This window comes from Engystomops pustulosus, chromosome 4 (genome assembly GCF_040894005.1).
Source record: "Engystomops pustulosus chromosome 4, aEngPut4.maternal, whole genome shotgun sequence".
NCBI classification, from domain to species: Eukaryota; Metazoa; Chordata; class Amphibia; order Anura; family Leptodactylidae; genus Engystomops; species Engystomops pustulosus.
The window spans coordinates 134,635,852-134,780,030 of NC_092414.1; the positions used below are offsets into that span (position 1 = coordinate 134,635,852).

Genomic DNA, 144,179 nt, shown 5'->3' on the forward strand with positions numbered 1-144,179 from the left:
CAGACTTCTAAGAGCACATGCACTAAAAAACCTAAAAATTGATCTGTGGGGCTGCAAATAAGATTCTTTGGATGAAAATATGTTCTGTGAAATAAAGTAACTCTTGTATACATTGAGGCTGGAAGTGTAGCAGGCGCACGGCAGTGGTTGTGACAGAAGTGATGGGTCGTGCTGTGGGTCAACGTGAGTGCCTGTGGAGGTGAGTACATTTCTTTTGGTTTATATAACACCCCCAAACCTTATATACATTTTTTAAAAAGTTTTAACCAATAATCAATAGCTACAAAATTGAGGAGATAATCATGGCTCCACCTTGTGCTTTGCTTCAGTTTGCAAGGCTGTATAGATTTTGCTTTGTCAACCGATCAGTTTCCCCAGTTGATGCTTTGGATGGGTGGGGCATTGGGGGTTGTGTGGGTTCATTAGAATACACTTATTAGAGAGTATGGGTTCATTAGAATACACTTATAGAGAGTATGGGTTCATTAGAATACACTTATAGAGAGTATGGGTTCATTAGAATACACTTATAGAGAGTATGGTTTCATTAGAGTACAGTTAGTGTACTCATATACTCCTATATCATTATAAACAGTGTTTATAAAACAGTATTTTATCCAGTAGGAGTAAATGCTATGTAAACAGCAGGTTCTAGACTGACTTGTGTAATGCACTAGTTTACTGGTAGTCACCGGGTTACGTACAAAAAAGGGTACATAGGTTTGTTCTTTAATTGAATTTGTATGCAAGTCGAAACTGTATATTTTATAATTATAGTTCCAGACAATTTTTTTTTTGCCCCAGTGACAATTGTAGTTTGAAAATTTTTAGCTGGAATGGGACTAAGGGTTATCGATAAAGCTTCATTACAGACACTTTACAGCTGATTATTCCAGTCTGGGACTTAGGTACAGCATTCTGAGAGCTTCTCCAAAGGCCACAGTGGGCAGAGGGGTCCACTGTTCACAGATAAAACTGTTCACAGATGAAACTCTGCATGCTGCACAATCCACAAAACAGACCTGATGAAGCACTTTGTATAGTGAGAAACGCGTTCTCAGCTGAATAAAGAAACCCCTTTTTGTTGAGTACCTGAGCCCCATGAACGCTCTGCAACCTACCCTTCCTATTCATTGCTACACTCCCTTGATACCCAACCCTTGGGTGAGGGTGAAGACGAGGCAGCGGCCACTCACCACAACACCAGTGTTGTGCATGTAAACAGCACAACCAAAAAAGGTGAGTACAAAACCTCACCTATTTACATACCACCAACCTTCCAAGGATAATCTTGTGCTTGGTAGCGCTATTTCTCTCTGTATTCCCGCCGCCCTTTTAACTCCCCAATACCTTAAGTGAGTAATGTACTTGAACAGCTCTTTGATTTATGTTATTTTTACACCTATTTAAAGTAAATTTGCTTTCCAACAGGGTTTTACAGTGTCAATTTGTTGTATGTATAGGACTTCCTTCATCATCCATATCAAGTCAAAAGAAGGTCCTTTAGTCTACACCAGGATTTCTTTTTTATCTATAGTGCAACACTGTAAAGTGCAACAGAGGTAAAGAGTGAGTCTCTGCTGATACTCTAATGACCAAGAAACAGAGCAATGCAAGTACTAATAATATTGACAACAGTATATATACAGTAAGGAGAAAGAGGGGGCTATTTTTAGGTTGCCTATTATTTAATGTTTTAACAATAATAATGGCTTGGTATACTGAGCATATCAGTGCATAATAAATGATATGAGAAAGTCAAAACATTTTTCACAAAAACAGCTAGTGGCAGGTTCATATAGAGCTCTAGTAACTAACACTCTGACACCTTTCTCTTAGGTTTCCCTCACATTCCCATAAAATCTGAGTTTTAAACTTGCCTGATATCTAGAGATCTATAGAGCAAATTGGGGCATGGCTTAATGTCATGTGACCAGGGTGACATCATCACAGGTCCTTTAGCCTCTGAACATTAGCAAACTGTATCCCATGCCTATATCTGACCACATAAAAAAATCACAGCATGCCTGCATAGACTTCTACTCCTCTCTTTTTTATGTGATATGATATGCTGTAATTTTCTGAGATATATGCTTGTTGTACAGTTTGCTAATGTCAGGAGGCTTAAGCACCTACAATGATGTCACCCTGGGCACATGACATTACTGCTGCATGCAGAGAAAGCATGTGGCGGAGCTGTTGGATTCAGCCCGAGGAGACCACACCCACCTCGACTCTCTATAGAGATCCTTGGATACCAGATACACGATCCGCAATATGGATCGCGGGGGCACCCGTGCCATAGTTCCGGACCAGGACCGAGCAGCGCACGGGTGCACCCGCGATCCGAGACATGGATCGCGGAGTCACCCGTGACATGGGGGCTTTGAGTAATATAAGGTCCCTCTCCCCCCCGGTCATATTTATCACATCCCCCTAATTGTTCCATGGGAAAATATTATTTTGTCTTGAATAAAAACAACCCTTCAACTAGTTTTATTGATGAAACAATAAAACGATATAGATTTTTCAATTAAACACTAAAATTCTGAAAAGAAAAGCATATCTTGAAAGTCAAACTGTCTGTGTCCTAAAAAGGTTACGCTGCCAACTATATAACGCAGGCAGAGAATCTTCCTCCATATCACAAAGGGATCAATTCGGGTAACAGCTATGCTATGTTGATGCAATTTCCTATTATATATCTTCAAACACTCTTAAACTTTAATTTACCATTTACATCTGTACATGTAGAAATCCTGCAAGCCAGATGTCGAGAGTTGGTTATATTTTAGTATCTACTGCCCCCTTGTGTTAAACTATGCTAAACACAGGGACAGGGCTCTAGCAAGTAGAATTTGCTTCACTGCAGTGGTACTTCTGTAATGTAAAATGTGCTTGCACGTGCTACAATTTTTTCTTATGATTGGACTATGTGTGCCTTTCAATAGAGACAAAAGCCCTAAGTGGCCTATATGTGCCTCTATATACATGCCAGATCATAATTAAAGGGCACCTACCACCACAAATCTACCTATAAAGGTAGATTGGGTGGTAGGTGCATCAATGGGACGTGAGGATAGCCCTTTTAAGGGCTAATCCTCACGTCCCCTCACTTTTTTGGTAACTTTTATTCCACATATATTTAGAATTACTTATGCGGCTACCGGGGCGTGGAGTAGCCGCATATGAGATTACATGAGGCGGCTACTCCACGCCCCGGTACCCACTTTACCCCTCCTACTCACCCATCTTCGGCGCGCAGCTCCGCATAGCTGCGCGCCCTCGTCCGGCGACCCTGCTGTCTGCGCATGCGCAGAAGAGCAGGCCCGCGCCTGCGCGGTCACTGCTCCGAAACAGGCGCGGGCCTGCTCTTCTGCGCATGCGCAGACGGCAGGGTCGCCGGACGAGGGCGCGCAGCTACGCGGAGCTGCGCGCCGAAGATGGGTGAGTAGGAGGGGTAAAGTGGGTACCGGGGCGTGGAGTAGCCGCCTCATGTAATCTCATATGCGGCTACTCCACGCCCCGGTAGCCGCATAAGTAAATTTAAATATATGTGGAATAAAAGTTACCAAAAAAGTGAGGGGACGTGAGGATTAGCCCTTAAAAGGGCTATCCTCACGTCCCATTGATGCACCTACCACCCAATCTACCTTTATAGGTAGATTTGTGGTGGTAGGTTTCCTTTAAGGCAAGCATCCTTGCCTCCTAGGGCGCGCACGCCCTCTTCTGGAGATTTAAAGGGCCAGCACACCGATAATTGTCGCTGGCCAGCTGCCAATTCCGTTCAATTCCCAGCCCCTTCCTGTGTTCCTTGCCGTACCTTTGTGCTTTGCGATTATTCTGATTTCCAGTTGTGACCTCGATTCTGTCCCTGACTCCGATCCCGTGCTGCCTGTACTGACCTACCGCTACGTCCCCGACTCTGATCCTGTGCTGTCTCCACCTCCTGCCTGTCCCCAACGACAAGTTTGCCTTACAATTTTGTACTCTGCCTTGGCCACCACTGCAGACAAAGTCGTGCCTGTGGAATGACCTGGTGGTACTATGCCACAACAAATCCAACCTGCTTTGCGGCAGGCTCTGGTGAAAACCGGGTACCACTTAGACTCCGGTCCCAGGTGTTGGCTTACGTCATCGTCTGCGGTGGTCCAGTGGGTCAACTATCCTTGGTGCCTGACACTCATCCAAAAAGCTCTGCATAATGCTGCACCTCCCGACCTCTCTTCTCTCATCTAAGTCCATCGCCTAACCCTTGCTCTTCGATCTGCCAGTGATATTAGATTAATCTCTCATAAGTCCCAGTCCTGAGGTCCACTGCTCCACTGCTCTGAGGAGAGCCCTCATGTGGTCAGTCCTGCTGTCAGCAGACCCCCGCTGCAAACTCTGGAGCTTTTTTTGGTAGGACACAGGGGTCAGGTTGTACTGACAGACCAGAACCTGCTTGATATCCTCATAAATAAGGGTGCTCTCGCTAGACAAATAGCCAAATATTAATCCACATGCACATGGTTCTGTTGACAAGTTTTTTTAAAAGCCAGCAAAAAAGTGTCCAAGTCAATACCTTTATCCAGCAAGGGAAAACTCGTAAACTAGTCAAGGCAGCTTGCAAGATGGCCACCAAGCCCATCAGACCATGTGGGTGGGCGGGCAGTGGGCGGTCCAATGTGGGACTGACCACTGGCGACTGGCTCCTTGGGGAGACTGGGCAGAGCCCCCCCCTCCTTTCCCATTTCCTCCTTGTCTAGCTGCAGTATTGCATCATCCGCAGTAATGTCCAAAGCTTGGGCAACATTCTTAATGCCTTTGTTTCTAACGGCCATTCTTACTGCTGTTGGTAACTAACAAAGAACTTGACGTACCTCACACCTTACTGTAATTGCACTCTGCCTGTGTCTAGTGCTGAATTGGTCTTAAGATCACAACACAAATGCTGGTGTTGGTAATCTTTAGTGTCTGGGAGTATGGATCCCACACTCGCACACACTTTTATCTCGATCCCACACTGCTTGTGAAGGAAACCGTGATGTGAAGGATGCACGGGTTCTGAGAGGTGGGGGAAGTGATTTAAAATTGATCACATAAGACCCCTTTTACTAGCCTCAGTGAAACAGAACCTTATCAACCCAATTAAGCTGCCACCAGTTCTCCTTTAATATAAGCATGGTCACTAACAGGATTATATAGGGTGAGGAACCAACCCAGTAGCATGTATATAACCCGAGACATTGGACATTGGGGTTTGTGGATCGAGATAAAAGAGCAACACAAGTTAAATTTTATATCTAATTGCCTTAAGGGCACACTAGACAAACAGTATATACAGTTATATACAGTTAAGCAGAGTAGAAATAACACAGATAGAACTACAAGTATCAGCAATCTGTAAGTTGGGCCTTGCGGTGTTAAAGTACCCTAGAGCAGTGATGGCGAACCTTTTAGAGACCGAGTGCCCAAACTACAACCAAGTCCGACTTATTTATCACAATATGCCAACGCAGAAATTTAATTTGTGATTTATACTTCCTTCTCTCCCACAGCTTACATTGATACCAGCACCCTGAGGACACCGGTAAAGCAGAAAATAGAAGAAATTTGGATGATCACTGTAGCTTCCCTCCAGGGTCCCATAAACAGGAAGAATTGTCAGGGCCGGAGCAGGAGCTACAATGATAATCCAGATCTGTCCACACCTTCCCACTCCTCCAGTATCATAGTATCATAGTATATAAGGCTGGAAAAAGACGCAAGTCCATCAAGTCCAACCTTTAAGAATTAAATAAATGTTTTATCCCCATAACCCGTGATATTTTTGCTCTCCAGAAAGGCATCCAGACCTCTCTTGAACATGTACATAGAGTCCGCCATAACAACCTCCTGCGGCAGAGAGTTCCATAGTCTCACTGCTCTTACAGTAAAGAACCTTTGTCTATGTTGATGGTAGAATCGCCTCTCCTCTAGGCGTAGAGGATGCCCCCTTGTCCTGGTCACAGGCCTAGGTATAAAAAGATCTTTGGAGAGATCCTTGTACTGTCCGTTCAGGTATTTGTACATTGTAATGAGGTCTCCCCTCAGTCGTCTTTTTTCTAAACTGAATAATCCCAAATTTTGTAATCTGTCATTGTATTCTAATCCCCCCATTCCCCTAATAATCCTGGTTGCTCTCCTCTGCACCCGTTCCAGCTCTACTATATCCTTTTTATCAGGGCCGGCTCCAGGTTTCACTGGGCCCCTGGGCGAGAGTGCCTCACTGGGCCCCGTAGCTCATGTGGTGGCATTAAAAATGCAGACCTTAAGAAACCAATATTAATATACAGCCCCCCAGGCTCCATCAATTAATATACACCCCCCCCCAGCAAGGCTCTATTAATTAATATACCCCCCAGGCTCTATTAATTAATATACACCCCCCCAGCCAGGCTCCATTAATTAATTCCCCCCGCCCCCCCCCAGGCTCTATTAATTAATATACTTCCCCCCCCCCCAGCTCTATTAATTAATATACCCCCCCCCCCAGGCTCCATTAATTAATATAACCCCCAGGCTCTATTAATTAATACACCCAACTCCCCCCCCCCCAGACTCCATTAATTAATTAAATACACATTAAAAAAAAATAATAAACGCTAACTTACCTCAAGGGCTGCTCGCATCTTCTTCATCTGCTACATCTTCCTGTGTGAGAGAAGTGTCTATCGTGCAGCAGCAGGGACGCTGGCGGCATGAAGTCATCACGTCGGCCAGCGTCCTGCACACTATTAGACGCAGCAGAAATACATCTGCCGCGCCGATGCAATTATGGTCTGTGAGTGCCCGCTTGCGGTGCCGCCCCCCTGTCAGCCGCGCCGGCACTGTGAGTGCGGCGCTTCCCTCAATTACATCGGCAAAGTATGCCGATGTAATTGAGTTTTCTTATGTTGTCAGTGTGTGCCGTGGGCCCCTCTGGGACCTCTGGGGCCCCGGCACTTGCCCGGGTAAGCCGGGTGCTGGCGCCGGCCATGCTTTTTATACACTGGTGCCCAAAACTGTCCCTAGTCCCTGGTAGCACTGTCACTTTAAAATAGCACTGTGCACAGCAAGTACTGGGCTGTCTGGGACTGCAGGAAGATGCCTGGAGTCCTCTCTGGTGATGGCCTGGGTGCCCACAGAAAGGGCTCCGAGTGCCACCTCTGGCACCCGTGCCATAGGTTCGCCACCACTGCCCTAGAGGGTCTGATAGAATGGTAAAAACATTTAAAAAAAAATGTTTTTAAAAAGTAAAAGTTTAAATCAACCCCCTTTACTTAGAACAGATGTAAAATAAATAAACAGTAAAAATCATAAACATGATAGGTATCGCCAAACTATATAAAATATTATTTCCAGTTGTGAACACCGTAACGGAAAATAGAGCCCAAATGTCTAAATTGCCACTTTTTCCTAAGTTTTCCATCATGAATATTTGAACAAAAAATTATCCATCAGTCATATAGGTCCCAAATTTATATAAATTAATATGCCAGCACATATCGCAAACAATTACACCTTACATAGGTGTGAAGTGTGAAAAAGTTATTAGCCTCTGAATTTGGCAAAATTGCAAATATTTTTTGTGTACAAAAGATTTGAATTTTTTAAAATCTTTTAAAACCTATAGAAACTTGGTATCCCTGTGACCGTAACAACCCAAAGATTAACATTTTTATTTGGAATAAAACCTGTAAAAACAGAGCCCACAAAAATACTCTGCAAGTGTGTTTTTGTCAATTTCACTGCACTTGGCATTTTTTTGCTTCTTTCCAGTACCTTGCATGGAATATTAAATGGCACAAACTAAAGAGTACAATTTGTCCCACAGATAACAATCCCTTACACATCTCTGTAAACATAAAATGAAGGGTTAACATAGGGTGTGCGACACAATCCTCTTGGACTTTGTCAGGACTGGGAGTCCCGGGTTGACGGCAGGAGAATAGCACAGAAAGGCACACTAGGACTCACGTCAGGAATCGCAGGAGCTGGCACACGGATCAGGAACACAGGAACGGACTGGCACACAGGAACGCAGGACAGGAACGGACTGGCACACAGGAACGCAGGAACACAGGAACGGACTGGCACACGGGAACACAGGACTCACAGGAACACAGGAATAACAGGAGAGCTTTCTCTTCAGGGAAGTTTGAAGATCCGGCAAGGGTCAAAGGAAGAGGCAGGAACTTATATCAAGTCAGCGCCAATTATCGGCGCACTGGGCTTTTAAATATTAGGGAGCTGGCGCGCACGCGCACTAAGAGACGGGGACGCGTGCACTGAGCTGTGGGAACAGCGGAGATCGCCGCTGGAGCCAGGCGAGGTAAGCGAGACAGGGATCGCGGGAGCACCGTGACAGTACCCCCCCCCCTTCGGCCTCCCCTCTTCTTCTTGGTCCCAAGAAAGCTCTGGAGGAGAGTCCGATCCAAAATCTTCTCATTTGGCTCCCAGGATCTCTACTCAGGCCCGAACCCCTTCCAGTCTACCATACCTCATGTCACCAGGAGAGAAGACAGGAGGAGCTCGACTTTTCTTATCAGCCTGGATCTTGGTACGGTCTATAGCTTGAAGAAGAGACTGGCGGGTCTGGTCCCAAATAGACTTGAGGTCCTGCACCAAATCCTCTACCGCAGAGACATCAGAGGGAGTAGACAACGGAAGAGGCAGGCGGGGAATACGTCCATAGACCACAAAGAACGGAGCCAATTCCCGAGTCCAGGGAATTGTAGGAAAACTCAGCCAAAGGTAGTAGGTCAGCCCATTTGTCCTGATGGGCTGAGATGAAGTGACGGAGGTAGCAGCCCAAAGTCTGGTTCACCCTCTCCTCTTGACCATTAGATTGCGGGTGGTAGGCAGAAGAAAAGTCAAGGTTGACCTGCTGTTAGTTACAAGGAACGCCAGAATTTTGATACAAACTGGACTCCTCGGACACGATGTGAATCAAAAGACCATGCAGCCGGAAGATGTGTCTGAAGAATAGACTGGCAAGCTGTGGGGAAGACGGAAGACCTGGAAGGGGAACAAAATTGGACATCTTTGAAAACCGGTCCGTCACCATCCGGATGACAGTACTGCCCGAGGAGACAGGCAGGTCGGTGACAAAGTTCATTGCCCCGTAAGACCATGGGCGACTGGGTATCGGCAGCAGCAGTAACAGTTCAGCCGGTTTGAGAAGGGAGGCTTTGTTGCGGGCACAAGAGGAGCCTGATCCCACAAACTCCGGAACATCTTTCACCAGGTCTGGCCACCAGTAGTAGCGGGAGATCAGGGCCACGGTGCATTGCACCCCAGGGTGCCCAGCTACACAAGAAGAATGTCCCCAAGATAAAATCCTGCTCCGGAAAGCAGGTCTAACATGTGTCTTGCCGGGAGGTAGCTGCCAAAGATCCACAGGAGCTGCAACAACAAGCTGGCCCAGAGAAATTATGTGCCGAGGAGACGGTTCTTCTCCAACAACATCCAAAGCTTGGGACAGGGCATCAGCCTTGATATTCTTGTCAGCTGGACGAAAATGGATTAGCAGGTCGAAACGGGAAAAGAACAATGACCACTGGGCTTGCCTGGGATTCAAGCGCTGGGCTGTCTGGAGGTATAACAAGTTTTTGTGGTCAGTGTACACACTCATGGGATGGAGAGCACCTTCCAGAAGATACCGCCATTCTTCTAGCGCAAGCTTGATGGCCAACAGCTCTCTGTCTCCAATCGAATAATTTCTTTCAGATGGAGAAAAGGTCTTGGAAAAGAAGCCACATGTGGAAGTTCGGCCCTTGGGACCTTTCCGGGAGAGCACCGCTCCAGCTCATAGGGAGGATGCATCCACCTCAAGATGAAAGGGTTTGTTCGTATCAGGCCTAGAGAAGACTGGAGCTGAGGCAAAAGCGGACTTCAACTTGGAGAAGGCCTCTTCAGCTGTAGGAGACCAGGCATGTGGATTGGCACCCTTCTTAGTAAGTGCCACAATGGGCATTCGCATTTTCGCGGGATCCATCCGAAGGCCTCGGTCAGAAATTATGTAACCGAGGAATGGAAGGCTGTGCTGGTGAAACAGGCATTTCTCCAGTTTGGCATAGAGATGATTGGCATGAAGTCGACCAAGTACTTGATGTACGTGTGTCTGGTGGAACTCAAGGTCTGGAGAATACACCAAGATGTCATCTAGGTAGACCACAACACACGTATAGAGAAGGTCCCGAAAAATGTTGTTCACACACTCTTGAAAGACAGCAGGAGCGTTACACCGTCTAAAGGGCATTACTAAATATTCAAAGTGCCCGTCTCGGGTATTAAACGCAGTCTTCCACTCGTCACCTTTGCGGATCCGGATGAGATTGTAAGTACCACGGAGATCCAACTTGGAGAACACCCTGGAACCGCGCAGGCGATCAAAGAGTTCTGTAATCAATGGCAGGGGGTATCAGTTTTTAACCGTGATCTTGTTCAGCTACTGATAGTCTATCCAGGGACGCAAGGAGCCGTCTTCTTGGTGACAAAGAAGAAACCTGCGCCAGCTGGAGAGGAGGACTTGCATATGAAACCCCTCTGCAGATTCTCCTTGATGTAGTCGGACATGGCAGCCATCTCGGGTACAGAGAGAGGATAGACACGACCTCTGGGAAGAGTGGCGCCCGGAATGAGATCCACAGGGCAATCATGGGGACGATGTGGTGGAAATGTTTTTAGATAAGACATCTTTAAAGTCCCGATAACAAGATGGCAGACCTTCTTAATACTGAGAAGACACAGAGGAGGTCAGGACCGGAAGTGGTGCCACCATGCATCAAGATTGGCCTTCAGGGCCCCAACGCAGGATCTCACCAGTCTTCCAATTGAGGACCGGGGCATGGAGTTGAAGACCCAGAAGAAGAGCTGATGTGGAGCGAGGCAAGACATAGAAGACCAGTCTTTCTTGGTGTAGGACTCCAACTCTAAGATGGATAGGTTCTGTGCGGTACTGGACTGGGTCGGAGAGAAGCTGTCCGCTAACAGAGGAGATGACAAGGGGTTGCTTGAGGGGAACCACTGGAATGCGATGCCGGGAGACCAGAGCGGCATCCACAAAGTTCCCTGCGGAACCAGAGTCAAGGAATGCTGAGAGTGGCACAGGAGCGTTGGCACCGACACTGTGGAACACTGGAATAGTCAGGCATGGAGAAGCTGAATTCACACCTGAGGACGCATCTCCCAGACGTTGGCGTTTCCCGGACGTTGGGGACAGACTGGACAAGACCCGATAAAATGCTTGGGACTGGCACAGTACAGACAGAGGTTCTCTTCAAAACGTCTGGAACGTTCCCCAAGCGTGAGTCGGGCTCTGTCAACCTGCATAGGTTCAGGTGCAGACTGTGCGACCGGGAACTGAAGCGGCTTTTGGAAGACCGGAGCCAGCCAAGACAGACGTGGAGGCCGGACTAGAAGTTGCTCCTGCCGCAACTCTTGAGCTTGTTCCGAGAACCGCACATCTAACCGAGTAGCCAGGGTGATAAGACCACTCAAAGTAGCCGGCAGATCACGGGCAGCCAAAGCATCTTTTACCCGTGAGGACAGTCCTTTCTTAAAAGGCCGCCTTGTACCAACAGAGTTCAGACGCCAAGGTGCGGAACTGGATAGCATATTCACCCATAGATGAGTCTCCTTGGCGTAGGTTCAGTAGTGCTGAGGAGGCACATGCTGGTTCCTCAAACACGAACCGGAACTCTGCCAGGAAGTTGTTAAGGGTGGCAGTGACTGGATCAATCCTGTCCCACAGAGGAGTAACCCAGTCCAGGGCCTTCCCAGTGAGAAGGCTGATGATGAACGCCAACTTGGAGCGCTCGCTGACCAACTGAGATAACATTGACTCTATGTGCAGTGAGCACAGGGTGATGAATCCTCTGCACTGTTTGGGATTGCCATCGTATTTATTAGGCATAGACAGACTCAGCCTAGGCCCTGGTGCCGGTGAACTGTGTCGGTGAACGGTGTCGGGATGACAGGAGAAATCGCAGAGGTAGTCGCTGGAACTGCCGCAGGAGTAGTCTCCAGGGTCTGATGTTGAGGCCGAGAGTCAAGCAGCTGTTGGAGAGTAGAAGCGACTTGGCCTAAAAGTTCTCCCTGGGCAGCAATCTGCTGCGACTGCCGGGCGACAAAACTGTAAAGTTCAGCCAGTATCTGTCGTGGCTCCTTGGCGGGATCTTACTGTCAGGGCTGGGAGTCTGTGGACCCTCTGGACCTCCGTGGGAGATGGTACTAGCCGACCTGGGACCGAAGTCTAAGTGGCACCCGGTCTTCACCAGAGCCTGACGCAAAGCGGGATGGGCTTGCTGCGGCGGGATACCACCAGGTCGTTCCACAGGTGCGACTAGCCCCTGGTGGCTGCCAAGGTAGTAATACAGGAGACAGTCTGTACCCGGGGTGACGGCAGGAGAATAGCACAGGAAGGCACACGGATCAGGAACACCGGAACGGACTGGCACACAGGAACGCAGGACAGGAAAGGACTGGCACAGGAACGCAGGAACACAGGAACGGACTGGCAAACAGGAACGCAGGACTCACAGGAACGCAGGACTCACAGGAACACAGGAATAGCAGGAGAGCTTTCTCTTCAGGGAAGTTTGAAGATTCAGCAAGGGTCACAGGAAGAGGCAGGAATTTATATCAGGCCAGCGGCAATTATCGGCAGCAGCAGCAGCGGAGATGGCTTCTGGAGCCAGGGGAGGTAAGCGGTGCCAGGCTCCGGGGGCACACAGAGAGATACATGATAAATGTGTTGCACGGTATGCACCGGAACGCCCCTTTTATTGCATAAATTTATGTTGCAATGGGAATCCTGCAGCCACGACAAAAATGAGTCGCATGCGGCACATATGGGGCGCGGGCACTTCTTAAATACATGTGCAATTAGTTTTATTAATTAAGTAATTTATTTGTATGTATATATTTTTAAATTTTTTACATTTTTATTAGTTCCACCATGGAATACAAACAAGCAATCATATGATTGCTTGTTCATGATAATACCCTGCAATACTGATGTATTGTACTGAGATACAGGCTGATACTGTTACTGTAAGATCTCATCACTGACAGGGTCTTACAGGAACTGCCTGTGGACAGCACTGGGGTCCTGATCAGATCTCAAGGCTGCCATTGAAACGATTGGTGACCCCAAAGACGGAGTTGGGGTGGGCGATCGTGGAGGAGAGACCCCCAGAAGGAAATTTAAATGCCGTGATCACGTGGGTGTTACACTAACAGCTGACACCCTGTGTATATTGACATACCATACTAATAATCATCTTCATTATAATAATAATAATCGCCATAATAATAAGAATAATAATCACCTCCATAATAATAATTTTTTTTTTTTTTTGCCCAGCTTGGAATTTGAACACACAAATGATGGAGCCTCTATCCACTAGGCTATTGGCCCTGTGGTTACCAATTGGAGGATTTTATGCAACTAAGTCTTTTACTGGTACACAGTGACACAGGCTCTATGCACTGCTATATGGAGATACATTTTCTCAAAAATTACTATTGTAATTATTGAGACTACTATTATTATTATTATTATTATCATGAAGACTATAATTATTATTATAATTTTAATAATAATAATTATCTCAATAACAATTTCAATAATAATCTCAATAATCTCAATACTAATAATCTCAATAATAATAATCTCAATAATAATAATCTCAATAATCTCAATACTAATAATCTCAATAATCTAAATAATAATAATCTCAATAATAATAATCCCAATCTCAATAATTTCAATAATATCAATAATCTCAATCTCAATAATCTCAATAATAATAATCTCAATGATCTCAATAGCAATAATCTCAATAATAATAATCTCAATAATCATCTCAATAATAATAATAATAATCTCAATAATATTCTCAATAATAATAATCTCAATCTCAATAATTTCAATAATATCAATAATCTCAATCTCAATAATAATAATAATCTCAATAATCTCAATAGTAATAATCTCAATTATAATAATCTCCATAATAATAATAATCTCAATAATAATAATAATAATAATAATCTCAATAGTAATCTCTGAGATGATCCCTCTCTATGTACCAGTGTGTCACAATGTAACAGTGAAACTCTTAGTTACATAAAGAGTTTCATCCCCTGAGCTTATAGCCTAGTGGAAAGAGGCTCCTATCTCTATTGCAGAGGGTCTGGGTTTGAATCCTGGGCTGGGAATAAATTTATTTAATTGAATTAAATAAAGAGCTTGTGTCTGGGGAAGCCCTAGGAGACCAGATATGGACAGATGGTGATCTGTACCTGATGACGTGGAACCTGCTCTCCGCTAACCCGACACATTTCTCAAAAGGATTCCCTGCCCGATATCTGCTCTGGGGAACCCTAGGAGATGTGGAGACCCATATATGGACAGATGGTGATGTCTCCATGATGACGCGATCCCTGCTCTGCTCTAACTCTACACATCTCTCAAAAGGATTCCCTGCCCAATGTCTGTAGAAGCCATTCAGTATTGCAGGTTCTGACTTTGAAAGTGTTTACTAGGCGGGACCTGGAGGGAATATCTTGGACAATCTCACAGCTACCCGTGACGGGAGGCAGAGGTAAAAAAATCGGGAATGTCCCGGCCAAAACAAGACGGTATTGATGCTGGTCGAGCTCAGATTACGAGCTGAACCGGCATCAGCTCAGTGACCAATATATCCACCACTGAGCACAAGGGAGTTAACATCCAAATTGTAGTTATGTCAGGCATAGAACTAGAGATACAGGCAATTAAAGACATCGCTGGAAATTTGTGCTTCAGATAAATTTCCAGTTCCTTCCTATTACTCTAAATGCTCATGATGCACATCACCGTTGACGCCTGTACACTTATGTGCATACCAGGGTTAAATTCCACATACCTGTAAGAGAAGGGAGACTTGCTAAGCAGGTTTTTTGTAAATGAATATGTTGTTTCGCTAGGATTTCTCAAGCATAAAAATTGTATTTAAATGCAAATGAGCATGTATTTCTGTCATACAATGATGGTAACATAAAGATCCATTTTTGTTATCATTTATTATGTAACACTTTGGAATACTAATAATATTCGAAAGAATTATTGCCTGTTAATGTTACATTGAGAATTATGGCTTAGTACAGTGGTGGCGAACCTATGGCAAGGGTGCCAGAGGTGGCACTCAGAGCCCTCTTTTTGGCCACTCAAGCCATCAATATAGCACTCGACATAAAACTCAAAGAATCATCCTGCAGTCCCAGGAGACTCGTGAAATGATGCTCTCAGTGCTATTTTAAAGCAACACATTCTTGATTGCTTGGGACTGCAGGGTAGAACAGTTTTACCTTTAGAGCTCCTCTAGGCTACTTCCTGTACAGGGGGACCATAGCGAGATGCTACAACATTAGTCCAAATTTGCCTTTCTTCTTTAAGCTGTTTTGTTGTCCTCTAGAGGCCGATATGATTAAAAGTTGTGGTGGAACAAATAACTACTTAAATTGCCGTGCAGGCACTTTGCAATAAATAAGTGTATTTTGGTTGTAGCTTGGGCACCCGGTCTCTAAACGGTTCGCCATCACTGGCCTAGTAGATATGTTTCATAAGCAGGCTTTCAGAATAGCCCTAAGAAGCACCAGTGATCATGTTTCAGAAAACTTTAAATAGCATTTCAGGGGATAGCTCAGTGTGTTATAGTATATGTCTCACATGCCCACATGCAGTGTTTAGAATAGCATAACCCTTATTGATCCCAAAGGGACACTAAATAGTGACAACAACTCCAAAATACTCATAACAGACAATAGATAGATATCACAACAAATATAAAAAGTAAAAACCAATGAATATCCAAAATGAAAGGAAAGGTGTCAGCAGAAAATAAAGTATGACCTATTAAATATGGATCAAAAACAGGCTGCCGCAATAGCCCAAAATAGGGCCTCATTCACATGGCCATGGGCTCGCCTGGACGGGACCCCAGGCTTAGCACATGCCCAGGTAGAGAAGGGGGGTTGTGAGTGCTCCTCACCCCTCTCCTCTCTGTTTAACCTCTTGACGCTCAGCTATTGGACGCTGAGTGCGGTGACTTATTGCTTAACCCGTTAAATGCCGTGGTTAGGGCGCCATCTAACATGCTTCTGGGGGGTCTTTCCTCCCTGATCTCCCCCCCCCCAAACCGTTTTCGGGGGGCGCCGATCGTTGCTGTGGCATCACTGGGGTCTGATCTGGACCCCAGTGTTGCCTGCAAGTACTGCCAGTAAGATGGTGTCTATGACGTCATCTTACAGGCAGAGTGTCAGACTATGCATGTGCATAAGCTGACACTGCTAATATCCTGCAATACATCAGATGATTGCTTGTTCATGTCCCATGGTGGAAGAAGTGAAAAAGTAAAAAAAAAAAAAAAAAAGTTATTCAATAAAAAATAATGAAAGAAATCAATAAAATGCCCAAAAGCCCCAAAACATATAAAGAGACATATAACTAAAAAAAAAAATCTAAATCATAACACAAACCCCACATATATAGTATCACCGTGTCCATAACAACCCATAAAATAACACTAAATAATTATTGAACCTTCACGATAAACAACGTAAAAAAAACTGTTATAAACCCTCCAAAAATTATGATTTTTACCACAAAAAAATGCTATAAAAAGTGATCAAAAAAACATATGTACTCCAGAATGATACTGGTGCAAAGTACAACATGTCCCACAAAAAACAAGCCATCAACCAGCTCCATAGCCAAAAAAGTAACAATGTTTTAGATTTTTTCCCACATTAGGGTTTTATTTGACAAATTTAGTAAAATGTCAGAAAAAATATTCATGTCTGGTATCCCCGTAATTGTATCGACCCATAAAATAAAAATAACATGATTATTAGGCTAAACGGTGAACACCAATGAAAAAAAAGTAAAAAATCCAGTACAGAATTGATGCTTTTCTACTCCTGCCCTCAAAAAAAAATTCCTAAATTTTCAACAATAGGGGATACAAACCCCAAAATGGTAACACTGGAAAAAGCATCTCATCCCACAAAAAAATGCCATCACATGGCCCCAATAACGAAAAAGCTAAAATTTTTATAGCCTGCAAAAGGAGCCAATGAGGAAACCAAAATCCTGGCAGCTGCCGGGTGCTCTTTCCCTTCTGCGCCTCGCTGTGCACCCATAAAACAAGTCACGGCCACATGTGGGGGATCTCTGTACTCAGGAGAAATTATAGAACAAATTGTATGGTGGGTTTTCTCTTTTTATCTTTTGGAAATGTGTAAATTTTAGGGCTAAATGAACTTATAACCGGCACTATTTGACCATTCTAAATTTCACCTCCATTTTGATTCAATTACTATGAAGATCTCAAGGGGTTAAAAATCTTCGAAAAAGCTGTTTCTGATAGCTTGAGGGGTGCAGATTTGAAAATGGGTTGGTTATATAGGGGGTTTTGATGCTAAATATGTAAAATTTCATTCAAAACAGTATTTATCCCCAAAATAGTCAATTCTGAAAATCCGGAAAAGCGATATTCAATTTGTAAGCCGTGTGACGTCAAAATAAATTATCCAAACATTTCAAAAATTATGAAAATGTAAAGTAGACATATGGGAAATGATATTCAGCCATTTATTTAGGTGGTAAATCTATCTGCCTGTAAACGCAATGATTTTGCGTTTTTTTCACAAAATTCTTCATTTTTTCTTTTTTTTTGTAAATAAACGCAAAACTTATCAGCCAAAATTTACCACCTAAAATGAAGTACAACATGTGGGGAAAAAACAATCTCATAATCGCTTTGATAAGTAACAGTATTCAAAAGTTATAACCATATAAAGCGGCGCAAGTCAGAATCCCAAAAAAACGGGCTGAGCGTTCAGCTACAAAATGGCTGCGTCCTTAAGGGGTTAAAGCAGAGTCACTGTTTGCTCACTGCACCATGACTGGGTCCCATTGACCTCTACGGGGGACTCCATACAGACGTGTGAATGGCGCCTAACCCAGTGATCATGTTTCAGGAAACTTGTGGTATCTCAGGGGATAGCTTTGTGTGGTATATCATGGGCCACATTTATCACTTTTGTGCACCTAAGTGTAGTAGTTGCGCCTAAATTCGGGCGCACTGTTTTGCCAGAAATATCACAAGCTACAACCATCTGTGATAAGTATATTTTCTGCCTCTTATTAATCACTTTACTTTAACACAGTTTAGGCGCAGTTTAGGCGCAATGTTAGATTCGGGCACTTACATGTGATCCTGCTACAAGCTCCTCTCTGCTTCTCCCACAGCCCAGAATGAAGATAACACTCACAGCAGCACCCAGGTGTGTGACACCCTGCACCCAGTGACCTCCTCAGCAGGGGCTTCTCCTGGAGGGGATCCCCCAGTGCTGGTCTCCTGCTGCACCCCTGTAATTCTGCACAGTATCCCCCTCAGACACTGTGCAGAATTACATGGGGGACACTTGTATGTAGTATCTGCAAACTTGTGCAAAGTTCTCTTGCTCTTGCTGTGAGCTCAGCGTTTTGCAGATTGTTTTGTAAATAGAAGGTGATGAACTGTAAATAGAGTCTGCAGCTCCTGTCTGCAGTGTATCTAATGTATCTATTATATGTTCCAGTGTCTGGCTGAGCTCTGCTGCTAGAAATGAGCTCTTCTGCAAAGGGGCTCAGTGCTTTCTTCTCAGATAATGCCACCTTCGGGCTGGAGTGTTTTTGCGCCCGTTTTTGCGCCTAAATGCAAAAGTCGCACGTGATGAATATCATTAGGCGCAGCAAAACATCTGGAAATGAACGATAGATGAGGGAAAGCTGGTTATTTTAGCTGCGCGGCTAATTTGACGTTTAATCGCAAAAATGGCGCAAAAACAACAGAAAAAACAAGTGATAAATGTGGCCCCATATGTCTCTCATGACTACATGCAGTATATAGCACAAATAACCCTTCTTATCTTCTTGACACCAATCACACATGCACTCCATGGATGAAAGGAGTCACAGCCTAAGCCCTAACCATACTGTGGTGGGGGTGACTTCTGTATTATACAATAACTGTCTGTTGGAGGCAGGATTTTATAGTAAAAAAAAAATAGTTTAGAAAAATATTCCAAAAAATTACATAAAAATCGAACAATATGACAAATGTCACAGTCTATGGGAATAGTCAGTGGACTCCCTGGACCTCGGAAGGCTACTGGATTACCGGACCGCCACAGGATACCAGGATCGCCACAGGATACCAGGACCGCCACAGGGTACCAGGACCGCCACAGGACACCAGGACCGCCACAGGACACAGGAACACGGGAACACCACGGAACACGGGAATCACAGAATACACGCGTCTGGAAACGCTCTGGAACACGGAGGGCTTTCTCTTCAGTAACAGGACATGAAGATCCGGCAGGGGATGCTGGGAGTCGCCAGGCTATATAGCAGAGCCTTGATGCCAGCACCAATAAGGAGGACGCTGGCCCTTTAAATTCCTAAAGAGCCGGTAGGAATCAGGAACGCGGCCTCGGAGGAAGCCGGCGTGGGACCCGGACGGGATCGAAGTGGAGCCCGGAGCCAGGTGAGGTGAGTATGGACCTGGGGGAGTGGGGACCATCCGAGACATGGATCGCGGGGTCACCCGTGACAATTAATAAGTATCCCAATGTGCATGGTAGGTTATTGTATTCTGATTTATATATAATATTGATTAAATCAGACACTGAACTCCATTATTATTTAGTAAGTATTTGTAACGGTTGACATTTATCAGAAATAGTGCAAACTGCAAATTGTGAAATTGATGAAAAACAATTTGTGACTTTTTCCTACTTCTGTGTACTGACCTAGGTCAGGTGTCATTTTTTGTGGGATGAGCTGACTTTTTCATTTGGATACTCTACCACCTTTTTACTGAAATGTTTTGAAATGGAGATGTTGGAGCTCATTTACTTACATTCCCGTGGAGTTCACCGAAAGTGCATTGTCCGACGATAATGGGGCTTATTTACAAAGGGTCTGTGGAGCGCACTTTTGTCGGATTTTGTGACAGGTATTTACAAGGGGATTGAGTCGCACGGGATCGGATTTTGGCGCAATCTGTGACAGAAATCGGGGGCCGAACAATCAGACGATCCAACTGATTCAGACTGAGCGCGGGATTTAACTTTAAAATTGTGTGACATGCACTTACATACACCAGGAAGAAGAGGGTGAACTCCGGGGGACGTGAGAGGGTGAAGCGACACATGCAGGAAATCGGGTGCATGATCTAAATGAATGGCAGCACAATGCATTCCAGTCCGACATTCCGGATCGGGGAACGCAACAGGGACTGGTAAGTAAATGTGCCCCAATGTGTCACTTCCCCGCTCATGTCCGACAGAGTTCACCATCTTTTTCGTGGTGTATGTAAGTGCTTGGTCTTGCGACACAATTTGAATGTTAAATCCCGCGCTCAGTCTGAATCAGTCGGATTGTCCGACGGCACACCCCCTAAACTGCTTTGCCAGTGCAGCTGCGCCAAAAAATCGATTGTGTGTGCCAAAATTCCGGCACAGGCGCTTGCTAAATGCCTGTCCAAGCCGTGCAATCCCCGAAAGCGGCACACAGTCCGACGAAAGTGACATCCTTGACCATTAGTAAATGAGTCCACTTGTGTTTCCCATTATGGGGTTGACCAGCAAGAATTTATATTTTAATGGACCAGGTATTCTGGGATGCAGGGGATGCCTATTATATGTATGTTTGTTTATTTATTTATTTATTTATTTATAGATCAGTTGTAGGGAAAGAAAAGTGATTTTTACTTTTAGTTTTTTATAAATTTTTAAAATCTTTTTAGGCCCGTTTGGATACTTGAATCCTAGGGGGTCTGACCTCTTATGACATTTACTGCAATACTACTATATATGATGTACATGGCAGCCAGGAGCACCCAGCTTTCCCAAGGTCCTGAATTTTATAATAGTTTTTTGAGCAGAACCAGTTCAGGGATTAAACGAGATATGTTTCTGCATCAGTGACGCTACAGTGTTCTCAAGGTATGTTTGGTTCACAATGCATAAAAACAAATGGCATATTGCAGCAAAGGCTTACCGGTAACACCCGCGATCAGTGCTAGCACCGATCGCGGGTGTTTGCACAGCGATAGCTGCATGGGCGCCGCCATCTTACCTGGGATCGCCGCTCCCCGTGACGTCATCGGGGGGCGGCGATCCGTCTCCATGGTAGCCTCGGGTCTTCCGAAGACCCGAGGCTATTTCGTTTTAACCCCTTCATTACAATGTGCTGATAGCACATTGTAATGAATGAGGAGGAAAATCCCCATATATTGCCATACTGTAGTATGGCAGTATATGATAGGATCGATCAGACAACCTAGGGTTAAAGTACCCTAGGGAGTCTGAAAAATAGTATAAATAAAAATACAAAAAAGTTTAAAAAAAAAAATTATAATAAAAAAACCTAAAATTTCAAATCACCCCCCTTTCCCTAGAACTGACATAAATATAAATAAACAGTAAAAATCATAAACACATCAGGTATCGACGTGTCCGAAAATGCCCGATCTATCAAAATATGATAATGGTTTTTCAATGCTTTTAACCCCGTAACAGAAAATAGCGCCCAAAGTCGAAAATGCCACTTTTTTGCCATTTTGAAAAATATAAAAAATCTATAAAAAGTGATCAAAAGGTCGTACAGTCCTAAAAATGATATCATTGAAAATATTATCAAATTTCGCAAAAAATGACACCACCCACAGCTCCGTACACTAAAGTATGAAAAAGTTATTAGCGCCAGAAGTTGGCAAAATCAAAAAAATAATTTTAGTACAGGAGGTTTTAATTTTTGTAAAAAACATTATAAACCTATACAAATTTGGTATCCCCTTAATCGTACCGACCCAAAGAATAAAGTAGACAAGTCATTTGGAGCGCTCAGTGAAAGATGCAATATCCAAGCCCACAAGAAAATGGCGCAAATGCGTTTTTTCACCATTTTCATTGCATTTGGAATTTTTTTCCCGCTTCCAAGTACATGGCATGGAATATTAAATACCATCACTATGAAGTGCAATTTGTTACGCAGAAAACAAGCCGTCACACAGCTCTTTACGTGTAAAAATAAAAAAGTTATAGATTTTTGAAGGTGGGGAGTGAAAAATGGACATGAAAAAACAGGAAAGGGCCCGTAACCGGTTAATCCCCTTCCCTCCGGTACTTGAAGAAGATGAAGTCGCCGCTCTGAACGCACTTGGTGCAGGTCAGAGCGGCGACTTCATCTTCTTTGATGGGAGGGACACGGGGAGACAAGTACCGGGGGGGAGGGGGGGGGGTGGAGTGTCCCTGACTGGGCTCAGTGCGGTAGGAGCTTGGGACCCCTCGGTGCACAGGACCGTTCATAGAGAAAACACGTCTCCCAGCTTGGGGCTTTCCTTGCGCTGGGAGACGCCATGACATTTGAATCTGAATAATGATATTTTGTAAGTGCATTTTGTGTGGAAAACTTGATGCGGCCCAGCCTTACCCAGAATCTACCTCCAGCGGCCCCCAGGTAAATTGAGTTTGAGACCCCTGCTGTAGATGGTAGATTTCCTTCAAGACAAACTTGTTACCCCTAAGTTATTTCTGCAACTTCTTGCTGCTCCACAAACTCCCTGTAGAGGAGTAATGTTTTACTTACAGTAATGTAGTTCAAATGTTACTGTTCTAACAATACAATTTAATAGAGAAAGTCACATCTCTATTTTAATGGCCTTCTTTGGGGCCCATTGCCAGTCAACCACTGACAACATTTTATACTGAGAAGGACCTTACCAATGAAATCCTTGTATATCTGTTCCTGCTCACGATACACATGTACACAAGAGCCATTTCAGGACCTTTGAAGGTTCTCTAAAGGTCCTCAAACCGAAGACAGAAAGGAAGCAGGAGGGAAGGGAAGGGATATCCTCTAAAACAGTGATGGCAAACCTTTTAGAGACCGAGTGCCCAAACTAAGACCAAACCCACTTATTTAAATGCAAATTGCCAAGATGGCAATTTAAGCAGTAACATTTTGCTACCTGTTTTGTCTTGGCTTTTAATTGCATTGGTGTCCTGAGGACACCAATATAGTTGAAAGAGGAGAAATTCAGATTAACATTGTAGCTTTTTTCCAGGGTCCCCTGAACAGTTAGAACTGTGGGGCCCAGAGCAAGAGCTCCAATAATAGTGCAGCCTGGTCTGGACCTCCTATCTCCTCCTGTAGTCCCAGGCAGCTACAAGATGTCCCAGAAAGCTAAAGATGTGTAGCTTTAAAATAGCACTGATCACATTACATCCTGGGTGGCCAGGGACAGCAGGCGGAGGTTTTGAGTCCTGTCTGGAAACTCTGTGCTGGGGTAATGGCCTGGGTGCCCACAGAGAGTGCTCCGAGTGCCACCTCTGGCACCCGTGCCATAGGTTCGCCAACACTGCTCTAGAACATGGCATTGTTTGGTCTGTTTTCCACAGAACACTTACAGACGCCGCACGGAAGTAACTGTGTTGTGACATTTATCTGCTTCCCATGATTTAGGCCTTATGCACATTCACTGTATGTAGTTGTGGACATGCACTAGCTTTGTATTGTATTTTCGGGTTCCTATATAGTCCATGGGGGAAAATATTTGAAGAATTCTACTTAGGTCCAATTCTGGTATTAGTCACTTCCATGCAGCTAGCATATGGAACTACACACCATTAAGATGCAATTTTTAATGCCAGAATAAATTCCTAGATTCATATTTTGTGCAAAAAAATTGTCCTAAATTTCCAGTACAGTCATATATTAATGTAGGGGCACGGCACAGCAAGGGTGGAAGGCCTCACACTGTATTTCCTATCCACCCCCAGCCTCAATAGGGAACCTTAGGGAGCGTGTAGCAATGATACTGCCCGTCCGGGGGCATGGGCTCAGCAATTAGTTCCCACAGTAGCCCCAGCTAGAAGTAGATTCTCTATAGGGATAATGTTACTGTAAGCAGTGACAAGCCGCAGCTCCACGAGCCAGCCCTGCTTCTCCTCAATGCCCCTGAGAGTATAATGTCTGCAGTTTTGTTCCTCCTTTTAGAGCAGCTGCTGTGGGAGGAATGTGACTTGCAGACGCTCCCTTACTCAAGGACTACTTGTCTCCAGTGACCCGGGCGAGGGCTGTATGGTGATGGTACTGGAAAGCGTCATGTGTGCACTGCGATACGCTGTCTGCAGCGCTGCATTCTACCTCAGGAAGGTAAGGACAGGCTAAACTAGTGTCTGGGGTCAGAGGGTAAGGGTTGCAGATGCTTTCCTGTTATGAGAGAGCTGCCAAAGAGCAAACAGGAAGTTACACCCAGGCCGGTAAGTGCCTTCACACTGCGGCAGCCTGCCAACTATGAAGTAAGATACATAGGTTATATTGTGTTTCTGTCTGGTTATTAGATACATAGTAGTGTACCTCCATTCATAGGCTTTATCTGTGCTTTCCAGGGATGGGGTCTCCCATGTAATTGTAAGACTGCATTCACACAGCAGTATGGGGGACTTATATACGTTCCCTATAGATGGCATTGGGCGCACGGCGTAGTACGGTACAGTGGCACTGTACCATTCCGTAGCCAGGAGAAAGATAGGGAATATTGTATCTTTACCCGGAATACAGCGCAGTGCCCCATGTATCTCTATGGAGAGCAGCGCTCACCCCCCTCTTCCTCTCCCCGGTGCCGACACGTGCCTGGCGTGCTAAGGTACGGCGGGCACATGTGTGTGTGAATATAGCTTAAGGCTAAAGGGACCGCAACCGTCCTGGGAAGGGGGGGCGTATATGCGGACGCAAATATATAAGTCCCCATAGACGGCAATGGCGGCCCGGCGGTGGTACGCTGCCACAGGTGTGATGGTTATATATGCGTTAACATAGGGTTTTGTAAATGGAAATGTGAATAGCAATTTAATCGGGCAAATCTCCTCTTCTCGGCTGTTGTATTGTTTCAAAACATATTGCATATCGCTTTCATTCTGTTTAGAAACAGAATCAAAACGCACAGGCGCGTATCATGGCCCGATCACATATGGATTTCTATGGAAACACATGCGATTGGTAAGCAGCATTTAAGCATTACAAGACACTGGTTCATGGTTACCAATCACATGCATTTCCATGTGATCGGGCCATGGTACGCCCCCGTGCGCTATGATTATGTGACTGCCCGCTTAGGGCCATACTACAACATGGGTTACAAGCCCATCAAGATTGCAGCAATCTTTAAAATTAATTAACGTGTCACATTTGCATTCAGAGATGCCCTGTGGTGCCCAAAGTTGACAAGTTTTAGATGCACAGGTATAGTCTATGTTCCTTAAAGTAATCAATATTCAGCGCATCTTATACCATAGTTTATACTATGTGAGAACTGCGACTGGTGTGTATTATTTGTCTGTTTGGCTGTAAACTCTGTCATGTGCCCTTTGATTTCTGTACACAGGATCTAGTGCTATGATTAAACATCTCACCTGGGAACATGCCAAAGGCTGCCCTTTCAGACTGTAAAGGAGAATCAACTATATAAATATTTGTCCCCATAGAAACACACAATCCATATATATATATATATATATATATATATGTATGTAGACTGCAACATTTGATTTTAAAAAATAAAAATTGGAGATCATTCTATTTTTTTTTGTTTGTATCTAAATTAGGAGGGATTTACACATAAATTTATCAAATTAATTGATTGTTATTTTTTGCAACTTTTTAGCGTTTTTGAGCCTTTTTTCCGACACTTGTTGCAGTTTCACAAAGTTGGACATGTTGTTGTCCACCCCTGAGGAAGTCTCCACTTGGGAGACGGAACGCGTGGGGAGTCCTCCACGTCCTCCACTACTGCTGAGCCGCCCTGTTGACTTATTGTACTGATGCCTGCCTGCTGACCACTGACTCGTAATGTATACTTACCCATTTATCCTATAGCCGCACTATGATTGTTATGGCAGATTTATCTTCATCTGTTCAGGGTCATTAGACAGCTTGGGCCTTATTCATCCTTCTATTGTAATAGTATCATACTAGGGGCCAGGTTCCACTGTATGGAGGAGGTGTTTGTTTGGTGAACCTTACCTGGTTGTGCCAAACATTTTGACTCATGTATGTTTTTTAATTGTTTTTAACTTGTCCTTCATTCCTTGATGGAGTTTTTCTATTGTTGAAATAAAGATTTATCACTTTTTTACATAATTTTGTTTATTGGCACACCTCTTTTTCTCTTTGAATATTTTATAGCTTGCTTTGTGTGCTGACATTTACTTTGTTTTGGTGGTTGTGCATGGTCCACTCTGTGTTTAGTATTACATGTTGTTGTCAGCGCCTTATTTGTCATGAGTTTTTAAAGTAACACATTTTTGTGCAGTTGCTGTGAAAAGTCAATTTTTTGTGAAAATAACCTCCAATCCAGAGCAGGCGTATACTAGGGGTTTTCTAAACATTTTAGACTTTTGTGAGAGCTTTGTAACAAAGTCTCTAAGGCAAACCTTAGAAACAAAATCTCAAAAACTAAACACGCATTACCAGAATGTTATCCCTCACACCAGTAATATCACCTAAAATTAGCTGCCAGTGAGACACTGTACCTAAATTACAGCCATTTTTATGATATGCAAATTAGCCTTCTTGACTCTTATCTCCTGGATTTGACTCTTCCCTCTCCCCTTATTTTGACTGACCACTCCACATCTCTTCAAATCACTGCCCTACGTCCTTGTACATGGGGACCATCTGCCAGTATCCAACTACAAACATATAAAGCTTTATTTACTTATAAGAAATATTGTCAATTTTTTTGACATGGTGCCTTGTGTTACATTCATGTCATGTAACCATGGCAATGTCATCTAAGGTCCTATATCCTTTACATTTACAAAATCAACCCCATGTATCTGAACACATGAAATCACAGCAGCCTCCATGGAGAGGAGTCCATGTCCTTGAAGGCTGCTGTGATTTCATGTGATCAGATACATACATAGGATACAATTTGCAAATGAAAAGGGTATAGGACTTTAGATAATCCTGGTCACATGAACTGCTGAAAGGTAAGTAGGGATAAGGCATTAGAGGGCCAGCCAAGCTGACACACCCCCTCTAATGCCAGGTAATATAAGATAAAGTTGATTTATGGGGATGTAAGGAAAACTGTTTTTATCTAAAATAAGGGTGTCAGTTAGTTAATAGGGCTCTAAGGGAACCTGTCACTAGCTGTATTTGTGAAAATGTGTTGAGAGGTTCCCTTTAATATAAATGTCCCCCAAAGTTCTCTTTGTATCTGTCAGTAAGGAAAACTCTAGCATAAAACCCAAGAATTGATCCCCCTCTGTTCAACTCCCTGTGATAACCTCGCAATCATGTCTCATGTGATGTTTGGACCAATCCTTGAAGTAACACTCAGGTTTGAGATAAGGGATCTACCCAGACATTATGTTTAACGAACGTGACATCACCACCAGGGATGCCCTCTGGTTGGGTAAGTACAGAAAATTATTAAATTTCCCCTCAAATGCTGGCCCTTAGTGGAAAATCCCTTCATGCCCGTTGTTCAGATACTGTAAGCTGTGTGAGCTTTACAAGGAAAAGTTCTAGAACTTATATAGGCAAAAAGGGTGCAAGTTCTCTCTAAATACATGACTTGATCAAGGGTTAATTGCGGTTAATTGTGTTACATCATCATGACATTTCGATCCGCTGGTCAAAAAGTAGTGCAACTGGAAATGGGATGCTGCAAAGGATATGACCAGTTATCTGTGGGTGTGAGAATTTAGCCGGATCCTCGGCGGCAGCTCCCGATTCTCGGCAGCGGCTCCGCTCCTCTCTTCTTTCTTCATTGGCGGCTCCCGGGCTCTTTGCTTACTTCGCTAGCCGGCAGTCGCGTCCATCCAATCTGCCGACGGGCGCACACTATGATGCGGCGCTGTCGCCGCTAATGACGTCATCGGCGGCGACACTGCCGCATCATAGTGTGCGCCCGCCCGCAGATCGCATGGACGCGACTGCCGGCTAGCGAAGTAAGCAAAGAGCCCGGGAGCCGCCAGTGAAGAAAGAAGAGAGAAGCTGCCACCGAGGTTCGGAAGCCGCCGCCAGGACCGGGAGCCACCGCCGAGGACAGGGAGCCGTGCCGAGCCGAGCATCAAAGGTGAGTATCGTCGGAGGGTGAGTATTAAGTTTGGTTTTTTTATTCACTTGGCATACTGGGGGCAGGCTGTATACTACTATTGGGGCAGGCTGTATACTACTATTGGGGAAGGCTGTATACTACTATTGGGGCAGGCTGTATACTACTATTGGGGCAGGCTGTATACTACTATTGGGGCAGGCTGGCTGTCTACTACACCCTCGGCTTATACTCGAGTCAATAGGTTTTTCCAGTTTTTGGAGGTAAAATTAGGGGTCTCGGCTTATACTCGGGTCGGCTTATACTCGAGAATATACGGTACATGTGTTTCCTTTATGCTCCATCTCATCCCTTTTAAGGAGCATTCAAATTACTTTATTTATAGTGAAAAACTGGGACTGCCTCTACCATTCCTCTTAAAACATGACAGGTGACATATCACTACACAGAGTTGTACACTGTCTGTTCTTAGGGAAAGTTGATTGAACAAGCAGAGACACATGGCAATAACTGTATTAAAATACACTTGTTACAATTATAAATTAATCTGCATTCACAACCGTGTCCCAAAAAGGTCCCCCACAGTTCTTTAATTCTGGGTTTATGTGTCTTAGTTGGAACTGTGGACGACATTGTGTGATATCTACATCTACCGTTTCTGAAAATCTTAAATCTCTTTGTTGTATAGTGAGGGCGACATCAGTATGAGGTAATAAATGTGGTAAAATATTTCTAAACTACCCAGATAAGAGCAGGTTGGGAACATGCAGAGTAAGCAAGTTCTCCCATTGTTATCTGCTATTGTGTGTGGATATGAAGCTTTCTAGGAATTCTTCTAGCTTCAGTACATGCAGCAGGTAGGATGGGTTTATAATGTTTACCTAAGCCATGGGAGGGGGAGGCGAGAACACAGACACATTAGATTAGGAAAGCAGAGGAGTGAGGAAGCTGGCAGTTCTGCCTGATAGTCCTGAAATTGTGCCAGGCAGGTAAGGCAAGCTGGGACAAGATGGGACAGCATTCATCTGATAAGGACAGCTTTGGACACGCTGGGAGAAAAACAGAAGTAGCAAATTGTGAAATGTCTTTTGTAATTGGCTGTGGCTCATCTTTAGGTTTTGCTTCACAAAATTTCTTCCTACGTGTCGTCTCCCTAACAGAAGGGCTCCTGATGACAGGTTAGTATGCTACAGAGAGTAATGTTATCGGGAACTAAAAGCAGTAACACTAGTACCTATAGAGATCAACCTATAGAAAACATGACTGTGTTCAAAAGCCTGTGACCTTGCTTCACAAACTGCAGCTAGCTAGATTTCTATTAGGCACATTCATGGTGTGGTGCATGCACGGTGCTCGCTGTACCCTAAATGTGTGGGCCAATCTCTTTTTCAATTCATATGATTGGGGTGAATGTCACCCGGTGGCACACAACAGTGGCACACTGCCTGTTGTTTGTGGTCTGCATACACACCTGGAGGTGTGCGGCAGGCCTATTTGGGTAAAAATTGGGTGAACTGGTACTTACAATGCAGTCTATAAGTTAGAAGATATATGTACCATGCTAGAGAAACCTCAATAAATAAAATGTTGTGGACAATTATAAACTGGGTGAATAGTTTGTGGTGTACCTGGCTGTTTACCCCTATCATGTTTCTCAAGTATAGGTCATAGGTCATTTATTAGTTTTGGGAATTAATGTCAAAAGATGGGTATCACTCATTAATACATAGTAAAGAGGCTGTGGGTAATACCGTATATACAAAAAATATGCAGAAAAAACTCATTTTGGCTTATACACGAGTCAATAAAAAAAATAAACTTACATACTCACCCTTCGGCGTTCCCGATGCTCGTTGCAGCTCCGGATCCTCGTTGCGGCTACTGGCAGCTCCTCTTCTTTCTTCTCTGTGCTGTAATTATCCAGCAGAGTCACGTCCATGTGATCTGCCGGCCGCTGATGATGTCATAGTGTGTGCCGGCCACCTGATCACGTGGACGCGTCTCTGCTGGCTGTTACAAAGAGCAGAAAGAAGAGTAGCCGTGGGGACTGGAACATCGGGGAGCTGCGCCGGGCATCAGGACCGGTGAGTATGTAAATTTTTTTTTTAATTTTTTTTTATGTGCTTGTCTGGCTGGCTGCATACTCCATGGGGCTGGCTGTATACGACCGGGGGCTGGCTGGCTGTATACGACTGGTTGACTGGCTGTATACTGGGGGATGGGGGCTGTGACCAATGCATTTCCCACCCTAGGCTTATACTAGAGTGAATAGGTTTTCCCAGTTTTTGGTGGTAAAATTAGGGGCCTCGGCTTATACTCAAGTAAATACAATAGTCCTGTGTGGAATTTGATGGCGCTATATAAATAAAGATTATTATTATTATTACACATGGGGGGGCCAGCATATGCCATGGCTCCATATAAACTAGTGACCCTTGAATATATGATCCATGCAAACAGTTTAACTTTTGTTATTCAGAAAAAAGTTTAATGTTGGTGGTTGTTTTTTCTGTTACAGGGTCGTTTTTTACAATATCAAGCAAGGACATTACCTATTGACCTAACTATGAAAGCTGCTTCCGGATCTGTCCCTCAGGAAAAAGCTTTGACCAACTCATTGTCTCCTTGTGTGAAAAAATACTCAGAATCGCTCACCCTGTACACCAACCCAGAAGCATCTGAAAATGACCCATCTGCTCGTCCATTGTTACTGTTTCTTCCTTGGCTGGGCTCAAATGCTCGATCTCATGAGAAGTATATCCAGATTTACTTTAAACTGGGCTTTGATGTTTTAGTGGCAGAGAGCTCTTTGTCACATTTTTTATGGCCCAAGACAGGGCTAACTTATGCAGGATGTTTACTAGACAAACTGATGAGAGAAAAGGATCTTTGTTCACGTAAACTTTATCTCCATGCAATGTCCATTGGAGGTTACACATTTGCACAGATGTTGGTGGCGTCTTCCAAGGAGCAGCAGGAAGTGCTAAAAAGGATCCACGGCCAAGTGTTTGACAGCCTGGTAGTTGGCAGTATGGAAAAAATGGCAACAGGTGAATAAGTTTTCAGTGACTTTATGTAAGAGAATGTTATTTATGTCTTTATCTGTCAGAGCCAGTTTACATCTGTTATGTCTTTAGTCATTTTCTTCAGTTACTTGGAGGCAGAACAGGTGCAACTCCTTAGAGAGGTGAGATATAATGCAAAGACCTGTTCTGTGTGCAACCACACCTAGTTTTGGCTGAAAATATCTGGAGACCTGCAGGTGCGTTCATACATGGCGTTAAAGGAAATCCACCACTATACTAAAGTAAAAAACACCTACACACGCTCACCTACTCTCCTCTTCATTTTGATCCCGCTCTTTAATATTAACATTCCGGGCTTACCTCGGAAAATGAGTTATAAAGAGCATCCCGGAGCACAAAAATGCGTTGTCTAGTGCTCCGGGGTGCTAATTATGCACACACCCTGTGTGATGTCACACTCCCTCTCTAACACGGGAGAGGGAGGCATTTAGCAGGCAGAAGGCGTGAATTCATGCCTCTCATGTAATGTAATCTCCTCTCCTAGCATGGTAGTGGAGGTGCGGGGGCGTGCATGATTAGCAGACCGGAGCGCCGCCCTCAAGCTCCGTGCTGCTTTTTATAATTATTGTTTTCCTTTAACGCATGCATTTTAAAACCCATCACAATAGCTGAGAAGTGGGGATTTGCCTAATTACATTGCTGTCAACATTGCGTTTACAAAACACATGCGTTAATGCACTGTTAAAAAATGTGTTAACATAGTGTGACACAGTTATCGCAGTAAGATTTACCATGTTACAACCCACCTACCATCAGATCTACCTTTATATCTTTAAATGTAGAATCATGGCTAGTGTAACACCGTGTAAAGGCAGATTTATGAGAAAAAAAATAATCATCTTTTCACGCATGTATGGCGCAGAGGTGCTGATACTGTATGAAGAGGGCTGACCGGGTATTGCAGCAAACTACCACTACTAATACCCGTGATCGGTGCTAGCACTAATCAAGGGTATTAACCCTTCCGGTGAACGGTTGCCATGACAGCCTCGGGTCTTCGTTTGCTCTGAGGGTGCGTGTCATCTGCAGTTTTGTTCTGCAGTGGCAGAATTGCAGCATCTGCAGTGGCTCATTGTAATGAATACGGTGTAAAAATGTTGTATACTGCTATAGAGTAGTATTGCAGTATATGGTAGGAACGATCAGACCATCTAGGGTTTAAGTACCCTAGAGGTTCTAAAGAAAGAGTAAAAAAATAAAAATTATAATCTTTCCTTAGAACTGATACAAAACATAATAAACAGTAAAAATAACAAGTATATTAGGTATTGTCACGTCTCAAAATGCCTGATTTACCAAAATATAAAAACAGTTATTACTGGTGGGGAACCCCTTAATGGAAAAATAGCACCCAAATGTCTGAAACGCTCCTTTTACACCATTTTACATCACATAAAAATATGATAAAAAGTGATCAAAATGTTGCACAGTCCTCAAAATGGTATCAATGAAAACAACTGCTCATTTTGCTATGTGTACCGAAGTATGAAAAAGTTAGGCTCAGAAGATTGCAAAACAATTTTTAAGTAATTTGTTTAATTTTTGAAAATGTATTAATACAAAATAAAACCTATATAAATCTTGGTATCCCCATGATCGTTCCAAAATAAAGTAGAAGTATCATTTGGAGCGCACAGTGAAAGTTGTAAAAACTGAGCACACAAGAAAGTGACGCAAATGCAAAGGCTATTAGAGATCATCAGTAAATTTGCTATATACTACAATACAGCAGTATTCCAGTATTTGAGCAATCAGACCCTGCAGGGTTAAGGTACCCTAGAGGGTCTTAAATATAATAGTAATAATAAAAAAAGGAAAAGTTTAAATCGCCCCCCTTTCCCTAGAACACATATAAAAATACATGTTTATAATTTTTACAGTTTAAGTAGCGCGTGTCCCAGAACGCCTGTTCTATAAAAATATTTTTAAAAATATAGAAAATAGCACCCAGATGTCCAAATCAACACTTTTTCCATCATTTTGCTGTTTGTTAATACTTGAAACGGTCCCAGTACGTACTGCAACAAACATAGGACCTTACATAGGTCCGCACAGCAAAGTGTGAAAAAGTTACTGGCCTCAGAATTTGGCAAAAAAAAAAAATTTATACAAAAATTTACATTTTTATTTTAAATTGAACAAAACCTATATAAATTTTGTATCCCAGTGGTTGTATAGACCCAAAGAATAAAGAGAGAATGCATTTTGGAGCACAGAACGAAAGCCGTAAAAACAGAGTTCACGAGACAGCGTCACAATTGTGTTTTTTGTCAGTTTTACTGTGCTTGGAGTTTTTCCCAGCTTTCCAGTACATTACATGGAATATTGAATGACTCCACTAAAAAGTACAATTTGTCTCGCTGATAACAAGTCCTTGCACATCTCTCTAAATGTAAAAATAAAAAAGTAATCGCTTTTGGAATGAGGGGAGTAGAAAACAGAAACGTAAAAACAAGGCTGCAAGGGTTAATGAGCGCAATACTCGACAATCTGCAAACACTTCCATAGACAATGAATGGACAAGCCCACTGTGTGGATAACTTTATACTTTAATATACTCAGGACAACCACTTTAACCATATTTTTACAGTTTTGTATGTTATCCCTTCCATGTAAACTTACCCTTAACTTTGTGTTTTTGCAGGTGTGGCACGCATGGTTTCTAAGCCTCTTTTTGAGCCATTACTTGTACGTGTAACACTACTTTACTTCTCACTACTCAAAGCCCATACTGCAGATTACTATGATAAAGGAATTCAAGCCTTTTGGGAAAATCCTGTTAACTGTCCTGCTCTGTTTTTCTACTGCATGAATGACCCGATGAGTGACCATACTACTGTGGATAAGCTCCTACAGGCATGGGAGAAGAAAGGAATCAAAGTACAGGGCAAGAATTGGGAGACCTCAGTACATGCAGGACATCTCCGAAGGCATACACAGGAGTACACAGATATCCTGAATAATTTCATCAATGATCTACAGGCTATAGTGCCAAAAAGCAAACTCTAGCTGGATTTCTGCACAGTTCTTTCACTCCCTAAAGTGTACACTGTTTGAAAGAGGCCAAATTTCTCAGGGCGCTGCTTCTGCATTTTCTACTTCAAATTTCTCCAGTGTCCAAAGACTGCAAACCTAGAATTACTAGTTGTATTGAAAAGTGTTCTCAGAATTGAGATTTACATTTTATAATGATAGTATTGAAATATTACCAATTTTATAGCTAGTTACCACTTAAAATACACTGTAAACTTTGATAGTATTCAGACTTTGCTGAAACCCATTTAAAGTGTCGCCAGGTTGCCAAGAGCGGGGCTAAACTCTTTGAAAGGGAGTCTGCCACCTTTAACAAGTGTTATAATCTGTTGGTACCATGGTGCAGAGAAATTGTGATTTACTCTTATTTTGCCCTATTATGCCAATTCCAAGCTATAAACTGTATATTACTGGTACAGTTGGTACAACCGAGGTGTGCACCTGGAGCACTGAGATTCCAAGCATGTAGGAGTGTTTCAATGTGGACTAGAGTCCCCTGCACCGCCTACCAGGGGTCCAAAGTGTGCCCCGGTTATAATCTACTGAGCATGTTCAATGTGTTACATCACACAGTGCAATATATCCGTATTGCACTGTGTTATATCAATTTGAGCTTTATCAAGCGATCAGAGGACCACTTGTTTAAGCCAACCTGTTAAAGTAAGAAAAAGTTTTTAAACAATTTAAGTTTTTTTAATAAAACAAAATAATTAACACACATCTATTAAAGTACAAAAAACAGATGATAAGATCGCATCAGATGATATCAGAACATATGGCTGCCATATAAGTGCATTGTGCACATGGTGTCGCTGGAAAAAAGATAGAGCATGTGCTATATTTCACTGGAAATATGGTGCAGCTGCACATCTCCCTACGGAGGGGAGAGGAGTAAGGAGCCCCCCTTCTCCAGCTGGCCATAGCTTACGTTCATGTGCACAAGGGCTTAATCTGATATAAAGCTTTAAATGGTTAATTATTCATAATCAATGTACTAGAATAAAAAAACTACATATAATTCCAAGTGTATTGCTTAAAATTTGTATAAAAGGCACACTAGTTGAAATGCAAACCTGTGTTCTAGAACAATTCTGGGTGTCTGAAAATTACTCATTTTCATTGTATTCCTAGAACCTTGCTGGAACCTCCCTTCAGGACAAGGTATAACTCAATGGGGCTGAGTTATCAAGTGTCTGAAAGTCAGAATATTTCCAGTTGCCCATGGCAACCAATCACAGCTCAGCTTTCATTTTACCAGTGCTCATGAATATTTTAAAGGGGAGCTGTGATTGGTTGCCATGGGGAACTGGAAATATTCTGACTTTCAGACACTTAATAAATCTGCCCCAATTAATCAGATTTGACTTGAGTGTTCCTTTAATATCATATAAGGAACGTATTTTATATTAAAGCGAACCTGTCAACAGGTATGTGGCTTTTAGTTGGCAACATGTTGCAATACAGTGCATTACCCATGGATAGAAAGCAGACATGTTTTCAACCTCTTGGTCATGCCTAGGATCCAGCGACGGGTCACTATTTGTTTCCTGGGTGTCTGTGACTTTTGGCTGGCGTTCCGTTGCTACAGTGATGACAATCTGTTCGAAGGGAGTGCTACTGGATCCTGGACTGAATGGAGAGAAAACTTTGTTAGACAAACCCTTTTATTGATATATTGATACGTACACACATTTGTACAGTGTGGGAAAGCACCTGGTATACATTTGTAAATCTATATTTGTATCTGATGGACAGAGTGGAAATTTGGTGACATTTTTCAATTTCTTATCACTACGAGTTTGTATGTTCTCTCCGTGTTTGCGTGGATTTCCTCCTGGTCCTCTGGTTTCTTCCCATACTCCAAAAACATACTGGTTGGTTGATTAGATTGTAAGCCCCATTGGGGACAGTGACCGATTTGGCAACCTCTGTGTAGCGCTGCGTAATCTGTGTGTGCTATATAAATAAAGGAATTATTATTATGATGATTATCACTGCAGCACTAGAAAGTTTTTGTATACAGTAGCTGTAAGCTCTTCCAAATTAAATTGGGAGTAAATAGGGCTTTGTGGAGATTATTAGGGCATGAAAATGGAATTAAGCTTTTTTTTAATGGTGCCATTCATAAGAGTGTGATTTAAAGTATTAGCCTTCAGCTTAATATACTTTAAAATACTTCCAGATCTATTTAATGGGTGTATTTGCTTGTTATGGCTAAACCTTGGCATTCCTTCAAGTTCACTCTGGTGTGACAATAATTACAATTTGACTACAATGACAATGTCACCATATACTAGAATGTAGAATAATGTAAAGATGATATATTTCTTTCCACTAGAGATGGGATGTGTCCGATATAGTTAATGGCTTATGTCATCTGTTTATAACAAAATTAATACCCCTACTGTAATCCTTCTGTAATAGGTTTTCGTTCTGCTGAACTGTAGTTGTCAAGTGCAAAGTACAGTAAGTTCTATTATCTTACCAGGTTATTTTACATTTATCTCAGAAATTTAGTCTATTCAGGTCACTGTGACACTAAGTAAACATGAATGAGAACATTCTGTACAGTTATTGCTTACTAGCTTATGTAATAGCAGTAACAGGTCACTTGTTCAGTACACTTATGTGGCATGTCCTAATGTATTCAACATTCTTTATTCAATACAACAGGATAATAAAAAGTTCAGTGCACCTATACTCGATTAAATCCATTGTTAAACACAAGAGTAACCAGGGAAACTCTAGTTGGTGGCCAGGAATCGGCAGAGCACAAGAAAGATTACAGAGTAATACCATAAAGTACAACCAATACAAGTCAAAGTGATTACAATTGTATCAGGTGATGTACCTTATACACAAAGGTATAGGCACATATTGTACAAAAAGTGGGAAGGATGGCTTGACCCTAAGGGATAGGGTCAGACACAAGAGAAGAGCCAGACACAAAGAAGGGAGGATGGCAGTTCAATTGAATGTAATGAAGGATGGGGACTGTTGAAGTCGGACCATTGGCAGTCGATGTTTCTCACTTGTACAATGAGCATCAGTAGAGTTCGTCCATTTTGGGGAGGATAAGAAGCTCCCTAACAAGGTTGGTAATGGAGGGCATACGCATGGTATTCCACAAGTGAGAAACTAACGAGCGAGCAGCAATGAGGACAAAGCCTATCAAGGAGCATTTCAGGGTGTTTACTGAGAGATGGAATAGAAAGAGCAAGAGAGCAGCAGCATCATAGTTACCTTTTAACCTTTTCCCAAAATGGTTGAAGCAAGGGATAACCCCACCAAATGTGAAGTTTAGTCCCTGTCTTTATCTCCAACATTCCTCGGGACGGGATGGATAAATTGAGTTCAATCTTGCTGGTACCCCGTACCACATGGACAACATTTTAAAATTATTTTCTTGTGCTTTGCATGAAATTGAGAGCTTAAAAATGCTTTGTCCCATTGCTCTTCATCATATATTTTGCCCCACTCCTGCTCTTACATAAGTGGACCCTTATAGTCAAACATGCAGAGGGTTCTGGGCATCCAATTTAATGTCTAAGGCACCTGTTCAGCTACAAATGGCAGTTAAGCAAGGTGATGGCCATGAGAGAGCTAAGGAGCAGTGCAAGGGAAAGATGGTAAAGGGCAAGGAGAGAGTTCATATTCTATTTAAATACAGAGTTTATAATGTCTCTGGTGGAGCCAGTCTAAGACCTGACCTTGCGTAGCTGCAAGTTAGTAACCTTTACAACCCAGTAACCCAGGCCACCTTGTTTATTTCTGCGGATAAGTGTGGATTTTGCTATTCTTGGGTGGGGGAGACCAAAAGAACCGATTCAAAATCCCTGACAATACTGAAAAAAAAATTGGAAAGAGCAAGGGGAATAGTATGGAACAGACAAAGGAGTCTAGGGATGACAGTCATCTTCACACAATTTAACTTCACATGATTGGGCCCAGATTTAGGTGCAAAAAGGTCGCCTCCAGGAACCCCTACCACCCAGTCAAGGTAGAGGATTAATACAGGGAGAGAGGAGTGATTGGGAAGCCATATAAGCAAAAAGGTTTTGAGAGTGTTCTCTCTAGCCTCTATAGTAGGAACAAAACCTACTTTGTCCAGGTGAACCAGGGGCCCAGGAGGCAAGCCAGTTGATTTGCGATCAGTTTGTCATATATGTAGCATCAGAATGGATAAGGAAATGGGCCTCTAGGAATAACAGCAATGTGCAATAGACTATCATTCACGGATTTATAAAAAACCTGTTGTGAAACCAACTGGCCTCCTACTAGATGAGAGGGATTTAACAACATGAGCCAGTTCCTCAGGCGTGAAGGGAACTTCAAGTGCTAAGGAATCATCTGGATAGAGGGTAGGTAAAGCCATGTCTTGGATATATTGGGGGAGATTTTTTACGTCTTCAGACAATGTAAATCTCCCTCTCCGGTCTGGGGTTTGTCCAACCGCATGCCACAATGGGTGTGTTGAGACTGGGCAGGGAGCAGAACAAGCAGAGGGCACATTTACTAGTGTTCTAGTGACAATCTGGTCTAAAGCCTCTGGAAGGAACCTCTTAGTGTATATGGACGGCAGACTGTTGCCGAAAGGAGTCTTAAGACTAGCATTATAATTGCCAGTCTTAATGAATCTGCCCCCATTTTGTGAGAGATTGGAGGGGGAGGGAGCAAGGAAGAAGAGGGTGTCGGAGTTTATACAGTGATCTATAGTATGTGTATAAGGCTTCCGCTATTTATTAGTCCAATGCACCTGAGCCCCCTCTGCATTTTTAATCGTCAGGGTGTAGGTTGAAGCTTTTTATTTTTATCTCTAAGATCTCTTGCAAAGAGTCTGCCAGGCTTATAACTCCAATCATAAGAAGAATGGAAGCATAACTGTCGAAGCTGCTGCTGATTGGCATGCAAAATGGAGCTGATTTTCTACCAAGCCGCTGTAAGTTCTCAGAGGGTGCTCAGCTGCAGAGTGAGTTTGTTTTGGGCTTCTAATATTTGGAGATAAGAGAAGAGCGACTAAAGGGGTTATGGACCACATAATAAAAATAACAGTCATTTCAAGAATGGCAACACTATTTAAAAGGGGCAGCACAGCAAATTATGGTTCTTATTTAGAGTTCATCGGATCTGACAGATGTTTGTCTCCCTGCCAGGCTCAGTGGAGTTTGTTCCTTAACCAATTCAATTTTGTGATCTTTTACAGGCCTGGGTCCAGAAATGCAAAGGCCGATACCTTGTTGAGATTTTATTCCTGAGAGTCTTCTTCAATTGCACCTACAAACATTTTACCAGGTTCTAAGTCCTTGGGGGTAATTCACAACAAGTACTTACTTAAAGAGATAAGGGAGGCCTTTGAGACTGGCGCTGTTCTTTTAGATCCACCAGCTGATCTGTCCCTTAGATTCCAAAATAAAGTAAGCATTTATGTACCTGAAAATAGGAGATTAAAAGTATTAAGATTGACTCATGATTCCAAAATAGCAAATAACAAGGGGATACAGAAGACAAGTGAACTTTTCTTTTGGTGGCCTAATTATCAAAAAGATGTGAAACAATACATTTCTTTGTCATACCTGTGCTATGAATAAAACTCCTCTTCATCTGTGGGACTTTTGCAGCCTTTACCAATTCCATCACATCCATGGGAGTCCATCTATATGTTGATTTGCCAACATCTCATGGGAAAAATGGACTCCCAGCCTTAAAGGGCCAGCGTCCTCCTTATTGGCTCTGGCATTCCTGGCTCGGCTATATAACCTGGCGACTCCCAGCATCCCCTGCCGGATCTTCAGGTCATTCTACTGGAGTGAAAGCCTTCCTGAGCGGTTCCATACGCCTCCGTGTTCCTGTGGCGGTCCTCGTGTTCCTGTGGCGGTCCTGCGTTCCTGTGCTGCTCCTGCGTTCCTGTGGCGGTCCTGCTTTCCTGTGGCGGTCCTGCATTCCTGAGCCGGTCCTGCAATCCTGTGGTGGTCCATTATCTTAGTGCCCTTCAGAGGTCCTGCCGGCCGTCCTTCAGAGGTCCTGCCGGCCGTCCTTCAGAGGTCCTGCTGGCCGTCCTTTAGAGGTCCTGCAGGCCGTTCTGCAGAGGTCCTGCCTGCCTTCCCGTGGTCCCCGTGTCCCTACCTTGGCTGCCGCCGCGGGCCTAGTCGCACCCGCGGAGTGACCTGGTGACTCCCGCCGCAGCAAGAGCATCCTGCTTTGCGGCGGGCTCTGGCGAAGACCAGGAGTTCACTTAGACTCTGCTCCCGGGTGCGGCTAAGGTTGTTATCTCCCGCGGTGGTCCAGGGAGTCCACTTACTTAGTCCTAAGGGACTAATCCCCATAGACTGTGACAATATATATATAAAAAGGACTTGAAAAAACGATTGTGTGTGACACAATTCCAGCGCCAACCCTTAGTAAATAAGCCCCATTGTATCCCGTTACTTAGTGGTATCTGATTCAAGACTGTCTTGACATAAAATTGGTAGATATTTATTCACTATACATATTACTACCTTAAAGTTAGTACTGTATTGAGTGACAAATACCAGTTTACTCTTCAATGGCTGGCCTGGGTTTTTGGTTTAATCTGTCAAATTATGAGAATGATCCTTAGTGTTTGTTTTTTTTCAGTGCTCTGCTACATAACTTCTGGCCATAACCTCTTTTACGTAAACGATTGGTAATGACATACAGTGTCATAAATGTCAACAGTAGATGAGGTTCTTTTGGCTCTAAAGTACTCACCAAGAGGTTAATTTTTTTTTTTTAATCACAATTTTTTTATTAAGTTTTAAAAAACAGGTAAAGTACACATGCGTGGGATCAGCAAGCCCAAGCATGGGATGCTGTCCCTGCGATACAATGATACAAATGTAAAATTGTGCAAACAGTGCAGGGAAATAAACCTGGAGATAACAAAAGGTTGACAAAGTAGGTCAACTTCAACATTGATCAGACAGTCCTTTACTCAATCTTCTGACATATTCATACAACAAGGCTTGGACTTTAGAATTGTTCAAAATACCCATATTATAAATACTAGGTTCCTACACCCTTAAATCTGTTATGATTATTATTTAATTCTCCAGTTCAAGCCATTTGGCCCAGATTCTGGTGTGGTGAGAAGAAGTACCATGCCTGGCGCTAACCAAACCTTCTAGTTCCTTGCACATATTGATTTCTTGGATAATAACATTTATGTTTGGTATCTCAACCGATTTCCACTTTCTAGCCATGTTAAGTCTAGTTGCTGTGAGTATGTGAAAGACCATGAACCTATCTTCTTTCTTGAGAGTTTCTAATTCAAGGTTAAGTAAGGCTACATGAGGCCCCCACGGAGGAGGGAATCTCATTGCTTTTTTGATCAAGGAGAACACCGATACCCATAGAGGTGCTAGTGCCTTACAAGACCACCAAACGTGAAGAAGCGATCCGATTTCTGAGCTACACCTCCAGCACCTCGGAGAGGAGTTGGGGTACATTTTAGATAGCCTGTATGGGGTTAGGTACCACCTGTATAGTAATTTTCGGGAGGATTCCAAGGGATTTGTGCATCTAGATGCTTTAGAGCATAATTCAAGGGCCTCATGCCACTGATCATCTGTGAAGTGTTGGTGCAGTTCCTTTTCCCATTTTTCTCTGGGTAGAAAGGAGCTACTTGAAGGTGGTTTTATGGTGGCAGAATAAGCCAGTGATATCCCCCGCTTTCTTTTATCTTTGGATAAGAAGAATAGTGCATATTTAGAGGAGGTTTGGTTACTAACCGGCCTGGCGCTATTAATGAAATGGCAGAGTTGCAAATATTTAAAGAAGTCTGAATTGGGCAGTGAGTACTTACGTGTTATCTTGTCAAAAGGGAGAAGGATAGAATCTTTAAATAGGTCTTTCACCCATACTATTCCCTTGCGTTCCCATTGCTCGTAATGAATGTCAGGGATCACAGCCTGTAAGTGGGCGATAGGTAAGTTTTTTACATTGAGGGGCAGTATGTCAGGGCGGTTAAGTGTTGTTTTAAAGGTTTTAAATGCTGCCTTCATTGTCGGGGATAGCTCCGTGGGAGTGAATGCCTAGAAGCGAGAAGCCCATAAGGATGCTTGAAGTGAAGAGGTTTTCGCGATATACCTTTCAATATCTACCCATAATTTATCCCGGTCATCTAACCACCAATCTTTCAATTGATCCGTTATGGCAGCTTGATAGTATGCTTCCACTGATGGGCAGCCCAGCCCCCCTTCGTTAACTGGCAGAATTAAGGTAGTTAATGGGGTTCTTGCCTTCTGACCCTTCCATACAAATGAAGTTAAAGCTTTCTGTAGGAGTATTAGATACGACTTTGGCCATATTATCGGGAGGTTACGGAAGAAATAAAGGATTTTAGGCATTACCATCATTTTAAGGGTTGATATTCTTCCTACCCACGGTTGAGGTTATTAAAATTTGTGTTGGCGAGCTTACTAATGGGTGATGTAAGAGTGATACCTAGATATGAAATTGCTTCTTTGACCCATTTGAATGGGTATGACTCCATTAGCCTCTCCTTTGTGTTCCTTGGAATGTGAATCCCTAAAATTGAAGATTTGGAAGCATTAAGTTTATAATAGCTTAGGGTGCCAAATTTCTGTAGTAATGAATATACCTTTGCTAAGGATGACTCTGGTTCTCTAAGGCATAAGACAACATCGTCGGCAAATAGGCCAATGTGGTGTTCCTTATTGCCAATAGGCACTCCTTTTATCACTGGGTCCTTACAAACCGCCTGAGCTAGGGGTTCCATAACTAAGGCAAATATCACCGGAGAAAGAGGACACCCCTGCCTGGTGCCATTTGTAATGTTGAAAGAGCGAGAAATAACCCCTGAATTATAAACTTGGGCTGAGGGGAGAGTATATAGAGACAGAATCGCCTCCAATATTGGGCCTACAATACCAAATACCCCCAATGAACCCGGTCGAACGCCTTCTCCGCATCCAAAGTTAGGAGCAGAGAAGGCGTTCGGCGCGACTCCAAGACTGAGATAATATTTATGAATATTTATGAAGTGTCATCCACTGTCTGGCGACCTTTGATGAATCCTACCTGGTCCGGAGCAATTATTTTGGGTAAGACCTCAGCTAGTCGAGCAGCTAAAATTTTTGCATACAATTTCAAATCGGCATTCAAAAGAGAAATGGGTCAGAAGTTGGCAGGGGAATCACTTGACTTTCCCAGTTTGGGTAAGGTAATAACTAAGGGCTGAAGCATTTCTGCTGGGATAAAGCCTGTGGACATGAAGTCATTGAACAATCTAGTCAGGTATGGGACCAGAATATTTTTGTGTAATTTAAGGTAGTCGTTAGAATAACCATCTGGCCTGGGGCTTTATTCCTCTTAAGAGATGCGATAGCCTTCTCCACTTCTTCCAAAGTGGTTGAATCGATTTTTGGTAAATGAATAGTGTCTAAAAATGCTTGAATATTCACCATCTCGGGTTGAGCAGTAGTTTCATCCTTATGAAGATTATAAAGGGAGCTATAGTAATCTGCGAATATATCTGCAATACCTTGTGGGTCCATAACTTTCACATTATTCTGGTTGATTATATAAGGAATGCGGGATTTAGATTCTCTATTTTTAAGGCACCTGGCTAATACAGCTCCTGGTTTATTCCCTAACCAATAATGAGACCGTTTCAGTTTTTGGAGAGCGAAATCATGCTTGTGTGCGTTCAGTAAATGAAGCTGGGATGTGATAGTTGCAATTTCTTTTGCCCTGTCTGAGGAAAAGTTCTGTTTATTTAGCCTATGCAGGGTAGCCAGGGACACTAACAGAGAGTTTTCTTTAGCTGTGTGCACCTTTTTGGCATGTGACGCTTGTTTAATAAAATGACCTCGAAGTGTAGCTTTGTGTGCACACCACAAAATTGGCTCTGAGACTTTATTGTTATCATTAATGCGAAAGTACTCTTCTAATGCTTGAGAGGTATCAGGATGGTACTCAGCGTGGTGTAATACATAATTGTTAATCCGCCAGACCGACTTAGGAACATAATTGTACTCTTCTCTAAGAACCAGGGTGATGGGAGCGTGGTCTGACCACGAGATTGTCCCTATGGAAACTTCCTCTACTAAGTCTAATAATTGTTTACTTTCTAATCAATAATCTATTCTAGTATAGATCTTATGAGAGTTAGAGAAGAAAGTGAAATCCCTTTCTGTTCGATGGCGTATACACCAAATATCAAATAGGCCATACTTGAATAGGGTACTAGCATATGGGGTGGGCTCGTGGTGGATGGTCCCTGAAGTTGAGTCCATAGACGGCCACAACACCTGGTTGAAGTCCCCTGTTAAAATTAAAGGACCATTGGTGAATTTTTGCTAGCGCTTTTTTCAGAAAGCTATGTTGTTTAGAGTTAGGTCCATATACTGAGACAATTGTATAAGGAGCATTGTTAATGGAACATGAAACAATAAGGTAACGACCCTTTGCGTCTGCTATTATGTCAAGTTGAACAAAGGATAAAGTATCCTTGAAGGCAATGGTGACTCCACACCTCTTGTCTGTCGCATGCGCATGGAAGATAAAAGGGAATTTTTTATTCTTTAGTCTATGGCTATCAACTTGGTTTAGCCTAGTTTCTTGTAGGCAAACAATATCAGCCTGGGCCTTACGGGCTTCTCTCCAAACAGATGTTATTTTGCAGGGTGAATTAAGCCCCTTAACATTAATAGATAAGATTTAAATACCATTTAGAAGGTTTAGATAAGAGGCATACTCACGCTATGACTGATAAGAGGTGGAGTGCCCCCCCGGACTAGAGCACCACACCATATGAAATACAACGGTCTCAAGCCACCAATGAAATGTACATTATAGGATTTGTCTAATCGGTAACGGGGGTAAACATTGAATAACATCAAAGCCTGTGATAAGGCAACTATAACATAAAAACAGAAATAACACAAGAAGTGACTTGCCATACTGGGGACTGGCCTGTGAACGACCATGTAGGAGTCCTCCCGGTGGTAGTGGCAGGACGAGCACAGCCCAAACAAAATGAACGGGCACAAAATAGGAAAGGTGCTTAAGTAGTGCGCTTCTTGTTGTTGTGCACTGTGGACATTCTTCCGTAATTGTGGCAGGTGGATGACGCTTCCTAGCTGATATGGCGTTCTCTGCAACAGTCACGTTCCACTGCTTGCAAAGGTGAATCCCTTCTTCTGGGGTACTCGCTATGGATTTGGAGCCATTCCTGGATATAATCAGCTTCACTGGGAATCCCCTCCGGTACGGGATGTTGTGCGCACGCAGGGTATTCGTGCAGCTTGAGAAAGCTGTCCTCCTCGCCAGTGTTGCCGCCGATAGGTCTGTGTATACGGATATGTCCGCAAAGCGAGACGGAAGACTCGGAGGGGATCTTGCTGCTAATGCAATCTTTTCTTTGATGTGGAAGAATTGGATCCGAGCTATTACATCTCTTGGAGTTGTAGATGTAAGCTGTTTTGGCTTCGGGAGCCTATGTGCTCTGTCTATAGTGAGGTCCAATTTGTTGGCATTGGGAATTAACCAGGTAAAGTAGTCAATGAGATATTCTGTAAGCTCCTCCGGCTTAACACTCTCAGGAATACCCCTAAACCGCAGGTTATTCCTGTGTGAGCGATCTTCAATATCAGCAACTCCTCCTCCATTGAAGTAATCACATCCACAACTTCATTGTGGGCTGATGTCAATTCCGCCATTTTCGTTTCTATAATATAGATGTGCGGTCTCCCAGTGAATTAACTTCTGACCTGAGAGTCTGTATAGAAAGATGGAGCTCCTTGGTGATGTTGGCTTGCAGATCTGCTAATAAAAGTTTCATAGATTGCATAGTTAAAGCTGCTTGATCTGAGACCCCTTCTAGGACAGGCTGGTTAGCAGGGCTGTGTGTAGCTGGGGTTTCCCACATACCTGCCTGGTGATGAGGCTTTTCTGCTAAGTCCAGCTGTGGGGTGGCACATAGCGGCTGAATCGGGGTTACCGGTATCTCTGCATCCAACACCGAATCTTGGCCCACAGGTGAAGCTGGGCTGCTGGCTGAGGAGTCCATCGTTAGCAGCGGCTCCGATAGTAGAAGATCCACTTCAAGTTCCGGAGGAGGTGAAGGAGGCGGCTCACTGTCTAGCTCTGATGCACCTGCCGAGAGCACGCTGCCATCTTGGAACGACTCGGCCGCTGAGAAAAACTTGGTGAGCTTCAGTGGACTTTTCTTTTTCCGCCCTTTAGCCATAACCTCTGCTGTCCCCAAGGTATAGGGAGTGTTCGGGTGAGAAATCTGCCCACGGGCTGAATGCTGAGTGCCGCTGTTAACCACCGTGCAACGGAGCCAGAGTCTCACACATCTGTCTCCATGCACAGCAGGACACGCCCCCCCCCCCAAGAGGTTAATTTTTAACTGTACATGATGGGCGGCAGCTGTGGGGTGTCCTACCAAATGTATATCTAAAATAGAAATGGCAGAGAGTTGATGTTCAAATGTGAACCTGAGGTTAAAATCAAGATATAAAATTGACGACTGCCTCCAAGCAACCTTGCCATATCGGGAGCCAGCCGTTGATGAACCTACCGCATTGTATATGCTACACAAAAGGGTTGTTTTCAGTGAAAAGATATTTTACCTCCTAGGTGGCAATGTAAATGTTAGCTAATGTTGGTGAAAAGCTGGTTCCCATTGAGTAACCCAATTTTTGCAACAAAAAAACTGGAGCCAAACATAAAAGAATTATTACATAAAAGGAAATTTAGCACGTTCACCACAAAATCCAGTAATATGTGAGACAAACTGCTGCATCTCTGAAGATGGAATGCCACAGCTCTGCATGCCCCCCTATGTGCAATGCAGTTGTACAGTGCTGTGACATCACATGTTAGCCCGCGATCACCATCAGTCCAAGACCTATTGTTCACTGCATATAGAACTGATTTAATGTCATGAACGTTCCAGGGAGTCTAAAAACAAAAGGTTCAAGGAGAGTGTGAAGCCATGTGCCAAATCTTTCGAACAAAGAACCCACTCCTGAAACGACGGGTCGAAACCTAGGGTGGAAATGTCCTGTGTTTTAGGTAGTAAATAAAAGTCGAAGATGCCGATGCACACATCCTCTTCAATAAGTTGGATTATCTTTCATTTCACGGTATATTTCTTCATCATGTAATATTTTCATTGCTTCCAAGAAGCACAATTCCTTGTCCAGTTATACAACTGACACCCTCCCCCTTTGTCGGAGGGGGAAAGACAATATTGTTGTGTTGGAGCACTGTGAAGGCTCTATTTATTGTAAGATTTGAATACTAGCTACTAATTTTGTTCTCTTCATGTAGTATTTTTTAATCCCTTTCAACTACCTGTTGATATAAATCCATCTCTGGGGTCCTAGAATTAATAGGATAAAAGGTAGATTTATTTTTTTGAGACAATGGGGCCGCATTTCTGTAAGGTTTTCCGATGTTTTCGGGGATCGTGCCAGGAATTACGCCACACGTGATCGGATTCTGGCGCATTGGTGCAGGCTTTACACGGGACACAAACGGGGGGGCGGGCACTCACATACACCGGGAAGAAGAAGGTGAACTCCGGTGGACCTCAGCGGGGAAGCGACAGATGCAGGATCTCGGGCGCACGATCTTGGTCTCTGGATTCACTCCTGATGATTCTGCATTAGTGTCTGATTCATATTCAGAGGAAGAGAAAGTGACATGGATAACTGAATTCAAGCTATGCTTTCATGTGCGTAATGCTGGTCGAGATCTTCTTCTTTCCCCCTTAATTAGCCGTGGCTCTGTGTGTTTTTCCCTCTGCTTGGCTGTATACCTCCTTTTTGTACTTCAATAAAGAAAATACTACGTTTTTATCTACAACCGGAGTGTCCATGGAGCTGGATTATTTGCATTTTATATAAAAAATTCCTATGTCACATGTGAAAGGTAAAAGAGGTGAATACGCAAAAATTAGTAGTATTATTAGTAGTATTAATGTAAACTCATAATACACATATGAGGAGCAACGCCCAAAAGCCAGAGCAAAAAGCATAGGTTGCTTGCTAGGTGTCCTTGCTGTCTGCAGAGGCCCTTGTGTGGGAACGTGGAGGTCCAGAGATCTCAAATCTACAGACTTTCCTGACTACCTTCCAGATGGTCTTTAAAGAACCTGGTTGCACAGCTTCAGCATCCACCTCTCTGTTACACTTACGTCAAGGTCCCATGACAGTGGATCAGTACGCTATTCAGTTTTGTACTTTTGCTGCAGAGCTTCTTTGAAATGCAATTGACTGTGTTTTGGGAGGGACTCTCCAACAGAATCAAAGATGAACTGGTGGTGATCATCTTTGCACACTGAATGACCTTGAATGACTTTGAAGTCAAGAATATTAATTTTTGTTGCCAGACTGTGTGGCAGGTTCAACTGAGGAGGCATGAGCAGGTTCTTCAAAGACAGATCGAAATTCAGCCAGAACGGTGGTATGGGAAGCCATCACTGGATCGTTTTTGTCCCACATAGGAGTAGCCCAGGCCAGGGAAAGGAGGGCGAGGATGAATGCCACCTTTGAGCATTCAGTGACAGACTAAGTTGGCATAAGTTCAAAGTGCAATGAGCACTGGGTGATGAAATCTCTGCAGAGTTTGGGGTCACCATCAAATTTATCGGGCATAGAAAGTTTGAGTTTTGGCTCTGCTGTTGGAGGAAATGCCGGGGTGGGCGAAGGAGAATCTGGAGTAGATGCAGAAGCCTGTTGCTGGGAATCAAGCTAGAAGTTCTTCTTGAGAAGCAATCTGAGACTGCCGGGCGTCAACACCGAAAAGTTCAGCCAGTATCTGACGTGGCTCCTTGGCGGGGTACATGGCCGGATCTTACTGTCACAACTCTGGAGTAGGAGACTGTAACGGGCAGATGGGTTCTGTAGTCTGTGGACCGGAGTCTAAGTGGCACCTGGTTTTCACCAGAGCCTGCTGCAAAGCGGGATGGTCTTGCTTCGACGGGGTGTAGCTATGGTAGTATGGAGGTGCAGGACACAGTCCGAACCTGGAGTGACAGCAGGAGAGCAGCTTGGAAGGAACCGCTGGAACTCACCGCAGGAACACAGGAGTTGGCACACGGAACAGGCAGGCAGGGACGGACTGGCACACAATGCAGGCAGACAGGGACTAGTAATCAGAACAGGCAGCCAGGAACAGATGACAGGAACATGGAGGAACACTGGAAACGCAGCAACACTGGAGGGCTTTCACTTAGCAGGAAATGATGCTGAAGATTCGGTGAGGCAGGAAGGGAGGTGCTGGATAATAAAGCAGAGCCAGATTAACCAGCGCCAATCAGGAGGATGCTGGCCCTTTAAGTCTTGAAGAGTGCCCTAGTTGGATCCGTAGCAGGAGCGTGGAGTCGTGAGTATAGCCCTGGGAGCACACCCCTGATATTTTCGGGAACTTTTTATTATTGTCTACCTGGTAACATTCTAATTTATTCTCCAGACTTGGTTACGTATATTTGATCCGACAATGCTTGAAAGAAAACCGTCTGTTTGCCAAACTCGAAAAATAAGTATTCAAAAAATCCTCCATGCCATTTCTTGGATACATTATATCTGATACGGGATAACGAATGGATCTGGAGTAACTGAATGCGGTACTGAACTGGCCCCATCAGAAAAGGGGCGACTGCTAAGAATTAGACTCCTAAAGCCGAAACTGCCTTTATTCAGTTAAAAAAAAAGCTTTGCTTCCACCCCTGTCCAGCGTCACCCAGACGTCTCCAATCAATTTTTTTGATGCCTCCTTCATAGTTGCTGGTGCTGTTCTATTACAGAAAATTCCAAGGGTAGAAGGTTGACCTGTGGCTTCTTTTTTGAGTGCTTCTCCCCAACTGAAAAAAACTGTTGTATAGGAGATAGGGAGCTATTGGCCATCAAGCTAGCCTTGGAGGATTGGCGTTATCTTCTGGAGGGCACATGGTGGTAATCCACACGGACCACAAAAATCTTACTTATTTTGCATAAATGTTTATGCAGGCAAGAGAAGAAAGCCTCCCCAGCTCTCTCCTGGAAATAGGGTTTGGCTTTCCTCAAAATACATTTGCTTGAAAATCCCTAGTTTCACATTTGCTCCTAGATTCCTTGGACCATTGTAATGGTAAAAATGAGGTTACTTATAAACTACGTTTACATTCTTCTATGTGGATTCCCAACTTATTCCATGTATCCTTGTTGAAACCTGTTGTTTGTAACGCTTCTCCTCTGTTCCTTATACTTCCGCCCCGATGACTGGAGATTCTGACAATGTCTTCGAGGTCAAAGACATCCTGAACATCAAGAAACGTGACAAGATGACTTATTATCTGGTGGATTGGAAGGGGGACATTCATATTCCTAAGTGAAAAGGAAGGGGGGGGGGGGACTGTAATGGTGGTTGCAGAGCCCCGGTGTTCCCCTACTCACTACTCCAGATCTCGTGTTTGAACGGGCCCTGCCTTGGTCTGCCTTGGCCACCGGACAGTAGCTTTGCAGCACAGGAAGCAGCGCTGACCGGACGACCAGGTGCTTCCCAAGCCTTGCTCCAGTCCGGGATTTCTTTCCTGTTTTATTGGTGTTTCCTGGAGTACATTCCAGAGTTTCCGTTGAGCATGCTCTACACTGGTTTTTGCAGGACCTGCGGTGTGCATCATTTCCTGATGTAACAAGATTGTGGATGCGATCTGTGCAACCAATCCTGGTCCTCTAGCAGGTATTTATAGGATCCTGCCCTCTTCCTTAGTGCCTGAGGGTCCAAGTACCTTGTGTCTGCCTGAAGTGGTGCTGCTGCCTCCCTTCCTGTCCTGCACTGCTGTTCCTCAGTGCTCACATGACATCAGTTTTGGTGTCCACTAGTCCTCCTGGACCAGTTGTCTCAAGGATTCTATCTCCTTGGAGGTGCACCTGCTGTTCCCCTTGGCTTAGTAATCTCCACCATCAGGAGCTCTGTGAAGAACAAAGGGTTAACTTAGATATTGCCCTTTGAGAAGATGGATCTTGGGGCACAGTGGGTTCACACCTCTCACACCGTGACATAGGTTCCTTATTTTAGAGTCAAGGGGGATGTATTTTTGCAGCTATGTCAGTTGTCTTTTTTCACAATATGTAAAAATTGTCTCATCTGCCGATTTCCACTAAATTTGGCTTTTTTTGCCAATCCACTCCACAACTTACTCAAGACATATCGGGGCAGATTTATCAAGTGTCTGAAAGTCAGAATATTTCCAATTGCCCATGGCAACCAATCACAGCTCCCCTTTAAAATATTCATGAGCACTGGTGAAATGAAAGCTGAGCTGTGATTGGTTGCCATGGGCAATTGGAAATATTCTGACTTTCAGACTGCTTGATAAATCTGCCCCATCATGTGAACCTAGATGTGGTAGACAGTTTTATACCGTGTGACTTTTCAAAAATTGCACATTTAAGCCCTTAATGCCGAAGCCACTTTTCACCTTCCTGACACGGCCCATTTTTTTCAAACCTGCCCTGTGTCACTATAAGTGCTTATAACTTTGGAACGCTTTAACATATCCAAGTGATTTTGAAATAGTTTTTTTCGTGTCACTTTGTACTTCATGTTAGTTGAAAAATTTTAGTGGCATGTGTTGCGTTTATTTGTGAACAAAAACAGATATTTGGTAAAAATTTGGAAAAAGTCTCGATTTTTGAAATTGTAAATGTTCTACTTTTTCCATACGTAGTCATAACATATAAAAAAAACTTGATAACTAACATTAACCAAATGTCTGATTTATGGATCCATGGTTTTTTATCCATACTCTCATTTTAGTAAGATGTTATGGGGTTTTGAACTTTAGGTACGATTTCTCACATTTTCATAAAAAACACAAAATCATGCTTTTGCAGGACCTGCTTAGATTTCAAATCACTTTAAGAGGCCTAAATAAAAGTAAAACCCCATAAATTACCCCATTATAAAAACTACACCCCTTAATGTATGTAAAACAACTTTAATGAAGTTTTTTAACCCTTTAATTATTTTACAGGGGATATAACAAAATCGGATGCAATTTTGAAGTTTACATTTTTTTTTACTAAATAAATGTGTTTTTCAAATAATGTACAAATTCTCAGTAGATAAAATACCAAAACGGTCCAGAAAGCCTGATACCCAATTTCTCCTGAGTGTAACAATACGCCATATACGCTGGTAAAGTGCTGTATGGGCACACGCCAGGGCATTGAAACTGCACCATTTAGAGCAGATTATGCACTGTCCCTTTTTATTGCCTATATATTGGCTTTCCTGTATTCAGGAAAAAAAATGAAAATTTTTTGTTTCATTTCTTCTTGTATCTTTTTGGGGCCATTCACCGTACCATAAAAATAACATATTATCTTTATTCTATGGATCACTACGGTTATGGTGATACCTCATTTATATAGTTTTTTATATATTTTTACAATTTTACTGAAGAAAAACTAATACAGAGAAAATCTCATTTATTTTCGTATCGCCATCTTTACTTGAATATAACTCTAATATTTTTTAGTTGACAGAGCTGGTTTAGGGCTTATTTTTTTTTTACGTATTGAGTTGTCCCTTTCAGTGATACCATTTTGGCTTACATAACTTTTTTTTATCACTTTTTAGAACATTTTTGTGAAGGGATTTAATGAAAAATGTAAATTTTTGGCGAGTTTTTCGTGTTTTGTTTTTACGGCGCTCACCAATAAGGATACTGCGTTATTGTACAGATTGTTACGGTCACGCCGATACCAAATGTGTAGGTTTTTTTCTGGTGATTTTGTGTTTTTTTTTAACTTTATTAAATATGTATAATAAATGTTTATGTTAAGAGTTTTTAACTTTTTTTTTTTACTTTTACAGGTTGGCTTGACACCGGCAGACCCCGGGGAATGACAACAGAGGATTGGAACCTCCTGGTAAGCTCCGTTCAGGAGCCGGTGCCAGAAGCATGAAGTAGTAATACTTCAAAATATGGGAACGCACCTCCAGCCATGCAGTATTATCACGTCAAATGTCAGGAAGGGGTTAAGAACAAATCCATGTGCCTCCCAGTGTTGCAAAAAAAACCCCATACAAAATACAATTCAGAAATTGAGACAGTGGGGCAAGGTGTCTGAAAGTCAGAATATTTCTAGCTGCCAATGGCAACCAATCACAGCTTCCCTTTAAAATATTCATGAGCACTGGTAAAATTAAGCTGAGCTGTGATTGGTTGCCATTCTAACTTTCAGACAGCTTGATAAATCTGCCCCAGTATGTGCACCATCCCCCACTGAGGTCTGATCTTTTTGGGCTTGGGGGCAGCTGGATTCCCTGTTACCCGAGAGGCTAGCTTGAGCGCTGCCTAGTGCTAGACTGCGTCCTCCGTCACTTGGTACAGGTGGAAGAGCCTTCGTCCATTTGGGGCAGGTGTCCAACAGGTGGTTTGCAAGAAAAGAAGTGGGAGATACCGCTGATGGTATGGAAACAGTTCTCCCTGGGGCATTTCCTATGTACAGTCATGGCCAAAAGTTTTGAGAATGATAAAAATGTTAATTTTTACAAAGTCTACTGCATCAGGTTTTATAATGGCAATTTGCATATACTCCAGAATGTTATAAAGAGTGATCAGCTTAACAGCAATTAATTGCAAAATATTTGCCTAGAAAATGAACTTTTTCCCCCAAAACACATTTCAACGTCATTGCAGGCCTGCCTTAAAAGGAGCAGCTAACATCGTTTCAGTGATTAACTAATTAACACAGGCGTGGGTGTTGATGAGGACAGGGCTGGAGATCAATCTGTCATGATTAAGTAAGAATCGCACCAATGGACACTTTAACCCCTTTACGCTCTGCGCCGTAGCTCTACGGCGCAGAGGTATAAGGGATGTATGAAGAGGGCTCACGGGCTGAGTCCTCTTCATACAGAGGTGGGGGTTTTTGCATTTTGCACAAAACCCCCACCGCTAATAACCGCGGTCGGTGCTTGCACCGATCGCGGCTATTAACCCTCTAAACGCCGCCCGCAAAGTCGCGGGCGGCGTTTAAAAGACGGCGGCGCGCGGGCGCCGCCATCTTTTTTTCGATCGCCATGCCCCCGAACGTCATCGGGGGGCAGCGATCGGTTACCATGGTAGCCTCGGGTCTTCTCTTGACACGAGGCTACATGGTTTATGCAGGTTCGTTACAATGAGCCAGTGGCTCATTGTAATGTAAGACCTGCAAAAACGCCATATATTGCAATACTGTAGTATTGCAGTATATGGTAGGAGCGATCAGACCATCTAGGGTTAATGTACCCTAGATGGTCTAAAAAATAGTGAAAAAAAAAAGAAAAAAAAAAGTTTAAAAAATAAAAAAAATTAATAAAATATTAAAAGTTCAAATCACCCCCCTTTCCCTAGAACGGATATAAAACATAACAAACAGTAAAAATCACAGACATATTAGGTATTGCCGCGTCCCAAAATGCCCGATCTATCAAAATATAAAAACGGTTACGGCCGGCGGTGACCTCCGAGGCGGGAAATGGCGCCCAAATGTCCGAAATGCGACTTTTACACCTTTTTACATAACATAAAAAATGGAGTAAAAAATGATCAAAATGTCGCACAGACCTCAAAATGGTAGCAATGAAAACGTCGCCTCATTTCGCAAAAAATGACCCCTCACACATTTCCGTGCGCCAAAGTATGAAAAAGTTATTAGCGTCAGAAGATGGCAAAATTTTTTTTTTCTTTTTTGTACACATTCGTTTAATTTTTGAAAATGTATTAAAACACAATAAAACCTATATAAATTTGGTATCACCGCGATCGCACCGAACCAAAGAATAAAGTAGGCGTGTTATTTGGAGCGAAGAGTGAAAGTCGTAAAAACTGAGCCCACAAGAACGTGACACGTGCGGGTTTTTTTCAATTTTTCCACATTTGGAATTTTTTTTCAGCTTCGCAGTACATGGCATGTTAAAATAAATAACATTACGGGAAAGTAAAATTTGTTACGCACAAAATAAGCCCTCACACAGGTCTGTACACGTAAAAATGAAAAAGTTATGGATTTTTGAAGTTGGAGAGCGAGAAATTAGCCGAAAAACCCTCTGTCCTTAAGGGGTTAAAAGGAGGCTGGTGCTTGGCATCATTGTTTCTCTTCTGTTTATCTCTATAGAAACACGTGCAGTCATCATTTCCCTGCACAAAACTGGCCTAACAGGGAAGAGTATCGCAGCTAGAAAGATAACACCTCAGTCAACAATCTATCGCTTCATCAAGGAATTCAAGGAGAGAGGTTCCATTGTTGCCAAAAAGGCTCCAGGCTGCCCAAAAAGGACCAGCAAGTGTCAGGACCATTTCTTAAAAATGTTTCAGCATTGGGATCAGGCTACCAGCAGTGCAGAGCTTGCTCAGGAATGGCAGCAGGCAGGTGTGAGTGAAACTTCCCGCCCTGTGAGGCAAAGAATCTTGGTGCAAGGCCAGGTGTCAAGGAGAGCAGCAAAGAAGCCACTTCTCTCATCAGGGACAGACTGATATTCTGCAAAAGGTACAGAGAGTGGACTGCTGAGGACTAGGGTAAAGTCATTTTCTCTGATGAATCCCCTTTCCGATTGTTTGGAACATCTGGAAAACAGCTTGTTTGGAAAAGACAAGGTGAGCGATGCCAACTGTAAAGCATCCTGCAACCATTCATGTGTGGGGTTGCTTCTCAGCCAAGGGAATCGGCTCTCTCACAGTCTTGCCTAAAAACACATCCATGAAAAAAGAATGGTACCAGAATGTCCTCCAATAGCAACTTCTCCCAACCGTCCAAGAGCAGTTTGGTGATCAACAATGCCTTTTCCAGCATGATGGAGCACCTTGCCATAAAGCAAAGGTGATAACTAAATGGCTCAGGGAACAAAACATAGAGATTTTGGGACCATGGCCTGGAAACTCCCCAGATCTTAAACCCATTGAGAACTTGTGGTCAATCATCAAGAGACGGGTGGACAAAGAAAAACCAACAAATTGCAAGCATTGATTGATTGTGCTATCAGTCAGAATTTGGTCCAGAAGTTGATTGAGAGCTGCCAGGGAGAATTGCAGAGGTTCTGAAGAAGAAGTGTCAACACTGCAAATATTGACTTGCTGCAGTAACTCATTCTAACTATCAATAAAAGCTTGTGTTACTCATAATATGATTGTACTTGTATTTCTGTATGTGATAAAAACATCTGACAAACAGACATAAAAACCAGAGGGCAACAGATCATGTGAAAATATAATATTTGTGTCATTCTCAAAACTTTTGGCCATGACTGTATAGATCTATAGAGGATCTCCTGGTAAATGGTAGAGGGGAGGCCCATGATATTATGCAGCTGCCAGACTAGGACAATGGCACACATTTACTTACACGTCCGGAGTTGTTCACCAAGAGTGCATTATCTGACGATTCACGAAGATTGTGCGCCCGATATCCTGCATGTGTCGCTTCCCTGCTCAGGTCTGTCGGAGTTCACCTTCTTCTTCCTGGTGTATGTAAGTGCATTGGATTAAGACACAATTTGAATGTTAAATCCTGCGCTCAGTCCGAATCAGTCGGACCATCCGACGGCCCGTCCCCCGATTTTTGCCGCATGAAAGCCGACGTAGCTGCGCCAAAGTCTGATCGTGTGCGACACAATCCCTTGCTAAATACCTTTCACGGCTGTGCAATTCCCGAAAATGTCGGAAAATCCGACTAAATTGCAGCCGCGGACCCTTAGTAAACAAGCCCCAATGGATGTGAACATTAACTCACGGTTCCCTGATTCCACAACACTGCAAAGGCAACAGGACAGAATAACAGTTCATCTGGTACAAAGTCGCTGGTGGGATGTATCTGCAAAGGATACTCACAGCCAGGTATTTAGGCAGCTTCAGGCTAGAGAGATTGTAGACTGCTTGTAGCAACTATGATAAACCTTATGTGCAAAAGACATCTAATAAATCTGATCGAACTGCCCCAATATTTCATCTGTGTTACTATAATGAATTTTACATGTTTCAGCAACATTGTAAATGCCCATTCCCCCCATACTGTACTGTTTTCATATGGTTTAATCATATGATATGGTCATATGTAAATCTTATATAATATGACCCCATAGGAAACAAACTGAAGTGACAATAGCCTATAGGTATAAATGCGGATCTCCTCTGAATTCGTAAGAATCCTGTACACTGTTCATGGTATACCCTAGCACTATCTTTAATAGCCACCTTTCACAGATACAGCTTGTACACCTGACAGAAAGTTCATAACATGATGTAATGGGTAAATAAACGCGGCTACGGAACCCGAGTTACAGTGACAGCATGTAGCCGGGGAATGATTACAGGGACGGACTTCCGGTAATATGGCGGCGCCCAGAAGAAGCGTGGTATAGGCTGTACACGGTTTACTCTGTGATGGCAGGGCTTACGTTATTTATCCGGGGGCTCCCGGAAGATGCTACCAATGAGCGGCTGGAGGAGATCTTCAGTAATAGTGGACCTCTCCGGCGGTGCTTCGTGGTCCGGGAGAAGGGTAATGAGCTGCGCCTAACGTTAGATGTATATAACCTGGTGGAGCAATGGCGGTGCCTGAGAATTTTACCTTGGTGTAAATATATTCTATACCGGCGATACCAGTATTGCTAGGCACGTTTGCTGTAGGCTTATACATGTGTGTGCAGAAATAGTGCATCAGAAGTGCAAATGGTTTTTACAGTAGTTCACGTCCCTTTTGCGGAATAAACTTACAGCTAATGGTGAAATTAACCCATGTTGTAGCCCGGTATAAAAAGGTTCCCATTTTTTAACAGTAGCCCCCATTTCACAGAAATACTGTGACTGTTCCTGTATGTATTGGTTAGTCACAGGGACCCATAGCAGACTTTCCTGCTTAAAAATATACATATTACACTTATTTACGTACCTATATACATAAACATGCATTTCTTCTTTCATGCACACACATTTGTACGCTCTCACACACATACGCACACATTTTATACTCAGGGCCATATAGATGTAAAGCATATATACATTAGATATGTTGTATACATATTATGCTGTACAATATGCATATCCTCCATTATTTAGTGTCAGTTTGGATGACAAGGCCGCTCTGACACTGCGGGCCCAATAGCGGCTGCTATTGCTGCTACCCCTGTGGTTATGCCCTTGGTTAGGTAGTTTTCACAACTCTGATCCGGACTTTAGAGAGGGAAAACGGCAATGGAGCCCAGAGAGAACCCCACTATTAGGTTGTATCTTTCAATGGAGCTGGTTTGGTACCATGAACATAACAGTGAATTAAACGTAATGTCAGTTCCACATTGCATTCTTGTATCTTTTTGCAACATAACTAGATGAGTGGACTCAAACTTTAGGTTGGGGCGTCTTACATTCTGCAGCACCGCCTTACCCGGACATGTTGCTTGACGGTCCACTGCAATTTCTGGACCACCTACTGGTCTGATCTCCAACACTAACGGTACTATGAGTCCGATATCACATGTGAAATGGTCCTTAGGTTGCAGTCACATGTACCACTAACGCTCTGTTACTTTTCTACAGAAACGCATGCAATTGGTAACCAGAACAGTGGGCTCTGGTTACTGATCGCTTGGGTTTCCAGAGAAATGCATACGTGTTTGGACCGAGGCCCATCCCTCGTACCCTAGCTGAGGTGCTATTTATCCTGCTATTAATGACAGTATGTGTAAAGGTTCACTGAATAAAGGAAATACTGAAATATAACCTTTATTTGTTGTCTTCATAAAATACACAAAAAATGGGTAATAATAGATGTGTTTCCACTGTGAGAATTAATTCATAGGTCCCACAAGAACCTTGATATAATCAATCTAACATACCGTAACTGTTTATGCACTCTCATTTCTTTCCATAGGGTTTATAGGTTCCCCACTTAAACACACAGATGACTGGTATTTTCTTGGTTTAAATTACACCCAGCGCCTTTCCTCACATCTGTATGTCTTAGTTGATGCACCACCTACAGACTTGTTTGACAGAAACACATACATTTACTCAAAAGTTGGAAAACACAGAATGTTTAAAGGTGTCTGTCAAATGCATGTATGAACTTGGCCATACTAGATAACACATCGGCTAAATAGTTGGGTCTGCGAGAGAGATCACACTTCTTTTTCTTTAAAGGGAATTTGTCAAGGCCTCCAGTCTTCCAAACTGAGATACTTCTTGTAACTCTTTCAATACAAAGTCCAGGCATACTTTTTCATGCTCAGAGTTCTGTATCCCCTCCCTGAAATTGTTTTAATAAATATGATAAGGCAAAACTGCTTTGGTAGGCGTTATTAGAGCCCGTCCGGCACTTTTTATTATGCCCATGCCACACTTAAGGTACGATCTCTGCTTTCTCTAATTCTTTCCTCATTGATTTACATGACTGTCTTCTCTTGCAAGATCGCACGTGTGCAGTAGATCTTGCAGTCTGTAGGCCCAAAGGACCCTAGGAGCCATCTCTCAACAAAGGATATGTTTAATTTTGATGCAAAAAGTTTATTTGGCATCTTAGTTTTAATGTGAAGTTCCTTGCTTTATTTTCCATGTTTCCTTCTCTTAGGCACAGAAAAATGTTGTGGTATTGGCTATGCCTCCTTTTCCATGTTGGAGGATGCACAGAGAGCTATGAAGGAAATCAAAGAGTACGATGGAAAAGAAATCAAGGTGGTGGTGGCCAAGAAAAAGTTGACGGACAAAGATAAAAAGGCAAAAATTAAAGGTACAAGAAGTGTTGGAGAACATGGCATATAAAAACGATTTTGGACATTTCAAATTAGTTTTACCATCAACTGAAAAAAATTCTTTTAGCAGAGGTAAAATAAGCAGTGAGCAGATTTTTAGAAGTACAATTGGAACAAATTTTCTATGACTCTTTTCAGATACTAAACAAAGCAAACCAAAAGGTGTCCAACCTAACAAAGCCAGACTGATCATCCGCAACCTGAGCTTTAAGGTATGGTATAATGTGGAGAGTTTTACTGTTATTTTTTTAGTTAGTTGTTGCTGTGACGACTACCGTTATGTGAGATCCAGGAGGTCTGGTTTTCTTGAGGCTCTACTGTTGCAGTCACAACATAACTTTCATTATGCTGCAGTATAGCTTAATAGTTAAGATATAATCTTAGAATTGGTGTTAAATAGATTGGAAAATAGATGATATAAATAGAAAAAGCGAAACAAAATGTCAGGCTATTTTAATATTGTCTGTTTATTAAAAACCTGTATGTCCCAAAATGCATAAATACATCATACATAAAGCTCTTTAACACAGAATATACATGTACTGTTTGTTGTAACTACTTTGATAAAAAACAAAACAATAAAAAAATAGATACAACATTCAGTGTAGGCCAGCTGCACATGAACTCAGTCTTGGTCTTTAGAAACTGACTCATGTGCTGGTCAGATCCTAAAGATTAGGCACAGTTCAGTGTACAGAAATAGATGTGAGGTGTAACATCTGCACTTCGAGTTGTCAGAAGTTCATGGGGGTCACAGAACCTGCTACTACAAGTGGCCTTCGTTGGTTAAGGGAGTTAATGTACCTTGGTCGAAGGAGGCCGTTTGTTGGCCAACGTGGCTCTTGTGACCTTCTCTGAACTTATGTCCAGGAGCAGTGCCAAAAACCAGAAGGTTTAGTGACACAGGGACCAGAACAGGGTAAGGGGCCTCTCATCTCTAATCATAAATACTAATACATTTATAAATTTAGAAACAAATTATTGTGCTGATTATATGTTATTTTCCATAACAGTGCTCTGATGAAGATCTCAAGACACATTTTTCCACATTTGGATCAGTGTTGGATGTCAATATCCCAAAATATCCAGGTCTGATTCACCTTTTATAAATTAAAAATAAATGTAATTATATATTCTAACTTTGCTAATCTCTCACTGCTGGGAAACCTCTCTGAACTCGTAGGGGACATTATAACTGTTCTGTGTTTATCTGAACCAGACCCTTATGGCCTGGGGTGGTATTTTCTGTATACAGGCAGTCCCCGGGTTACATACAAGATAGGGTCTGGAGGTTTGTTCTTAAGTTGAATTTGTATGTAAGTCGAAACTGTATATTTTATAATGGAAGTTCTAGACAATTTTTTTTCTTTTGCCCCAGTGACAATTGGAGTTTCAAAATTTTTGGTGTAATTGGACCAAGATTTATCAATAAAGCTTCATTACAGACATCTTACAGCTGATCATTGCAGTCTGGGACTATAGTAAAGAATCCAGAGAGCTTCACCAGAGGTCACAGTGGGCAGAGGGGTCCGTCTGTAACTATGGGTTGTCTGTAAGTCGGGTGTCCTTAAGTAGGGGACCGCCTGTAACAGGCAAATGTTATAACAGTGCAGCTGCTGCACTGACTGGACCGGTGCAAAAAAAAAAAAAAACCCAAATCACTAGAGAGACCTTAGCAACACGGCACTCATCACTCACTGATAAAGGTAGAGTTCTGAGAGCTTTACAGGAAACCTGTCACCTGCTTTGAACATTTTCACCTAATGACAGGTTTCCATAGCCTTTTCAATACCTTTACCAATCCGCCCTTACAATCAACATTACTGGTTCCACTACCTTTGAAAAGTTAATAAAAGTTTACCTGGCTGCCGGTTGGCTTATACTCGAGTATATTCGGTATGTTGTCTTTGTACGTTCACAACTCCGTTTTGTCTGACCAATGTGTTATCACTATCACTAGTAAGAGATGTGCTTTGTTTAACAGATGGGAAGATGAAAGGATTTGCTTTTGTGCAGTTTAAGAACATGCTAGAAGCCAGCAAGGCTTTGAAAGGAATGAATATGAAGAATATTAAAGGTGAGCAGACTTCTAGGTTTACTATACTTTGTCAGTATATGATTTATGAAAAGTCTCATTTCACGAATGTTGGGCTACAGGCCAAGGGATAGTATAGGGGTAGGTAGTATTTCTTTAGAGGAGCAACAAATGGATATGTCAAAAAGTTTTTTTGAAAACTTTTTTTTTTATATAGGCCGAACTGTAGCTGTAGACTGGGCTGTTGCAAGAGATAAATATAGAGCTATTCATGAAAATTCTACCGATGGTAAGTAAACTATTTTTGTGGGGTTTCTAGTAGAGGTTTCATACATTATAAATTAAATCGCATATGCAAAAACATTCTTGTGTTTCAGAAACCAAGAAGAGTAACAAGCAGATGGAAAAGAATAAAGACTCATCAGACTCTGAGGATTCATCAGATGACAATGATAAAGTTGGAAGTGACTCTGAGGAAGAAGATTCAAGTAAGCAAGATGACACAGAAAATGAGGAATTGGATACTAAAATGGAAGCTTCACAACAAAAAACTAAAGCCAGTAAAAAGTAAGGAATGAAATAGTGCCATGAAAAAAGGGGTTAATTTTTTATTTAAATTTTGGGATCTTTTTTTCCCTTCAAGACTGTTTGTATTTAGTTTCCGGAGCACTCGCACTGTAATATTACCCACAAATACAGTGGCTATTTTGTTTTTGAATTTTTTTTTATAGGGACAAGATTAGTTTCTTGGGTTTTCATTTTCTTAAAAAAAAAGTTTATTTTAATGATTCCTTTTTTTTTTTTCTTCCCTTAAAAAAATCCATGGCTTCCATGGGACTGCAATGGCAATCCAATCATCCCATGTTGTTGGCAGAATGTTCGTTGGGGTGTCATTTCACCTCCCTCTAGTGATTGCCCTGGCTAAAGGGTTAAACAACTAATCCGTGATAACTGACTTACTAGCAGTGGCGTAAGTTAGACTTCAGTAGACCTTGTTATGAACTTGGGATCGAGGCCCCATATACCTAAACTCCCACCGCCGCCCCTATTTCTTTAGCATCTACTTCAGAATAAACATACCATATATACACTCCACCAACAGGTAAAAATATGCACTGAAGCAGCACTCCAAAAAGTAAGGATTTATTCACCCATGGTGTACAATGCATTGTTCACCACGGGGAGAATAAATCCTAACTTTTTGGAGTGCTACTTCAGTGGATCTTTTTACCAAGTGGATTTCTCATAACCATAGGGTCTGGTTTAGAACCTTGTACCCAGCTTTGAACACTGTCCGCATTTTCATTGTGCTGCTTTATATACTGCTTTGTTTACACTCCATAACCATACTGTATGCACATATATAAATACAGCACCATATATATGCTTTACACACAAACACCAAATATACAAAACACATACACCAAAGAAGCACATATATATATGCCAACACACTATATACAATACTGATAGTATCACAGCAATGAATACACCCCACACATAAATATACTGTACATCAACTGGGAGTATAATGCACATTACTGTATAGCGTCAAAAAATGTATTGCACTCCATGCCTTCCATAAGGCACATATAGACTTTGTTTACTGTACAAATCAGTTGTAGTTCTGAACTTCTACCTCTCTACTGGCCTGGGTTATCCTAGTCTTTGTTTTGGTGGACCCCTCACAGATGATGATAATAATTGGCGCCATCAAATTCCGAAGCGCTTTACAGATTAATTCTTCTATGTCTTGACAGAATACACTACCAATTACCTTCAGCTCCATATATCACATGTCAACACTAAGCCCTTAAATTACCACAGTCAGTCACAGTAATGTCGCCTGGATAAACTTTTTTTTCCTAATTTATATATGGCATTATTTTTTGTAAACATTCCTCAAATAATTTATGTACTACACCACCACCCTTCACTGATATATATGCAGCACCCATTCATTAATATTAAGCGAAACAGTAATAGTAATAGTACGTCACATGCCGGGTCCCGGTGCATGGAGAGGGCTCGCGGGCCGAGCCCTCTCCATAGCCGGTAAGTCTTTGCTGCATATTGCAGCAAAGGCTTACCGGTAACACCCGCAATCGGTGCCGCCATCTTTCCGAGGAATCGGTGCCGCCATCTTCCGTTGGGTCTCACGAAGACCCGAAGCTACTTCAGGTTAACCCATTCATTACAATGTGCTATCAGCACATTGTAATGTATGAGGAGTAAAATCCCCATATACTCCCAAATTAAAAAAAAAAAGTAAAGAAAAAAATTATAATAAAAAAACCATCAAATTCAAATCACCCCCCTTTCCCTAGAACTGATATAAATATAAACAGTAAAAATCATAAACACATTAGGTATCGCCGTTTTTTTTACCATTTTAAAAAATATAAAAAATTCTATAAAAAGTGATCAAAAGGTCGTACAGGCTTAAAAATGATAACATTGTAAACGTCATCAAAACTGCAAAAAAACGGCACCACCCTCAGCTCCATATACCAAAGTATAAAAAAAAGTTATTAGCGCCAGAAGATAAAATCCCCCCAAAATTTTTTGTACAGGAGGTTTTAATTTTTTTAAATGTATGAAAACATTATAAAACCTATATAAATTTGTTATCCCCGTAATCGTACCGACCCAAAGAATGAAGTAGACATGTCATTTGGGGCGTACAGTGAAATCCGTAAAATCCAAGCCCACAAGAATACGCCACAAATGTGTTTTTTTTTTTTTACCAATTTCACTGCATTTGGAATTTTTTTTCCCGCTTCCCAGTACACGGCATGGAATATTAAATACCACCATTTTGAAGTGTAATTTGTTACGCAGAAAGTAAGCTGTCACACAGCTCTGTACATGGAAAAATAAAAAAGTTACAGATTTTTGAATGTGGGGAGTGAAAAATGAAAACGCAAAAACGAAAAAGGGCTGCGGCGGGAAGGGGTTAAAAATCATTTGTAACATTGCAACCCTATTTATTAGTTAATACAGTGTTCAGTAACCCCTCCTCTTTTAATATAATGTCCAAGAAACCGCTGCCCCCCACCTTAGCCATGCCTCCGTATATACTGTCCAGCAGCCTGCTTACAAATATCCAGCAGCAGCCAGGTCTATATATACACAGACACTGTCCAACAGCATATATTGCGTCCAGTACACATTACTTGCCTTCCTCACTCCAGTGATCCCGCAGCTCCCACTTCTCCCCGGGCCTGAACAGCAGTGTAGGTAGAGACATGTCCGCTTGCTCTGCCTACGCAAACACCCAGCGGTGGCGTGATGTCGTCATGCTACTGACAAAGCTTGGAGTGTGTGCAGACAGAGGGTGGGGATGTGTCTCTGCCAGAGCGCTCTGGTGATCAATTATATGTGTGTCTAAAAGACACACATATAATTGATTATCTATATCCCTTCTCTCGGGCCCGGAGCTGCCAGCCCCTCCAGCACGAAGCCCAGTCGCACCCCCTGGGATCTCGCTACTGTTTTCAAATGAGTAGAGTGATATTGCACATGCTTGACCTTCTCTCCACTAAGACTTCTCCTCAGTGTGGTATCATGAGGCGTATCTGGGGATGTGAAATGTATAATGGGGTCACAGTGGTCTCCCAGCGATCAGAGATTTATCATGTATCATGTGGATATTTGATGAATGTCAATTGTCAATTGTGGGACAACCCCTTCAAATAAATCTCTGTGCTTTTTTTCAGAACCAAAATGGAGGAGGATAGTGATGAGGAAGATGAGGACGACGATGATGAGGAAGATGATGACGATGATGAGGATGTTTCTGACGACTCTGGTCAGAGTGATGTGGAAGATGAATCGGGAGACTCTGACTTTGAGAGTAAAAAGAAAGGTATAAAATAATGTATCAATACAAGTTGGAACTTCCACACCTCTTCTTTGTTATCTGTGAGTTTGTGCTCAAAAGTTTACATCCCCTTGCATTTTGACTTTAACTTTTTTTCAGAGAATATGAACAACACAAACTTTTTTTTTTTCCCCACTCATGGTTAGGGCTCATGCACACTAACGCTATGTGGCTGCATATCTGTACCTATTGACTTCTATGGCATCTGGTCACAGTGCGGTGAGCACACGGCGTCTGAACGCACCATTATCGTCCACAGCCAAACATATCCCCCATTTAAAAAAATAAAAAAAAAACTATTTATTTTATTATATCTGATGGAGGCAGACCATGAAGCCTATCCTGTAATAACACTTACACCCCGCAATGTGCCACTATTTTAGGCCTCTTTCACACGAACATACAGCCCGGATGAGCATACAACCGCAGGCTGGAGCACTGCTCATCCCTCCCCTCTCAATATGGAGGAGTGTGGCATCCACAGAGCTCATTCTCTTCATAATCTCTTAAATACTGTGGTCATCCCCAGTCTGTGTAAATCTGTGTAACAAAGTTAATGTGGGTTTAGGAGGGTCGTATCCGGCACATGAAGGAACTCATTGACTTGGACATCAACTTGTTGGAAACCTACCTACTCTATTATGTTTAGGGACTCCCCTGCTTTTTCCAACTGGCTCCAGATGGCTCCTTAGGGCTTGTTCTATCATTTGAGCTACACCCATTCACTCTATTATTCACTGAGGAACATCTCCCCCCCCCCCCCCCCCTCCCCCTTTTCTGTCCCTTTATAACCTATAAACCTATTGTACCATAAATTCCATGGTCACTATGGATCACATGATCTAAAACATCGTTGCAGTACCATCTATTGGTCATACAAGTCCGGGTGGTCCAACTATGTACTTATAGGTACAGTTGTACAGACTCCATCTTCTAACTGTTCTCTCTGTTTCAACCACCCTGGTTTCTGATGTGCCCATCAACAAACTTGCCTAAATAAAATCTTTACTGTAAGCAAGGAATACAGTTCCCAGAGTTGTACTAATCCTAAAACCACTGTAATAAGACATTGTGGCTGTGCTTGTGTAGCTGACTATTGTGAACTGACAAAATGTCATTTTTATATTTTAGTTAAAAATAAAGTAAAGAAGAAACAATTACCATCGGATGTAAAAGAAGGAAAAACATTATTTATAAGGTGATTTAACAAAGTGCATGAACAAGAGAAAACTAAATTGTACTAATATTTGCTTTCAAAACACTCTTCTGAGTATAGATCCTAAAGGTACACGGCTAGGGGATAGTTCTCAAATTATTTCTGGAATAAACGGGCTTGCTCAAATCCCTCACTTCCTGTAATCCCGGATAGCTTGGTTATATTGAGGTCAAAGCTCTTTGAGGGCAATATCATCGCTTACAGGATAACTACTTCTTCTCTGCACTAAAGATGGTTTTTAACCCCTTCCTGCTGTAGCAGTACGCTTTGGTTAATGAATTCCTGCAAACTACCACTCTATTATGGAATGCTTCTGGCATCTCCTCATAAGAGGAGCCGGAGAAGCAACAAGTGTCAGCGGTTTATTGCAGCTGACACCGTGCCCTAACACCCACGATCGGAGATGCCTCCAATTGCGGCTATTAACCTTTTACACGTGCACAGTCACGCTTGACTGAGTGTCTAAGTGTATTAGCCCCTTAATGCATTTAGACATTCATGTACGTCAGGAACTGTGGTCTGTTGTCCCATCCTGACTTGTTTGTACTTACAGATCGTACAGGCTCAGAAGCAGAGCCTGTGCTATCACTGCAGGAGCCTGGCTGTGTGTAACAGCTGGGTTCCCCCACTAACAGCTAAGGATACTCAACATCCTGGCTGTTTTAACCCTAAAGACTCTGCATTCTTGGTGACTTTGGCGTTTATAGTGCACCTTCCATGCCAGGCACCGGCGGTGGGGGGGGGGGGGGGTGTACCAATCGCTCTCATGGCATCCCTTGGCATTCCTTCAGCAGATGCCTGTTAGATTGTGCTGAACGTTGCATGGAGTGAATAAACGTGTATAGATTTTTTTTACATTTATTTTTTTAGCCCTCCCCAGCCCACATGTTAAATATTTCTAATAGTCGGATAACATATATGTATTTTTGGGCCATTGTCCCAAAATACAACTCTACACTTGTTATTTAAGTTTCTACTTTGCATCATTTTTTGCACGCCTGCCTAATATGTTCACATGTTTCCTTGTTTGTCTTAGAAATCTGTCTTTCAACTCTGAAGAAGAAGATTTAGAAGAGTTGTTACTGCGGTTTGGAGAAATTAAATATGTCAAAATAGTGTTACACCCTGATACAGAGCATTCTAAAGGTAAGGCCAAATGTCAATGCGTGTATATATTTAGGAGATTTACCCAGGGTAAAACCATATGTTGAAGTTGGTCTTGAGGCAAGTGCCAAAAATGCTCGCTTCTGGTAAATACACTGATTTTAAATTTTTTTTTAGAGTAATAAGTAGGCCCTACTTTAAAGAAAAATGTAAAATAATATTTTAGTAAAAGGGATCCTCTCACCATATTTTCCCAAATACAGCTAGTGACAGGTTCCCATGGAGCCCTATTGACTGACTTGAACTTACTGACACCCTTCTTTTACCTAAAAACTGTTTCCTTCATATCCCCATAAATCAACTCTATAATACTGGTTGTAAATCCTGGCATTGCCGGATATAGTACATACCTGCTCTTAGCTTTAACGAAATTCTATCTAATTCTAGATAACTAATAACTAATTCTATCTACGCATCAATGCCTGCCTGCCTGTCTGTCATTCTCCCTGTCTGCCTTCATCAATCCTACCTCATACGTAAGCATCTTATGCTCACGGCCTATAGTACCCAATCAGAGCTCAGAGTGGAAAAACAGCTACCAATCACGGCTCAGCTTCTAACTGCCGCAGTAGACAATGGCTCCTGTATTTGGTTGTTAATAAGTGGATTTAGGAAAGATTTTGTAAAAAATTTTGGCTCAAAACTTAGTCTATGAAGTTCCTGGAGTCAGAGAGCGGCTGTGCAGAATTTGGTGGTTGTAAACGTGACGGTGCAGACAAGCATAAAAAAATGAAGAAAAAAAAGCTGTGTTTTTAGGCACAAAAATACATTCAGCAATAAAATTCCAAGTGATATTTTCAAGGTCCACAACAGATGGTCATTTGAAAATGTATTTCTTTCGTTAAAAAAATCCATCTATAGCGCATATAATATACAATGAATATATGACCTGTTTCGGGCCCACAGAATTACCCTTTCCCAGATACAAATACAATGACCAGTAAATAGCAATAATTCATAGATATATACAAATCAATGTCCAGGAAATGGATCAAGTCGGCACACCCACTAACAACATGAACCAATGAACAGGGTACAGTGAGTAAAAAAAAAAGAACCGGAAATTACGTGAGGCTGACTTTATGGGGTGACATGTCACACCTCTCTGTGACGCTCAGGGGCATGTGTTTAGCTATAGCCCTCTGACATGATGTTCACGGGTTACCTAGCAACATAAGAGCTGCCAGAAAGGTAAGTATATGTCAGTGAGTCAGTCTCATCACTTCTGGTTATGGTCTCCTGCTGCACCAGAAACCATTGCACAGCAAAGAAATTATATTCCCAACATGTAAGAAATTAAATATATGTTTTATATGGATATGGTCTATCTGATCACGTTGCAGTATAATGGAATTATCACAGCATGCCTCCATGGACTTCTACTACTCCCCATGGAGGCTGCTTGGATTTCCTGTGATCAGATACATACATTGGGTAAACTGGGCACTTAATGTCATGTGAACAGGGTGATGTCAAAGAAGGTCCTGTTACATTTGCACAATGATTTAGCAGCATGTTCTGAAGCAGTTACATTTGCACAATGATTTTTTTTTTTAACCTTGCAGCCATGGAAGTGAACCATTTCCCCCATCGGTGGCAGTGCTGAGGGACAGAGATTAGACAGTGTAACAACCTATGAAGCCAGAGCATGGAGGAGCTCTGGTGAAGACCCCCCAGAGCCCTTCAGGCTCTTTAGCATATTTATTTTTTTAATATTGGTTTTAAACATGAAGTTAAGAGAGACGTCAACATACTCAAGTACATAGTAATATTACAGTAATATACCCGGACATATCACATTGGCCAAGAACTAGGTTACATTTTTCGTAACAGGGTTAAAAAGGGGGTATTAAGGTGGGAGCTGGATTGGTGATAGTCCAAATGGTCTTCTTAAGCGAGGTGTATATAGTCCGCCAGCTATGAGTGAGGGGAATGTGGGTGGGGAGGGGGGAAGGATCGACTGGGAGGTGTGATATGTTAAGTAGGCGAATTGTTAAGTATATGTTGAAGTCACATTACAGCAATAGGTTATCAAAGAACAAATAACGGTGAACTGTTAACAGGGTGGTCCGTGTGCCGTACAGAGCGATGTAGGTGTTGTACATGTGATGTTGTCTTGGTTTTGATATTCATCAGGTTCCAGTATTTTAAGGTGTCTCTCAAGTAATCTGGCGTGTGGATAGCCTTGGACATGTTAGAAGCATCCATGTCTAGTTATTGGGGATGGGTCTGTGACTTTATCTCTGAACTTTTGACCAGGGTTCCCTAATTCTATAGAACTTATGGTATGTCCTCATCTCCCAGTGGACTAGTTCCTCCAGGCAATATAGGCTATCTACCCTGGCCAGCCAGTCTAAAGCGGCGGTGGGTCTTGTTTTAGCCATTTGGGTGGTAGGCTCATTAGCATACTTGAAAAAGTTTTAGAATGAAGGAGGCCATGAGTAATAAATATAAGACGGTTACCACAATCACAGTGCCTGGATCTATGAGCCAGTATCCCTGGTTTAGCATGCTGGATTTTTATGGTAGATTTCCTTTAACCCTGCCCCACTTTCCAGGATTTCCCTGTTGTAAATCGATTCCCTAAATGGTTGAGATTGCTCAAGATGTGTCGCTGTACAGGCAGTCCCCAGGTTACGTACAGGATAAGTGCTTTAGGTTTGATCTTAGAGGGGTTATCCGGGTGTTAAAAAATTCTTAGGGCCGGGCTGGGGTGGGCTAGTTAAACATAATACACATGTAATTACCTCGTCCGGCCGCGGTCAGTCTCTGCTGTGCACTGGTTTGTATACAGGGGAGCACAGGGAGCTTCCAGCCAGTCGGAAGCTCCCATCCGACACCATCTCCCAGCGTTTACAACGCTGAGAGATAGGGATGGATGAGAGGAGTCGGCCACATCGCGGACCGGAAGTTCCCTGTGCGCGGCTTCTGTGCCCCTGTAAACAAACAGGGGCACAGATCGAAGGGACATCGGCGGCAGGAGGTAAGTACATGTTTATTATGTTTAACTAGCCCATCCCAGCCCGGCCATAAGTAATTTTTAACAGCCGGATAACCCCTTTAAGTTGAATTTGTATGCAAGTCTGAACTGTATATTTTATAATTGTAGTTCCAGGCTTTTTTTTTTTTTTTGGCTCGGTGATAATTGGATTTATAAAATGTTTGCTTGTCATAAGAACCAGGATTTACAATGAAGCTTAATTGTAGACATATTTGATTACGGTACTGTTATTGCTGTTTATTGTGCAGAAAATGTAACTAGTGTGTTTTTGTAAGTCAGGTGTTCTTAAGCCAGGAAGTGCCTGTATTTGTCTGGTTGCATATAGATATTTTTAAGGGGTGGCAGGTACGTTTTAATACCTTAATGACATGTGACATACCAGCACTGATGGCTAGTGTTTAACATGTAAATGCCACTGGCAGTGTGTAGGTGCTGTCATCTTAGAGGGATTGGCGCTCCCAGTTATGGCTGTATTGCCATTTACAGCTATATTGCATTGAAGTATCCTAGAAGGTCTGCAAATACAGTAAAAAAAAAAATGAAAAAAAATAAATCAAATCGCCTCCCTTTTCCTAGAACTGATAAAAAAAAAAGCCTGAACATGTTTGGTATTGGCAGATCCCAAAAGTGCCAGTGCCTATCAATATATGAAATTTGTGGTTAACATGGTTGACTTCTCTTCTAAAGATCTAATGTAGTTTAACGGTGTTTAGGGAGGATTCAGTAGGAACAGTATCTGCGGTTCTCTGTTTTGCGCTTTCCTTTAAATTTCTTTTGAAATCTATCATTACACTTGGACTTTTTGTTTTTAGGTTGTGCCTTTGTTCAGTTTATGGATAAAGAGTCTGCAGAGAAATGCCTAGCTGCTGCCAAGGATGAATCTGAGGTATAACTGTTCTATCCAGCAGCCAGCATTTTTGTGAAGAATCTACTTAAATGTTTGTTTGTTTGGTCCATCTTTTGACATCCTGCACATCAACTGTTTGGAGGGGCTGTGGCACTTGGGGCTGACATGGGTGGGTCTATTTGCGCACATTTATACTAGCGTCTGTGCAGGGTAATGCAGATTTTATGCCATATACATGTAAGCAGCTGTTTGACCTGCACTGCTCTTATATACCGGTAAAGGTCTATCATAACATCAATACCCTGATCCCAAAAAAAAACCTTAAATGGCACATTGCTAAGATATGCTGAAGTAATGATTCTTACAACTTGGCTTTGTCTTTAATACCTTATAAATATTTTTAACTTTTTAAAATGTATATTTTATACACTATTGGGGGATTATTTTATGTGATGTTTGCTAGTCTTGCAGTGACTGTACTTGATTTCCATTGCTTAACCTAGAACGGAGGGCTAAAACTTGATGGAAGGAAGCTATTTGTAGACCTGGCTGTGAGTCGGGAGGAAGCTGGAAATCTAACTCAAAAGAAAACTAAAAAACCTAAAGGGACCAGGAACCTGTACTTGGCAAGAGAAGGATGTGAGTACATGAAAATACGCTCTCCTAAAATTTTTATTCTGTTTTTTATAGGACCAATGGGAACAACTGAATGTTCTATTTGAGTGTTTTCGCAAGCCCCATAAACAATGAATGGTGCAGATATCTTATAGCGAGAAGGAATGTTAAGCTCTTAAACATCATTCTAAAAATTGTATAGGTTCTGCCATTGGGTTTCCGTGTGATCAAACATTTATCACTTATTCTGATCTCTCATTATCCTTTAGCACGAATACATAAAATGGCATTCTGGGGGAGCAAGGGTTCACAAGGGAAGGTACTTCCACTAATTATACAGTGATGTCATACAAAATGCCCAAAAATAGGCCACCCATGAAAAATTCTCGAAAAATGTTTTCTCAACTAAAAGCCTTTTGAAATCTAGATGGTTGGTAATTAAAAATGTCCCCCTTTTTTGAGTATGTGGAGTCGCATTGTCTGTTTTCTGTCATTGAAAAGTGTAGCAGTGCATGCACAGTTCCTCTACATAGAAATAAATAACCGTATATACCTATTCCATGATTGTCTCCTCCGGTTTCAATTACTGTTCCCTTATTTACTCTCTACCCCTAGTGATTCGTGAAGGAACTAAAGCTGCGGAAGGAGTGAGTCCAGAAGATATGGCAAAAAGAAATCGGGTAAGAGCTGTAATACAATAAACACTCTAACTATTTCTCCAGATTTTTAAATATTCAGCAGTTGTGGCCATTTTCAAGTCTCTTCCTCTTTCCCCTACATGACCATAGTGACCCATCAAATACTTGATGCATACTGTGCAAGAGTATTCTGAAGGTAGCCTCCTGTTGCTGGAATGGCAAATGTGAGACATGTATGATACATCCCCTTTATTCTAGGGGTTTTTATAATCACACAGATTCATTTATATTCTTTAATGTACTTTTGTTAATACTTTGTTAATACCCGTTTTTCAAGTAACAAGAAGTACAAAGTGTCACGAGAAAACAATTTCAAAATCACTTGGATATGTTAAAGTGTTCTGAAGTTATAACCAACTACAGTGACACAGGGCAGATTTGAAAAAAATGACCTTGTCAGGAAGGTGAAAAGTGGCTTCGGCAGTAAGGGGTTAATGCTACATGCCGTATACTGGGAAGCTGATGAAATTGATGAAAAAAATTCATGTTCTTTCGAACCCTGTTTTTAAAGCTTTCACAGTGAACATCAAATGACACCTCTGCTTTATTTTTTGTGTTGGTATGATCACAAAGATACCAAATTTATGTACTGTATATACTCGAGTATAAGTCAAGTTCTTCAGCACAATATTTGTGCTGAATACACCCCAGTCGGTTTATAAAAAATATAAACTGAGTACTCACCATTTCGATGCCCCCGGCAGCTCCTCTTCTATCTTCATGTGTGCTGGTGCTGGCTGCAGGTCCGCGACAGCTCCTTGCGCACGGCACGGCTGGCGCACGAAGCTGTCGCGGACCTGTAGCCGGCACCAGCACACATGAAGATTGAAGAGGAGCTGCCCGGGGCATCGGAATGGTGAGTACTCAGTTTATTTTTTAATGTGCTGGCCATACTGGGGGCTTGCTGGCAGGCTATATCCTGGGGAGGCTGTGAGCAATTCATTTCCCACCCTTTGCTTTTACTCAAGTCAATATGTTTTCCCAGTTTTTGGTTGTAAAATTAGGTACATCGGCTTATACTCGAGTATATATGGTAGGTTTTATAGTAGAATAAAAAAAAAAATTATCTTTTTTTTTTCCCAAAGATTTTTTTTCATTTTGCCATATTCTGAGGCCAATAATGGTTTTTATACTTTGGTGGGTGGAGCTGTGCTGAATGACAGGCCCACATAGACTCCTAGCTGTCACAATAGCAGATCTTTCCCCTGAACCGGCCCAAGATGGTGGTGCTTAAACTGCGCCAACCTTTAAAGGACACCTGTCATCAGGTTTCTGTCACTAGTCCTGTCACTACTACCTGTTGGAGCAGCTCACAACGATCCAATCCCAGTCTTTATCTAGTCAATTCATACATTAATCATTTTAAAATAATATTTTCTTTATTACGTAAATGAGGCTGGTCACGTGGTCAGAGGTGGTGATGTTACCCCTCCCCTCTCCTTCCCCTGCTCATGTCTGTGTGTAATGTATAGTAAAGCATTGCTAGTGTCTGTGTCTTATCTGCTGACATGCTGCATCCTCCTAATACACATGTGTGAGACACAGACATCAGCTACACAAGTACCTGACATGTTCTGCTATAACATTGCTGCCTGGAGCTGTTGTATCTCTCCTATACACACAGACTGCAGGGGGTATAGCCGGCAGAAAGCACATGGAGTAGCCATTACACCATTACACAGGCTGTCAGTCAAGCACTGGGGTGTGTGGCTGTGCCTCCCACTCATGAATAAGCTGGACAGTTTGAATATGCTAATGACTCATTGGACATTTCACAGGTCATTTGCATACAGCTTTAGGACCTCATTGCTTAGGTTTACAGGCGTGTAGAGGAACAATGAAGGTATAGAGGCAATGCTTTCTAATGGCAGTTTATGAAAATATATTTAGATTAGGGGGTTATTTTGCATGACGGGTTCTCTTTAAATGGTCAACACTCATGTTTTGTGCCAGCACCGATTGCAGCTGTTTGATGCATTATGCATTTGCTGCTGCACTAAAATCTAGTTGGGAAATGTCCTGGTGTGTCAAGATGTTAAAGTTTTGATTCCTGTTATTTTTTTTATCAGAAAAATAACTTTAATAGACTGAAAGAATAGGACCCCTCCCTATTGCAAAATTGGTCAACTGCTTTATAATTTTTTCTTTTTTTTTTTTTTTCCCTCCAGTTTGCAGCGCTAAAACGACAAAAGTTAAGCAGTCAGAATATTTTTGTCTCCAGGACTCGTCTGTGTGTGCACAACATGCCAAAGTCGGTGGATGACAAAAAATTACGCCAGATGTGTTTCAATGCAGCTGGTGGGGAGCGCTCAGTAAAAATCAAAGAGGTAATAACAATAAATCTATCAAATAAAACTTGGCAATGTTATAAGCAGAAGTATTTTCATAGTTATGGGTATATAGTATTTTTTTTGTTCTGTCTTTGTCTTATGTACAGTGTCGTGTGATGAGAGACTTGAAAGGTGCAGGAGGAAAAGTTAAGGGTCTGTCTCTGGGCTATGGCTTTGTGGAATTTGTCAAGCATGAACATGCACTGGCAGCCCTGAGACAGCTGAACAACAATCCAGATCTATTTGGACCTAAAAAGGTGAGATTTCATTCATTAAAATGACTTCATATTCACACGGTCCCCTACTTAAGGACACCCGACTTACAGACGACTCATAGTTATAGACAGACCCCTCTGACCTCTGGTGAAGCTTTCTGAATGCTTTAATATAGTCCCAGATTGCAATAATCAGCTGTAAGGTGTCTGTAATGAAGCTTTATTGATGATCCTTGGTCCCATTACATCAAAAAAATTTTAAATTCCAATTGTCACTGGGGCCCAAATTTTTTTTTGGTCTGGATCTACAATTGTAAAATATACAGTTTCGACTTGCATACAAATTCAAGTTAAGAACAAACCTCCGGACCCTATCTTGTACATAACCCGGGGACTGCCTGTAAGTGGATTCGTAGATAAAGGGCTATCTCGTACATATACACTTACATTTATAATACAGTGGTATAGGGTTATTTTATGTATTGCACATCTCTACGATAATCTTTCACTTGTTACTGAAAACAGAATCCTATTGACTTCAATGGCAGACGTTTGCAATAATTTGTTATGATCCCCATATCTACTTGAGTCATTTTATATATTTTATGTATTAATTATTTTTTTCATTAAATGTACTAATTACAGAGGCCAATTGTGGAATTCTCCTTGGAGGATCTGAATAAATTGAAGATAAAGGAGCAGAGAAAGCAACGTAGTCTAGTAAGCACCTTGGTTTCAGGTTTTATAAAAAATTTTTTTGGTCCAGCTTTAAGTGTCTATTTAACCAGTTTGAGGTGTAATAAAATAGTGTAAGTTTGGATTGACTAGGACTAGGTTCACATAAGTGTCATCTGCTCCATTAGATGCCTTTGTCACAGATTTCTTCAGAAATCCTAGGCGGAATGTTTCACACATTACTTTTTATGTCTGGAAAAAATATGCTCACATCCAGAAACCCAGCAGATACCATTATAGTCTGTGGATCTTTTGGATCCTTTTGAGGCCCATCATTTTGATCAGGTCCTCTGATTTTGCAGGTTTTTGTAATGGAGCAGAAAAATAGAAATTGCAGGCAGTGCTGTAAACCTAGTCTTATTCGAAAAGCTTGGCCATGTCTGAATGACTTGTCAAGCTAAGCAGTCAGTTGTCTGGCTGTTCAGATCTGTAGCAGTGCATGTACTGATGCTTATAAAATGATTTTTTGGAAAGTAAGCATTTTTACAAAACAGGTTTAAAATATTTTAAAGGGTTGGCATAACATGTTCTGGTTCCATCACTTTTTGTGATGACTTCATAATATGGAACATGTGATTACAGCCAATAATTTGCTTGACCTTCTATTGCCAGTGTATACCTAAGGCAGTCACTTGTCCAGGATGGACCTTAGGGGGCAGATATATAGAGGGTACATATTCAGACTGTCTAGACCTTTTTTGTTAGCTTTGTAAATGCTTGCACAATGCTCCCCCCCCCACAAAAATAAGTACTATTCACATTTCTTCATGCTCAATTGTTGCCAGGGATAGCTTCTGCTCACCCTCTTTTAGTTATCTCAACTCTCTTCAGCACTAGTGAATATAATGTGGTATAAGTAAATTCCAATGCATTTAATTTGCAGGAGGTCCTAAAGCAAAAACAGGCGAAAGCACAGGCATACAATAGTAATGTGGCAAATCCTGGCCAGACTAATGCAAAAAAGCAACAGAAAAAAAAGAAAGGAAAAAATCCTCAGACAGTCTCGGAAAAAAAAATAGATTCAAATACTAAAAACGGCATTGATGCACACAAGACGGCCACCGCAAATCCAGGAATCTCATCTGAGTCACAACCAACTCATTCAAATACTCAAAAAACCACGAAGAAACCATTCACAGCTTTTACCATGGGACTTCCATCGGAAGGAACATTTGGGTCATCTGGTAAACAGTGGTCAGGTTTTCAAACTAAGGAGGAAATTGAACAAGAAGAGCTTCCAGATGGAAAGAAGAGAAGGAAAGTTTTACCCATGCCTTCTCATACAGGTCCTAAGAAAAGGTATGTAGCAAGTGGGTCATTCAATACTGATAACTCCTCTTTAGGATACTCTTATGATCTTATAATTTTAATAATGGCGATAATGGCAATTTGCGTAGTTTTATTAAAAAAAATAAAATTTATGTCCTGAGCTACATCTGTAGGTGAGAATTGTGGATACCTTGCTAAAATAACATTCTATATGAAGTCATGAGAAAAAGCAAGTATATCCTTTTTGAATATGGACATCTAGTACTTTGTACTTAGGTCTTAAAATTAGGTACATACAACTACAGATGTCCTATTGTGGCCTTAAATATAAAACCACAGAATTCAAAGAGGGAGTACTCAAACGTTCAACACACTGACGAAATGGCTATATACTTAAGTGCTGTCTGAGAATTATCCTACCACCTCCTTTACATCTAGCCATGTCTGAGAGTTGGAACTGAGGAGTGGCAGTCACTAAAAAATAGACTAGAAAAAACATTACTGTTTTTTATTTTTTTGGCAGGTTAAAATAGATGGATATAGATATATTAATATATTATTATTTTATAATTTTACCATATATACTGGAGCATAAGCCTAGTTTTTCAGCACAAAAAAATGTGCTGAAAACCTAAACTCTGGATATTTTTTTTTCCCAAGTATAAGCAAACTCACCTTTCTGGCTTCCCCCGGGGCTGGCTATTTACTGGGGCAGGGGGCTGGCTATTTACTGGGGCAGGGGGCTGGCTATTTACTGGGGCAGGGGGCTGGCTATTTACTGGGGCAGGGGGCTGGCTATTTACTGGGGCAGGGGGCTGGCTATTTACTGGGGCAGGGGGCTGGCTATTTACTGGGACAGGGGGCTGGCTATTTACTGGGGCAGATATACGATGGGGCAGGGTCCGGCAGGCTATATACTTGGGATGCTGTGATCAATGCATTTACCACCCTCAGCTTATACTCGAGTCAATAGGTTTTCCCAGGTTTCTGTAGTAAAATTAGGGGCCTCTGCTTATACTTGGGTCGGCTTATACTCGAGTATATACGGTATAATATATGCTGCCTTTCACTCTTTAAAATTGTGTGGCTTTTATGTACTAAGCCCCGTGGTCAGCAAGAATTTTCCACTTTCTTCTGGGAATGTGGTTTCACTTATTGTATTGTTTTATTTAAGAAGTGAGGCGGTGAAGGCTAAAATCTGATAGACAAGCCACATATTTCTGACACATCAGAAATGTTAAGTTCATATCATGATAAGTTTCACACAGGTTAAATACAAGTCTTCTGCTTTATTTTACTTGTGGTAGTCCATTTGTCTACAGAAGAAGATGTGTTTGGAATGCTTATTTACAATGTAACATGGAGAAAAATGGAGCAAATTGCAACTTTGCAGGTTATGCTACTGCGTTGCCAGTTTGCACTACTATAGTTCTGTGTGCTCTATGGTGTAATACATTTGAGATCGGTACAGAGGTTAATTATAAGTCTGACTGTATAGGCCCCAAAAAGATTTAAATCTTAATTCTGCAAGTGAGAAATATAGCGTACTTGCCTTGATCCAGCTCCAACTTATGTCGTAGTGGTCTTCTGTGCTCAGACAATCCTGGATCGACCGAAAGTGTTGGGTCATTGAACCCACTGCAACTTTTGAGTAGCATGGAATTTATATTTTTCTTTCCTGGCTCCGATGTAGTTTTCCAAGATTCTTGAAAAATCCTTTTCGGTGTGGGCTAGGATCTGAATGCCATTTCATTTTTAGGACTAACCAGAGATTACCTTCTCAGATTATTTATTTAGATCCCCCCCATGTGTTCACTAATGTAATTAAAAATCAATTTTAACTTGTAAATGTAAAAAGCGTTACTGAGAACATCTCTTTCCTTCTAGGGCACGTGACAAGGGTAAAGTTCAACAACTACCAACAAAGAAACCTAAACCTCAAGGGCAGAGCCAAATGCATAAAAAGTTGATGCCAGCAGTAAAACAGGTGTGTCTGAGTTACTTAAGCTCGCAGGCAAAGTGTTCATATGACTATTCTTACTCTGACCTCTTTTGCCGTATATAGCAGCCACCCTATTGGCATGTATGAAATATTGTACCTCCACCTTGAGCCATCTTTTCTGTGATCTTGTATCTAAAATTTTGAATCCTTGCTTTTAGGAACCTTCAAAGAAAAAGAAGCCAGGAAGAGACACGTTTTAACCAACTGGTGGAACAGTACAAGCGCAAGATCCTTGGAAAACCCAGTAGTACTGCTCCTGTCAAGAGAAGCAAATGGTTTGCAGACTGAGTCTCCCTGCAATATTTCCACCCGTTACCTTGCACAGAATGGATTTTGTTTTAAAGTTTGACTTGTCTATACTAAAATGTAGTGGTTTTCCAAGTAAGGACTTGTCACCAACGTTTGACTAGATGGAGACCCATCAATGTGGCAACTGGAAGGCACCTTTCTTTAAAAATTGACTGCATAAATCTAAAAGAAAGTCTTTTAATATGTCTGTTCCTATGTTTCCATTGGAAACAAACGGTATTCTCTGTGTGCACATCTTCCAGATATCCTGCCTGTCTAATATCCCCCATTACAGACCTGTACAAGTTTTAGAACGCTGTCAATGTAAAGTCGTCTTTTTAAAAAAAAAAAAAAAAGAAAAAAGCCTTTTGTTTTATATAGTTACGAAGACATTTTTGATGCCGAAACTCTCTTATATGTTGTGTATGTGCAATAAGAAATCCCAGTTTCTGCATCCCTTTTGTACTCGGTAAGAAGTTAAGTGCGTAGAGTCTGGATAGGTCTGCTGGCAATTGAATTCTCAGGTAGGTGATGCTCTGCGACGCCCTAATGTGTTTACGGTTTATATCCGTTCTAGGGAATGTGGGGTGATTTGAATTTTTAGGGTTTTTTTTAATTATAATTTTTTTAATGAACTTTTTTTTTAATTTTTAATTTCACTATTTTTCAGACTCCCTAGTGTACTTTAACCCTAGGTTGTCTGTCTGATCCTATCATATACTGCCATACTGTATTGTAGTATGTCAGGATATGGGCATTTTCCTCCACATTCATTGCAATGTGATGATTGCACATTGTAATGAAAGGGTTAAAATGAGACAGCCTTGGATCTTCTGAAGACCCGAGGCTGTTATGGCAAACGATTACCTCTCCCCCGTGACATAATGGGGGCTGGAAGAGAGAGAAAGTCCTGTATTCTATTTTGTATTTACCTCTGTGCGGGAGCGTGGTCGAGATTCTATAGGGACTGGTAGTATACAATGGTCATCAGTGGGCGTATGTTTGTGATGTCTCCCAACTCCTTAATAAGAGTTATCTCTCTGGCTTTTTCTCGTTTCAGACGAGAGCCACGGGTTGTACTTTGTGGGTATATTTTGGATGTTTGTAAGCCGTAGGTATACTTCGGATACTTCGGTAGCCATGGGTATACTTTTGAATTTTATGTTTGTGGCCTTCCCACACAATGCATGGATCAATACCCTCCTCCGAGGTCCTGGCAAAGTGTGTCCAAAAAGATTCCCGTATTTCATCCATGATCACTGCATCCTCCAGGAGTGGCGTGTTCAATTTCCACTGCCACTGAAAGTCAGTTGTGTCAGGCAGGTTGAGTACCATGGAGACCATTGCATGGTCTGAAAATGTGATATTTCATGTTGGTTCAAGTATGGAAAAGTAAAAACACTACACCTTATAATAAGAAAATAAATGCATAAAAATGTAAGCCCCTAAAATGTCACTTTCCCATAAAACACTTAATAAAGTATAAAAAACACAAAAAACCCCACAAATATGTGGCAATACAATCTGTATAATAAAACAGAATCGTTACTGGACCCGCACGGTAAACGCAGAGGAAAAAAAAACGCAAAAAACATTCCGAAATAGTTTTTTTTAATTAATATCTTTTTAAAAAATGCTCTAAAAAGTGATAAAAAAAATGTTCCACACTCTACAATAAGCCCACTAACAAGAACAACTGTTCTTGCAAAAAGTAAGCCCCTATCCAGATTTGTCAGCCGAAAAATAAAAAAAAGTTACGCATGTGAAAAGATGTTGATGCTAAAATGAACACTATTTTCTCCAAATTATTTTTTATTCAGTACAATTGAATAAAATGCACAAAACCTCCACATATTTGGTATCGCTGCGTCCGTATCGATCTGCATAATAAAACAGAATTGTTATTGGATCCGCAAAGTGAATCCCGTAACACACCCCCCCCCCCAAAAAAAAATAAACACTCCAAAAAAAGATAATTTTTAATTAATACCCTATAAAAAATGCTCTAAAAAGTGATTTCAAAAAATGTTATGCACTCTAAAATAAGACCACTAAAAAGAACAATCCTTCCCGCAAAAAATAAGCTCATAAATAGAGGCGAAAAATAAAAAAATTATACGTATGAAAGGCGGTGATGCTAAAATTAACAACATTTTTGCCAAATTACTTCTTATTCAGTAAAAATGGGAAAAAAATAAAAAATCTATATTCGGAATTGTGGTGACCCATAGAATAAATATAGTATACTATTTTTATGGTATGGTTAACGGACAAAAAAAACCCAAACATTTTCCTAAAAAAATTATGATTTTCATTTCCTCCACCAACAAAGAGTTAATAAAATCTCACCAATTAGCTATAGATTCCCGAAAAATTACGTACCAGAAAAGAGCATTGCATGTGCCAAAAGAAATAAGCCCCTATAGGTTTACATTAAAAAAAGAAAAAAAAATTATAGCCTGTACAATGTGAAAAAGCAAATCTGATCTGGATGGCGCCTTCTTCCCTATGCCCGGCCGTGTGCCCATACAGTAGGTTACCACCAAATATAGGGTTTCGGTGTACTCGGGAGAAATTGGGTATCAAACTTTGTGGAGCCTTTTTTCATTTAATCCATTGTAAATATTTAATTTTCTACCCAAAATGAGTTTTATTGTGAAAAAATATTACAATTTCCAGACTGCACCTCCATTTTGTTTTAACCCCTATAAAACACCTAAAGGGTTAACAAACTTCTTAAAAGTGGTTTTTCATACGTTGAGGGGTGAAGTTTCCATAATGGGGTAATTTATGAGTCTAGCTATTATTTAGGCCTCTCAGTGTCAATTAGAAGTTGAGCAGGTCCATCTAAATACAGGTTTTGGTGATTTTACAAAAAATGTGAAAAATGATACCTAAATTCTGAGCCTCATAACATTCTAGTAAAATATGTGGAATCTTAAAAAACCATGCCAACATAAAGCAGACATTTGGGAAATGTAAGTTATAAATTTATTTTGGTGCTATGACTATCATCAAAGTAGAGAATTTGGAACGTTGAAAATAAAGAATTTTTCCAAATTTAGTTTTTCTGGTCATAACTAAACACAAAAGATTTCATCCAAATTTTTCAACTAATCTGAAGTACAATCTCAAAATCCCCTGAATATCTCATAGCGTTCCAAAGCTATAACTACTTATAGAGACACAGGGCAGATTTGAAAAATGGGGCCGCGTCCTTAAGGCCAAAAGAGGCTGAGTCCCGTAGGGGTTCCAAATATTGACTTCACACTGGAACCCTTTAACGGAACTATGACATGTTATGACATTACATTGCAATTTTATAACCTCACAATGTAACATTATGACTTATGATAGCCAGACCCAAACCGCATAATAGCAGATGTTAACTCTTCAAATGCTACTGACAAAGTTGCCAGCAGCATTCAAATAGCTAAACCATGTGGGTATCACTGGTGGGGGTCTGGATTTGGTAATTGGTCTTTTACTAATTATGACATCTCAGTGAAACCCTGTGACTTCACTGTGGAACATATTGATGTCACCGTGGAATATTATCACATCACAATGGAACCCTATAACGTTACAGTGGAACATGGGCATTTCAATAGAAAATAATCACAATGGAATCTTATTACCTAAAAAATTGAACCCTAAGGCATAACACTAGAATCCTATAACATCACAATTGGACAGCACATTCAATTTGTGGGACTCTTGGGCTTGGAATTGTCCCATTCTTGCGCCTAATAAGTCCCAAAACAGAGCATGCTAGACCCAGACTTACTTTTGGTACTAAATAGAGTACTATTTGAGACTAAAAAGTCGGACATCACAAAAAAAAAAATCTCAAAAGTGAGACTAAACAGGTCATCACATGTATCACAAGGGGAAAACGTAAGATACATTGCAATGTTTAAGTAGGCCAACTTCAGGAAACTCGAAAAAAAAGTGGCAGCCGAAAAACTATGATACATGTGCCCCATAGTCTGCCAAGCCTGGTAGCAGGGTTTTAGTTAGCTGCTGAATGCAAGTCCTGAGGGGGGAGGTACAATCTTTAGTATTACATGCTCAGTGATTCCTGTGGGTTTACTATGCTTGTGTATAGTTTGTATCCAAGACATCTCTACCATAACATACAGAAGTGCCTTATTTTGGAACTGCAGTTACTGATGACTCAGGATTTCTATATTTTTTTGAAATTATGAAAATTTCTGCGCACTGGTAGCAGTTCTTTTATTTGTAAGTGCTAAGTTTGCTCTTTGCTATAATGTCAGAATAACAAAGGCACTGCAAGTCTCTACTTTCTCCTCTAGATGGCACTCCAGATTCATTCTTTCATCAACTTACCTGTCTAACTTGCTGTTGTAAATTATTTATGCGTAAAAGCAAAAAATGCTTGTAGAAATTAACATATAAAGTGATACAATGCATAAAGATAAGTTCACTTTGTGCTAAACAAATACACAGCAGACTAATCCCTGTTCTAAATAGATGTGCAGCATGTGAGTTTCCTAAGTGATAGACATACAAGCGGTTGTTTCAAATCGGCATACATTGCGCTACTAATGCTGTACGGTTTTAGAATTCTTGCAGATTTTCAGCTATGTGGCTTAGTATATACATTGCTGCAGTATGGGTGGCAGAGGTAAGTCCTTGTTTCATAGTTTGGTATAATTCAAGGACACCCCTTCTGTACAAGGTGTGCAGTCTGTGACAACAGGATTATATTCAGGGGTTCAGTGCGGGAGTCCTTATTGAGCAAAGGACTGTGATCCAGTAAGTAAATCTATATGTACGTAATCATGAAGAGATTAGAATGGGAAAAGTGGAAAGGTTTCAATGTGCCAGTAGTGAATCTATGGGGCCTCATTTAGAAATATGATCAGAAAAGAAAAAGGTGATGATTATTTGGTGTTACTTGTAATGAAAAAGTACAAATAGATGTAACAGTTAAAAGTATCTTTCAGTTAAAGGAGGACAAATAGTTTCCACTCACATCCTGAGGTCACATGTGGTATTTGAATAGTGTTTTGTAACGCAATTAATGAAACATGCAGGGGCTTGGCCCAAAGCCATATGTGTTTCCTCTGAAACACATGCAATTGGTTCTTACATGCAAAGCATTGCCCCTGACATATGCAATAATAGGATCTGCTCTGAGTTTTGAGGTTTGATCAGTCGGCTCACACATGGGGGGGGGGGGGGGGGGAACCACAGAAATACATGTGATCATGTACTATCCATGGAAACAACATTTACGTGCAGTGGGTCTTACACATCTGGGAGGCTTTTATAATGGATTGTACATCAGTTTTGACACCGGCTATAGCAAAATTCTATGCCAAAGAAGCATGCGGCGGCTGGAGACTTTTAGTATATCAGGTGCACCGTTTGCTATAGGGGGAATGTCTCAATTGGCGCACAATGATTGTCTACACTCTGTTTGGAAATGATCTCTGCACACAATTGTGGAAGGGCAGCCAATGAACTTTTGATGTTTTCGATGCATCTGATGAGAAAAGGCTTCCCTACTGGTTCTACAGATAGGATGAGGTATCTCTATTTCCTAAAAAGTTAATGCTGGCTATGATAGAAAGGAATTCGAAAGCTGCATAGCACCTGAATGCTTATACCATCCGTACAGGAAAGAATCAAGACTAGTCCCTGGAGCTGTCTTGTGGAATCTATTGAAATACAGTCAAGGTCAAAAGTTTTGAGAATGGGGGGGCGTGGCTAGGCAGCCGGAGTGAATGGTCGCACACTAGCTGAGCTCCGCTCCGAGAACAGGGCCCAAAGCGACTAAAAAAGCACAAAAGTTGACGATCCTAGCAGGGGAAGAGGTGGAATACCTACCATGGTGACCAAAAGGAAAAAGCAAGGGGCGAAACCACGAAAACTTACGGAGTTCTTTGGTGCCGCAGACCGGGACCCTATCCAACATGGCGATGGGACATGTGCGCAGATGGTAACAGCATCTCAACCTCCTCCGGAGTCGCAAAGTCAGAGTCCCGCGGAATTGCGGAGAACGAGCTCAGCCCCGTCGCTGCCCCGACTGGCTGGAGCAGCGGAGATAGCGGAGACCGACGGGTATACCATAGGCGCAGGAGAAGCCATAGCAGACCATTTCCCGCCATTGACCTCCTCCCGCTCATCACCACGCTCGGCGCCATCTTCACAAAGTGGAAGTCCCGCAAAACAGAAACCGCGACTCTGGTCGGATAGTGGCAGTGAGAACTCCCCGGAACAAAGCCCAAAGAAAAACGAGGCAGAAGGTGAGAACTCTGATATCTTTGACAATTTACCAGCCTCAGATGCAAGTATAACCGAGGCCTCTATGAGGGGCATGTTATTGATATTAAGACGCACATTTAAAGACGATGTGGCACAGCTCGTAAGACCATTACAGGAATCTGTAACACACCTAGGCAGCAGAGTAGACCACATTGAAAATAAAATGGGGGATGTTGTGTCTTCCCACAACGAGTTAATAGACGCACACTATGAGCTAGAAGATGAGATGACACAGTTGAGAGCAAAAGTGGCGGATCTAGAGGATAGATCTCGGAGAAACAACATTAAGCTGCGAGGTATACCAGAGTCTATCTCCCCCAAAGATTTAATGCAGTACCTACATCAACTAATGAAAATCCTTCTTCCAGACTTAACAGCACAAGAGATGGCAGTAGATAGAATACACAGGGTACCGAGACCAAGCCACCTGCCGGAAAATACCCCGAGGGATGTCCTTGCCAGGATCCATTTTTACCAAACAAAGGATCGCATAATGCTAGCTGCAAGGAAGATAGCCCAGCTACCAGCCCCATATCACAATCTGGCGATATATGCTGACCTATCAGCTGCAACCCTACAACATCGCAGGTCATTACTCCCGATAACAAAAGCTCTACGTGATAAGCAACTCGCCTACAAATGGGGGTTCCCTACACGTCTCATCATCTCCAGAGATAATAAAACCTACATCATACACAATCTGGAAGAAGGCAAAGCTCTCCTGAGTCGTTGGAATGTGCAAGTGGTAGCAGATCCTCCAAAAGAGAAGCAGAAGCCACCGCTGGAAGCAGAATGGCAGCAGAGGAAGAAGAGGGATCGCAGATGAATGGATTGTTTGCCCTGGAGGATGGAGAATCCTCTCTTTCACTGGAACCGGCCTCTACATGACTGGTACCCTGATCCCGCACCATTGGGTGCGCGTTATATCCTTTTCTAGAGCGCATAGTGCTCTTTTGATTTTTGTTACTGTTTACTCACTTGGTTTTTGGGATGTGTATGTTCAAAACAGGGGGGCAGGGGGAGGGGGGAACCTCTTAAGAAATAAGGTAGCGAAACTCCTACTGATCCGATGTATATGCATAAAGTGCCTGAGGGATAAGAATATATATAAAACGAAGTAAGATGGTTCTTAAATTTGCTTCACTAAATGTTAAAGGATTAAACACCCCACAAAAGAGATCATACCTGTGGTCTGAAATAAAAAATCTTGCATGTGACATATTTTGTGCTCAGGAAACGCACCTGATTTCAAAAGATGCGCACCGTATCTCACATCCAGGATTCCCTTTGATATACCATTCCCATTTCAATACCAAAAAAAGGGGAGTGATGCTAATGATAAAAAATAATGTGGCAGTACATGAGGAGAAAGTGCTACTAGATACTAAAGGAAGGTATATTATTTTTGTGGGAACATTGAATAATGTCCAACATACAATTGTAAATATTTATGCTCCTAATAAAGGACAACAGGGTTTCCTCCAGAAGGTCTTAAGGCTGGTCGAATCTGTGAAGCAAGGTCGCACTGTGTTCTGCGGAGATTTCAATAGTATTCCAGACTCTTCCATAGATTGTACCCCCTTAGCGTTTTCTAAGCGATACTGTTTAAATAACTGGATCTGGAAAACAGAGTTATATGATGTGTGGAGGATACTACACACCACAGAACGAGACTACTCTTTCCATTCTGCAGTCCATAACAGTTACTCCCGCATAGACTTATTCCTAGTGGACAGACAAATATTGCCATTAGCTACAGCAGCTACAATTGAAATGATAAAATGGTCGGATCATGCCGCGATTACATTAACCTTGGCAGAACAAGAGGACCAGCCTCGAGCCTTCATGTGGAGGAGCAATACGTATATTATGTCACATACTAAATACAGACCACTAATAGAAAGGGATATGAGAGAATTCATAAAATTTAATGAGGGCTCTGTAAAACCTGAGATTTTCTGGAACGCATATAAGATGTTTGTGAGAGGCATTCTAAGAAAATATGGTCACATTGATAAAAAAATCAGATCACAAGAAATCTCTAACCTCCTTAGTAAACTACAAACATTGGAGTCCTCTAACAAAATATCCCCATCTCCTGCAATAGCTACCCAACTGATGGAAGTACGACATAAACTACAACACCTTTTGTTACATGCCTATGAGTTCAAATTGAGGAAAACCAAAACACAACATTATGCACAAGGAAATAAGGCAGGGAAATTACTAGCGGCAAAACTGAAGGCCAAACAAACGCAAACTAGAATTCCATACATGCTACAAAAGGATGGCAAGTCTAAATTATATGGCCCTAGGGATATCGCCAATAGATTTAAAGAGTTTTACTCCTCACTATATAATCTAAAACAAGACCCTTTTACGGCTGAACCGGAGTTAACAGAAATTAGATCCTTTTTGAGATCTGCTAAATTACCCGAGCTAACACCAGAACAATTAGACTCACTGAACAAACCCATTACATCTGAGGAAGTCTCCAAAATCATTAACTCACTGCCAGCAGGGAAAGCTCCAGGCCCAGATGGAATTCGCAATGAATTCTATAAAATATTTCAACACATTTTCATGTCCCCATTGTGCCAAGCTATGCAGAATGCAATGCAAACAGGTGTCCTTCCATCAGAAAACCAAGAAGCATTAGTGGTCACAATCCCTAAACCGGGGAAAGTATCAAATATCCCACAAAACTTCAGACCCATATCATTGTTAAACTCAGACCTGAAAATTTATGCAAAGCTATTAGCATGGAGATTGGCACCGATGATCCCCAATTTAATTAAGGCCGATCAAACAGGATTCGTAAAGGGGCGGTTGGCCCAGGACAACACGAGGAGAATTTTAAATGTACAACATTTTGTAGAAAAGAAAGGGACTCCGACAGTCATGTTGGCTTTGGATGCTGAGAAGGCGTTTGACCGAGTAAAATGGTCATTCGCCTTCTCGGCACTTGAGGAAATGGGTATAACCGGAAGCATATTGGATGCTATTAAAGCGTTATATTCCTCCCCCTCAGCTAGGGTTTTTGTAAATGGAACCATATCTGACACATTTGAAATAACCAATGGAACTAGACAGGGGTGCCCTCTGTCCCCTTTAGTATTTATTCTCTCCATTGAACCATTAGCACAACTTCTCAGAATGGATAGTCGGATTAAGGGAGTGGAGATAGGAGGCCAATATCACACTATATCACTATATGCAGATGATATAATTCTCACCCTGGCAGATCCAGAGAGATCCTTAGAAGCAGCGATGGAGCTCATAAACCACTTTGGCAGGCTCTCTCTCTATAAACTAAACACACAAAAAACTCAGGCCCTCCCCCTGAATATAGATGAAGAAACACAATATGCCATGAAAGAAAAATACAAGTTTGATTGGCAATCTCAGAAAATAACATATCTAGGAACCTCCATATCCACCCCTTTTAACTCTATATATAAACAGAACTATGTTCCGCTGTTGGAATCTGTCAAAGGGGAAATGTTAAGACTATCTAAAACTGAAGTCTCGTGGCTAGGAAGAATAGCAGCTTTTAAAATGTTACTATTGCCCAGGTTGCTTTATCTTTTCAACACGCTTCCAGTCCAGGTTCCCAGAAGTTTTTTTATCTCCATGCAAGCAGCTCTCACAAAATACGTGTGGGCCAATAAACCACCCCGACTGAATAAAGCTATATTATACAAACACAGACTAGTGGGTGGAATAGGATTACCTAACATATATCACTACTATTTAGCATCAAGCATCAAACAGATGTCTTGTTGGTATCAAGACCAAACGGATAAGCCATGGCTCCAAATAGAGAAATATCTTGCCTTACCACTAAAACTTACGTCTTTGACGTCAATAGCCTTCACAAACAACCCATACCCACCATTAACTTCCCCCCTAACCAAAACCTCAGTAGAAATATGGCGAACAACCCACAAACTAATTGGTAGTCCAACCCAAGTAGATACTAGCTCCATAAGCCTGGATATAGCTAAGATGAGTATTCCAGATATCCAGACTATATCATGGGAAAGTAAAGGAATGAACAATATCAAACAGGTGTTAGAATCCACACACATAGACAACTTCACAAAAACACGTATCCAGCACTACACTAGGAAATACAGAAACATAAAGCAATTATTCCACCATGGACTTTTAGACCAAATCCGGAAGCAATCACAAAACTTACGCATATACTATGATATGATCTCACAAACCAGACTCTTTCATAAATCACACCCATTTAAAAGCTGGGAGAGAGCCTTGCAAAGATCAATATCAGAAGAAGAATGGGTGAGCGCCATAGCGATAAATGCCAAAGCACTCGCATGCATAACGCATATAGAAGTAGCAACTAAAGTTCTCTTGCGATGGTATAGAACACCTGATATACTACACAACATATTCCCACAAACTACAGATAGATGCTGGAGAGGGTGCGGTCTAAAGGGTACCCTGGCACACATTTTTTGGGAGTGCCCTTATATACAGAAATATTGGATAGATACATTTCATTTATTATCCTCCCTGGTAGGGAAAACAATCAAAGGCAACCTAGCTATAGCTTTGCTGTCATTAGATTTAAGTGGAATGCATAAATCCCATAGAATCTTGGTAAGCAAAATACTTACCATGGCAAAACTAATATTAGCTCGAAATTGGAAGAGCACTACGGTACCCACTATAGGTGATCTACATAAAGAGATTAATGTCACATATAGCTATGAGAAAACTATTGCATGGGGAAATGGTACTATAACCAAATTACAGGAGATCTGGGACTCCTGGACTGGACACGTAGCACACATTAGGATTTAGAGGAAAAACAAACACCCCCCCACCTCACCCCTCGCGCCGCCCATTCACTGGGTTACGCGCTTAGGATATTGCCCAGAAACACAAGAGCATAATGTTACCAAGGTTGATGTTATGAATGTTCTGTTATACTACAAGTGTTAAATGAGAGTATAGAGATACATAAAATGCAGAGACAAGTAAGGGACGCGATAGACATATTCTCTTCGGAGGAATAAGATAGCAGTATAGACGTTCTTATATTCTTTATTCTTTATTCTTTATCTTTGAAATTCGACGTGGTCTATGCAATGCACTCAGCAACAAGAGCGATAACTGCTGAACATAATGTACACTTGAAACACCATCTTAATATATATCACTGTGTATAACATGCTTGTCTTAAGGTATAGAGTGACTGCGATCACTCATGATACTCTCTGCTTATGATTAATGTATATACTATACTAAAAAATTTCAATAAAAACTTATTGTTGGAAAAGTTTTGAGAATGATACAAATATTATATTTTCACGTGATCTGTTGCCCTCTGGTTTTTATGTGTGTTTGTCAGAAGTTTTTATCACATACAGAAATACAAGTACAATCATATTATGAGTAACAAAAGCTTTTATTGACAGAATAAGTTAATGCAGCAAGTCAATATTTGCAGTGTTGACCCTTCTTCTTCAAGACCTCTGCAATTCTCCCTGGCATGCTCTCAATCAACTTCTGGACCAAATCCTGACTGATAGCCGTCCATTCTTGCACAATCAATGCTTGTATTTGGTCACAATTTGTTGGTGTTTGTTTGTCCACTCGTGTCTTGATGATTCCACAAGTTCTCAATGGGATTAATATCTGGGGAGTTTCCAGGCCATGGTCCCAAAATCTCTATGTTTTGTTCTCTGAGCCATTTAGTTATCACCTTTGCTTTATGGCAAGGTGCTCCATCATGCTGGAAAAGGCATTTTTGATCACCAAACTGCTCTTGGACGGTTGGGAGAAGTTGCTCTTGGAGGACATTCTGGTACCATTCCTTTTTTATGGATGTGTTTTTAGGCAAGACTGTGAGAGACCCGATGCCATTGGCTGAGAAGCAACCCCACACATGAATGGTTGCAGGATGCTTTACAGTTGGCATGAGACAAGACTGTTGGTATCGCTCATCTTGTCTTCTCCGAACAAGCTGTTTTCCAGATGTTCCAAACAATCGGAAAGGGGATTCATCAGAGAAAATGACTTTCCCCCAGTCCTCAGCAGGCCACTCCCTGTACCTTTTGCAGAATACCAGTCTGTCCCTGATGTTTTTTTCTGGAGAGAAGTGGCTTCTTTGCTGCCCTCCTTGACACCAGGCCTTGCTCCAAGAGTCTCTGCCTCACAGTGCGTGCAGATGCACTCACACCTGCCTGCTGCCGTTCCTGAGTAAGCTCTGCACTGCTGGTAGCCCGATCCTGAAGCTGAAACACTTTTAAGAGATGTTCCTGGTTGTTACTTAATCATGATCTCCAGCCTTGTCCTCATCAACACCCACACCTGTGTTAATGGAGCAATCACTGAAACGATGTTAGCTGCTCCTTTTAAGGCAGGCCTGCAATGAAGTTGAAATGTGTTTTGGGGGGAAAAGTTCATTTTCTAGGAAAATATTGACTTTGTTAAGAGCTGCTCACTCCTTATAACATTCTGGAGTATATGCAAATTGCCATTATAAAACCTGATGCAGTAGACTTTGTAAAAATTAACATTTGTGTCATTCTTAAAACTTTTGGCCATGACTGTAGGTGGCACCAGGATGCACTACAATATTATGGTGTTCGCAATTTCAATGTTTTATTTTAATGTGTTTGATGTAAAAAAAAATCATTATGTGTATCAATGCAAAAAAAGTGTATTGACTATTTTATCATATTTTTTTCTTTGTATGTTGGCTACAATAAGTAGTTCTCTCTAAAACTGTAAGTGATGTATAAATATTTTATGTGAAAGCTGAAGTATAAATGGCTTTGTAAAAATATTCTGTCAGCAGTTTTGGCTTGCGTTTTAAGAAAAAGAGGGAGAATTGCTTTTATCATCCTGTGTCAAGTAAGATGCTACACGGTCCCAAAATTGAGACTGATAGCCAACATTATAAACAGCCCACCAGTTTTAAGGGGTGCACTTGATATTAATATCTGAAACCTCGGCGTTGAATTGCATCTGGCATCACATATTAACTCATGAAATGAGAATTAATCAAAATGATTATGTGTACAGGCGGTCCCCTACTTAAGGACACCCGACTTACAGACAACCCATAGTTACAGACAGACCCCTCTGCCCACTGTGACCTCTGGTGCAGCTCTCTGGATGCTTTAAAATAGTCCCAGACTGCAATAATCAGCTTAAAATTGTCTGCAATGAAGCTTTATTGATAATTCTTGGTCCTATTACAGCAAAAAAATTTGAAACTCCAATTGTCACTGGGGCAAAAAAAAAAATTGTCGGGAACTACAATGATAAAATATACAGTTTCGACTTACATACAAATTCAACTTAAGAACAAACCTACAGTCCCTATCTTGTATGTAACCCGGGGACTGCCTGTATTGCAAAAGAAGGAATCAAAATATAAAAATATGGATGCCTATGCATCAAAAATAAAATGTGCAAAAGTACAATTTATCAATGAAAATAAGTGCATAGCTCTGTATGTAATTAAACAAAAAAGGAACATGAGGAACAATACGAATATGTAAAACCAGTAGCATCAAAAATCATGGTGACTGTAAGACACATGAGTAGCCTCCTTGGACCAGGGAACAACATAGGATCTTATCTCCCATGATTGACTCAAGTACAGAAATTATAAGTGTTTGTGTATATTTATGTTACAGTAGTGAGGTTAATTGCACTTATGCAGATTGCCCCAGTTTTCATTTATTTGGGCCAATGTGCTGCAAAAACTTTGGATGTAACACATTTTTTTTTTTTGGTGAATATATATATTCCACATAACTATAAATTACAATTCTAGATAAACTCTATTTTGTGGTGTTCTTCTGTTATTCCCCTTGAAAATGTATAACTAAATTGACAACTTAGGGCTTTGATTTACACGGAATCTCAGAAATGTAACTCACTTTCATTGTTTTATTACCAGTCACAGCACGGGGCACTACATTTGGTGCTGAATACAAATCAATTAATGTACAGTGGGTACGAAAAGTATTCAGACCCTTTACATTTTTCACTATTTGTTTCATTGTATCAAAAAAAAAAAAGTTTTTTTTTTGCTCATTAATGTACACTGCACCTCATCTTGACAGAAAAAAACAGAAATGAAAATATTTTGCTAATTTATTAAACAAGAAAAACTGAAATATCAAATGGTCAGAGAGGTAAAGAAGAACCCCAACATCACGGTGGCTGGGCTCCAGAGATGCAGTAGGGAGATGGGAGAATGTTCCACAAAGTCAACTATCACTGCAGCCTCCACCAGTTGGGGCTTTATGGCAGAGTGTGCTTCGGAAGCCATTTCGACATACGAAAGCTGCATACAGTTTGTAACCAAAAAAAGATTAAAACTTTTGGTCTTAATACTAAGTGGTATGTGTGGAGAAACCAGACAGAGATATCCTGGATGGAAACCTCTTCCAGAGTGTTCTGGACCTCAGACTAGGCTGAAGGTTCACCTTCCAACAAGACAGTGACCCTAAGCACGGAGCTAAAATAATAAAGCTTCAGAACAACTCTGTGACCATTCCTGACTGGTCCAGCCAGAGCCCTGACCTAAACTCAATTGAGCATCTCTGGAGAGACTCGAAAATGATTTCCACCAGCATTCACCATCCAACCTGAGGGAGGTGCAGAGGATCTGCAAGGAAGAGGCAGAGGATCCCCAAACCCAGGTGTGATAAACCTGTTACATCATTCCCAAGATGGCTGTACTAGCTCAAAAAGTGCTTCTACTCAATACTGAGCAAAGGGGCTGAATACTTATGATATTTCAGTTTTTCTTGTTTAATAAATTAAAAAATGAACATTTTTGGTCCAACTATACACTGGAACGCCCCTTTCAGTGCAGAATTTTGTGCTGCTTCGGGTATAGTGCAGCTGTGAGACAAATCTGTCGCATGCAAAAAAAAATGTAATGTGGACACTTTATAAATACATGTACAAGTACTTTGCACTGAAAAGAAAGTGCAAAGTCTGTAAAAAAAAAACTGGTACAGTTTAATAAATGTGGGCCATTGTGTTCACCCACTGTAAGTGACTGTAATTTTTTATTTAGTTGCACAAGTTGGAGATGTGCTGCACAGAGCTGAAGACATCTGGGGGTGAATACAACAGTGATAAATCATAGCCATAGCAGCCTGAAGTTTCAGACCTGAATATTGCTTGATGCCATCATTATTTCTATGGAGATTGATATCTTGATATTTGATATATTTTCAATTCTCTAAAGTCTATAACTATAACTTTAATCTACAGCAGAGTTCTCAACATTTATGGGAGTTTTTGTAGTAGTTGAAACAAATTGATTTCTAGGAATCCGTTGGCTCAGGTCCCTTACAAGAAGATTTGATAAGCCGTTTTAATTTTCTTTAGATTTTTCAGTGTATTTCCTCACATTTCCTCATCTATTTCCTAACATCTCACTATTTATGGAATGTGTATGAATGTCAATTATGTGACCTTGTTTTATCAGTTTTCACATTGCTGCATTTGATCTCTATATCACAGTGGCCGGAGAGTCATAAATCATATCTCTGGATTGTGTGCGAATGTGCAAGTTTTCCATCTGGTGAGCGCAGATTTTGTGGATCTAACAATGTTGGTGGTCAAGGGACATGTTCCCTTGCTAACTGATAATGATAATAAAGAATGTGTTAACTAACAGAAGCTGACAATCTGAAGGTCAGAAACACTGGATGAAGTCATTACAGTGAATTTATTCTTAAAAGTCAAACTGACATAGGAGGCTGCTTCATACATTAGAATATATGTAAATTTGTACATTTATTTGAATGGAAATATACATTGATGCATCCATTGTTCTCCTGGCCAAATGCCAATTCATGCCATAAAAATTTCAAATCTGGATCCAAGCCCATTATCCTTCCAAGGTTGGTTATACTTTGATTATGAGACACTTAGATTATTGGCCTCCGTTGGCAGTATAAAGGAGGAGGTAGTGATAGTGGCAATTCTATTTTATGTCATTAGAATATAAAATCTAAAAATACTAAGGTGAAGCTTGTGTAATGGAATAGCATAAATTACCAATTTCATAAATAATTTAATGACTGGCCATACGACTTGTCCATCTTGTTGTCTGTGCTTAAAGTTTTAGTTTTGAGTTTGATATTATAAACAAGTGATTTTGATGTTTGATAAAAATATGTAAATGTCTAGTAGCCATAAATGAATATGAGACATTGGTTGCCCTAATGGGTTGGTTTCATCTTTCAATTATGCTAAGCTTTCAGATCTTCTAGGGTTGGGAATAATATACTGGCAATAGATGCCATGCTTGATGTTCCCCAAGCGTGCCGGATATACCAGGAGGCAGAGTGGAGTTTGAGTAAGGTGGGAAATAGTCCCATTATTAGGGTTGCACCAGGAATAGCGATTTTGTCAGCTTTTGTAAACCTTAAAACTAGCATAAAATCCCTTATAAATGCCCCCCAAAGATTATATGCTGATTGAATAAGAGCATTGTATTCTAATTTCTTTCAAGTGATATCAATAATTTTATTTCCATTATATTGTTTCTATTTTTGATAATAATGTAACAAACAGATAAACATACATTGCATTCTGGTTGTTGGAATGGACAAAAAAGGGCATAGTTATAAACAGCCTTACAAAGACCTAATTCTGAGAAATCCTGATATACAGCATTCCAGTGGAAATTTTCATACACTTACAAAATAATGAAATACAATGACCATAACATCTCTCTTTCCCTTCCCCACCTCCCAACCAACCCAGAGTCCACCCCAAAGTTTGCCAACCCTGATATTCTTAGCCTCCCTTATCTCTGTATAATTACCTAATGAGTCAAGGAAAGTTGGTATCACAGGCTTGCCCTAAGTTGCAGCAACAATTGCAACGGCAGTCCTGGCGTGTCTATCCATTTCCCCCAAATTTTTTCACATTTAGCTATGGAGTTTCTTTTCAGGTATGAACCATACTCCAGTCTGAGTACATTATTCTCCTTATTCACGGAGGCCTTTGTTTTATCCAGTTTGCAGCAATCAATGTTCTAACTTTATACAGGGAGCGCTGGATCTATTGTTTGAGGCTGATAAGTTTTCAATATCCAATATACCCAGCAAACAGGAGATCCCTACACTCTCACAACATGTACATTATACCCACATCTTGGACAGTTAGAGTCCTCACGGGCCCCTAAGTAGTCGCAGTGATTTGTTTTCTCTTCATAGCGTAGGGAAATTAGACATTCTATAAGACTAGCTAAGAGGCAGGATAGGCACAATTTCCAAACTGTCAGACAATTGTTCATCTGAGATGGGTCCTATTTTCTTTTCCCATTCGGCTTTTGATAAGTACACTCACCGGCCACTTTATTAGGTACACCATGCTAGTAACGGGTTGGACCCCCTTTTGCCTTCAGAACTGCCTCAATTCTTCATGGCATAGATTGAACAAGGTGCTGGAAGCATTCCTCAGAGATTTTGGTCCATATTGACATGATGGCATCACACAGTTGCCGCAGATTTGTCGGCTGCACATCCATGATGCGAATCTCCCGTTCCACCACATCCCAAAGATGCTCTATTGAATTGAGATCTGGTGACTGTGGAGGCCATTTGAGTACAGTGAACTCATTGTCATGTTCAAGAAACCAGTCTGAGATGATTCCAGCTTTAAGACATGGCGCATTATCCTGCTGAAAGTAGCCATCAGATGTTGGGTACATTGTGGTCATAAAGGGATGGACATGGTCAGCAACAATACTCAGGTAGGCTGTGGCGTTGCAACGATGCTCAATTGGTACCAAGGGGCCCAAAGAGTACCAAGAAAATATTCCCCACACCATGACACCACCACCACCAGCCTGAACCGTTGATACAAGGCAGGATGGATCCATGCTTTCATGTTGTTGACGCCAAATTCTGACCCTACCATCCGAATGTCGCAGCAGAAATCGAGACTCATCAGACCAGGCAACGTTTTTCCAATCTTCTACTGTCCAATTTCGATGAGCTTGTGCAAATTGTAGCCTCAGTTTCCTGTTCTTAGCTGAAAGGAGTGGCACCCGGTGTGGTCTTCTGCTGCTGTAGCCCATCTGCCTCAAAGTTCGATTTCCTGTGCGTTCAGAGATGCTCTTCTGCCTACCTTGGTTGTAACGGGTGGTGATTTGAGTCACTGTTGCCTTTCTATCAGCTCGAACCAGTCTGCCCATTCTCCTCTGACCTCTGGCATCAACAAGGCATTTCCGCCCACAGAACTGCCGTTCACTGGATGTTTTTTCTTTTTCGGACCATTCTCTGTAAAGCCTAGAGATGGTTGTGTGTGAAAATCCCAATAGATCAGCAGTTTCTGAAATACTTAGACCAGCCCTTCTGGCACCAACAACCATGCCACGTTCAAAGGCACTCAAATCACCTTTCTTCCCCATACTGATGCTCGGTTTGAACTGCAGGAGATTGTCTTGACCATGTCTACATGCCTAAATGCACTGAGTTGCCGCCATGTGATTGGCTGATTAGAAATTAAGTGTTAATGAGCAGTTGGACAGGTGTACCTAATAAAGTGGCCGGTGAGTGTATGTTACGTATTGATTTATTCAGTAAAACCACATTAAAAAAGGAGATCAATCCCTTAGTTTTAGTGGATAATAACACTCTGTTCAGGGCGCCACATGGCCCAATCGTAATCGGCGTCCTCTGATTCTGCGTATTGTACAGATGCTGCAACTATAGGTGTTGATAAAACCACGCCTGGGGGAGTTGATAAGTTGTACGTAAATCTTCCACTGTTTTGCATATTCCATTAGAGCACAGGTTTTCTATGGTGACAACCCCTATAGCTTCCCATGGCCTCAAGGGGGATTCCACCAAATAGGACTATATGGAGTAAGATTAGAGAGTCCCAGGATAGCTTTCACCTTGGTCCAGACTTTCCCCATGAGTAATAATGTAGACTTACGGCTTTGCGGGCTACCTCCATATAACAAATTCTGACATTTACCTTCAGATATGGGGAATGGAAAATATTTTCAATAAATATCTTTTCCTCAACTTGGCGAAGAGAGTGGTTGTGCCAGGGACTTGGAGCTCTGCATCAGAATAATACAAGTCCTACATATGTCATAGGACATACATTAACATATTGGATACTTTGTTATGGAATTATCAGATAGGTTTCTCATTCACTAGATTACTTACTCAGTCAATCATTTGAAAGTTACTTTTCTAGATGGTGAATCAACATCTGCTTAATTATGTCTATCCATGAACACATTGGGAAATTTATTAATCTCTCTATGAAAGAATTCTTTCGTAGTTTGCAGCACCACATTAATAAAGGGTTTTAGACAGTTTTCTACAATCTTTCCTACTTCTAGCTTGACAAAAGGGCGTGGCCTTGCACCAAAAAGGTTCATGTGCGATAAATACTGCTGACCCGACAAAATTTTGTCCTAACTTTCTGGCGTAAAGTAAGCCAACTAATAGGAGGTGCAGAGTACGACTAGACTGTCTTATACTAGGACATATTTATCATCCAGCACCAGACACTTAGATGAATCTGGTAAAAAATAAGACTGTCTAGTCTAACTCTGCACTGTTTAACCTTAGGACACTTTTTCTAAATCTCCCCAATTGATCAATGTATGAACATATGTAAGAGAAATACCTGCACTATTAATAGCAGATTGATAAAAAATCATTATAAACGAAATGTATATTTGTCAAAATATATTTGAAGTCTACTCAAAGCTGAAAGAATAATGTAATCATCAAGTTAGAGATGGTACAGTAATCTACAATAATGTTCACGTATCACAAGTGGTGGATGTGGAATGAATAGTGACAACTATGTCTAGGGAATTTGATGAATTACAGCACAGTTTCCTGTACACTGAAACTGTTTTTCTTCTCATGTTTCGAGAGAGTTCAAAATTGTAAAAAAGGGGATGACCGGCAAGTCAGTGAACCATAGCAAAATCCACTTTACTGGGAAATTTTCAGTAAAACATACAATAAGAACAGCAAGGACATTTCTCTAAGCATGCACCTTTCCTGTGGTACATTGGAGTGCCTGCTGCTTCCTCCTTTTTTTGCTGGTCTGCAGTCTCAGGCCTCATGCACATGAACATGCTTGGGCCCTGAGCTAGCCGCACAACCGTGGCTAACTCACTCCTCCATAACCTTCTATTGGGCAGGTTCATGGTGCGGTGAAGCAGAATGTGTGCACTGTGTCTCAACGCATCGTTAACATAGAGATCAGCTGTTGTCATTCATTGTCTGGAATTGGTGGTGGTCTGTGCCTGTTTTTATTTATTTTTTACGTTTCTATTTCTATTTTTTCAATAGCAAAAAAAAAAAGAACTGTAGAGACAAACAGACACATACTATACAATGAAGCGTGTATTCCATGTACACAGCCATAGAGGTATAGAGCATCCTGGATATGTAAGTCGAAGGGGATAATCAAGAGCACATATTACCCAAAGAGTCAAAAAGTAAGTTTACATATATTAAGGGCTGTGTTTGCCAAGGTCACTCATTGGACCTGCTTTCATCATTCATTAGAGACTTCTCCAGGTTTCCAGTAATAGTGTTTTTGTAGCATAGAATATACGTAGCTGCATCAGTATCCTCTCAAATTTGGTGTGCACCAAATATAACACCAGACTCGGAAATCTAATCAAAGAGAAGCACAGTTTCTCTGACAAATAAGAGTGTCCTAAGTAACGAAATCTTGCTATCATAAGGCATGCCCAGAACATATGTTTCCCGCCACTCCTTACAACCTGTTACATCTCATGCAGGCATTTATTTGAGGTCTTCACACCTGCCTAAGACTCTTCAGGGTAAGGTATGTTCTATGCAACCACTCAACCTGTATAGTAGGCAGTAAGCCTCCAGCTCCCCAGTTCGTGGATATAAAAAAAAAACCCTGCCTCAATGGAGGAGGCAGAGTAGCTATCAGTCCTTTGTAGAATTCGGAGACAGGTTGCAAGAGACTGTCTTTAGATATCATAGTCCACAAGAAACTGCATGCCTGTCAACATCTTATCTTGATCGGGAGAATAAACTACCAGGTACTGTCTTATTCTAATTCTTCATACGATGGCCAGGCTGCTCAGCCTCTTGTTGGGCCTGAGGAACTGGTCCATTTGCTGAGACTTAAAACGCCTTAGATAGAAGCACCCTCAGTCAATCCCAGTGGATCTCCTCCCTACAGGAAGTTATCCGAGCATTATGTGTTTATGTTGAGTCTTGATGTCCTACCCTCAGTACTGATCTTAAATCTTTGCTGCCCTCCGTGATCTTTGGACTACTTAAAATGCTTTGTAACCTCATTGCAGTGAAGATCTGGTAAACCAAATGGGTTGCTTGGCTATGGGAGAATTCAATGCCGTATATGCTGGGTGAAGGGTGCGTTTCCACAACCCACTTTTTGTAACAGTGACTTTCAATTCTATGCCAGCACCTAGTTTGCAGAGATTTCAGATAATGTGCGTAGAAAATGAAAATGCATAGGCATATATTTTACACCATCAGTGCTTCAGCTTATGTTAAACATAAGTGTACAATATAAGTGGTGGAACAAACCAAACCTGTGTGGGAAAGACCAAAGTGTTCAGTAGTAAAAGTACCCCTTTGTTAAAATTAACATATCTCGGATTAGGAAAACGTATTAACACAAAGTTTCATTTTGTGCTTAGTGCTCTAATAACTGACCCATTTAAGCTTTTCTTTTCTCAGTGTCATTATGCAACTAAAATTACTTGTCATGGATTTGTGATAATCCTCAGTCATTTCTATAAGTGATCATGGTGAATAATGATACAGTCATCTAATAATTGCCTTGTGTACACATCATGTTAATGAAGAGGTTAACCCAACTGTGTAAAGAACAAAGAGGATACAGACACATTGCTAGGAATAGCATCCAGTTAGTCTCTTAGACCTTTGTGTAGTGGGAACTGGTTATGACAGCTGCAGCCAGTGTTAGAATATGTAGAATCATGGACGTTCCAGGAAATCACAGCTCTATTAACAATATGTGTTATTTATTTAGTTCTCTCACAGTGATTGCTACATTTAGAATCTCCATCAGACCGATACACATTGAATCGATCGGCAGTGTATGAGTGACCATAAGTCCTCTTTAATGGCTTCAAATGGGTTTTTTTTATAAGGAACAGAAATGGCGATTTAAAATATTTAATTTATTACTACGAGCAAGATAAAAAAGAGACACCACACAATTTCTAAATATCAAGGTCATTGTGTAGTTCCATGTGAATATACCCTAACATAAGTAAAATAGCAGTGCTTTAAGCTTATTTCATGAAATATATAGTAAAGCAGCACAGAATAAAGATGTAAATGAAAAAAAAAAACACTGATCTAAATTAGACAGCACTTTTGGATACCTGCAAGTTATTGGCGTTATTCTGGCACCTGGTGCTAATTTCGGTAAGTATCTGACAAACCCTATTTAACTGCCAGCCTAACTTTCCAGTATTCACTAACTTTGCAAATCTGGTGTGCTGTTCCAAAGTGATTGAAACCCTCTGGCAGCAGGTTGTACAGATGAAGGCCATATCAGCTATATCAAGAGAAGTTGGTGGTTTCTGTATCTTTACAACATCACAAACTCATTCAAGTCCCCCAAGAACGCTGAATGCGTATGTTTTGGTGTTTTGGTAACACTGTTATATTGGCATAGTGTAGTCCCCTTACAAAAATCCATCAAATGTTGATCAATGGAGATTAAATTATTTCTGAAAAAATCAAATCATCATCCATTGTTTTCAAATTCCAATCTCCAGTGTAGGTATGCACTGGTGCAACATTTTGGTGTTAGCATAACATCTATGCAAAATCTATCAAAATGAATCACACCTTTTGAAGAGTATGATACATTATACCCACATAATAAAATAACTTTTAAAGGGATATTCCAGAAATCAGCATAATTCATATACAAATGAGTCAGTAAAATATAAGCTAATGTGTAATTAGTTGTTATTTAAAATTTTGCTTCCCTTAGCAGAAAATGCTGATGACATAGACTGTAACGAAGCATTAAAATGCTACTGGCCCTTTAATCAGTCTGTTAATTTCCGCCGCGTGGAGAAGGATAGAAAATGGCCGCTGGTCACATGTCCACATCACTTGTCCGGTGGCTGCCTGGGCAGGTCATGTAATCTTCACTAAGTTTGGCTGCAGTCGGTTGGTTGCAGTGCATCCAGTATGGCCATGATTACACATCATTACTATGGTAAAAGAGCAGGACAGTCTGTTACATCATCACTGGGGGGCAGAGCATAAGAGGGAGGAGGAATTCCTGAGAACTAAAGGATCTTGGGACTTGTAGTTTCCAGTGGTGGAAATCTTGGTTATTACTTCACCTTCTTTATAGAGGTCTTAAAATTTTGTGAATCATAAAATCAAACCATTTAAGCTCCATTTTGTGACATTGAGTTTTCTTATATTCATTTATTTATATCATCATGGGTTTTTGTATCAGACGTTCATATTCCCGCAATACCCCGTTAAGATTTCCTCCCTGCCTTGTTTGACATGTCAAAATTGTCAAAATATTGTTTAAGATGATGATGAGATGGGTTCCATTTAATATTTTAGAATGAAGGTGGAATGCATGTGTGGCCATTCATGTTGTAACATTTGAAAAGACTTCACTACAACAATTGGTGGGAACTTTTTAGGACCAGTATTTTATCTGCTAGTCCTTATCTAAACCCTGCAGGGGTCAGATTTTAACAATTAACGATTAACAACACAAAGCTTTGTTAAATACTTTATTTTATTGTATTTTACACAAATAAAATGTATTGAAAATGTTATCATCCTGTGCTTTATGCCAATGGACCTTCTCAGGACGCTCTATACCATTGTTGAATGTACATCACAAAGAACAACAAGAAGATATAGGTTGCACTCACCTACGTTCAAGCCCTGAATCATTTTTTGAGCGTTTTGAGCGTGTCTTGTATTTGACTATTTGCCTACAATGCTTAAATACAAATTCACGACTTGAAATTCTACATTATACCATATGAACATTGGCTGGAATTTAGTTGGCCAATATTGCAGACATTTAGTTATTCTTCCAGTATTTCATTATGTCTTTCCTGGCCAAAAACAGGTTTATATTAGCAACAATTAAAGAATTTTCCCCCAACATACATGTACCAATATCTAATTAACCCCTTAACTACTACCTTAGCCATTTTGCACCTTCCTGAAACGGCCATTGTTTCAAATCTGACATGTCATTATAACTGGTTATAGCTTTTGAAGACTTTAACTTTTCCAGGGAATTTTGGAAAAATTTTTGGAATTCAAATTTTTCTCCTTTTCTACATTTTTGTAGGATGTTATGAGGTTAGAAATTTAGTTGCGATTTTTCACATAATTCTTTTGCTGGACCTGCTCAGCTTTCAAGTCACTCTGAGAGGCCTAAATAATAGTAAAAACCCATAAATTACACCATTTAAGAAACTACACCACTCAGTGTATGTCAAATAACTTTTATGAAGTTTGTTACCCCTTTAATGTTTTACAGAGGTTAAAACTAAATCATGTGCAATATTGAAATTTCAGTTATTTTTGGCTAAATGAATGTATTTTTCAAAAAAATTACACAGGTAATTGATGAGGTTTTATTAACTCTAGAATGTATGGAGGAAAAGAAAATCATCAATTCTGTTTCAGGATTTTTTTTGCTTTTTTGGGGGGCTATTCGTGGAACCATTAAAATAATATGTTATCTTTATTCAACAGTTCAGTTTAGCTGACTTTTACTTTATGTAATTTTTTTTTGTTTATGTAATTGTTTATTATTAAAAAACTATATTAATTGTTTGAAACTTTTTTTTATTACATCAATTGCTTAATCAAGCTCTTATTGAGCCAACACAGTGCAATACAGATGCTCAGTAAGTTACAGCTGGGTCCTGTCTAAAGGCAGGGACCAACAGAGAAGGACATTGTGCTGCCCTAGGGAACTGGTTGGACCCTGAGGTTGTCAACAGAGGATCACACTTGCTATCAACAGAGCCTGAAGCTCTTCTGGTGCTTAGACCTTTAGTAAACCATGTTTATTGTTACTACTAATATAACTACAAATATTATATTTGTATTTATTAAAGGAAGTCTTCCAGCAGTTTATACCATACAATTAGGTAATGTTCCTGGAGATCTGAGTAGCCAAAACTTTGTATGTGCTGTTAGTAGCAGCATGGCTTTGAAAACTGCATTTTATTTCCAGCTGGACTTGGAGCACTGGGTGTACTGTTGTATGAGTTCTTTTTACAGAACACAGCACAGCAGTACAGTATAGAGTACTCAGCAGTCCACACGATTTTCTGAATCCAGCAACAGCCCTGGACTATGGAGTACTACTGAGGGGCTTTTTGGCACTTTAGATGACATCTTTAATGTCATCTTAATTTCAGCCTACTGGAGTTCACAAGGCCATATGTAAATAATCCATATCTCATATAATTCAGTCTGCTTCTTCAGATGGTAATAACTTTGCCCATGTGGTAGTTAACCTATCTGAGTATAGCAAATATGAAAACAACATGATTTCTGACAAACATTGGTTCCCTGTAACATGCAGCTTGTTTATGTGGTATCCTGGGAGCTGATGGGAACAATACAAATGTGTATGATCAGCTTGACTATAGAGACAAAGTCCATTTATTAGAAATTTCCGTGTTCTGCTATTATTGCGTAATAACAATTCCCAGACTCTGACATTCCTGTAAAATTTTCTCTGGTATAATCGAAATCATTTGCACACAATTGGAAAAATATTGTACAAACCATTTACATAACTAGTGCAGATAAAAATGGTGGTGCTATCAGTCAGAATTAATTATGTGGAAGTAACATAATTGTGCATTTTCCACTTTGTAATCATAGGAGCACAGTGTCATTAGCTGCCTGGGGAGACTACCAGCAAGGTAGCTATTCAGAATTTTTCGGCACAGAGATTTTTCACAAAACAGTTTTTATTTGACCAATCATTTTATTAGAATGCTTACAGTTTTACATAGATGTTAGGGAAAAGAACACATTGGGGGTCATTTACTAAGGGCCCGAATCGCGTTTTCCCGACGTGTTACCCGAATATTTCCGATTTGCGCCGATTGTACCTGAATTGCCCCGGGATTGTGTCGCACGCGATCGGATTGTGGCGCATCGGCGCCGGCATGCGCGCGACGGAAATCGGGGGGCGTGGCCGAACGAAAACCCGACGTATTCGGAAAAACCGCCGCATTTAAAACCCGAAAAAGTGTCGCTTGGTGACCGCTTACCTTCACCTGGTCCGAGGTGGTGCATTCCGGCGCGTGGAGATGATTTTCAGCGCAGCAGCGCCACCTGGTGGACGGCGGAGGAACTACCTTCATGAATCCCGGCCGGACCCGAATCCAGAGCAGAGAACGCGCCGCTGGATCGCGAATGGGCCGGGTAAGTAAATTTGCCCCATTGTCTCACCAAGAGCTGAAGTGACCACTTGTTAAATAACATGGTGTCTAATAATGTAGATGCCATTAGGCTTCAGTCAAAATGACGTGTGCTGTGGTTTGGAACATACAGTAAGTCAGTTTTGGCAATGGAAATCTCTAAAAAACTACTAATAAATGTACTGTTATTTTCTATTATGTGATCCAGTGTTATATAGCTAATTCCATAGGATCCACAACTGTCTGGTGGGCAGAATCTATAGATGTCTCCAATATGTGCTGCTTTTCTTGCATTTCACTGGATATATTTGGGAAGCTAAATGGGTCTTCCCATGAAACAAGTTATGGCCTAACTTACTGATTTGTGGGGGTCTCGGTGATAGAACCCCCTCAGGGGTGCGATATATACCCCAGTGGCCTGTTTCCCTATGGCTTTTAGAGAGTAATTTCACATATTCAGCTTTCTGATTGGCTGATTCCCTCTGCGTGGTCTTTGTGCATGGGAAGTTGTATTTCATATGAATTTATAGGGGGTGCCAGTTTACCTGCAACCAAGTACAAGAGTTCCATTCATCCGCTATTGACAATTAAAGGAGACTAAAAGAGGGATGCAAACATGGACCTGATCTGTTTTTTATTTATGGAGCTGTGGAATCAATGGCTAGCACCAGTTATAATTTCCTCATTGTGTGCATGAGCCCTTACTCAGAGGGGCTAAGAGCATAAGTCTCACTTATGGGAAAACCTCTTATATCAAGACTCTCACAAATGACAATTTTTTTCAATTTCCCTTCTTTCCACAACAAAAAAATTCTCAACTTGCTTTATACCACCCTCACCTGACATCTGGGAAATTTGATTAAAAATCTCTTGTGAAAGAGTTATTATTATGAAACCATGATATTGGATAGAAATGATCATTTTTCTCATCATACTGTATTAAGCTTAGTCATGTTTTAGTGGACAGCCTGGGAAATGTGTACACTTTGAGTTTGTGAAACAGATTTCACAAGTTAATATAGAGATTTGCAAAAATTGTCAACCACAGATATTTGGATTGGATGTAAGCTTGCTCAAATTCTTCAGTCTCTTCACAACTCCAGGACTTATCATCTTTTCCAGGAATCCTTGTTCTTTCTGTTGACATTTTTTGGGGTTGTTTGGGGATTGTTGTCCAACCCTAGGATAAACAGGCTGTTCTTTCCCTTTCTTATGGTTCAACAACAGATTTTATTAGATGTTGCATACTGAAAAGGGATATTACACAATGTTACATAGTTTGAGATGTTCAAATATAGGTGCATACAGGAATTATTGAAGTATGTGCTTACAGATAAGCAGAACACATCTAGGTAGGCAGAGGAAATAAAGAATAGGTCCAGGCAGTCCTATTTTAGGTCATCTAAGTCTATCTAAGAGCTACTGTCCTTATGTGGAGAAAAGGGAAGCTATAACCTGTGGAGCCCACATAATGTATAGCTTGTCAAAGAGTATCCATATTTCGCCTATGTGTGAATTCAAGTTTCGCTGATCTCTCTTCTTGGAGCGAATATGTACTTGCCAGCTTCATATGGGTTCCTGTGACATAATTGCTTGAGTTACCATTGATGGGTAAGATGGAGATGGGGAGGCCACTGACCAGGGTGGGGATGATCCATAAAGCGCATCTGGGCTGAAATCAAGTTGGGGGGGGGGGGGGGGGGGCTGCTGAGGTGCAACTTGGCTTAGGCCAGAAATTAGGCTGCAGGCTTGCCAGGATGTCTGAGCCTCAGGCAGGAGGTGTCTGTATGGCCTCCATCATTCTCCTGGTCAATGATAAACATTCAAAGTCAAAGGAATCTAAACATGACTGTTTTGTTTCATCATATGGATTTTGAGTAGTTCAAGAACCAGAATAAGCCAAGAAATAAAGTGACCATGAGAAGAAAAATGTGCTTTTCAACAGTCAAGAAATGTTCATTTTTTTAAAAATAAAACATAACATGGACATGCTGTAAGGGAAATGCTTCCCATTCGGTATCATAAAGTTTGCTCTACATTCAGTCTGTAACATATGCCATCCCACAGCATGCAAACAATAAGGCCATTTCTATTCTCAGCACACTGAACACTAGCGCCTACATAGATAACAGATGTTGTCAATGTTTTCTAATGAGATGTCTGATCTCCCTCTAGTTTACAGTGAGCAAAGAAATGCACTTCTTATCTATCATTTTCAAGAATGAGAATGTAAAGATTATAATCTTTGGAAATATTTAGAAAAGATAGGAGCTATTTTCTTGAAATCTTATATTAGTAAGACATTTAACTCCATTCAGATTTTTTTTTCCAAAATAAAGTTTAGTTAGAATCCCAGACGTTTGTGCAAGCTAGCGGCATATTGGAAAACATAATGGGGGGCAATATTTGGCATAAGGCACAAGTATATTGATAAATGTGCACAAATGTAATAGTTCCTGTGCAATGAATTTGGTGTATGCCTTTTTCAAATAGTGAAAAGTAGCTAGCCTCAAGCATTATTGTACATAGCAATATCTAGTGTACATTGTAAGTATATGCCACTGGCATCTGAGGCAGAGTCCAGGAAAACTTATACTCTGACTGATGCCAATATACACAGAAGACACCTGAGAGGACACGCTGACGTAGCCCACCTAAATCAGCCCTAGTGCCCTGCTTTTTGAGCAAGTAAACATTTGATCCATGAAGCAGGGCGGTGGAGATGGGGAGGGATGAGGGCTCCATGTCCATAGGAGCCGGCCGCCAGTCACAGGTCAGTCACGGTGGGGTGAGACATGGTGCACTTCCCAAACTGTGACTGTGCACAATAGACCTCAATGGTGGCAGTGAGCTAGCTACCATTTTTGTGACTAAGTCACAGACAATACATGCTGTTGCATACATGAGGCGTTGAATCCTGCAGCATTTTCTTTTTGGCGCGATCTGGCTCTGCCATAGGTTGTGATTATAATACTTTTATGCCAATATCAGAATTCTTAATTATCACAAAGTGACAATATCTTTCAAACTGTTCAAATTCCTTTTATCTGTATCGTGAACACATTTGCCACATTTTCACAGAATTCTGTGTATATTATATGACAAATTCTTTCACATATTTTTGTTGGCTTATATGGGCTTTTGGATTGTAGAGGTTCTATGTCATTTTTTTGAAAAATTTTCTTAAAGGACAACTACCACCAGGATCAAGGATTGTAAATCAAACCCATTAAGGGGGTGGGGGTGCCAGGCTTTACAGTGTGCCAATGTGGGGTGTTGCTGACCCGCATCTGCGCACTGTCTGTATGCAGACCTGACATAGAAGTGCTGCCAGCCTCCTAGATTTATGAGGAGGTCAGAGTTGGATTCACTGAGTAGTGGGAATTGCGACTTCTACCTCCCTGTATGCCAGGTGGGTGTGGAGAGGTCGGTGTGCGCTGTGCAGTGGTTGCTGCCCTTCACCTGCACACTGCCTGTTCAGGCTATGACGCTATTCTATGCCAGGTCAGACCAAACATAGAAAAGCTCTTACGCTATGCTGCCGAATTTATCAGTAGGCTGAAGCAAGCTCTTCAGCTATTGCAGCAATGCAAAAAAATGTATGAACTTTACAGTTACACTTAAATGATCCCCATGGAATGCAACATACTGTATTTTAAGCTGATCTCATATTCAGTACAACATTGTCATTTGAAAATGACCCTAAACTTAGACCTGAGAAACAATGGTTCCATATGTATTTAAGGGCATATGTTTATAGGCTGGTGTCCTCAGCTAAACTTTTCCTTCAGTATTGCTGAATAATACATTACAGTTCACAGTAATGGTCACATTAGTCTGGAAACTCTACCAGTCAAACAAATCTTTATTTTTTTACATTAAAGATCCTTCATCAGACAGGCTTTTTTATTTGATCATCTAACATCTCTGAAAATAAACCCAGAAAAGAATGACATACTCCCAAATGGTCAAATTATAGTTTTAGAATTGCAGTTTGGTTTTCCATAAGCCAAAGATTTGCAAACCACAAGGTTATGATCCTGAATTTCCAGCAGAGAATGGGAAAGAGAACACTCACGTCAGTCACATCAACACACTTGGCAGACAAAAAAGGTTGGAATTATTCAGTGGGGTATTGCTGACATTAAAGAGGTAAGAGTATAAAAATTCAGTCTCGTACAGCATGCCGGCTGTATGGGAGTACAGAGAGCTGCCATATATCTTCATATTCCAGCACAGTACCTATTATTTCTAATGTAATGTATGCCTAACAGAGCTCATTTCATATAAACTTAAAATCCCAAAGCAGATCTGTATGAATGAGTTCCTAGAATCATTTCAGTCTATTTGGCTCTATAAAAACAAGCAAGCACTGTTTTATGACATTAATAAACTTTTTCATAAGGGAACGCATGTTTTTACACTTAGATTTGAAAAGCTTTTGCAATGGGTTATGCATATGACTGCAAATGTCTGGCCTTTGGACTAATTTTAGCTGGAAATAATAGTTGCTGTAAGAAAACTCATCAATTATTAAGGTGCTTTATTGTTGGGATGGTAGGGTTGGGACAAAGGCTGTTGGAGGGTAATGCAGTAATTGTAGAACGTAATTCTTGGTTGGTTCCTAAATTTCAGAAATTAAGCTGTTGGATGGGCAGGGTTTCATTGACCTACTCGTTGGTGGTTCTTTCCAGGCTAATTCTATGTTCTCTACACTTTCAGAAATGAAGCTGTTGGCTGGGCAGGGTTTCATGGTCCTGCTTGCTGCTGGGTCTTTCCAGGCTAATGCTATGTTCTCCACAATTTCAGAAATTAATCTGTTGGATGGGCAGCGCTTCATTGACCTTCTCGCTGGTGGATCCCTCCAGGCTAATGCAAGGTTCTCTTCACTGTAGCTGCCTTCTCATCTGCTACCTGGAGTCCCTACCTACTACTTCTGAAGTCCTGGAGTGTATGCTCTCTTAAGATGCTATGAGAAATAAAGTCATCATGTGGATAGCAACTGCATGACCTAAGATTTGGTAAAGACTATAAGAACAGATATGTGAAAGACTTGACTAGTGACCACAAAAATATGCAAGGTGAAATATATGCTGAAAACCCAGGTTCATTAGCCAGTATGAATGAAGAACAATTGTATGCTAAATCCTGGCTATGCAACTAAAGGGTGTTTTGTCCATAAATGTTGATGACATTTTTTTTTTCCATGTAATCTATGTAATTGCGCATTAAATACTAAAATACATCACTAACACATGGCCTATTGACAGTCATTTTTATTTCTATCACAGAGCTTGGTAAATGAAAATGTAGTTTGTGGTGAAGAAAAATGGAAAAATCTAATAATTTTAACAATAATATTTGGTTGTATGCAGACACTACTCAAAATAGTAATCTGTAGACGTGCTGTAAAATTCCATTTTTAGAGATGTCAAAATATTGCGTAGGTGAAGTTAAAATGCCATAAAAAAACAACCTTGAATTCAACCTTTAGCTTGCATAAAGCTTGCCCTATGTTTAATAGCAAGTTGCAGACTATAGACAAAAGTTAGATTGGCTCATCTGGAAACCACGAGAGATCAGGAGCTAAGACAATACTGAATCCCGGTTTTAATATTTTTATGGATTTAGAAAGCCAATTTTTTTTTTGTAAAGCCATACATAGTTGGAAACCAATTTTACACTTATTGACAAGATACATTATTCTGAACAGATACATTCATTTTTGCAGGTCCATCAGAGGGAGGTGAAAAGGGGTTGTAGTTATGCAAAAATGGTGAATATTGTAAAAATGTGCAATCTCTTTCCCTGCTGTGATACAAGTCATATAACCTTATTTAATACTGGCGAGTATCATTTGGCACAATGCCTGCTGTCAACTATTGGGTCTGTGTTGACATTGAAGGAGCTTTCCCTATGTATGGTTGTGCACTGCACAAAATAGTTTCCTAAAAAAGTTAATCCATCTTCTGTTGGGGCTTAGGCAGATGATATGTAATAAAATATATATTTGAGCTTACAAACCAAAACCTGCTTTTAATATTGAGACATAAAAATGTCACGTCGACTGTTCTTGGGTTGCTGTAAAAAGTTTCAGCATTCTTGGTCCATTTTGTCATCTCCATAGATAGTAGGGGTAAAGTAAGAGCCTGATTAGGACTTCAAAGCTTTATAAAGTTACTGACCTCATTACTGGTTTGTTGCCAAGCTCAGACATTATATTGCATTTAATGCACAATAATTTATTGAAGTATATTAACACTCAAGGCCGATGATAGCCTTTTTGCTGCGTTAAGGGCAATCTTAAATGATGCCACCCCCCAGCACACTACCCCTGATGCCCTGCTGTATTCGTCCCACTAAATTTACAAACAAATCAGTGCCCACAAACGGATCATTACTGACAAGAGTAATAATGACTGGTACTACACATGTAGAGACCTTAGTAGATCAGTCAGTGACACACATCCGGATCCTTAAAGCCTGTGTCAAAGCATATTTACGGCATGCACTCTAGAAGGCAGCCCAAGCGAATGGACAGCCAACTGTCAGATCCTCTGCTGTAGGGGACCCCTGTGGAGAAGCAATATATCAATTGAAGGCTTTTCAGAGAATAAAGACTAGGATCGCTGGGATGCCGATGTTAGGAGGCTGCTGCTGGGTCTACACCCAATACAGCCCCAATAGTCCCCTGGAGCTGCAGAGAAATCCTTGTTAAAATAAATAAAACCTAAAAAAAGACAATATTAGTTACAGAGGGAAAAAGGAAAAGTTATGAACGTGCTTAAAGTTGAAACATAACCTTTATTTTATTTCTTTAAGGAAAGAGTCCACCTTGGGGGTGGTTCGTGAGGTGACATTTAGATCATTGCACACAGACTAGGCTTGGGTACTACTACACCATCACAATATTTCCATTGCCGCATACAAAAAGTCTCTGGTTCGGCACCTGCTGAATGCCACCAAAGTGCACATTTCAGCCTGTTGGTGATCACCTGATCCTCCCTTTCTGTACCAATGAATGGGATGGGTTAATGAACTTCATAGGGTGGATGAACATGGACCCCAAGAAGAGACTCTTGCTTTCAGAAAACCTGGTCTCACCGGTCCATCTTAATTCCTCCACTCGCTATCATAACTTGGCACGTGATTCACCAGCAGAGACAAAGGAACCCTAGGACACCAGTATGCTGAGGTTCCAAGGTTTCTTGCCCAATTGGTAGGTGACAAGTAGGCAATGTTCCTGTTAGAGAACAGAATAATTTTCTGTATGTAGTCTCCATTTTGTCTTCACACTCCTATATTATCTGCAAGCTACATCTGTATATAGACCCTTCCCCTGCGCATTCCAGAGTTATCTCAGTTTACTTTATAAGTACAACATCCTGTTCAATGAAAAAATATGTGAAAATTAGTAAAAAGAAAGCCCCTCCTCAGTGAAAATAAAGTGAATCATCTAGGGAGTGTGTGAGTTCAATCATGGTTCTTCAAGGAGCTCGCAATTTGGACCCACATCACATTAGAGATAGAGACAATGGGGCATATTTATCAGGACCTTTGCGCAACGCCAGTGGCACAGAGGCCCTGAAATAATCGCAAATGCTAGCTTATTGCTAGCACTTGCGATTATTTGCCCCGATCCGCCACCTTCACGCCAGTTTCTGTTTTCTATCATTTTTTTTATTTCCAGCAGTCATTAAAAAGTTTTCAAAAATAGAAAACTTTTATTTGATTTCTTCATCTGAGAATAATAAAATCTATAATTGTACACACAGTAGTGAACATGGTATAAATATTCAGTGTTGTCTTTAGGTCAATAAATTGTATTTAATATCCAAAGGAATCTATGAAGGAAATCTACCATTAAAATCCTTCATGACATTGTGACAATATCTTCTTATATTTATTATCTATAGTCTCCTTCCTTCTAAAGTCAACTTGCATATTGGCCCAAAGGGCTTTGAGGAGGTGTTTCCAGAGCCCCTCAGTGCTGTAGCTTCCAAGGCTGCTACAATGAGTAAAGCAGGTCTCCACTTCCCCTGCACTTCCTGGAACTGCTATATTACAAAGGAAGAGGGAGGATAGAGAGAGAGCAAGGGGGATGAGACATGTTTTGCTCATTGTAACAGCCTTGGTAATGCCCCAGAGCCCTTAAGGTTAATTAGCATAATTTTTGGTTGATTCATCACAGTTTACAGTGTGTGGATCTATGAGTAAGTGTCCCTGGTTTATCATGATGGATTTTGACGGTAGATTTTCTTTCATGATTAGAATTGTTGTGTAGTTAAGGAACGCTTTCTCAGTATATATTCAGTATATATGAACAGTTGAATCAGAAACATTGGGAGCATGCCAAGATTTTATATTAGTGAATCATCAGATACTTTTTGTTTCTGTTCCTCAGTAACTCGTGGTGCATCTGGTTTGAGTTGGACTACACTGACGACTAAACTGTTGCTCTTACGGTAAGTCCAACTGATTCTATAATATGAAACAGTACATGTAATATTCCCATGTAGTAAACAATAAAGGAACTTTTTAGTTTATTTATTGAGCATTGATGTTGCTTATTTTCCTGTGCTAAGGAATTTGTTTTGCAGGACAGGTAGAAGATTTTTATGGGGCCATTTTTGAGTACTAATAATATGCAATAAATAAGAATAATTCATGTTTTTTGTAAAAGTGGCATACACAGAATATATTTGTTCTCTGGAACCATGTAATTACAGTGATACCAAATACAAATAAGCCCACATTTATTAACCCCTCAACGATGTGGCCATTTTTTGTTTTTTCATTTCCATTTTTCCCTCCCCACCTTCAAAAATCTATAACTTTTTATTCGAACACGTAAAGAGCTCTGTCATGGCTTGTTTTCTGCATAACAAATTTCACTTTATAGTGATACAGTGTAAATGGTGAAAAACCACATTTGCAAAGTTTTCTTGTGTCCTTGGATTTTACGGCTTTTACTGTGCGCCCCAAATTACATATCTACTTTATTCTTTGGGTTGGTACAATCACGGTGATAGCAAATTTGTATAGGATTTATAATGTGTTCATACATTTACAAAAATTAAAACCTACTGTACAAATTCTTTTTTTTTTGTCTTTGGGCTCTATTTTCCGTTACGGGGTTAAACTCAGTGGAAAAAACAATTTATTATGATTTTTACTGTTTATTTATATCAGTTCTAGGGAAAGGGGGGTGATTTGAATTTTTAGGTTTTTTAATTATAATTTATTTTTTAATATTTTAACATTTTTTACTTTCACTATTTTTCTGACCCCCTTTGGTACTTTAACCCTAGGTTGTCTGTAAGATCCTACCTTATTCTGCCATACTGCAGTAATGCAGTATATGGGGATTTTTCAACTCATTCATTACAATGTGCAAATCGCACATTGTAATGAAGGGGTTAAAATGAGACAGCATTGGGTCTTTGGGTCATGGCGACCGATTGCCGTTCCCCGATAACGTCATGGGGAGCGACAATCGGCACCAAGCTGCCGGCAGCTTTGCTGGCTGGAATCGACGGGAAAACACTGGTTTTACCGAAAACACTTACCGGCTATGGAGAGGGCTCAGCCCGTGATACTGTTATAGTGCACCTTTGGAAAGGGTTATAGTGTTTGCACCAATTTTCTGTCTGACTTTGCATTAAAAAAAATGTGCAAACTGCTTTCACATGTATTTATAAAGTCTACACCAGTTTTGTGTAACATCTGCACTGTGTATGACAGAATGTGCACCAAAAGTGACATGTTAGGGTTTAGTCGGACCGTGCTCCACAATTCTGTCCGATGTGGTGCACGTTGGACAGAACTTAAACCATAAACTTGGTGTCCCATATTTATCAAAAAGTGTGGAGAGTTCAGGGTGTGCCAGATTTATGAACTGTGTTTCACATTGATCATGAATCTGGTGCTCCCTGTATTGAATTTTTTTGGTGCACTTTGGTGCATGCTGTAGAACTGTGGCGCATACACAATTGTGGAGCATGTCGGACACAATTATGGCGCGTGGTCCATCTAAGCACTAACATGCCACAAACGCTTTGATAAATGTGGGTCAGTATTTTTCCATTGACACCTATGTATAAACGCTTTCTATTTGCTAGAATTTTTTTTATTGGTACCGCCTTGGTGTGTTTATACCTTCCCTTGGTTCTATGGCCAATCGTGGTCTTTTAAGCTTGTTTTTTATATTCCTCAGATGTTCTTATTATTGCTGGCATGATGATGCAGCTTGTAGAGATAAAGATTTTGTTAGTATAAGTAGTTTTTTTTAGTATTAGCAATGAGATGCCTTTAACTGCAAATAAGATGTTTCATTATCTATATTTTATATGTATCATCCACATCATCTATTTGAGCAATCAATAAAATTGATTGTCTTGAAGTTGTCTTGTAATGCAAGTTTTATACTGAACAGGGATATTGGATCACAGCTATAGTGTTCAGTAAGTATGTATCTGCAGAAATAAATTGTGTTGCCCTTAACAAATTCAGTTAAGTGGAAAAAAGCCTTATGTGTGTGAGTAAGAACAACAGGAGTTAATAAGGAAATTTATTTTACAGTTGAATATTTTCAAACTGTTCATCTAACACATTTAGATGTATGCCTTCTTAAAAGGCCTCAAAAGTTTGTAATTAGGGATAAGTATACCTGTTCAAGTTTGGATCAGACTAAAAGTTTGGTACGGGTACTGAACCGAACCCTACCTACTTCCCTATCCTACCTTAGACAGTATGTGATAACGGGTCGGCCTTGCCTTCCTCCAACCTCACAACAATTCTTGGATTACATATAGGCAAATCTTAGCACTAGACAGAACAACACATTTGAATAAACACAGGCCTCATCTCTATTACCACAATCCCTACGTACTGCGACACATGATGGACATATTGGGGCCCCTTTCCCACGAGGAAACACCCACCTCCAAGAAGGCCTTCTTAATCAGACAAGACGGGAAAGAGCCAAAAATTGGCCTAAAAGCCTTGATAACTGTGGTGCAAAGCACTTTAGACAGTGTTTTTGGTGCAAAAGCGCCAGAATTGGGGTGCAACGGCGTTTATAAATCCCCCCCAATGCGTGCAACACACTTCTGACGGACTTTGCTTGTGAAATCTGGCACACGGTCCAACTGAGCACCGGACTGCCCCCTTCAGTGCAGAAATTTGTGTCTTATGAAGAATAGTGCAGCTGCGCCACAAAAAAGTCACGTGCAACACAAATGTAGTGCAGACACTTCTGAAATACCTAGGCAAGCAGTTTGCACTAGAAAGAATGTGCAAAATCCAACAGAAAACTGGCGCAAAGCCCTTAGTAAATATGCCTCAGTGTGCTTCTATGATATTCCTGCCACAAATAGTGAGACCAGGTGAACTAAATAAAAATGTCAGATTTACTTATCTTATATGACTGGTTAGGTGAGTATAAAATTAGTTCACCCTGTTAAGGTGTTGCACACTGACAATAGATTTCCTCATGAGACTCAGTATGACAGAATGAATACTTTGGAACACCCATAGATAATTTGATCCTACAGTGGTTTTATTAGTGGTGTGTTACTAAAGCTTATGTCATGCTGTTCAAAAAGACTCAGATAAAACCGTGTTTCATTCATTCTTTATTAAATCATTTGCTTGTCATTATTCAGAGTTTTTTGGTCAGTTCAGAAGAAAGCTTGTTCAGTGTTTGGAGGGTTGTGTGAATGAGCCAGTGACATGGGAGTGCATACAGTAATGAGTACAGGTTAGCGCTCAACCCCCCTGACCTGCAGGAAATACCAAAGGACAAGTGGAAGATCTAACGAAAAAGAGAAAGTTAGACAGTCTTATACTTCACCACATCCATCAAAGTGTCTGATGCTGAGTGATAAATCTGGCATAGCTTAAGACTCTGCACTTACTATTAGTTGGGTTAGTTGCAGTTTTACACTACTTTGGGTGCAGTTTAACACTTCAAAAACTGCATAAAACTAAGTAAATGTAGTGCAAAGTGTTTTAGAAAGATTTCTGGTGTGAATTATGACATGAACATATTAATAAATCTGCCCAAATATACTCAACTGTTTATATTAATGCTGAATGCTGCAATTCTTGACGTCTCATACAGTTGCTTTTCTACCATGAACTACACCTATATAGTATTTACTCAGAGGACATCCATCCAGCCAGCCACAGAACTGCCTGCTATCTGCCATGTTAAGAATAGCCCTGACAACGTGTGAAGCGTCAAACAGTGTCTGTAGTGTCTGGAAAGTAGTAAACGTATCTTCACAGATTTCCCAGATATTTTAGCTGTTATGATTTTATATGTACTTTGGGAAAGTCATTTACTCTTGTTGACCAATTTTTCTGAGACCAGAACAACGATAAAGACGGTCTTTGTCAGTGAAGAACATACTGACTATTTTGTGATCTCACCTTGTTTATTTCTCTGGTTTTGTAGTGGATGCTCCATAAAATAACTGGAGAATGAAATTAGGAAATTGTGTGAAATAAAGAATCATATTTTTCTGATCTTTGCTAATAAGATCTAAACTCCTTATAATTTACTAGATAGTAAATGGTTTTGATACACATAGGGGCTCATTTACTAAGGGTCCGCGGACCACACTATCGTTGGATATTCTGACGATTTCCAATTTGTAACGCATTTAGCAGGGGATTTTGGCGAACGTGATCGAATTCTGATGCATCAGCGCCGGCTTTCATACGACACCAATTGGGGGGGGTGGGGGGGCGTCGGACAATCCGACTGATTCGGACTAAGCGCGGGATTTAACATTTAAATTGTCTTGCAAGACATGCACTGACATACACCAGGAAAAAGATGGTGAGCTCCGGCGGACTTGAGCGGGGAGCTGCACTCTTTCGGCAAAGTGCCGGGGGCGCCAGATTCATGAAGAACTGGCACCAGAAATCCTGAATCTGGCACAATCTGCACTATACACAGGCAAACTGCACATAATCTCACTGCACATATTAGTAAATGTGCCCCATTATCTATGAAAATTAGAATATTTTTTATGACTGTAAAAAACTGTAAAAAAAGTTTGAACACAGAACTACTGTATTAGCCAAATGAAAATTGTATACGTTAAATGCACTCAATACTTGGTCATGGCTCTTTTTGTATGCATGAATCCACCAATGCGGCATGGCCTGAAGGTGATCAGCTGATGACCCTGCAAAGATGGAAATCCAAGTGGCTTTGATGGCAGCCTTAGACCATTTCCACACTACGGTTTTTACAAGTGTGTTCTGTGCCTGTTTTTTTTACGTGCAGAACTCACATTGCACTCTGTCCCATTGTATTAAATCGGTTTTGTCAGACTTGCATTTTTAACGTGCATGAAACTCTCAGCATGCTCAACTTCACACACATGAAAAATAACCCATGCATGTCTGTGGAAACGCATCAAAATCTCATTGATCTATAAGACACATGCAATTGCAATGCCTTTTTCACTGATCAATTGCCATAGAAATGGTAAACCACATTTATCAGTCTTTTTTTTCATGCGCCTGTTATGTCTGCAAAAAACAAATGGAAAACAAATTGAAATGTAAATACCCTATAGATTCTCTATTAAGGAGTTTGCTGGACTTTCAAGCACAGTGATACTTATTAAACCAGCTATTGGTACTTTTGACAGTGTGGACAGATTCCTGCTGGAAAATGAAAATTCCATCTCCAAAAAGATTGTCGGCAGAAGGAAGCATGAAGTGCTCTAAAATTTCCTGGTAGATGGCTGCACTGACTTAGTCCTGATAATACACAGTGGACCTACACCAGCAGATGAAATGGATCCCCAAACCATCACTGATTATGGAAACTTCACACTAGACCTCAAGCAGCTTGGACTGTGCCTCTCCACTCTTCCTCCTAACTCTGTGACTTTGATTTCCAAATGAAATGCAAAATTTACTTTGATCTGAAAACAGCACCTTGGACCACTGATCAACAGTTCAGTTTTTTTTTCTCCTTGGCCCCGGAAAGAGGCTTATGGGGTTGTCTATTGGTCAGGAAGGGCTCGACACATGGAAGGCAGCAGTGACTCCAGCATTGTTGATTCACTATACTTGATTGTTTTATGCAATTTGTTGAAGGTTTTAGTGACTCTTTAACATCAGAGGCTTAAAGCAATTATTTAGGGGAGTGGTATAATAAATAAAAGAAACTACTTTTTTCTTGGATTTTTATTTTCCATGGGGGACATGTATCACTCCTATTGCTTCCTTTTTTGGTGAGACTTTTTGCGAGACTTTTTGCAGTCTGAGACTTTTTAGGTGCTAAATCAAGCAGCATACCAAAGTTTGCTGCCTCAAGGATTTAGTGCAGTGTGATGTATTTATCTTTGTAGCCCAGATGTTTTTTCAACTTGTGCGACTTTTGGGCATGGAATTATCCCATATTTGCGCCTAATAAGTCCCAAAACAGAGCAAGCTAGACCCAGACCTACTTTTGGTAAACTACTATTTGGGACTAAAAAGTTGCACACCACAAAAAGTCTCAAAAGTAAGACTAAACAGGCAACTCATCACATGTATCACAAAGGAGAAAAACTTAATATACATTACAATGATTAAGTAGGACAACTTCAGGAAACTTAAAAAAGTGGCAGCTAAATAACTATGATACATTTGCCCCCATGACTATTTTTTAAGCTCGTGCACCAAAGAATAGATGAAGCTGAGCTATAATACCAGGTGCATCTCATGGTAGAGAAAATATATTTTTTTCTTATTCCAGCTAACCACTATAAAGAACATCCTAATTATTCTCCAATTCCTTAGAAGGATAAAAAGCGACATTTCCTGATCTATGAATCAGTGAATCCCACAAGCTAGATCATCTCTCGGATAGCAACGTGACTCAGCATCTTTATCCATGTACTGTAGCTTAGCTTCTGAATTTTGTTTTTATTTTGCAATTTCCTCTACATCTCCATTTTCATTTAGTTCTTATTTCATGCTGATTCATATGTAATGATGCTTATTACCAATTCAGGTTTCCTTTGGATTTCTTTACAGTTTGCCTTGTTCTAAGCTGAGAAGTGAATGTAGTTGTATCCAGTCTCTACAATGCAAAATGGTCTATGAGCTCAATTTATAGGATACAGATCTTCCCTCACATAACTATTCTTGACTCTGGGCAGTTTAGCTAAAAGCTAAGTAAATAAAAAAAATCTATTCCTTATTTTGATAACCCAGACTGGGTTTTATTACAAGTTCTTGCGTCACCTCTGGGCATACAGACTTCAACAAGTTTAACTTCTCGGAAGGGCTTAGTCTGCCAGGAGTCTGGTGCGACACTCACATGTAACACGTTCTAAGGTCAGAAAGGTTACGGCTTAGAAGTATTGCCCTGGAAAAGTACTATAGAGAAACAGCCTTATTATGTGGCTTCTGTTCCTTGATGAATGATATACTGTCTTTGTGATTAAATGAAAACTTCTTTTTGCAGTTTTTGCAAGAGGTGACTGTGCTACTTTACAGAATTTAGGAATTTTATGTTATATATCTCCCACTTGTTCAGCTTTTGGTTTGTCAGAATTTTTATAATGCTTAAGTTGATCATAAAAATTAGATGAGTAATTATATCAGAAATGTATTCCCTCCAAAGGACTGTAAATTATCATCAAGTGATTTTATAGAAGGAACTCAGAGCTAGGCAATGAAAATGTATAATGTAATGTGCACTCTACATATCGTCACACTTTAAATGTCAGACGTTTCAGTTAAAAGACCCTTTTCAATGAGTTATCTGTGAAGCCACAGACAACTTATTGAGAAAGGTCTTGTGACCGAAATGCCTGACATTTGAAGTGTAATATGCATATTGAACTTAATATACATTTTCAACGCCTAGTTCTGAAATCCTTCCATAAAATCATTTGATGATAAATTACAGTCCTTGGGAGTTACCATAGATACATTTGGCATGGATAAGTCTTTCCCAAGCAACTGACCCTGTACCGGTGTTCAGAAGCTTTATATTTCCAAGACATTTATCAATTGTGGTAGATGTAATTATTTTTTTATGGTGTTATGGTATATTTAATCCAGTTACTAGTTTAGGTCTATAGGTTTTCTAGTCTGACCCTTCCACTGTGCAATCTTCAAGCGTGCTATAATTAATTATTATTTACTTTTACTGTCTATAGTTATTATATTGCAAAACAGATCTATATACCGTATATACTCCAGTATAAGCCGAGGTACCTGATTTTAACATAAAGAAAAGGGAAAAATCTATAAAGTATAAGCCTAGGGTGGGAAATGCATTGGGGACAGCCTCCAATATATATATTATAACTAACTAGTCCTCTTCCCCTTCATTATATAGCCAGCCCATTTCCTCTAGTATATAGGTAACCATTTTATGCCCTCTAGTATATAGATAGCCTGCCCATGCCCTCTAGTATATAGCTATCCAGCCCATATCCCCATATATAGGCTCCCAGCACCTGCCTGAAGTATATAGCCAGCCCCTGCCCCCCAGTATAAAGCCAGCCCTTGAAACCCAGTATATAACCAGCCAGCCCCTGCCACCTAGTATATAACCTGCCCGCTCTTGCCCCTAGTATATAGCATGCCAGCCCCTGCCCCCAGTATATAGCCAGCCAGCCCATGGCCCAAGTATATAGTCAGCCATGCCATGCCACCAGTATATAGCCAGCCTATGCCCCCAGTGTATAGCCTGCCAGCCCATGCCCCCCCAGTATGTAACTTGCCAGCCCTTGTGTGCCCACCAATAAAAACTCTGTTCTCACTATTCCGACACACCCCGCAGGTCTGCTTCTTGCTTCCAGTGCTCCGGCTCCATCTTCGGGCACACACACTGCAGCTTTCCAAATTCATTGTGCGCTGCTGGCAAGGGGATAAATTCATAATGTAAGTGCCGGCATCGCACAAGGACCCAAAGATGGAGCTGAAGCACTGGAAGCAAGAAGAGGACCTGTGGGGGGCATCGGGATGCTGAGTACAGTGTTAATTTTTTTATAGACTCCAGTATAAGCTGAGTTAGGTTTAGTCATCATAGTTTTTGTCCTGAAAAACTCGGCTTATACTCAAGTATATACGGTAAATATTTTGGGTCTTGTTTTTTTGGCTTTTACTTGCCCAATATGGCAAAAATGCAACCCAGCCCCCATTATTTCTTTCTCATCACCTTTTTTAAAGGATGACACACAGCTTCACTCAATACTTTTAGGCAGCTGTTAAATTACAACCTAGGGCGCACTCTAGTCTAATTTTTCATGGTTTACTGATATAGGGGTCATTTATATTCGGACTTTTGACTTCCCAATTGTTCAGCTCCATTCACACATCCATTTGAGCAACTGTGGGCTACAACTCATGCAGAGAAGGAGGGGATGAGTGCTGTTCAATCCTCCCTTTTTCATAGTGCTGCAAATCTGGCCAGGAATAGGGCACAACCTTTTTTGAGGCTGGCTCATGGCCGCCATTTGTGGACATGTGAATGGAGCCTTTACTGTATTTATTTTGCAGAAATAAGGGTGGTATAAAAGGAAAATAAAAGCTCTGATGAGTAAGCTTACATGCACATGGATGTAAAATACAAATGTGTGCCAACTGTATTTTTTGCAGTTCCTGAATCCTTATGCACAAGGCCATGGATTTCACGACCCTGTGCATGAGCTAAATGCCTGTGTCACGGGTGCTCCTGCGACTCACGTCCCCCTCAGATCACTCACCTCGCCTCGATCTAGAGCTGACTCCGCCAGTACGTAGCGCCCATCCCCCATCCTTGGGCGCGCTCCGGCTTCCTGAGATTTAAAGGGCCAGTGCACTGATAATTGGCACTGGCCGATTGCCCTTTCTGCTTAAATACCAGCCCCTTCCTATGTCCCCTGCCGGATCTTTGTGCCTTAGAAAAAGCTATGTTCCATGCCCTTTGCTGTTATTGTGATTTCCTGTTGTGACCCCAGTTCTGTTCCCGACTACGCTCCTCTGCTGCCTTGACCTATTGCTAAATCTCCGACTCTGATCCCGGGTCTGCCCGCCCTGCCTGTCCCCGACTATGATTTTGCTCAACGTCTGTGTACTTCACCTTGGCTGCCACCGCAGAGAAAGTCGCACCTGTGGAACAACCTGTGGTACCACGACGCAGCAAGTCCAACCCGATTTGCAGTGGGCTCTGGTGAAAACCGGGTGCCACTTAAATTCCAGTCCCAGGTGTCGGCTTACATCATCGTCTGCGGTGGTCCAGAGGGTCCACTACCCCAGAAGCCTGACAGCCTGGGCTTCAAAAGATAGAGCAGGGTCTATTCCTACATGTATTGTGGTTCATTCACTCCTTTTTTATTGTCATCGGTGTGAGAGTGGCACTCACCTGTCGATTAACTTTGTTTGCGTTCCATGGAATGGCACATGCTCTTTGTGTGTAGCCTTAAGCACAATTTTTTCCACTAACTTCTTATCATTTTCTGGGGGTAGGGGGGTCTGAGGGTTCTGGTGCCTTTTTCCTCATAAGAAAAGAAAACCAGTAAGTACCAAGATTCATCTGGGCTTGGTATAAATTCTTTTTTATTCATATTTAAATTAAAATCAGGTAAAATCATAGTATAGTTGTTGGAAAAATATTAACCTGGGTTTTAGAAGGGATATATCATCTACATATGTATGTACCAACACAAAACTTCAACAACTGCAAAAATGTTAAAACCTGACTCATGTGTTTAATGAGGTTCTAATGTAATAAACTTCCAAATCCGGCATTGCTAATAGGCAAGTACAGACTTACATTAGTATACAGCCTTTAAAATGTATTAAGTTGGAATATACTGTATGAATTGCATGAAATGATGAGGGAAGTTTAAAAAATCTATAATATTTTACATAGTGGTGTGAAAAACAAGTATTCAAAAGCCACATCACAAAACCGACCTTTGTGGGGAAGTTCTGTCTCTCACTGCCTAAGGTGTGCAAATGTGGATTCACCAATGACTTCTTTAACCTTCAAAGAGTAACCAATGCATTCAGTCTAGATAATTTATAACATGGTCTGATTTAACACTAGTGTGATAAATTATCTAGAGCAGTAGTAGAGCTTGGTGCTGGATTAATCTTTATCATAGATTACATGTAAAGGACAGAGGATGTTAACCAGTACAAGTAAAGTCAAGAGAGACAAGATAACACTCTCTTTCAAACCCTCTTTAAATTCTATGGTTTTTGAATCAGATATAATAAGAAACATCTCGTCATTAGGATGTTTTAAATTAGGTAAATACACCTCAGATGAACAATTACATAGAACAGATTTCAATGTGTCATTATTTAACAAAAAACAGTATGTAAAAAAAATAAGGGCTCTCTTACTGCTTTTCTAGGACTCTTGTATTTCTCTGATTATCAGCAATTATGACCACCTCTATAAAAGCTGATTTTTAACAGTTTTTGAGCATTCAGGCATGTACCAATGCCTAGAAGGAACGCCATCAGCAATCATCTTGCTCCCCATGAATCTGGGAAGGATGAATTCAATCTTTCTACAATAAAAGCTTTAAATGGAAAACTACAATAGTTGAAAATCTTCCCAGAAAGGGATGGTCAAACAAACTTATACCATTTTCCAGAGTACACTTTAATGCTACATGTCAGACGCTACAGACATTAGACGTTTAACCCCTTAACGACTTGACCTTGTTTTGAGTTTGTGATCCATTTTTCCCTCCCCACCTCAAAAAACCATCCCTTTCTTATTTCTGTGGGCTTGATTTCTATGGCTTTCGCAGTGCACCCTAAATGACATTGTCAGCACCTGTCCAGCAAACGCGCAACCACAACCAGGCTTGGCGCTAGCTGTCAGACTACGTAAGTACTGGCGAACTCACCCTGAGACGTCCCTGCGGGCTAAGGCCCTGCCTAAAGCAGATAAACGCGGACATTACAGACATGTCTCCTTTATTCTACGGGTGGGTACTTACATAGGTTTTATTGTGTTTTGATACATTTTACAGACGTAAAACTTTCTGTACAAATTGTACTTTCTGTTTTTCTTTTTCGGCATCATTTGACACAAATAACTTTTATATATGGAGCTTTGTGAGGTATAATTTTTTGTGGGATGTGCTGACGTTTTTATTGCTACCATTTTGGGGATGGTATGACCTTTTCATCACTTTTTATAAATGTTTTTTTAAATAAAAATTAATAAAATGTTTCAAATTGGTGAAAAGGTAGGACTTCGGTCATTTGGGCGCTATTTTTTGTTACAGGAATAACCATTTTATTTAGATTTTTTTTTTGTCTATTTTTATATCAGTTCAAGGTAAAGGGAACTTTTATTTATTTGTTTATTTTTTTAAACCATTTTTTTAACTATTTTTTAGACCCCCTAGGGTATTCTAACCCTAGGTTGTCTGATTGATTTTACCATATACTGTCATACTACAGTACGGCAGTATATGGGGACTCTGCACATCATCTGTTACAATGTGCCACACTGTAACAGTTCTTCAGAAACTAATAGCATTGTGACAGATCATCGCACCATACTCGCTGCTGACTTTTGACAGCAATCAGATGGTTAATACCTGTGATCATGGGTGTTGCTCCCGTAACCAACATTTGTCATACTAATACGTCAAATGGGGGTAAGAGGTTAACTTCATGACAACTGGGAAAAATTAAGTATGGCTTATTGTATGGGTTGCCAGGAGACAGATGATTTAAAAAAAAAAAAAATTATATGGCAGTACAAGATACATTTGCATAGTGACATCTATGAAACCACAAAGGTTCACAAACAATGTGCAAGACCAAAGTGGAATCACAATACACAGCACCAAAATCAATACAAAGCATATTAGGGCTAAAATGTATGCCCAGTGTATGACCAATGTGTGCCCAGGCCTGTTGATGGCTAATGATTTGATTTCTTTTATAGTGACAGGACCTGGACACTTTGCAAGTCATTGGGTCCAACATGAAGTCTTCTGTATACCATAGCATTCTAGTCGATTTGAGTTGTAAAATTTTGTTTATATGCATTATTGTCCTTCCATTTACACAATGCTTCACATAATCATGATAACAAGTGTAACATAGTCTTTTGATTCCAGAAATACGAGAAGCTTAATAAGTCCCATTATTTCATTGCCAATGAGGCTCTGTCAGATTTTGTTATATCATCTAATTACTATTATGAAGAGAGACATCGGAATGTTCTAATTTGATCTCTTAGCTGAAAACAGCACATTCTTCATATTTTAATCAATACATGCATCATCTTTTTATAAGAAGTAGATTGAATATCCGGCACTCGTGATCATTAGTAAAAATCAATTTTATTTAATATAAATCCATTAAAAGTGAAAAATATAACATGTAGAAAAAATGCTAACTTACATATAAAAAAGGCATCTTTTTATATAGACAGAGACCATTATATTGGTGCTTGGGCATTGAAGCTACAATAAATTGTAAAGTATATGGAGGCCCCTTTAAAACTACTAAAACACTAATGTACATTTCACCTTTCATGTTGACAATCAAATATATTAAAGGGGTTGTCTTATGAATCTGGCCCACTGCTTATCCTTATTTTTCACATTTCTCTTCTTACAGCTTGTTGCCAGTAAAAGCTATAACTGTCCATTTTCCATTTATTACTAGGTGTCTATTAGAAAATAAAAATGGATGTCGCTTTAATAGATGGATGAGTCCAAGTCCATATCTCTTACTAATCAAAATGGGTCTTGAGCGGAAGTCCTCCGTTATGAAGAAGAGATCCAAAAGGGAGGTTCCCCTCTAAGATATAAAATGGATGTACTGTGTTGGGGATTTTGGTTGACGGAACATAGACTTTGCAACAAGGTATAACACTGGGAATCAGTGTTTCTCAAAATGTTATTTTGTATAACATCTGACTGAAGCAATGTTCTATGAACGATGATTCTGTTTCAGATCCATGTAAACATTTCTTACATTGATGACATTTCTCTGAAAAAGAAAAAAAAATATATATATATATTAACAGATTATATGTGATACACATGTTTTAACGCAGCATTTTATGGTTATGAACGAGGAATTTCAGAGGCAAAGATAAATCTTCACTTCTTAGACAAACCATGATGACTTCATTTACAAAAGCATCAAAGTAACCAGATTAAACTGACCACAAAATAAAAACTGTCGACCCCTAGGACAAATTTGTGGTTTTCTTGAATCAGTTGATAGGTTACATTGTACTTCACTTTAAAAGTTATTCTAAGTATAATTTCAAGTTTCCATTTTTACTATAATACATATTTTTGATAAATGTGGCAATGGAAGACCTATCCTAACGTAAAAGAAATCATGCTGTAAAGAACAGTTTATTATTTTAAGCACATCTACCACCAGAATAAAGGATTGAAAAGGAATGACATACTGGTGTGTGCCCCCTCTGGCGGGATATGTTTTTCTGTAAGCTTATGTTCTTGTTTTTAAGAAGAAAAAAAATTGTGCAATCTGAAGGGCTCAAGGCCCCATTAACACCAACACAGCCTGGGGCCTGTTAAGCTCATTTGCATAATTTTAAAAGTCTTTTTTTTTTTAAACCATGGCATAAGACAATAAAAGAAGAGCAGATACCCCCAGGGGGGGGGGTAGGTGTCCTTTAATGTTTTACCAAATGAATTGGCTTCATATTTTAGGTAGGCAGTTTATTTGCAAAAGGCCTTTTAAGACATGTTTTCCTATTTAGCCTTTACGCCCTAGGTTCCTGATTACTTCTTACTTTATAGCTGTAATGTTGTGCACTGTTTGTGGTGGGTGCTGTGTCCTCTTACCAGTGTCTGACTATCTTTTTGAAACCAAACCTCTCCCTTTGGGGTACTTACTGTCTGATTTTATAGTTATACAGTAAGTACCGCAGAGGTGTATCTTATTTAAAGAGTAATGTACAGGCGGTCCCCTACTTAAGAACACCTGACTTACATACGACCCCTAGTTACAAACGGACCTCTGGATGTTGGCAATTTACTGTACTTTATTCTTAGGCTACAATAAACAGCTATAACAGTTATCACTGGTGTCTACAATGAAGCTTTAGTGTTAATCCTGGTTCTTATGACAATCCAACATTTTTAAAATCCAACTGTCACAGAGACCAAAAAAAATTTGGCTGGGGTTACAATGATAAAGTATACAGTTCCGATTTACATACAAATTCAACTTAAGAACAAACCTTCAGACCCTATCTTGTATGTAACCCGGGGACTGCCTGTACTTAATTTTAAATGGATTCTGTCTGCAAATGAAACCACTACCATTACCTCAACATGAAGACCCTCCTTTTGGAGCACCAGAACAGGTATGGGAAGTCATATTGGTCAAGCTCAGTTTCTCCATGAACAGAGTTAATCTGCATATGATTGATTAGGGATGAAGGAGAATTAGGGAAACAAGATACTATTTTTTTAATAAAAGTTTTCTTTTGTAAATCCTTTGTGTAAGTCTAATGAGAAATGAAAGTGAATCCTAGGCCTGTGATGGTGGGATCTCAAAGACTGATCACTGTCCTGGGGATGCAAGGAGTCATCAAATCCCTCGGACAACAGTGCCACATTGCAATCATGGTTACAGCTTTGCACCATTGCTTTGCTTGAAAACAGGGACACCTTGCATTATATACATCATATATAACAATGTTCCTCAACACAGTGTTCAGTCCATGAAATCTGTCCACCACCTGAGATTCACAGACCATGCACATTTGTGTCTTTTTACCATAATGTAGGAAACTTCTGAAGGTTGGTCAGGTCAGGATAGGGTCACTTCACATATTCTCTTTACACTTTTGGGTCATTTTTCACATATATGCCTTTAAAAATATTTAATTACAAATGACATTGCAACTATACAACTTTTAAAATATTGTTGTATTTTAAACTTATGGCCATTTTCACATGAAGATACTGTTGTCAGTATTTTTCATAAGCATTTGTAATATAAAACTAGAAAAAGTTGTAGTGCGCGAGTTATAAATTTACCTCACTATTAGGAACAACATTGTAAAGGGAATTTTATAAGCTTCATAGACTTAGAAACCTTACATTTTATAGAAAATGTATCTTTATATATTTATTTTGATGCTAATAAGCTGCACAAAGAATGGGATCATGCCTGCTGGTGCAGCCATACATACTTTCTATGAGCCAGGGATAGAAACATTAATTTACTTAAAGGCAAGAATATTTGTTTACAATGACAGATTTCTGGGAAATAGAAATTCAAAACAAAGTTGCAGCACCAGATAAAAATTGTTAAAACTTTACTTTTAATAGTAATAACATAGTTAAAAATATTTAGGGGAGCACAAATTAAAATTCATGCTTCTGCATTTCATACTTTAGCCTTTACCTTACTCGTAAGAAGAGGAAAAACTCTTGCTACAAGACTAAAACTTAAAGAGGACCTGTCAACCTGTATAAGCCCGTTAGGAGCTGCTTACTAATATAAGCAACCCCTAGCCCTACTCCAGATGTAGCAGTGTTAAACTGCTAGCTTTATTGGAACTTAGCTAACAAACACTGCAGTACATAGAGCTGTGAACTCTGGACCTAGCTTACAGCGGTCCGACGTATTTGTAAGGGGGCAGTTCGGGGCGCTCCCTTCTCCTGTTCTTCTTCCCCGCAAGTGTCAGTCACCGATTCCTCGTACCGTCCCCCTCATGAATATACTGCACCGCTGTAAGCTCGGTTCAGTGTTTGCGGCGCTATGTAAGGCAGTGTTTGCTAGCTTTTTAAAAGGGTCAGATAAAGCTAGCAGTTAACACTGCTACTTCTGGAGTAGCGGGCTTATACAGGGTGACAGGTCCTCTTTAAGGATTCAAATAAGCAAATTATAATTTAATCTAATTGTTTTATTCATATGGTATATTCTCAGATACCAGAATCTTCACGTTTACATACTTATCTTAATGACAAAATATGAAAAAAGATTTGCATCAGTTTATAATTCCCTTCTGGCAAACATTATTCATTTATTCAGATTTATTCAGATTTCCTTGTAAATATGCCTGCTTACTAAACTGTCTATTAGAATACTCTTCATACAAATTAGTAAAGTATATTGTTCCAATTATTTCCTGAATAAAAGACATCAGCACATTCACTGGTGTAATATTCCTCCAGATAGTTTTTTATTTGAACCGATTATCATATTTTGTAATTTGCTACATTTTTTTTACTTTGTAGATACAATATTCTGCTTTTTTAATGCTCGGAAATTCAGTTCCACACATTCTATTTATTAATGCATAAGCAAATATATGGCTTATGATGCATACATCATATTAAAACAATGTACCTTGATGAGTCAAAATGTATTTCCAAATGTCTTAGGTCAAAGGAATGTAAGTAAAATACAAGATTGCAAGCCCTGTATCATGTTCTCAATCATTCTAATGCAGCTCCAATGTTACTATCCAGACTGTGATGAATAATTATTTATTTTCCATGTTCTTCCAATAAATACAATTTCTCCAGGATGTTCACACGGAATCCTAATTCCAGAGGTTATAAGTCACCTGCAGAAGGTGACTGACTCATTGTGAGGTGTTGACCATTTATAAACTGCCAGGCAATATATGTGCCACCAATTGTTTCATTGTTTCATAATCAAGAATGAGGAATGCAATAACTAACAATTGGGAAAACTCCACAATATGTGTCGATGTGTTAGTGTGACATGTTGAAAAGGAGAAAAATAAGCGCATGTTAAAAGTAGGTTATTAAAAACATATATATATATATATTTTTTTTACCATATTTGTGTTTTATTTATATGCTGGGAAAATTGTTAATCGGTCATAAGTACTTTGGACAGTATTGAGACAAAAAAATTAAACTGTGTCATTCATTACCCTTCCCTTACAACTGTATTCTGAAAATATTAACCCCTTGTAGCCAATGGTTAAATGTTACAGATAGATCAAATAATTTCAATGATTTGGTGCCTAAGTTATTTTATATTTCTTAGATACTCAGATGGATTCCTTCAATTTTCTGCAGGAAACAACTCAGACCCACATCCCGCAATGTATTACAGGTCACTTGCTTAATTTATGGCTGGTTGTGGTAGAGCAAATGTTTTTTCAATCCCTTTGTTACCAATGAGGCTGTGTTATAAGCAGTTGAAACAGGGCAATGGATGGCACTAAGAAGCAGGTGGTCATTCATTAGGGTTTCCAGGAAATCCCTTCTAAAAACAGAGGTTCCAGTAAAGGCCCATCATAATAGCTTTCTGGTTGGTTATTCAGCACTCAACAGAAATTACAAGCTTTTGTCCTTCTCAAGCTGTCAATACATTTATACTGAGCATTTTATTAACTTGTGTCTGAAGACAAATTTATTGTCCTCCTACAATAGTTATACTTGAAAGAATGACTTCAAGAAGAATGGGATAGATTACAAAGCGATAACCCAAAGAATGGTGTATTACGTAGGGATTTAGACTTGTGCTGTGATGTTATTACAATTGTGAGTTCATTGGACAAAAAGAAAAGTTTTAATATGATACAATACAAACCATACTAAAGAAAGGATACAGTGAAAAGAATGTCTGTACATGAGATCAATATTTGTTGGCCCAAACTGGATGCAGTTTGTAAACAGTATAGTAAACAAGAGACACAAGACAGACAACTGGGCAAAGTCAAACAAACTGGGTTAAACCAACAAGGTATTAAATTGATTAATAGGAAAAAAAACTGTATCACAGCAAACAGTAGAGTTAACAGAATCTCAAAGAGCAATACAAGTCTTAACAGGCATCTTTACATGGGTCCTACAGAAATATATGGAGTGACTGGACACCACCACTGCAGCTGATAAATAAAGCACTCCAGCACTCTCATAGGACTGTGTACACACACATTGCCAGCTTACAGAGGTTGCTCACTTGTCAAATTAACCAACTCTTTGCAGAACATACAACTGGGTGTCATGCTCAGCCAGGTAAACTGAATCTACTGAGAAACTTCCTGCAGAAGTTCTGACAACAGTTGAAAGCCTAATACCCACATAACACTTCACCAAAGGGTAGGGTAGGAAGAGAAAGAAAGAGAAAGAAAAACTACAAAGGCAGAAAAACATGAATAAGTTAGTGAGGTGGCAGGCTGATTTTATCCAATGCTTTGTGTGAACACTTGGCAAATGGCTTTAACAGTTCCTACTAAAATTACTTGCCATGGTGCCAATTATGACAGATGTCATTTTAGATATTTGTCAATATACATCATTATGCTAACGCCTCATTAATCCATCATATATCAGGACATAGCCTTGAGTAACTGGCCACGTTGAATAATACCATAATCTTAGTGTTAAAACAATTCTAGATAGTGGAGATGATTTATGAAAATTGTAGGAAAACCAGTTATGTTGCCCACAGCGACGATCACTTCAGCTGCCAGTTAGCAAACTATTCTAGAAAAGCCAAGCTATGCTGTGATGAGTTACTATAAGCAACAGTAGAGTTTTCTGTTAAACAATTTTGATAAATTTTGCGCATAATATATTAAACATAGATTTAAAGCTTAACAAAAATACTATGGAGGTCATATGATTAGTTGCTGTGGTCTAGGTTAGAGTTTTACTGCACTTGTAGACCATTTTAAAAATTTGACAATTAAATAACCTTACAGATCAAGATAAAGTAACTTAAATAATACCCCGTATATCAAAGCCTGTACCCAATGGGACTAATTATTCAGAATGGTTTTGGAGATTGTGAAGAATTTAAACCCATAATCAAGGGAGAACATAGAAATCCCATGCAGATGTTCTCCATGGTCATAATCCAATTATCTTATAATTCTAAAGCTAAGAATTCATAGATACACAGTACATGGCAACAGGGATTAAACATCTGGATAGACACTATCAATGCTGAGCAGTATTTTTAGGTATTACAGCAACAGATTCAGAAAACATTGCTTGCATATTTTAACAAGCCTATGGGAAACCAAAAAATGTCTCCATAGCAACAGCATGGCTTGACAGAAGAATAGTCTTGGTGCTTATCTGACCTGTCTGCAGTCCTGATCTTTCACCAATAAAAACACATGGGACCCAATAAAAAAAATATAAGAAGACTCAAACCCAGGTTGTGCATATACAATTCTGCAGGAGGCAAGACTGAATCAATATTCCTCTCCCAAAGTTCCAGCCACAGTGGATTCTACTCAATGGTACACATGGTAATGTCCCAACTATTTTTATATGCATTCCTGCCATTAACTTCTAAAATGGTTACTTTTCCTGAAATGGCAAAAAGTTTGCCTTTCAATATCTGCCATGTGTTCTAGGATCTATTATATTTTCAGTTTATTAGGCTTACATTTTCATTTAGAAATAAGGTTTTACAATTGGGCACATTTACTGAGGGCCGCGCGCTGCACTTTTGTCGGACGGTGCAACTTCTTCATGGCAAATGTCTGGTATTTTAGAAGTGTTTGTGCTGCAATTGTGTCGCACGCAACTCTTTTGTGGCGCAGCTGAGCTGGCTTCCATGCAACACAAATTAGAGGTCAGCATCGGAATCAAGATAAAGAGGAGCGGAGGTGAGTATTTTTTTTTTGTTTTTGCAACTGGTTGATTTAATTTAAGAATATATGTTGTCGTTAGAGATGAGTGAATCATTCAATATTAGTTTTTCTGAAGCTTCACCGATTTAGGACCTTTTATTTTTCATAAAAATAAGTGTTTTAGAGGATTAGAGTGGGTTTTATCCAAATTTTCAGGACCACAAGTGCAACATTAATTTATCTGAAACTAATCAGAAAAAAATTGGATTTGATACTGTCGGAAAATTGGCAGATTCCACTTAATCTATGAATCAACAGAAATATTCTCATCTTAAATTGTCATAAACATTTATGACAGTTTTCATAGTCATAAAAGATCTAAAGGGTATCTGTGAGGGTGATTTGGGACATTAAATCACCCAAAGGTCCTTATGGACTGATGGATTAGTGTCCTAAATCACATGGTTAATTTTTTCAGCGATCGTTTAACTTTATACTTACCTCAAAAATCCAGAAAGTCAGTGCTCTACTTACCAATTATTGAAACGAAGCATTAAAAGTGAAAAAAATTATTGAAAAACATTGGCACCTTATAACTAATGATCCTATTTTGAATAATGCTGTTAATTATAGACCAGTTGTAGTGATTAAAAAGGCAAATAAGATTAAGGATATTATTCTGTCTATATAAATGAAGAAGAGTATAGGAAAATTAAGATGCAGTGATTTTATAAAAGGTATGCCTGACTATAGAATTGGCTATGAGAGAGGGGCCGAATGTGGTTGTGCGTTCGTCAGTTTGTTCCTTAGTGATTGGTTCCTGAGATTACAATAGGAAACTCATAAGGTTCTCTAGCGGGATTTTGAAATAGAAGGCAATATAAAAAAAGAATGAATTTCTTACATTAAGAACACAATGGGGCAGATTTATCAAGCTGTCTGAAAGTCAGAATATTTCTAGTTGCCCATGGCAACCAATCCCAGCTCAGCTTTCATTTCACCAGTGCTCATGAATATTTTAAACGGGAGCTGTGATTGGTTGCCATGGGCAACTAGAAATATTCTGACTTTCAGACAGCTTGATAAATCTGCCCCCTTGTTTGGAATATGAAATTTGGAATAACATGGAACTAGTGTTTACGAAACCACGGAATATGATTTGTAATCTAAAATATGATTGTCTTAAATATTGATGATGTAATGTATATTGTTAAGGATTGCATAGGATGTAAGCAATTTTTTATTTAAATGTCAGTGATTGCATCAATGCAATGCCCCAGAAGAAACCTGGAGAAGCAAAACCTAGGTCGGGCAAGGTGTTTGGTGTTTTTTTATACTTTTATGCTTTCACTGGTGCTCTTGCGATCCTCCACTTGGCCATGCCATGTGGCATGCTCACTCACTTGTCCGTTTTCCAGCGCTGTCTCCGGCTATCCGGTGCACGCACCAGCCACCTAGTGCTTCTCAAGATTTAAAGGGCCAGCACGCCGCTAATTGGCTGGCCACCTGGCAGTTAAATAAATAGCCAGCCCCTTCCTACAGACCATGCTGGATCTTGTGCCTTGAGAAAGCTTGTCCCTTATGCCTCGTGATTGTCTTGAGAATTCCCGTTGTGATCCCGGATCCGTTCCTGACTACGCTTTTTTGCTGCCTGCCCTGACCTTGTGCTTTGCCTTTGACGTTAATCCCGTGCTGCCTGTCTCAAACTCCAGCCTGTCCCCAACCAGGGTTCAGCCTCATGACTCACACCTGCCATTTATACTCATCTCTTACGTCACCACCCGTGGTGGTACAATGGGTCCACTACCCTTGGTTTCTGACATATGCGTTATTTCAACTTCTGATTGTTAGTATACCAGTAAATGATTTTATTACATTGCCTTGTGATCTGCACGATCTGTTCGCTTTTCCGTGTAGGATCTGCAACTGACTTCGGACACAAAGATGGTCTGCAGTGGTGTCTTATATAGGAAGCGGAGAATGAATAAAATACTACTGATGAATGTTACATTTTAGTTTTCATATTCTCGGAATTCCCCTTTAGTGGTTTATTGATGGAGTAGAATACAGACTTTCTGGCTATTGCGGGAGTGTGCCTGGTCATCTCAAGAGGAGATGCCAGCATGGGATCTGACAATGTGATTCCCATGTGCCTCATTGGATACACATCTAGTTAAGTATAAATGTTAATTTTTAAAAATTTTCCCCACATACAGCCCTTATACAGGTTGATTTGGGACCCTAAACCACAGGTCCGTAAGGACCTGTAGTTGGATAGGGTCCCAAATCAACGTAGCAGGTCCTTTTTAATTTATAATTTAATTTAATGTAGTTTTAGGGATACAAAATATTTTTGCATTGCTGTTTTATGCTGCAGTTTTGTAATTTCAGACAAAGCTATTAATCTACTGGTTGCATGGGAGATGTGCACAGATTATTGTATTATACATATTGCAGTCACATCTTAGGTTTTTTTTAACATACCTGTATTTCATACATCGTCTGCTGTGATATAAACATTTCTCAACAATGGTTTACGATTACAGGATCTTACAATATTACAACGTTTGGATTTAATCATTTCAGGCTAGACCTATCGACTACAATTTATAGTACTTACCATAAACTATTATAGCAAAGCCTTTGCTAAATGCTGATTGGAGTCATTGTAAAGTGAGGCAAATTAAGGAGAGTTTCTAATTGATTATTATCTTATAAAATCTGTTCCTGGCAATGTGCTCACTATACAGAAATGTTATTTGTTTTGTGGGCTGGATGCATGCAAAGTGTTTTGTTCTACAGGGCCTGGTGCTTTATTTGACAAATGCTAAATTTAGTTTTCTTTTTTATCTTGATTAAATGAGAATGTTGTTATATCTTACATGATGTCATAGTTCAGCTTAATAATACAGAGATAGTTTAATTATCTGTATCCTACATTATATGGTGCATATAAAAAAGTAAATCAATTACTGGTACTTCTGTTTAGAATTGAACCTTTTGGGATTTTTACTTAAATCATCAAAGCATTTTTAAAGCTTTTTAGCTAATCCATGATATTGGTTTCTGTTGGTCACTTGTAGTAAAACATGGAAATTAGTAAGATTCTTCTTGTAGTATAAGACACCTCAGTAAGGACCTTAATATGTTTAAGGCTACATTCACACTACAGTATGAGGGATGTATATAGGGCCGACGTATATACGGCCGATATACGTCCCCCATAGACGGCACGTGCGGCACCGTACCGCTCCGTGCCCGGGAAAAAGATAGGACCTGTCATATCTTTACCCATAATACGGCGCCGTGCGCCATGTATCCCTATGGAGAGGGGCGGGGGTGAGCTGCGCTCACCTCCTCCTCCTCTCCCCGTGCACTGCCGTTGCCCGCTACAGTACGGTACAGGCGGGCAACGGCAGTGTGAATGTAGCCTAAATGTTATCGTATATACATGAGTATAAGCTGAGTTGTATGTAGTTTGGGTATTGCAGCGATAAATATAAAAGCCGATGAAGAAATCTACTATTCTCTGTGATGTCAAAGATAACTTTGTCATATGTTCTAAAAAATATAGAAAATTATATAAAAGCTGAAATTTGCTTGTATGAACTTGAGCTCAATCTTCTTACCAAATTCTAGTATAAAACATAGGAAAGTGAGCACTAGTGGGATAAGAAGAGAAATAAGTTGAATATTTATTTGAATATTTATTATACCAAATATTTTACATTTTACAAAAAACCTCAATGCAACTACTTTGAGAGTTTTTTATGCCAAAAAAGCTGAGGAAAACCAATGATAAATAAGCCCAAGCGCTCAATTTGCAGATAATATTATCCCCCTTTCATGTATTTATAGCACAATGGTTTGCAAGGGCCAGAACACTGACACAAGTAGTGACACTTCAACACTATCTAACCAAATTCTAACTGAAAACATATCTGGGACTATATATATTTTTTTCCCAACTTAAACAATGTATCAAGCATGATTCTTAGAGTAGTGTTTTACTGTTTTTGTGTGCATAATAGTATAGCGCTGTATATGGAAGTTAGTTTTACAAGCTGGTGTAGAAACTAAATATCTTCATAACTAAACAGGTTACTGTAGCTCATAGGAATGTCAGTAGCTTTTGCACCTCTAGGCTTCCAGCACCCACATAGTAAGCGTGAGGGGTCCTTTCTACCTCTCCCTCTTTTAGGTTGACACTTTTTCATCTACCTTTAAACGGTCTCATCCGGCATCATATGCAAATGAGCTTAGAAGAGTCACCTTTCAGACCCATGTATCATGGGTATTCCGTAAATATAGATGATGGCTAGTGATGGCACAGGCAGCATTATGTATTTATATATCTTATCCCCTATAAATAATGGCTGAACCATTGTACAAGCATTGTTAACCCCCTGTGTCATCCCTTCATCATCACAGATTGTAAGCTCTTGTGAGCACTGCCTGCTCACCTATTGTTATATATATATATATATATATATATATATATATATATATATATATATATATTGTTTATTAATATATATTAATTTCAATTGTAGGTATCTTTCTTGAGAGTTACTTTTATATATATATTAAATAAATGACAAGGGGAAAGTAATGAGTTTCTGAAACATATAAATGACTCATAAAAATAACATGTTAGAGGAAACCAAAGATTTATTCTTGGCGTTTAGGCTTCTTGGATTCACAGCAGAAACAGGTTGTGGCATTGAAAAGCTTACACAATTCTTTCAGTCCAGTTGCCATTGAGGGTCAGGAGGAGAAATTTTCTCCTATGTGTATGACCAGCTTTATGGGTCAACCCACATGGAATGTGACTAGTGGAAAAATCACATTGAAAATGCATATGTTACATAAAATAAACTGTTCATATTTTAGGTTTAGCACATTTTGCTGTAGTAGTAGTCCCGGGGTAGTGATAGTTACCTTCTCATTTTCTATGTACAGTACTGGGCAATTTGAACATCACAAGGCAGATTACATTGTCTCGCCTGTCTGAGTTTGTCATCACTTTATAAGAATAAAAGGTGAAGAATATTTGGTAAATTTGCCACATTCACAAGTTGACAAGTTGATTTTGGTTGTACTTTTATTCATAGCATGTACCTCATATTAACTACTATGTTTAACAGTACTCACTAATGAACTTCATACACACATACAATACAACACAAACAGAACTTCATTCTGTGCTTTCTATCATACTAAAATGTGTATTGTATTTTATAGATGTTCATAGTAAACCCTTCACATACACTAAAGATTTATTACTTACTATTGGATTCATTTTATCAGAATAATCCTAATACACAGCACAAATATAATAGCAGAACCTCAGAAAGTCTTTGTATCTCCCAAGAAATGTTCAACAGTTTCACAACATAACATGTATAAAAATATCATAGTACAAACTTTGCTGTATTATTGCTCTTGAGAGATGACTTAATACTTATGCATGTGATTGTGAAAAAAGTACACAAAAAATAATAAACATTTACATGGTCCTGAAAAACGAGTTAATGTCTTTGAGGAGTGAGTAAGAAGGTCAAAAAATGAAGTGACATGTGTGACATCGTACGTTGCATTAGGCATTGGATGAGTAATATTATGTCTCAGCTGTGCCTATATAAAGACAGGAAAAGATGGGCTATCCATCACACTTCATTCAATCTAAGACTAACTTGAAAAGGTAAGGAGACTTTTGGATTCTTATTTCTAGAATTAAAATTTGCTTTGTCAGGATTATTCCAGTATCCTAGAATTTGTCAAACTACAGCAAAGATTCACAGATTTTACTTTTGAGGATAGGAATTCTGGCTTGAAGATATTCATAGAAATGTAGGAATTATGCCTATGGTTGGGTCCGTATGTTTAATATACTCTTATAGATAATATTTTCTGCATTTACATGGCATTTTATGCTTAACTTCACTTAACGTTGGTATACACAGAATAATACATTTTTGTCATCTAGAGTATTTTAATTGATAAATTTAAGATTGTCCCTATCAACACATTGCACACAGACATTGAGCCTTCAATAAAATAAACTAATAGTCTTGTTGGACACACATTCCTCATCACTGTCAATGAGCTGTATGCAGTCATTGCTGCAGCAAGTCTTCAGTAGCAGAGGCTGACTCATTCATTCGAGCTTCTATTCATTCTTCATTTACTATACTGCACAATCTGAATGCAGCCATATGCCAATACTTTACTATATCAGTATCAGTCTAGTTTTCAGATTTGTATTAGACAGCAGTGAAAAATAGACATTTGACATATGTCTGTGTAAGAAGGCCTAGAAATCAAAGCATGCTTACTCCTACAATTATGTTTAAAGGAACCAAGACTGATTTATTACATGCTTATTTATACAAAGTAAAGAATATGCCAGTCTAAACTTAGGCACATATTTTATAACCATGTCTTATTGTTATGGACAAACTAGTGTATTGATCAAGGCTACTTAGCCTTAAGTATTCTTCCCAATACGTCAAATATTAAATAATTCTTATGTTTTCATATTTGAACATTATGAAAATAAATATCTGTACTCTGCAATAACCATCATAAGGTTAAGCACCTACACCCAATGCCAGTCATACTTTTAGGTATATGTTTGGCTTAGAAATACAAGGTTTTCCTATGTACTACAGTTGGGTAGAAAGTCAAATTGGTTGTTGCATCCTTTAATATTTATATTTTAAATACCTTAAGTTGCTTAAGGTAGGATTAGCTAATGGATATGGGTTTACTATGCGTCCATGCATCTTTTTCAAATGCACTGATGCCAGCTCATGCCAACTGTCCATGGTGTCAAGTCTGCAGTGCACATTACTACATAAACAGTAATATAGCGAAATCTACCGGTATCTATCAATCTATCTATCTATTATGTATCTATCTATCTATTATCTATCTCTATTACTATTTCTCTCTATCTCAAATTAGACATCTCCATTGACCTCACTTCTTGGTATTTCTGCTGGCATCCGTTCCCATATAATCCTGTTTTCTTCTATTAAATTAATCATTTCCTTTTAATACCCCTAAGGATTCTCCTTAGAAGAATTCAAGGCAGAGTTCTGGCAATAGACATATTGCTCAATCTCTAGTTTGTTTTGACACAAAACAAAGCTTTTTTCTTATTATATTTTGGCTTCTATCATAATAACTTAATATTTGTCATGTTTTACACACTGAGGGATTTCCACAATAGGAAATGAACTCTTAATATAAACCATTACCTTACTTGACCCCCTTCCCCTTAACATGCATGTATTAATGGATAATAGAGTATATAAGAAATTATACCTTTTCTGTAGGGTTATAAAGCAGGAAGGGTAACAATCCTTCTGAAACTGCCGAAGAAGTTCTGGGAAACTCTTTAATACTCCAAATTGTTCACTTTTTCTGCTTAGAAGCCTCTGTCTATTCCCAAATACAGATTCTTGCTTTCAGAGTAACTTTCCAAATATTAGCACACTGTAAAATTCATAGAAGCATGAAAGTAGAGAGACAGTCACTTCCCAGCAAAGGGGAAGGCAAAGGCTTGTGTGACTCACTCCAGCTAGAAGATACGCATGTACAAAAAAAGAGACCTGTACTCATGAGGTCATAGTGAATATAAACTCTCTTACTCACTGTAAAGTGTAGCCATAAACTGCAGAGAAATGTTGAAAACACAATACAAACCAAATAACCAAAATAAGCCAATGGGTGAATAAATGAATACATTTCATAAAACATAAACCCTAAATTACTTCTTTACACAGAGAAATAGGCTAATATTTGAAAGCAGAATTAATTTTCTTTTAACATGTGCTTGTTGTGACCGCAGTAGCCTTTATTTTGTAAATTGATAGACCTGTATATTGCTAGCTGTTACTAAACTAGCATAAACTAGCATTCCCAGCATGAAAGTCACAGCATGATTGGAATGACAAACACTTGTAAACCTCTGCTGTAAATCAATGGGTTGTCTGAACAATGTTGGAGCATCACTGCTCTCTCCATTGACAGAATACAGACTGCCATAAATGGTGCCTGCTTTCACTGATTGAGCCAGAAGGAGATTCACAAGAAAGATGATGTCATTGTCACTGCTCTCTCCTATAGCCAGCTCATTAATAGGAGCAGTAGAAATGTATAGGAAGGTTATTGATCTTTAAAAAAAACATTAAACATTAAAAATATAACACTCTGCAGTGGAAGGAAATGAGCAGATTGCTAAATAATTTTGTAGGTTGATATACAGTATTTTGTAATCGCCTTATTCTTGGTTCATTTTTTAAACCCATGGGATATACTGCTCAGTGACTGAATGTTAATACATACAGGTAAACAGGTAGGACCTCCCACCAGGCACCTATGGTCAGAATGAGCAGAGACTTAGCTCATCACCTATTACTGAATCTTTTCCTACTAAGCTGTGTATAAATCTGTTCAGC

At 40.5% G+C, this 144,179-nt stretch overlaps 3 protein-coding genes across 7 annotated transcripts in view; all 3 read left to right on the forward strand.

Moving 5' to 3' along the window:
- Positions 1–24,019: 24,019 nt before the first annotated feature.
- On the forward strand, positions 24,020–36,285 carry LOC140127183 (transmembrane protein 53-A-like). Of its 5 annotated transcripts, none has more exons than XM_072147560.1 (3): positions 24,020–24,262; positions 30,694–31,225; positions 33,906–36,285. In XM_072147560.1, the coding sequence occupies exons 1-3, from the start codon at positions 24,188–24,190 to the stop codon at positions 34,268–34,270; spliced, it is 972 nt and encodes a 323-aa protein (XP_072003661.1). In that variant the 5' UTR covers positions 24,020–24,187; the 3' UTR covers positions 34,271–36,285. The 5 variants fall into 5 exon arrangements, with proteins under 5 accessions (XP_072003661.1, XP_072003662.1, XP_072003660.1 ...); XM_072147561.1 differs by having other exon boundaries at positions 24,250–24,369; XM_072147559.1 differs by lacking the exon at positions 24,020–24,262 and adding an exon at positions 24,310–24,408.
- Positions 36,286–57,587: 21,302 nt separating this feature from the next.
- RBM28 (RNA binding motif protein 28) lies at positions 57,588–83,426 on the forward strand. Its single transcript, XM_072147564.1, has 19 exons — positions 57,588–57,819; positions 59,884–60,042; positions 60,203–60,276; positions 61,078–61,153; positions 62,049–62,141; positions 62,317–62,388; positions 62,477–62,666; positions 65,819–65,967; positions 67,114–67,180; positions 68,235–68,344; positions 72,176–72,249; positions 72,714–72,849; positions 73,441–73,505; positions 75,692–75,850; positions 75,961–76,110; positions 76,714–76,788; positions 77,687–78,102; positions 79,960–80,059; positions 80,233–83,426. Exons 1-19 carry the CDS (start codon positions 57,702–57,704, stop codon positions 80,272–80,274), a joined length of 2,325 nt encoding a protein of 774 aa, XP_072003665.1. The 5' UTR covers positions 57,588–57,701; the 3' UTR covers positions 80,275–83,426.
- Positions 83,427–141,390: 57,964 nt separating this feature from the next.
- The window catches only part of LEP (leptin), an 8,030-nt gene continuing 5,241 nt past the window's right edge, over positions 141,391–144,179 (forward strand). Inside the window, exon 1 of the mRNA XM_072144518.1 lies at positions 141,391–141,415. The gene's annotated coding sequence lies outside the window, so the exon portion shown is untranslated. The remainder of the gene's footprint in view (positions 141,416–144,179) is intronic.

Bases quoted from the DNA above. Each gene is read 5' to 3' on its own strand.
- LOC140127183 (XM_072147559.1), top strand. From the start codon at position 24,325: ATGAGAGAGCTGCCAAAGAGCAAACAGGAAGTTACACCCAGGCCGGTA. The intron at 24,409-30,693 runs GTAAGATACATA...TTTCTGTTACAG, and splicing joins GGCAGCCTGCCAACTATGAA to GGTCGTTTTTTACAATATCA. The intron at 31,226-33,905 runs GTGAATAAGTTT...GTGTTTTTGCAG, and splicing joins TATGGAAAAAATGGCAACAG to GTGTGGCACGCATGGTTTCT.
- RBM28 (XM_072147564.1), top strand. From the start codon at position 57,702: ATGGCAGGGCTTACGTTATTTATCCGGGGGCTCCCGGAAGATGCTACC. The intron at 62,389-62,476 runs GTAAGTAAACTA...CTTGTGTTTCAG, and splicing joins TCATGAAAATTCTACCGATG to AAACCAAGAAGAGTAACAAG. The intron at 73,506-75,691 runs GTAAGAGCTGTA...TTTTCCCTCCAG, and splicing joins ATATGGCAAAAAGAAATCGG to TTTGCAGCGCTAAAACGACA.